Source organism: Diadema antillarum, unplaced genomic scaffold (genome assembly GCF_040938485.1).
Source record: "Diadema antillarum isolate AM-2024a unplaced genomic scaffold, OU_Dant_1.0 seq00000368_RagTag, whole genome shotgun sequence".
NCBI lineage: Eukaryota > Metazoa > Echinodermata > Echinoidea > Diadematoida > Diadematidae > Diadema > Diadema antillarum.
The window spans coordinates 372,794-514,632 of record NW_027271369.1 but is presented as its reverse complement, the minus strand read 5'-3'; the positions used below and the strand labels follow the sequence as shown (position 1 = coordinate 514,632).

The 141,839-nt window shown below is 39.0% G+C and overlaps 3 protein-coding genes across 4 annotated transcripts; all 3 read left to right on the top strand.

Moving 5' to 3' along the window:
* The first annotated feature begins 73,076 nt into the window (after window positions 1-73,076).
* On the top strand, window positions 73,077-82,703 carry LOC139731278 (flavin-containing monooxygenase 1-like). Its single transcript, XM_071642165.1, has 9 exons — window positions 73,077-73,180; window positions 73,285-73,439; window positions 75,683-75,903; window positions 77,024-77,264; window positions 78,032-78,087; window positions 78,502-78,756; window positions 79,156-79,294; window positions 80,600-80,844; window positions 81,833-82,703. Exons 2-9 carry the CDS (start codon window positions 73,322-73,324, stop codon window positions 82,163-82,165), a joined length of 1,608 nt encoding a protein of 535 aa, XP_071498266.1. The 5' UTR covers window positions 73,077-73,180; window positions 73,285-73,321; the 3' UTR covers window positions 82,166-82,703.
* Window positions 82,704-96,884: 14,181 nt separating this feature from the next.
* LOC139731277 (dimethylaniline monooxygenase [N-oxide-forming] 2-like) lies at window positions 96,885-109,882 on the top strand. 2 transcript variants are annotated; one of them, XM_071642163.1, is made up of 8 exons: window positions 96,885-96,939; window positions 103,491-103,634; window positions 104,117-104,575; window positions 105,608-105,663; window positions 107,087-107,319; window positions 107,901-108,061; window positions 108,594-108,838; window positions 109,350-109,882. In XM_071642163.1, the coding sequence occupies exons 2-8, from the start codon at window positions 103,520-103,522 to the stop codon at window positions 109,665-109,667; spliced, it is 1,587 nt and encodes a 528-aa protein (XP_071498264.1). In that variant the 5' UTR covers window positions 96,885-96,939; window positions 103,491-103,519; the 3' UTR covers window positions 109,668-109,882. The 2 variants fall into 2 exon arrangements, with proteins under 2 accessions (XP_071498264.1, XP_071498265.1); XM_071642164.1 differs by lacking the exon at window positions 96,885-96,939 and adding an exon at window positions 103,199-103,229.
* Window positions 109,883-116,739: 6,857 nt separating this feature from the next.
* Window positions 116,740-127,044, top strand: LOC139731344 (photoreceptor-specific nuclear receptor-like). The gene is made up of 7 exons (XM_071642236.1): window positions 116,740-116,761; window positions 117,779-118,348; window positions 122,994-123,374; window positions 123,740-123,985; window positions 125,489-125,656; window positions 126,070-126,226; window positions 126,960-127,044. The coding sequence occupies exons 1-7, from the start codon at window positions 116,740-116,742 to the stop codon at window positions 127,042-127,044; spliced, it is 1,629 nt and encodes a 542-aa protein (XP_071498337.1).
* The last annotated feature ends 14,795 nt before the right edge of the window (window positions 127,045-141,839 follow it).

Here is a 141,839-nt window from a genome sequence, read left to right as displayed (position 1 = left end):
ATTGTAAAGTACTTTAGAATGTTATAATCAACATTAACTGTGACTAAAAGTCGAGAATCATGGAAAATGAGATGAATAGACAAACTACAGAAAATCAGTTTTCATTGACAACTTGATAACTCGACTACACCCTAACCAAACCTCTGAATGTATGAATGTTTTCAAATTCGAGACGTTTTGTTCTGTACGCAGCCTGTTATCTTGGACTTAATATTTAATTTCTTTCGCCATCGGAAACTCCAGAACCTGGTGAATTTAAAGATATCCGAGATTTAAAAGAAAAATAGGTCCGTTACTTCATCCAGGTTTGTGAGAAGATAAGTCTGTAACGTAATATGGTAATGTATTTTGTGCTGTTCATGTTGTTAGCTAATTTTTGTATTGACAAATGAAGCAAACATATATGGCATCGTGACAAAGCGGACACTGGCTTTGTCGCCGACATAGATACTTAAACACTCAACACTCTGATACACCATCATGCACGTCCTGTCAATATTGAAGTTGAGATAGGGAACTGTGACCTTTTAGCTCTTAGACTTTTTATGTGAATTGGTACACTGGCAGATCTATCTACTTCATTTGACATGAATGATAATGATGACATATTTTTTTCAGATTAATTCCTTTCCGTCTTTTGGTCTGTTTTATCAACATTTATCTAGTACATGTGAGTTTTAGCCCCTGAAACTAGTCGTCCATAATGATACCAATTTAAATTTCGAAAACCGTTACGTTCAGGATCACTCACGGCCTCCGTCACTTAACCCTTACGTGCACTGACCGTGACTGGGGTGCTTGCTGGGGGAGGGGTGTTGGTGTGTAAAGTTTATTTCTCTGGTCGGGTTTATAATTATATCCTCTGTCTCATTTCACTGAAATCTACTTCTCCCTTCCATGAGTAAAAGTTGTAAGAAAACGATAGTTGCTGAAGGATTAATTGAGGTTTAGTTTGTTTTGTGTTGTTTTGTTTTGTTTTGTTTTGTTTTGTTTTGTTTTGTTTTGTTTTGTTCTTGTTCTTGTTTTTGTTGTTTTTGTTTTTTGAGTGGCCTGGCATCGGTGGGTCGTCAAGCATGCGTCAACCTCTGCAACCTAAATTATCACGTATAAATAGGTCCTACGTTTTTATTGTACACATGAACCTCGTTGTTTACCAATGTTTACTCGGAACTTTGCTACTTGGTTCATGTACTGTACATGTTTTCCATTAGTTAAGAAATACATGTAGACCACCCTACATTTGTTTCCCTGAACATTGTGAAAAGGTTGAAGAAAAAATATTAAATGAAAAGCTCTGAAATGGAAACAAAAAAAAAATCTGCTTACTTTGTTCTTCGTTATTTGGACTTCAGCGATAATCTACAAACCAACATATTTCACTCCATCCCACATAAAAAGAAAGATTATCATAGAATCGAAATCATGGGGGAGTCAGTTCTATCTGAAACTGTCCCGCGACCGTTTACGGTTGCGTCATGTTTACATACAGTAGAGGGCTCACACCTGTAAATGCCCCTGACCGCTTCATAAAATCGTACCAAAGATACCCAAATAAATGGAAAAAAATAATCAAAAATCAGAAGTGCAGTTTGGCAAAAAAAAAAAAAACTGTCGATAGCTGCAGATATTGAGAATGAATTCCTCTACAAAGTGCATTTTGGGTGGAAGATGAAAGATTTTCTCATAGAATTTGAAGGAACTATATTTCATTGGGTGCATGTACAGAAAAAAGGTGATTTTTTTTTTAGTGAAAAGAACTCGTAGTCTGGCTTTGCGGACCCTTGGACAGAGTTTGAGCTGAAGAACCCGCCTTGGAAATTTGATGGATGAAAGAGTATATCTCACTTATCCAGGTTAGTGAAGATGAAACACCTCATTTCTCCCAGCTATTTTACAGATTTTTTGGAATTTTGAATTTTAACACAGTTCTCTATGGGGAGTTATTCACCCGTGTGAGCCCTATAGAGTAACAAGACAATGGGAAGTATTCATCCCACACAAGTTCTGCTGATTTATGTTGATCTCTATTCTGTCAAATCCCTCCATCCCTCCCCCTCCTCCCCCTATAACTCTGCTTAACTACAATCTGTTTTCTTATTATGTTCTTGTGGTTCTAGATCTTAGTACATAGTAGTAATCAGTATCACACAACTTTGAATGATTGTGGTATTTCAATGTTTTTCTTTGTTTTGGCTACCACTGAAACAGCTCAAGCTACATAAAGTTAATCTGTTTGATAAATCAGAGTCTTCTACAGTATTTTGTAGGCAATAAGGTGATGATGATACCCCCTTGGCAATCCAGGATAACTGTCTGTATCTATATATTCATCCTATGAAGAACTAATCAACACTTCAAGATTTATTTTTGAAAAAACCCCAAAGGGCATCATTTTCAAAAGTGTCCGTTTGAGAAGCTTTACATCCTTGCATTGTGCAATTTCTCATAATGATGTAGGGGTAAATATCATCCAAAACACATTTATGATGTTAAAAAATCAATTAAGAAATATGACCTCTACTATATTGCACAGCTGAGCGACCAACTGATGGTGGCGCTCTTGATAGTGGGCTTGGCAGTAGACTTGCAGAGTATTTCTTTGAATGAACCTGTGTTTACCGGTGTGTTAATTTTGCACAAACGCTGCAGCGTTAACTCCGCTGATCTTACATAGAGATTTGTGGTTCACCCATATTAGCAACCCCATTTTGAAGAGGGCTGCCATTTGGTCGCTCAATGGTGTCATTCATAACTTTTGAACGTCAATCCAGTACATCTTTGACATGGCTCTTATACAACGGTACTTTGAGTATTGGCGGTAACCCGAATATCAGTATTTCCTTGTTGGTTTGTGCACAAATATCTTAAGAGTGATTTTTGGTTGATAATGTAGCTCCTAAATCCTTGCAACATGTACTTGTTGATTTGAAGTAAACAAGGGGGAAAATCAGTGAAGATTTATATACAGGTTGCCTTGGTGACATAAGGTGATATCCGTGTATACCTTACACATGGTTCGTCCCATAATGATATGGCAGGTTGTTTGTTTGTTTTTTTTTGGGGGGGGGGTTGAAGCTCTAAGATTGGAAAACATCCTTTCTTTTAGGTGGGATTTTGATGATTTATTTTACCATTCTGTTTGTCTGTCTCTATTGTATTATTCAAGCTAAAGTAAACATGGGCAGACTTTCGCCTTATAGCTCCGTGAGTCCGGCGATGGCTTTTTTTTTTTTCCATACAGGCGTCTATCAGTTGCTTTCCCGGTTATCGCAGATTTGAAAGTGAAGCTCAAACTAAGAAACAAAGAACGGTATCAAAACAATAGCAGGACATGGCTATTTGTGCAACCACACTTTATCTCATATGAATTGTTCAGCACAAACATCAATAAATCATCGAGTTCGAAAAGAAGCACTTATCATGTACTCCAAGCTTAATGATTTATTGATGAAACGGGATAAGAAATGTCACATAGCGATGCGTGGTGTTCTTCCACATTTCATAAATCACTCAACAGCATGACGCTACAACACAGTGCTTTAAACACGTCCCCAACTTATATTGTTATATGAAGATTTCCAACAGAAGGAGAAATAGGCCTAATTCCTTGTAGAGAAACTGCTTTGATATTCAAATTTATGAAATTCTCCCGTCGAGATGTTTTCATTGCAACTGATTGACAAATTGCCCTATGTCATGTACATCGACGTAAATGAGCACATAAGTGATCTGTGTTTTAGCCTTGATGTTAATCAGTTGCAACTGGTTTGATAGTTAAACATATACATTTAGTTCTGAAAGTTGTGATTGCTGTTTATTAATATCCACGTCCAAAAGAGAACAGAAACATCCTTTCTTTCTTGATAAATATTTAATAGTTCTTGATATAGGTATCTACCAGTTGATAATGGTTTATTTGAAGAAAAACACCAAAATGAAATTTGAAATAGTATAATGTGCATATACGATGATAGTACTATACGATACGTACACATGCCAACAAATCATATTTCCAGATACGGACAATACAATTGAATAATTAAACTGAATTTGAACTAAATGATACAAACATGAAGTGAAAGAAAATTAGATGTTTGGTCTGTTTTAGTTTCACATTCATCCAGTGTCTGTAATCACCATCATATCAATGCCACAGAGAATCACGATACGAACATTTAAAAGTTATCTCAGTATTTTCCCCTTCATAATTACCACATCTGGATGTCCTAGGTGACTGTTTTTGGTCATTGGTGACATTAAAAGGGTAAAGCAAGAACTTTGTGCGAGCAAGAACGTCACAATGCACGGAACCGAAGATGAGTGTCATTGCCATGGCTTCAAAGAGTACAATAATGACAACAGGTTTGCCACAAAATAAGGCAGTCCAATATACTTACCATTATGCATTTATAGAATGACCGATTCATATTCGGTCAATTTCATATCCTTTTCCATCCCTGAGCGCTGCAAATGTGGAGCTACTGGATGTTGCCCGATGTATGTCACAGAACGAGCTGTAGGCCTACTATCAAATAATTTACAGACTTTATGGAACCGTCGTCGCTCAAGTTTATATGGAGTGAGTCCATGCATTTTGGCGTAACTGGAAGTGACAAATCTTTTCGAATATCGGAGACTTAGTCAGGACATTGCAGTCTGGAGAAATCTGGTGATCTTGATACAAAACATAATAGGATACGTTTAGATCCCCCATCATCCCCATAAAACAAACACACACACACAAACACACACACACACACACACGCACACGCACCCTCACACACACATACCAACACACACTAAAAAAACAGGGTCAAATAAATTCCTCCTTTGACAATGAACTGAACGAACCTGAACGTTAAATAAAGCCACAATACACGGACTGTAGCGTCATCTTCTAAGAAGACGGTTCTTTCCCTTCTTTCAAGCCTCTCTTTTCTCACTTTTTCCTCATGATACAGATATATATATATACAGGGCCGGCGCAGCCGTGGGGGCCGTGGGGGCTTGGGCCCCCACACTTTTTGTGCACCATACAAAGGAATACATAAGGTGTCATCACTTTGTTAGCTCATGAAACCCGGAAGTATATATATATATATATATATATATATATATATATATATATATATATATGAATAAAATACAATTAGGGAAATTTATTAGCTAAGACTAGTAGTTCTAACTCTAATGTTTAGAGATTCATTTTTCGTTGCGTGTGAGCAGATTATCTCAACCGCATTCAACGGTAACCGTTGCAGTTTTTAGAGGCCTTTGGCTATGGAAAATCGTGTAAATATCAAAATGTTAGCTTTAAGCACTGGCGGATTTAAAGGCGGCCCAACTGGCCCATACCAACCCTCCTTTTGAAGCAACTTTTTAAAAATTCTTCTTTGTTTTGTAATTTTTATACGTGTGCCCCCCCCCCCCCCCCCTTGAGAAAAAAAAAAAATCTTCCATATACGTCCCTCTTCCACCGCTAGTTGTTACTAACGTGACACCTGACGTAGGTAGCGCTCCCGGAAAATAGTTTGAACTCCCGCCCACACCGCCCTCCCCCTTCTTAATTTCCAAAGCGAAAAAATATAGCTACAAACGGCAGTTTTTGGACTGTAAAATGTCAAAATTTTCAAGCTCGCTCGCTCCGCTCGCTCGCATTCAATCGCTATGCCATTCTCCTGATGTTGCTGCCAGTAATTGCCAGCAGTTGCGCCCGGTGCGTCCCTACCCCCCTTAATTTCCAAAGCGAAAAAAAAGTATAGCTGCAAACGGCAGTTTTTAAACTGTAAAATGTCAAAATTTTTCAAGCTCGCTCTCATTTAATCGTTATGCCATTGTAAAAGAGAATGTTACTGCCAGTAATTGCCAGCAGTTGGGCCTGGGCCGCCCCCCCCCCCTTAATTTCCAAAGCGAAAAAAATATATAGCTACAAACAGCAGTTTTGGGACTGTAAAATGTCAAAATTTTCAAGCTCGCTCGCTTTGCTCGCTCGCATTTAATCGTTATGCCATTCTCCTAACGTTGCTGCCAGTAATTGCCAGCAGTTGAGCCCGTTGCGCCTCCCCCTTAATTTCCAATACGAAAAACATAGCTACAAACGGCAGTTTTGGGACTGTAGAATGTCAAAATTTTGAAACTCGCTCGCTTCGCTCGCTCGCATTGAATCGTTATGCCATTCTCCTAATGTTGCTGCCAGTAATTGCCAGCAGTTGCGCCTCGTGCGCCCCCCCCCCCCCCTTAATTTCCAAAGCGAAAGATATAGCTACAAACGGCCGTTTTAGGACTGTAAAATGTCAAAATTTCAAGCTCGCTCTCTCCGCTCGCTCGCATTTTATTGTTATGCAATTCTCCTGATGTTGCTGACAGTAATTTGTCGTTTCACACCGTCATTCCATAATCCATGTAAGGAAAACTTACAATGTTGCTAAATGACTGCGTTGTTGAATGTATCACATTCCGTAATGTATTGTAGTCCCATTAAGTTTGCAGACTGACACTGCACGCACACACGCACAAGCATACACACCCTCAAATTTACTTTTCCACAAGGTGCCCCCCATGTCTCGACCAACGGTACGCCACTGTACATATATGTGTGTGTGTGTATGTGTATATTGTGTAACATATGTATTGTCTATCGTGATCCCCCTCCAATATTTGCCCCCCCCCCCCCCCCCAATCCAAAACTGCTTCCGGCGCGCCTGTACGTGTGTCAACGAAAAGTATCTGCCAATAAACTAGCAGTTCGCCCGGAAACACGCTTTTCTATTTTAAGGTCTTCGACCCCCACCCCTCCCCCTTCTTCCACACAACACTCCCATGGTTCCGCTAGACTAGGTTCACTAACCGAGTACTCCATATTAGAGCAAAATCTTCAGAGAAACTCGATCGTCCACCACACTAGTCTAGCTTCTGGACTCTTTTTACTCGTAAAGGTGATTCAGTGTACGCGACAAGACGTATGAGGGCGTGACACCCGAGGATTGCGATACGCCGAGAACTGCGATACCCGAGAAAAACTGGGCGCGCAGTCTCTCGATTACTCAGTACATGAGTATCGCAATCAGAAAGTTTGCGCCCTCTCTTTAGACTTTGGTTTATCGCACCAAGGAAAAGGGGACGGAGCCCAGACTACCCATGGTGAGACCAGGGGGTGGAAGAGAGACCAAGGACAGATCTGCAGGGTGTTGGGAGAAAGGTATTGAACTGTGTAATACCTATAACAGTCGATGACTAGTCTAATCCATATTCAGCAGTAAATTCAGCATTATATGTTCGTATTAGACCTACTATGAATAAAAAGGTACTGTATCTTTTCTTCAGAAGAATTGAATACTCTGAAACCAATTTGTGACCTATATGAATCTACATGTCATTAACATAGATCACATACGAAATCAGATAGATGCGAATTCCATTTATTGAGACTGGCTGAACAGACTACTACCATTCTCGGTGGGCGGGACCTGTCAGAGCGAATGATTTATCGCGTTCAGTCAAAATCCGATCGGAAAGTCGTAAAACTGAAACTTTCTTCCCGGACCCTTTTTCGTTGGGCGCGCAGTCTCTCGATTACTCAGTATCGCAATCAGAAAGTTTGCGCCCTCTCTTGGTTTATCGCACCAAGGAAAAGGGGACGGAGCCCAGACTACCACCACACCTGTTCAAGTGTCACTGCTATCATGTCTGTTAATCTTGGTCTTTCACTTCTTCCTGTGTAACTCAAGCGGAAATTTCGTCTATTGAAAAGTTCTCGCGAGATCAGTCACAAATAAAGTATCCAAATTTATACTCATCACTAGAGATACTTGATTCAAAATGTATGAGGAAACGGGCGCATTGATTTCAACATGTATATCGCCGTCAGCCAGGTGTGTGGAAATGCCTACTTTGGACGTAGCCCAAGTGCGAAAGGCGTACGACTCGTGGTCCAAGACGTATGATGAGGTAAGTTACGTCTTTAAGGAGTTTTTCATCTTCGTCAACTAGTTAGATTTTTTTATAGTAATGAAATTTAAATTTCATTTTCGATCTGTATTGTCCAACTGAAAATGCTTTTTTTTTTCAAGTCTTACACATAAACACATAAACCATTACACAGGAAATACAACACATCACAAGGCATTCATGATCGGCCACTGCATAAAATAACATTTGTAGAAAATGTAAAAAAAAAAAATCGAGCATTCAACCAATAATCTGACTCTTCATTAAACTAATAATCTCAATGTTTCACCTCTCTCATGAAGTACAATTTGACATTTCCACAGGTCATCACGATTACTAATCAAATAAAGCCAAATTATTGTTAAACAATTTTTGAAACAGATTATCACACGTACACTGTGCATAGAAAAAAGACGGAATACACGAGGCTGCCACCAAACCATAATTTCGGTACCTGTATAACTAAATCTTAAGAATAATACCCTTCCATAACAGATCCGATATGAAATGAAATAAAATGCATCCGTCAAAGAATCCTGGCCTATTATAATCATAGCCACGCGCTGCCACATGTCATCCACAAAATCCAAAATATCAAAGTATGTCATCCGGTACACATATTGACGATATACATCTCTGGTCACAACTGCATAATTATTACAAATTCACTTGAAATCAACATAGAATTAAATAAGAGTTGCCCTTAAACCCTGCCATGCTGTCGCATTTTGCTTAGTCCACGTCACGTACCTATAACACCACGAAATTTAAATGTTGATAAAACACAGTGTTCAATAGTATTTTACGGCTTTTGTTATCCTTTCTAATCAATGTCACGCCATTCAGATGAAAAACAACAAATTTTCAATGCCAGGTACGCTATACATTTTTTGACCTTCGTAAGCATGAGGTATATGATGTATACGCAAATGGATGCCAGTCCACCGTAACAACGCGATTTGCGCATTACGAAGAAACTAGGAATACTTGTTTATAATGTTACGACCAAAATCACTCTGAGAATGATCGCACAAAAGAAACAATCAACTGATGTTCAGGCGGTTTATTAACAGTGATATTGTGGGTACAGACTGGTAATCGGCGTCACATCAATACAACAATGATCAATAGAAACGGTTATAAATCGGTAGTGGAATCACTTACACGTATTAAATAATCCTTTGAAAGTGTCCAAATACGATGTTCGATGCACAGACGAATGATCCTTGACGCACTGATGAATGATTCCTCTGACGTAACTCCAGAGGCGCAGGTTACGATAGTCCACGGTATAGATCCGGGGTAAAATCCACAAAATATGTCCACGGCGAAACGTGCGGAGTCCAAATGTTGTGACGACCACGTCCAGTTGATGCGTTGAATGATGATTCACTTAATATTGTCCAGCTAGGAATCCAGCCTGTCACAGCTTTTCCGTAGCAATGTCCTTTGACATAAAAATGGTGTCTATCCCCAATGAAGGCAAATTAATTATCTGCAGGCAAAATGTCTCCCAGGCCTTATCTCCACACACATAACAGGTCAGCAGGTAACACAGGAGTGACTATAACAAGTCGCTTCAGAGCCAGAAGTGACGTAACTCTCAGAGCAGAGGTGTTGGGTACTCTGCCTACTGCAGAATTCCTCTGGCTTATATACTATCCATTCACCCCCTTCTAGCACATTCTATAACTCTCTCCAACCTACTAGCCAGTCCAAGTTCCAGGAAACCTGGATGACTCACTGCCTAACTATGTACAAAACATCATTACCAAAAATAACTACCAATCACATTGGGCTACAGGGACAGTGCCTCACTCAGCCAAACATGTAAGCACTTCCCAGAACTTTCTGGAATGGGTGAAACCAATCTAGATTGAGTGAGCTATGATGTGTTTCCTGCTACATGCATGTACTGTATAGCTACATTGTATACCACCTAGAAAATTCTCCACTGATCTGGTCAGCCTGTATGTACTATATCTATACCACATAGAATGTTCTCCATTAATCTGGTCCACCTGTGTACATACACATTAAAACAACCATGCATACAGTACACCATACATGTACATAACTACTAGTGTGTACATTTGTGACACCATCCCCCATGGGAAAAAGAAAGCCTTGCTGTAGCAAGGGTTTCTTTTACCTTCACAATTTCTCATTGTTATTTGCAACGAATGTGAGGTAAAGTCCAAGTCAAGCAACAATAATCACATACTATCACATGCCTTTTGGATAGCTGTATTAATTCCATGTTCTCTTTTTATGGATACTATTTACAATGATATTGCTTGGATTCTCGGAGCTTATATAATCATATCAAACTGTTTTGCACACATTAATGAATATGCTAAACACATACACTGGAAACAATATGCGGTGAAAACTTCTCACCTTTGATACTCTCTTCATGTTACACTCTTGACAGAGCGTCGGCAATTACATTGTTTTTGCCTGCCACATGTTTGATTTTGAGTGCATATGGCTGCGTCATCATGCTCCATCTGAACAACCTATTGTTCTTCATTTTGAACCGGTCTAAAAAGACCAAGGGGTTGTGGTCAGTATAGACCGTGATCTCCCCTTTGCTATTTGTCAAGTACACTTCGTATTGCTGGAGGGCAAGGATGAGACTGAGAGCCTCCTTCTCAATTGTGGAGTACTTCTTCTGGTATGTGTTCAATTTTTTGGAGAAGTAGCTAACTGGTCGTTCAGTGCCTTCTTCATCTTCTTGGAGCAAAACCGCTCCCACTCCTACATCGCTAGCATCTATTGCCACCTTGAATGGCTTTGCGAAGTCAGGAGCTGCCAAAACAGGCTCATTAGCAAGGACTGCCTTTAGTTTCTCGAAGGCTCTTTGACACTCATCAGTCCAGGTGTACTTTGCCTTGCCCTTCAGCAGGTTTGTTAGGGGGGTGACTACAGTGCTGAAATTCGGTACAAATTTCCTGTAGAAACCAGCCATGCCCAGAAATCTGAGCAACTCCTTCTTGGATTGGGGAATGGGAAAGCCTAGTATAGCCTCTACCTTGGCTTCTCTTGGCAATACTTGTCCCTGACCGACTACATGCCCGAGATACACCACTTTGGCCTTTGCAAATTCACTCTTTGCCAGATTAATCACCAATCCGGCCTCCTTGAGTCGATCAAAAAGTTGCCGCAAGTGTGTAATGTGCTCCTCCCACGTGTCACTATACACTAGGATGTCATCAATGTATACTACACAGTTGTCAAGTCCGGCAATGATTTGGTTTGTCAGCCGTTGGAAGGTGGCCGGAGCATTTTTCATGCCGAATGGCATTACTTTGCATTGGAACAAGCCATCTGGTGTAGCAAAGGCAGAAATCTCTCTGGCTTTGTCGGTCAAGGGCACTTGCCAGTATCCCTTTAGAAGGTCTATTTTACTGACATATGCAGAATTTCCGACCCTGTCAATGCAGTCTTCTAGTCTGGGAATGGGGAAAGAGTCTGTTTTCGTCACGGCATTCACCTTTCTGTAATCTATACAGAATCTTTGAGACCCATCCGGTTTGGGCACCATGACGATTGGAGAGCTCCAACTGCTTTTACTCGGTTCTATTATGTCATTGTCTAGCATGTATTGAACCTCTTCCCTTACTTTTTGCAGTTTGCTTGGGTTTAGTCTGTAAGGGTTTTGCTTGATAGGGTCAGCATCTTCTACATCGACATCATGTACAGCCAGAGGGGTGCAGCCTGGCTTGTCCTTACACAATTCTTCGTACTCGTGTAACAGACTAGTCACATCTTTCCTCTGATTTTCAGGTAGGTAGTTCAGTGCCTCATCTACTTTCCCTAACATCTCTGAGTTAGACAACCTGGCACTAGAGGGCTCACTTCCATGCTCATCTTGAGCTTCTCCCTCTTCATCTACTTCTTCTTCTACCACCTGGGTTACACCTACCGGCTGACTAGCCTTTCTCTCATAGTACTCTTTCAGCATGTTTACGTGACACACTCTCTGATCTTTGCGTCTGTCTGGCGTACTGATCACATAGTTCACATCATTGAGTTTCTTTTTGACACTGTATGGGCCACTGAACTTGGCTTTCAGTGGTTCACCTTGTATGGGCAGCAGTACAAGAACTTTGTCACCTGGGTTGAAAGTTCGGGCTTTGGCATTTTTGTCTGCCTTTCTCTTCATAGAGTCTTGTGACACTTTCAAGTGTTCCCTAGCTACCTCACAAGCCTTTGAAAGCCTTTCACGAAACTTTGACACGTAGTCAAGTAGGTGGACCTCATCATCCTCAGTCATGAATTTCTCTTTGATGAGCTTCAGTGGGCCCCTAACTTCATGACCGTACACCAACTCAAATGGGCTGAAACCCGTCGACTCATTTGGGGAGTCTCTCGTTGCAAACAGCAGGAAAGGGATGCCCTTATCCCAATCCTCGGGATACTCCTCACAAAATGCCCTAATCATTGTCTTTAGGGTCTGGTGGTAGCGCTCCAACGCACCTTGGGATTGGGGATGATAAGCTGACGACTTCAGCTGCTTCACACCCAAACGATACATCACCTCTTGAAATATGCCTGACATGAAATTTGACCCTTGGTCAGACTGCACTTCCTTGGGCAACCCATACCTAGTGAAAAACTGCACTAGAGCATCTACCACAGTCTTAGCAGTGATATTTCGCAATGGGATAGCCTCTGGAAACCGTGTGGACATATCCATGATTGTCAAGAGGTACTTATGACCCGACCTAGTCCTAGGCAAAGGTCCAACACAGTCGACTAGAACCCGACTGAATGGTTCTTCAAACGCAGGAATCGGAATCAATGGCGCCGGTTTCACTGAATGCTGTGGTTTACCAGCCACCTGACATGTGTGACAAGTCTTACAAAACTCAGCCACATCCACATTCAACCCCGGCCAATAAAAATGCCTCATGATCCGATCCTTTGTCTTTCTGACGCCTAAATGGCCGCCAACAGGTAACTCGTGAGCAATCCTCAAGATCTCACCGCGGTAACTGGGAGGGACAACAACTTGACGGACCACCGTCCAATCCTCATCAGCTGGCCTATGGGGAGGTCTCCACTTCCTCATCAAAATGCCATCTTTGACATAATAGCACTCAGGGACCTTTTCAGCCTCAGCCTCAGAACACGCCGTCTGAGACAAGCCTTTCAACTCAGAGTCTGCCTGCTGTGCTTCAACCAAGGAAGACTTGCTAAACAGTCCATCACTGTTAGCCTCGGAGCCTAATACAGCAACCCCATCATTCAAATCCTTGAAAAAGGTTTCTGCCAACCAAACACCGGAATTCTCCTCCACATCAACAGAATCCGCATCATCTTGAACAGCTCTACGAGCCTGAGACCTAGTCACAACACAATCTGGGAAAATCCCAGGAAACTCCTCCTGCAACTGCTCAGTTTCAGCAACCACCACTGGTTTATCCGAAACAACTGGAGACGCAACCACCTTGTCTCCAGCCAAGTCATTCCCCAACAGGAAATCAATCCCTGCCATGGGCAACTCAGGAACAACTCCAACAGTCACAGGACCAGAAACTAGGTCACACTTCAAATCCACTCTATACAGTGGCACTGACATATAACTGCCATCAACAGTCTGAATCAAGACTTTTGCATTCACTGCACTATCTGGTGGAAAAGTCATACCACCATCCACCATCAACGACTGAGAGGCCCCCGTATCCCGCAGGATGACTACTGGCTTACCTGCCTCACCAGAAGTACATGGGGTCACCTCACCATCAAACAAAAAGCTACGATAGCTCTCATCCACCTGCTTCAGCCTATCTTTGAATTTGGGAGATTGACTTTCAATGGCCTGTGTTTCACTGAACGGGACACTGTTTTCAGGTAGGACACTTTTTGACATGACAAATCCCAAGTCCTTCTTTGTTTTGTTTTGCAACTTCCAACACTGTGACTTTACATGCCCTGTCTTGTTACAGTGAAAACATTTGATGACATTTGCACTTGTACTGGACCCTTTGTCAGATTGAGGCTTTGGTGCCGATGAAGTTTCAGAACTCGTGCCTTTTTCAGAACCAGCATTCTTTGGATTGCTCGACTGATTTTTGTCTCTCTTATTTCCAGAGAAATTCCTGAAAGGTGGTCTGTTGTCATTTCTGTGGGTCAGCTCATACTCATCAGCCATCAAGGCTGCTTTATGCAAACTTGTCACTTTGTGATCATCCAAATGTGACCTCACACTGAAAGCAACACTCTTTTTGAATTCTTCCAGGAGAACAACCTCACGTAGGTTATCAAAATCCTGATCCACTTTCAGGGATCTGTACCACCTATCAAACATCATTTCTTTTTCACGAGCAAACTCAACATGTGTCTGGCCTGGTTTGCGGTACGAATTTCTGAACTTATGTCTGTATGCCTCTGGCACCAACTCATAAGCATTCAACACTGCCTTCTTGACTGTAGTATAGTCACGTGATTGCTCTTTTGAGAGAGATGAGTACACATCGGCTGCTTTGCCGACAAACACACTTTGAAGGAGCATGGGCCAAAATTCCTGTGGCCAGTTCAAACTGTCAGCCACCTTCTCAAATGACACAAAATATGCATCGACTCTGTTTTCTTCAAACTTTGGCACCAATCGAATGTTCTTGGCCAAATCAAATTCAGGGGGAGCCCTTTCACGATTTCCAACAGTCTGTGCATGAGTCAATTCCATCTCACGTAATTTCACTTGTTGCTCCACTTCAAATTTCTTAATTTCCAGTTCCTTTTCTCTCAATTCCATTTCTCTAGCCCTTTGCTGTCTTTCTATTTCTCTTTCCTTCATTTCCATTTCTAATCTCATCTTCTCTTTCTCCATTTCCAATCTAGCAAGCTCAAGCCGCATTTGATCAGAAATTTGAGCTTGATTTGGAGTGTCAATTTCTTCTTTGAGCTCCATGTGACCAGCTACTAAGTCAAGAATCTCTGCCTTTCTTACACCTTGTGGAACATCAACATTTAAATGCTGTGCAACAGCGGTCAAATCACATTTGCGTAACCTTTGCAAATCTCTGAGGGACAAATCTGTCCTCTGAACAAATGCCTGAACATTCATTGTACTGATTGACATTGTCACAATGTATTACACACAATATACAATTGAACAATCAACTCAACCGGTATTTTGTCTGTACTAATATTCTGGATTCCGGAACGTTCCAAATTCTAAGTTTTGGCTTAAATTCACTTCTCGAACACAAGCCCCCAATTTTGTTACGACCAAAATCACTCTGAGAATGATCGCACAAAAGAAACAATCAACTGATGTTCAGGCGGTTTATTAACAGTGATATTGTGGGTACAGACTGGTAATCGGCGTCACATCAATACAACAATGATCAATAGAAACGGTTATAAATCGGTAGTGGAATCACTTACACGTATTAAATAATCCTTTGAAAGTGTCAAAATACGATGTTCGATGCACAGACGAATGATCCTTGACGCACTGATGAATGATTCCTCTGACGTAACTCCAGAGGCGCAGGTTACGATAGTCCACGGTATAGATCCGGGGTAAAATCCACAAAATATGTCCACGGCGAAACGTGCGGAGTCCAAATGTTGTGACGACCACGTCCAGTTGATGCGTTGAATGATGATTCACTTAATATTGTCCAGCTAGGAATCCAGCCTGTCACAGCTTTTCCGTAGCAATGTCCTTTGACATAAAAATGGTGTCTATCCCCAATGAAGGCAAATTAATTATCTGCAGGCAAAATGTCTCCCAGGCCTTATCTCCACACACATAACAGGTCAGCAGGTAACACAGGAGTGACTATAACAAGTCGCTTCAGAGCCAGAAGTGACGTAACTCTCAGAGCAGAGGTGTTGGGTACTCTGCCTACTGCAGAATTCCTCTGGCTTATATACTATCCATTCACCCCCTTCTAGCACATTCTATAACTCTCTCCAACCTACTAGCCAGTCCAAGTTCCAGGAAACCTGGATGACTCACTGCCTAACTATGTACAAAACATCATTACCAAAAATAACTACCAATCACATTGGGCTACAGGGACAGTGCCTCACTCAGCCAAACATGTAAGCACTTCCCAGAACTTTCTGGAATGGGTGAAACCAATCTAGATTGAGTGAGCTATGATGTGTTTCCTGCTACATGCATGTACTGTATAGCTACATTGTATACCACCTAGAAAATTCTCCACTGATCTGGTCAGCCTGTATGTACTATATCTATACCACATAGAATGTTCTCCATTAATCTGGTCCACCTGTGTACATACACATTAAAACAACCATGCATACAGTACACCATACATGTACATAACTACTAGTGTGTACATTTGTGACAATAATGTTGTATTTTTTCCTAAACTATACTAAATCAATTCGAGTATTTCATTTAAAATTTTACGGTGAAATAAAGCTTGTAATTCAACGAAAGGTGAAATGCGCTCTTCGTCTCCAAACTTCGTCTTGCAACTAGAGTGGTGCCGAGCATGACTTCAAAGCGTAGTGAAATGCTAGACATCCAATTGCAACGCCTTGAACCCAAACATGTGTTTGGATGAATTACGAAGAGTTACCACCAGGGCCGGCGCACTGTTTTCAAAAGTGTGGGGGCCCACTTCCGGGTTTCATGAGCTAACAAGCAAAAAAAAAAAAAAAAAAAAAAGGTCCTCAGCTTATCTCTACCCGTCCACTTCCGGGTTTCTTCAGCTAACAAGCAAAACAAAAAAAAAAAAAAGGTCCTCAGCTCATTCTCTCCCCTCCCATTGTAGTGCCTCTTACGTACTTCCGGGTTGAAAAAGTGGGGGGGGGGGCCAAAGTGATGACACCTTATGTATTCCTTTGTATGGTGCACAAAAAGTGTGGGGGCCCGAGTCCCCAACGGCCCTAGCCTTTTCTCAAGGCCCTCTCGCTGTAATGGGCGAGCGAAGCGAGCCCAGCCGAGCGCGTTGTTGTTGTTGTTGTTGTTGTTGTTGTTGAGTTTATTGGCGTTTTTCAGTCAGACTTGACTATTTACGCCACTCTGTACGGTGCGTTTGCAGCTGTACTTGTACAGTGGCTAACTGACTGGGCTGAGGCTGGGGGTGGGTGTATGGGTTGGCTTGTCGAGTCCTGGTTCGTGTGTGTCACGTCGTCACTGCTGGTTGAAGTCGTTTGATGGCGCTCTTTATTCTGTGTCCTTGCTGCGCAACAGCTCTCGGCAAATATTTTATTTCTTTGTATTAGCATAAATAACTTTATTTTTGTGGTTAATTAAAACAAATTGCTGTCAACCTGAAACAGATTTTGGTTTTGAGGCATACACACCGGGCACTTTTATCATTATGTATGCTATTCCATAATCAACTAGTGTTAACATATCAATACAAACTATAATATCCAATATTTACCAGTGCATCTAACAAAACATATGATAACAGCCGAGCGCGCCAGCGCGAGGGCCTTTTGAGATCTGCTTCACACATTATTATTCATGACACGTGAACCCTTCTGGATACTCATTTTATCGGGTTCCGGTCAACCAATGGAATGGCGCGCTCCCCGAATCCTCAGTCTTGGACGTGTTGTCATGTCTGTTCGCATGCATCACTGACCACCCGCAGAGGTCTGCCACAGAACTCTACACACTCTGTGTGTATAGAGTTCTGTGTGGTCTGCGGCGTGCATCCGCTCCATTCAAATCGGGTTCGAGCAGACAGACACGCTGATTGGTCCGACTTTTGCTCCCGAAATCGGGGAGCAAAACTCGGTAATTCAAAGGGCTAACAAAAGGATGCGAAGCAGATCTCAAAAGGCCCTCGCGCAACCCCACTCAGCTGGGCTCTCTCACCATACAGCGAGAGGGCCTTGACAAAAGGCTACCACGGCCCCCACGGGTGCGCCGCCCCTGACCACTCCATCTCTGTAACACCTCTCTGGGATGATTTATATGCATGGTTGATAACCTCGTAGGGAACCGCTAGAGGTGGGATAGACATATGTGTGGCGCTCCGACGAAATGAGTCATAAGTCGCACGGGGAGTTTTCCCGTAATGAGCCGAAAATGAAGGGGAAGCACTGCTCTGGTCGAAATTTTTTTATTACGGATTTTGATTCCTTGATGTTTTATCTGTTTGTACAGAAAATTTCAGCGTGTAAGAATGAGTACAAGTGTCCCAAATCACAGTTTTTCTGAGACAATTTTTTTCGGTTACATTTTTTTCGAACTCTCGCCTTTGCGTTGCGTTTCGCACCTATTGTTCTTGCCCGATCGAGACTCCGCCTCCGTTGCTAGGGTGTATGCTAATGAGGCATTGCTCTTGACCCCATTGAAGACAAAACAAAGCATGATGCGCGCGGCGGCGTCGGCGGCCAAGCGGCGAGGGCTTTAGAATATTACGCAATAATAGTGAGCTGACCAAGGCTATCGATTGCATGACCAGCGAGTTTCGTTTGATACATGCCCTCCATTTCATGAAGTGGTGATTGATGTGACGCACAAATCGCGCTGAAAAAAATAATTCCATCGAACGATCACGCAAAATTTATGATACTTTATCTATGAGCTAATACAATGATCATATATCGAACTTGAAACCTCTTTATGCGAGTGTGTACTTTTACAACGGTTTTTAATTGGCCTCATTAATGAATTCATTCAAATAATCATAACTTTCTTTCCCTGGTATGTGACTTGCTGTTTAAAGTTCATCTCTGGAGATATAGTAGGGCCTAAGTTGTCAATTAAATGTATTATCGTTTTTATAAAGTCGACAATTCGTGTGATAATTCGCCAAATGTATGTAATGCGTACTATTATTTCCCTGGTTAATAAAACTTATTGCCCTATTTCTTATGATGGTTTGGGCCGTGACGGCATGGAGAGAAATCGGAAGACAAACATTATTAATGCCCAAATATGTCGTGTTCCCTTTTGAGGATATTCTGACTCTTGTCATCTGTGTATTTTTTAGAAGTAGGACCTAATTGAGAAAGGGACAGAAAGCTGTGTCGCTACTCAAAAGTGTGTTTTTTCATTTTGTTTTGTTTTTTTTTATCAGAATGTGTGTAATGATAGCTGTTTGTCGTGTATTGCGTGTAGCTGACATGTGAGAGGTCAAGTCTGCAAAGAATTTGGCTAACAGCTTTGCGAAGTAGCAGCGCTAATTGCCCATTGAATTGCGTATTCTGAGGAATTTCGAATGAAAGAACTCGGACGACACTGTTCACGCCTTGTATCCGAATAAACCCCGCATCAACGAAGAAGTAAACAATGAAAGGTAAACTTCCTGCTATCAAGGGGTGGATAATCACGCAACCAGTATTCTTTCGTCGCCATTGATAGCAGAATCAGTGACGGAATGGAGTAACAGTGTTGGAGGATCGGCATTATGTCTGCTAATTTGCAAAAGAATTTTTCAGTCCCCTTTTGTCTTCAGAACCACAGTCAGGGACGCTAACTTACTCTATCTCCTACAAGCTGTCGTTACTGGATATCTTAAAACGTGAATTTTATGAAAGGTTAAAAGTGATCGCGGAATCAGTTCTTCTGCGTGACACATGCAGGCTTTTATAATAGCATACCAAGCTTACACACTTATCGCAATCATCCGGATTTGAGAGTGATACACCGTCTACTACTTTTCTTCATCTTTCCCCCAACAAAGACCATGGTAATTCAAAGCAGACAAACAAACAAACTAACTAACTAACAAACCAGCAGTTGCATTATATCAGAACGTATACAAATTTTTGTGTTTCATGTATGTATCATCTCTTGATGTATAGTAGCGTATCCGGGCACTTACCCCCTGGGCAACTACCCTCCTGATAACTACCACCCGGATAATTACCCCCAGGTCTATTCCCCCTTAGGGCAACAACCCCCGGACAACTACCCTCCTAGGGCAATCACCCTCCAGGGCCATTACCCCCTAGGACAACTACCACCCGGTCATCTACCCTCCTAGGGCAACTACCCCCAAGGGCAATTACCCTTAGGTCATCTACCCCCCGGATAACTACCCCCTGGGTAACTACCCCCTGGATGACTACCCCCCGGATAGCTACCCCCCAGATAACTACCACCCGGATAACTACCCCCTGGATAACTACCCCCGGAGAACTACCCCCTGGGTAACTACCCCCGGATAACTACCCCCAGGATAACTACCACCCGGATAACTACCCCCCGGAGAACTACCCCCGGAGAACTACCACCCGGATTACTACCCCCCCCCCCCATAACCATACCCCGACCCCCACCCCCGCCCTCTCCTGATACCTACTGGACAACCCTCCCTCCCCGCCCCCCGAAAGAAGTACCACCCTTTGTAATTTTTCCATAAGTTCATAACACCATATCAGAAGATGCACCTTTCTCTTACACTGTCATCATTTACTCTTTTGGCTTGTCATTTTCTACCGTTATAACACATTAGAAGATAAACATAAGAAAAGGAGAGTTGATTTCACAGCAATTCATATTTCCTTAACATTAGCGAGGGACCCTTCGACATAAAGCCATAATTTCTGATAGGATCCGGGCACGGTTTTATGAAGTCCGTCCTGACAAGCTGTCAGTTCCACACAATTACCAATCGTTGTAGGTCGATCAAAGCAGGTCCATGGTAACAAGTCGGTGACTCGAGCTTATCAATCAAGCAGAACCCATGGTTTTATTGAAATTATTAGAGACTAACAAGATGTCATAACTGGCAACTTTTATCAAACGGTGCCCTAATCTGTCATAAGAGTAAGATTACAGCTTGTTTTACATACAAGTAAAATTATGCTAGTTTTCAAGTTAAATGTTCTCGACACTTCAAGGGGAAATCCAGTTCATATATAAGTTAGTCTGATTAGAAAGAGTAAAATATTACGAGTTTAACGGTATTTCTTTTTTTTTTTTACAAAACACCCCTAGTTGTTAACGAAGTCTTTTGTCCTGCACCCTCTTTTTTAATAGATCTATAGAGAGTTGTAGTTGACAGAATCCTTTTTACATTATATGGCTGCTCTGTTTTATCCCGGCCATTTCAAGAGTATTTTTTTTTTCACAAAAACTTGAATCCTTCTTGAAATAACATGCTCTTTAATATTTCGTAAGGGATTTCTAATTTTCTCACCCAAAAGATATTTAAAACCTGAAGTTAGGTCTCGACCAAAACCAGACGATATGTAGTGAAAAAATGTTTTTTTTTTCAATTCAAATAGCAAACGTTGTTCGAAAATAACAATAAGAAACGTAATTTTCTGGGGGAGAGTTATTGTAAGAGGGGTGACTGTTTGGAGCCTAATTTTAATAAGGGGTAATTGTCAAGGGAGGTAATGCTCTGCGGTGATCATACCAAGGAGGTGACAATCTCTTCCCACATTCTTGATATACTAGTTGTTAATGCCCAATGATGCAGTAGGGCAATTCTGAAATGAGCGTTAACGGTATAACAGTAAAATAGTTACAAAATTGATGAAACAATGCAAGGAGAGAAAATTAAGACAGAGACGAAGAACACAAATAAAGATACAGTGCACTCCCATTACAACGAACACGGTTATAACGAAATTTTGTTATAACGAAGCAAAACTTCTGGTCCCCAAATTATCGCCATTAAAGTCTATGGTACACAATTCGCTTATAACGAAGACCGTTATAACAAAATTTTCGTTATCACGAAGTATTTTCTGAGCACCACTGACAAAGAAAAATAAAGGAAATGTGCTCCGTTTTAACGAAATGCGGATCGCATTCGAAAATGCGTAGCGGAACAAGCATTTTTAAAGCGTCTCTGCATGAGCGAACGCATCATTGAATGTTCACTCCGTGTATCACGCACAGTTTCCGAGGGGAACTTGCATTATTGTAATACAATAATCTGAATTCAGATAAGGTTAGTTTCATTGTTCCGAAGTCCTTTAATACAAAACACAGATTCTGATACAACTAAATGTCCGTAATAGTTCGGAAATGAAATATTAAGCACATTTTGGCGTTATTCCATAACAAAGGTTCGTTAATCCGATAATAAAATATGGTCGTTATTCTCATTCTTATACGGTTCGTTAGTCCGAACATGATAGGAATTCAAAACGTTCGTTAATCGGAACATTACAAAAATATCGTTAATGCATGGTGAAAAAAGGAGAGTACACCAACAAAACTTAAGAACTGCAATCCTTATAATCGTCTTAAGATAAATAAATCTTCGAAATAACTAACCTTTCTCATTTTTTTTTTCATTAACAAAATTTCTTTGGAATAACGAACCTTATTTCATTTTCGGATGAAAAAGCCTTCGGAACAAAGGACTTTCTGAATAGTGAACCTTTCTCACTTTTTGATTTATAAACCTTCAAAATGACGAACCTCATTTCATTTTCAGATCAACGAACCTTCGGAAAATGAACAATATATTATTTTGATCTAAATCATGAACTTTCGGAATAATGATTCTTCAGAAATGCGAACCTTCAGATAAACAAACCATCGGAATCCCGGGAATGACAAAACTTCGGAATAAGGAGCCTTCGGAGTAGCGTACTTTTATAGTAACAAAAGAACTTTTGGAATAGCGAACTGTAACCAAATCCTACACCGTCATTTTCTCCACATGTGTGACAACACAAACAACTTTATGCTCTTTTTAAAATGTAATATTTAAACGAAATTAAAAAGGTATTCTCCCATCTCACATAGCTTTCCAGCGTATGATGAGGATTCAACAAACAAAATTTTTTATGCGTGGTTTCCTTCTTTTCCTTATACATTGCATATTATATTTGTTCGGTTATAATGAAATTTCTTTAAACGAAAAAACAAAAAACAAAAAACTGCCGGTCCTGAGCATTTCGTTTTAACGGGAGTGCATTGCACATGAACACACACGAGATAAATCCCTTGTAATGAGAGAAAGAGGAAAGGTGAGTAATGAATGACAGGAATAGACTACCTTCACGGTGGACAGAGAAAAGCGAGAGGGAAGAGGAAGATGATGGGTCAAAACCAGGGCACGTGAGGCATGAGATATAAGCTCCTCAAAATAAAGAAGTGTTACATGGAGTTGTTGTAAACCATTGTGGCTAAAAAAATATTGCAAAAAGTATAACTCATTCTGAAGTGTAACATTTCTTCAAAATGTCTTTAATTCAATGGTAAAGGCATTCAAACTTAAAGGGACTGTACAGTACTGGTTGAGGTGGGGATTCATGTTTTGAACATTCTTCGGTGAGATAGTGAGAAACATCTCATGAAATATGAAAGAGCATGTAATTTTTAAAAGGATTCAACGTTTATTTGATGAAAATTGGTGTTCAAATGGCTGATATCCAAAAAAAAGTGATAATAATAAAAGGCGACATGCCCCACCTTTATTAGGATCTCTTTGTTTCACCTTGTTTTTGGATATCTCAGCCATTTCAAAACCGATTTTCATCAAATAAACTTTTGATACCCCTTAGAATTGCATGATCTTTGACATCTCATAGAGTGCTTTCTGAATATCTCGCAAAACGTTAAAAGCAAAATTCTCACCTCGACCAGAACTGTACATACCCTTTAAAACTTCTTTTATACTATACTATCAAGAGAAATCCCAAATTTCGGAACAGTAAAAGAAAATACAGATTTAGCGAAAATAGATTTGGTGAAAGGCATTGACATTTACTGGATTACCGGGTAGGATATGAAGGGACAGCTTCGTGTTTTATGAACATAGAGTCAGAATAGCAGAGCAGATAAGCCGAAAAATTGTGCAAAATTTGACTAAAGCATGAAACTTTCACCAGTGTTAGTACATGTTACGAGATTCATTTTAAGATCGGGAGGTAAGTCTGAATTGACCTCTGATGACCTCCAAAGGTCAATGACCTCAAAATTTGATAAAAATTGATATTTTGCGTCATTGATTAATGTTAAATATGGTAATGATGTACTAAAACTCATTTTCGTTACAGTGAAACTGTCTTCATGTTCCATAGAACCCTGACAGGTTTCTACCTTTGACCTCTGATGACCTCCAGAGGTCAATGACCTCAAAATTTGATAGAAAATGACATTTTGCGTCATTGATTAATGTTGAATATGGTAATGATGTACTAAAAACTCATTTTTGTTACATTGGAATTGTCTTCATGTTCCATAGATCCTTGACAGGTTTCTACCTTTGACCTCTAATGACCTCCAGAGGTCAATTATTGACCTCAAATTATCAGAATTTTGATATTTGGTGCAATTGGTTGATGATAAACATAACGCTGTCCTAAAAATTAATTTGTGTTACAACTGAATCTTTTTCCTATTCCTCAGATCAAGGGAAATTATTTACGCGTCTCTGCCTTTCTGAGGACTGTGACAGGTCAATGACCTCAAAATATCAAAATATTGATATTTGATGTATATTCAATGGTTAACTGTTTACCTGGTGTGCAATCATGCATTATGCTATTAGCATATACTCCACTGTATAAGAAGTGTCTTCTCATTCCACAGAACATTGGTCATTACCCTGAGTATATCCAACTTTGACCTCTAAGGACAATGAGAGGTCAGACTTTTAGAATATCACTAAAAATTTGTGTAGGATTGCAAATATTGATGTTTGGCTTCATTGGTTTAATCCTAAATGTTTAATCATGTACAAATCACGCCTTGACGTTATAATCAAAGTATGTATGCACATTCCAATTTAAAGCATTGGTTCATAGTAACAGGTCTGAGGAATGTGAGCGGTCAATTATTTCAGAAATGAAGCTTACGTGTCTTCAGTGATGGCAGTGACCTCAAATATAATATTTGTTTGGGTAAGTTATGCAGACTATAGCTTGCATGAAATTATATGCAACATTATCCAATTTGCACTGGACAAAATTTGTACGCTTAAACATGGAAGGTGGGGAGAGGAGTACCATATTTTGGGTTGATGCTTAATAGTTTGTGAACAGGCATATGGCAAAGTCCCTTGAACTGGATGAAAGGGTGACAGATGCTAACCAGAAAACAACAGGCCCACCTCATCAGCGATGTACGTCACGAGTCAAACAACCCGACTCGTACAGCCCATGAGTTACGCAGCCCACGAGTCATACATCCCGTGACCTAAACACTAGATAAACAAGGTCAATGAGCTCGGCATCAAATATAATAGGCCCACAAGCTGTGCGGTCCGCGAGCTCGACACTCGAGGAAAACAAAGCCCACGAGATTAATATATGTATTACATCAGAAAGCTTAATCTATTCAGTGTAGGTCTTGTGGACCTCCCCCCCCCCCCCCCCCCCCCCCCCCCTCCATGTGTCGGATTCGTATGGGCCTGGTTTGCCTAAGTGTCAAGCTCATGGGCAATGCTACCTAGTTTCCAGCTGGCGGGCCTGTGTTGGTCAGTGTCAAGCTCGTGGGCTGTATGGTTCCGGTGAATGACTCATGGTCCAGGAGCATACAGTGACGTCATGGACCATTTGGAAGGCGACATACTGTGAGGCATAACATGCATTCCACATGAAGCAACCCTGTGTCTTGCAACTTGCTATTGTCATCCAATTAAGTTTGGGTCATTACGTCAGGCAATTTTGGGCATTTTTTCGATGACCTGTTTAGGAACCTCAATTCCAAATAGGAGTGGAACTACCATTTACTCTAATTGTCTTCTTTATGCTCGATACTCCTTAACACTTGGGCCTGGCCAAGAGTTGTGCCCCCATGCCCAAATATTGGTTGTTTCCAATATGCCGCCATCCGGTTTGCATCATATGTGTGAATCAGGGTACGCTGGCAGCGGGTAATATCACCTGCATGATCCGGTTAAGACTCTCTGCCAGCAAGTGGTGATTCAGTGTAACCTGCTGAAATTGGTCTAGATCTATACCCTCGATCTCTTTTAAGACAGGGCAGCATCTGCGTCTTCAGTGAAGCACGCGATCGGCACACAGATCTCCTCCACGACTAAACTGGATAGACATCCTGTAGTCAGACCAGCGTTCTTATAGGTCCACAGCCACTGTATGCGATCATCAGAGTCTTCCAATGGCAATATCTAAACAGTTTGGGTGAAGGCAAGCTTTTGTCTCTATGATGAGTGCATTGCACATAGAGTACAGGATGCACGAGCTGATAAGAAAGCTTCTTTTTGAATCGCGGGATAGGCTACACTCCTTTCTCAGGCAGAGGTTCTGAATTATCAGGTCGTGCTCAGTCTGCACACAGTGAGCTGAACACCATATCAAGTATACGTGTGTAATGATTGTGTGTAATGATATGGGAAAAATGCTTGGAAAAATCAAAATACATGTTTATGTATTTTACGTGGAATCAGTTCCTGTCTGTTGTCTTAATTGGAAGAAATGCATCAATCTTGCAATGTTGTTGTTTATTATTTTCCCTCTCCATCACGAGTATAATATATGGAACGTGTTGATCAAAGTTTTTGTGATGTCGGAAAATGCGAGGCTGTATTGCAGGTGGCCTATTGAAGGTGGCCTTCAATTTGTTTTTCAGAGTATATTGGCATGTTTAACAGACTGTAACTCACAAATATGCTCTTGAAATGTTTTGAAAAACTTCTGCTTGCTTTTACATGAGCGGATGATTATCAGTTGTTTTTTCTGCTTTTTCATTTTGTGTGAAACAAAGTATTGTTTCTCTTCAAAAGATAGCGTGCCAATTAATCTGCACTTACTGTTAGTGCTCTATCGGCCCTATAAGACATTCAAACCCACCTTCAGCCTAGACATCCGTAGACGTTGTGGTGTCGAGCGGGATCTGAACATCTCTCATGAAGCGAGACTTCTCTTTTCTTTTCCCCACTAACAATGTGAAACAAAGATATCCGTAGGCATTGTAGTATGTAGTCGTGGTAGAGCGAGACTTCTCTTTTCTTTTCTTTTCCCCACTAACAAACAAGTTTTCAATAGCAGGAAACATAATAGAGGTATTCACACATACTGTTTACATTTCCCATCACATGCATTTTAGCGTGCCAATTAATCTGCACTTACTGTTAGTGCTCTATCGGCCCTATAAGACACTCAAACCCACCTTCAGCCTAGACATCCGTAGACGTTGTGGTGTCGAGCGGGATCTGAACATCTCTCATGAAGCGAGACTTGTCTTGTCTTTTCTTTTCCCCACTAACAATGTGAAACAAAGATATCCGTAGGCATTGTAGTATGTAGTCGTGGTAGAGCGAGACTTCTCTTTTCTTTTCTTTTCCCCGCTAACAAACAAGTTTAGCAAGAAACATAATAGAGGTATTCGCACATACTGTTTACATTTCCCATCACATGCATTTTAGCGTGCCAATTAATCTGCACTTACTGTTAGTGCTCTATCGGCCCTATAAGACATTCAAACCCACCTTCAGCCTAGACATCCGTAGACGTTGTGGTGTCGAGCGGGATCTGAACATCTCTCATGAAGCGAGACTTCTCTTGTCTTTTCTTTTCCCCACTAACAATGTGAAACAAAGATATCCGTAGGCATTGTAGTATGTAGTCGTGGTAGAGCGAGACTTCTCTTTTCTTTTCTTTTCCCCACTAACAAACAAGTTTAGCAGGAAACATAATAGAGGTATTCGCACATACAGTTTACATTTCCCATCACATGCATTTTAGCGTGCCAATTAATCTGCACTTACTGTTAGTGCTCTATCGGCCCTATAAGACATTCAAACCCACCTTCAGCCTAGACATCCGTAGACGTTGTGGTGTCGAGCGGGATCTGAACATCTCTCATGAAGCGAGACTTCTCTTTTCTTTTCTTTTCCCCACTAACAATGTGAAACAAAGATATCCGTAGGCATTGTAGTATGTAGTCGTGGTAGAGCGAGACTTCTCTTTTCTTTTCTTTTCCCCACTAACAAACAAGTATAGCAGGAAACATAATAGAGGCATTCGCACATACTGTTTACATTTCCCATCACATGCATTTTAACATCGGAATTTTCATGTACACATTCTGCCTGGAAAAGAATTACCAAGAATTTTTCAACACAATACATGTTCAAAAGAAGCCATTTGGTTCATATATAATTTACTCGACAGAGTGACTTATAGGGGCCTACTTATCACTGTCCACGTACTCGAACAGTTTTCGCTAAATATACAAGCGGATGTTCACAAGACTGCAAAGAGTAGAATGATTTGCCCCTTAACATGTCAGACTACTACATCTCTTGAAATATCTTCAAACGTAAATTAAAGTCATTCCTCTTAAATGATTACTCTCGGTCGACGAATGAGGTCCTCGTCTGCATGTCATTGTCGATCTCGTCAGTGTGACTGCATGGGCCGTCCGTTGAGCGGTCTGCCGTCACGCTGTCAGTAGGCCTATTCTCTTCGTCACCATCACTCTCCACTTTGTATCAGTCTGACAGGGCGCTTCAACATCTCCGATGACACCAGTTGACTATTTGGAGTTTGTAATTGCACTCCAAATTGGCGTAAACCAAAGTTTTGTGCTATCGTGACTCCCAGTTTTTCCTAATGTCCTGCTGCTCGCCGGTTCAGTCATGACAGTCAAATCCTCATCACATTCACAGCGAAGGTCGATGGTGCATTCGGCGTCGATAAAGATTAGTTGGTTGACTTGGAGGGGGGGGGGGCATGATGTGCCAAGAAAGGGGAACTCCTGACTTTATCTCTGTGGTCTCCAACTATTCTCAAAGTTCCTCAAAATTCCAAAATACTCTGCAGCCTTTGTTTCACTACATAGTGTGAAGCCGCTCCCACTCTAACTGATTTCTCGGCTGAGACATGTTTTTTTTATAACTAATTTACTAACAAACTTCCTTTCCCTAAAGCATTTCATTGGCTCAATCTTACATTGGGGTGTGGCGTTCACTGGAAATTAATTTCTTACTGGTCAAATGTTCAATTTGCTCCTCCTATTCGTTTCTGTGAAAACTCAATTTTCTATGATTCATCTCAATTTCTGATTAACTCGCCCACTGTCTTTTAGTTTCTTCATTCACTTGTTCTCTGTAACCACTGGTAAAGACTTTATTGTTTCTTGGATATCAAAATGATAAACCAAATGAATATTAGTGTCCTTATGGCAACCAACGTCATCGTTGTTCTGGGTCATTATCCCTGAATTTGTCTTTGGAGTTCCTGTTTGACCCACTCCACTAAACAATAAATGCTAAAATAGAGGGATAAATTCTGGCAGGAGGGCCACCTTCCAGCTCAGAGGGTCATTTATGTTTGGGGATCAGAGGGCAAAAACAAGTCATCACGTCATTGCGCGTAATTTGGCGCGGGGCTTTGGGGATGGAGAGTGCTGACCACTAGCGGGGAAAGTAGCCAACATCAAACTCATAAATTCCTATGACCATAGACTTTTCTTGGAAGAGGTGGTTTTGACACACACACACAAAAGAAAGGAAATAGCTGGAAGGAACATAAACGGTTTCATAAGGGCTTTTTACACTTGTAAATTTTTGCTTAGTCCCGTACCAAAGGTGGGGCTAAAGGGGGGGGGGGGGGGCTTAGCCCCACCACTTGTACGGGACTATCCTTAGCCCACTGTTTACACTCGTTTTTGCCAAAGTGGGCTAGTCCCACCGATAATCCCGCACTATCTGGCCCTGCAAAATAGCAGGGTTAGCACCGCAATTGCGCTAAGACTACTACACGCACCACTGGCACTTGCGCCTGTAGCAGTGCTAGTGGTGCGTGTAGTAGTCTTGGCGTTCGCAGACTCTTTTTCGAACAATAAGGTCTTGTCGCAACTAAAATGGCCTGTAAAATTTTATTGATACCACAATTTCGACTCACATACTACCTGGGGGTGTTCCTGGAGGTCCCATCTACCACTCTGTGTGGTCAAACCTTTTCTGCGGGGTGGGTTGAACGAACTCCTTAATTAAGGCCCGTACAGGAATTAGCGCCTTGACTATAACATGCTAACACACAACGCATTCAAAATGTTTTTGTTTTTTTTAATAAAAATACACAGTGTACAATATAATGCTTTAGTATACGTTTTGAAACTTTGAATTTGCGAGTCCTTTATAAAGTTATAAGCAGGGTTATTACATTATCAAGCAAAAATTAAAGTATTTAGGGATTCGGATTTGCGCAGAAGACTAACAGTGCTATATATGGCGATCGTTCGCAACAGAGACAATCCTCTTCATTAGATATACAATGTAATTCTGTCTTCATGAATTGAAAGAGAAACGAAAAGAAGTCAACTTTTTAACTTCATTTAGCTTTCTCACCAACTGAACTTAATTTGATCTGCCATGCATGACATCGCTGTGTGTTCTATTAATTCTATTGAATTATTTGATCGGCGTGCTTGTTTTTTATGCAGAATATCACAAGTAAGTTTAATTCATTGAAGTTCATAATGTTTGTACATATGGCGTGTTCGTTGTTTTGTATTTTCATTTTCATAATATATCATTTGTCCATTATCTGATTCTGACCACGAAAATATGGCGACTGTTCAAATGCGGAGCATGTACTGGAAAAATGTAATGTCTCCTGCCAGTATAGACAAACTAAATTCTAGTCTATACCCGCTTTAAATGGAAATGAAAAAAAAAAACGAAGTTCGACTTTCAGTAGATTTCAACTGTTTTGTATAGTGCCTGATTCATGTAATGGACACAATTCTTCAGCACATAAGCAATCACACAACTTTCGGGAATAGATGTATGTCTTAATGATTGTATCTCATGGAAGAAAACTCGTCTCCTTGCCTGAATTTTAGCTTCTTCCTGTTCAAGCCTGAAAGAAATAGTTGAACATCAATCGCAATCACTATATAAGAGAGGCACATCCTTAAAAGTAAGCACAGGAGTACTGAGACACACTACGAAATAAAAACGGGCCTTTTATCACTATTGACAACGCATGACATTGAAATGTGTTTTTTTATCCTTGGGGGAGGGGGGGGTTAATACAATGGATTATTCTGAAGGTTCGTTAATCACACAAGGAAACATGGTTCGCTATTAGCTTAGGTTCGTTAACAAGAAAATTAAATGCGGTTCCTTTCCGGTGGTTCCTTTACCCGAAAGTAATCAAGCAATCATTTTTTCTAATAAGGTTTGTGAATATAAAACGAAGTGAAGAAGGCCTAAGTATTAATTCCGAATATTTGTCAGTATTATTATCTATACTCCAAACTCCAACTGCAAAAGTGATGTAAAAAAAAAATCAGCTTAAGCTACAAGTTAATGTTTTTTTATATGCTATGGTATTACAGAAGTGACTGAGAATAAGAAGTATATTTATGATACAATCATTGTAAACCCAACGTGAAGCTGTCAAGCCTACATCAACCTTTGCTTCTGATATACGTATAATATGTGCAGCATTGGCAAGCGTGATAAGCGATGATTACTGTGCACGCAACGCCTATAATGGAAATGTGCCTAATATGGCGGGAATTCAGAATGTTACGGCTGTATACAGCTGCAGCAGAACAGACGCGAAAGCAGTCTTTGATGCTCTGCAACATTACGACCATGTGCGTAATTTGAGGGTTTTTAGTACACGCAAAGAACACGATCTCAAAAGACGACTATCGTTAATTAACGTCATTGACTTTTTCTACCGATGCTGTCTTTTGAACCCCGCCTACAATAGGTTCTCAGGTTCTATTTAGGTATTGGTACTTGCTAAACGCATCCTCTTTAGTTTCCATTGACAACAACATGGGAGGAGAATGGAAGCGATCAACGCCCTCGCTAAAAGACGCTTCTCGTAAGACGCATTGCGTGCCCGCTTACAATAGCTTCTCAGGCTCTATTTAGGTATTGGTAGTTGCTAAACGCATCCTCTTTAGTTTCCATTGACAACAACATGGGAGGAGAATGGAAGCGATCAACGCCCTCGCTAAAAGACGCTTCTCGTAAGACGCATTGCGTGCCCGCTTACAATAGCTTCTCAGGCTCTATTTAGGTATTGGTAGTTGCTAAACGCATCCTCTTTAGTTTCCATTGACAACAACATGGGAGGAGAATGGAAGCGATCAACGCCCTCGCTAAAAGACGCTTCTCGTAAGACGCATTGCGTGCCTTTTTTTCTTTCTACTGTTTCCTATTGTTTGTGAGTTAAAAACTTGCGGCAAACCACAACGCAGCCGACACGCAACGCGTACCGACTCATTCATGCGGCGGCAGCGGCACGGACACAAACGCGCCGAAGTTTACATTCGGGCTGCCGTATTGGTCAGATTTGTTAATGATAGACCTGTCCTGCGATTGGTTAATTATCTTACATACCCAAGCTATCGCCTTATACGGTAGTACGTGCGATGGAGCGTAAACGCCGTCGCTAAGACCAGGCGTCCACTAGGGCGCGGACAAGACGCGGACAAGCCCCGGAATGCAAATTTGGTATTCCGCACTCCTTCGGGAACCTGTCCGCACGTTCCTGAACGTGTCCGCTCACTGTCCTAAACATGTCCGGGCGTTTCCGCACCTTCGGGAGAGAGAAAAATTTCCGCGTCCAAATTTTGATCGAGACCAAAATTTGGACGCGGAAATGAACTTCCTGACACCTTCGGCGACTTGTCCTGACGATGTCCTGAGGATGTCCCGCTTGTCCGGAACCCTTCCGCTCCTTCCGCACACGCTCCGGAAAGAATCCCGCGGTGTGGGGAAGCTTTCCGAATGAAAGCGGAAGACACCAGGAATGTTTTAGGACAGCGCGGAGCCGATGCGGATCTATATATGCAAGTGTCCGGAACCTATGCGGAAATTTTGTGATCGAGACACGAAAATGTCGACACTTTCCGCGACCGTCATGCCAATGAAACGCAAAATGAGCAAGAAGGGAGGCGAGGCCCCCATGCAAATATCTCCATCACAGGCACACCTTTCGTCTGGTGATGAAGAACAGGTATATCTAAAGAATTTCCGGTCCCAGAAGGCAAAGAAGAAGGTAGTAGAGACTGTGCCAAAAGCAACCAGAAAGAAGTGAAATCAGCCCCCTAATTTCCTAGTAAGTTTGTTTTGATTTGATCTTTTCAGAAATTATTTTTCATCTGAGTGACTTTCCTGGTTCCTATTACTTACTATAGTACATTTTCCTTTATGTGGTTTTCGTATTTTATTTGCAAACGAACTATGTTGTCCCATGTGACAGCCCAGCTGAAAATCACAAAAGTAGGTGGAAGTGCACTCAGAAAAAGAAAGCATAGAATTTTTGGCTAAATGTTAATGTATTATATAAACATGAACAAGTTGTTATTCATACGTAAATGCTTTCTAATGATACAACATATTAGAACAAAAGACAAATTCATCACACTAAAAAGCATGAATTCAATTGCAAAGATATACCTGTGGTCTCATTACAATGTAATATTTTTGAAGCCCAAAATAACAATGAAAGCTAAAGATGATGGAGGAAAATGAAGAATTTTCTGTCACTTCAAAATTCAAGTGAAATGAGAGAAAAAGCAATAAATCATGAACTCGAAAAAGTGTTAAATTTCTGTCTTTCTTTTGTTTTTGCTGAGTGTATATATTTAAGTGCACATTAAGCATCACAAATCATATCAGAAATATTCTTTACCTATCATTTCAGAAATATTCTTTACCTGAATGATTTTCGTAGTTGTTATTACCTAATAATTTTTCTTCTCTTTTTGTTTTAGTTGCAAATAAACTCGATTGTCCAATTTGACAGCCCAGCTGAACCCCCCCCCCAAAAAAAAGTAAATTAAAGTAGGTTAAAAATATTTCCCCATTTTTACACTTCACTGACAATAGGCTAGTAAGCTCTAAGCATGAAAAAAAAATTCTCGGACTTAAAAATGTTCAAAAGTGATCGAAATAAGAGAGGGTTAGAGATGCACAAGGGTAAAAATCAGAGAAAGAAACACAAATTTAATGATTAGGATCATTTTGGCATGCTCTATACAGAAGTATCAGACAAAACATGTATATACTTCACGATGGATAAAGCACAGGTCTAAAAAAAAGGGAATAAAGAATATATATATATAAGTAACAAAACTGCAACAAAGTTCATGCTGTATTCACCAACGGTTTATTTCTTGTGAAGAAATAAACCGTTGGTGAATACAGCATGAACTTTGTTGCAGTTTTGTTACTTATCTTTTTATCTTGCCCAAACGTGGACTACCTCATCAACATGATTACATATACATACATATATATATATATATATATATATATATATATGATATACATAAATATATATGGTTCAAAAAGTTTGCGAATATTATCCATGTGACTGTAGGCAGAGAAAAAATTGTTCTCCCAGATGAGACATATCAACAACAAAAAATGAGTCGTCAGCCGACATGCAGACAATCCTATTCTTCGACTATCGGTGGTCACATTCTATTATCAAATAATATTGACCAATCATATTAATATAATATCAGCCGCTACTGCGGAAGCACAACAAGGAGCATCAGTGACGGCTAGCAGTCAAATGAGGAAAAGTCAAAGTCAGCGCCAAATTTATACCTTTCCATTTTCCTGGTATTGTCCGCAGTTTGTCCGCATGCCTAACTTGTGTTGTCCGGAAGGCATCCTGATTGTCCGCGTTCATCCCTGGTGTAATCCTAGATGTTTCCGCGCTGCCCGGCTACGATTAGCATATTCTGAGGTATTTCGCGCTCTTCCGGAGTGATTCCTAGGAATGTCCGCAGTCAGTCCGCGGACAGTCCGCGGACAGTCCGCGGACAGTCCTAGGAATGTCCCAGGACAAGCCGATTCACAAAGTTATTCCGCGTCTGTCGCGGACAGGATGCCGAAATAACAAAATTTGCTTCCGCAACCCTTCCGGAGCCTGTCCGCGCCCAAGTGGACGTCCGCCCTAAGCGGGACTGTTGTATTGTTTCGTCCCGTGAAAGAAACAGGTTGTGAGCTTGAACATAGCCTGAACTTTGAGAACGATTTTCTCCGTTATTTAGAAAATGGACTGACGTCATGAACATAGTTGATATTCGTTTTAATGATCCATAGGGATGTCGAAATGAGTTGTATTACATATCAGTGTAAAGCTTAGAGTCTGTAGAATTCACATATAGGCATAACTACGATTTCATTTTTTGCGACTTTTGACTCATTCCAACGGAGCGCATCACATATTCGTACCTTAAAGTAAACCGAGTGCATGGGCGTGCGGGCATTACTCTAACTGAATGTGAGACGGTGGTAAACTCAACAACAACAAAAACAACAACAACAACAACAGCAACAACAACAACAACAACAACAACAACAACTTTAATGTGTTCTTCAATCTGTCCATCACATCTGCTCCAGAGATCTATACCCCAATAATTCATAAAAACAAGCGGTTTCTGATATCATACATTAAGGTGTACATGAGCTGATTACATTTAGAAGAGCAGATAAGCCGAAAAATTGTGCAAAATTTTACCAAAACATCAAACTTTTACTTTGTTTTTGATTATGATGACCACTACCTTGTATTTCACCTTCCGGTGTATACGCAGGTGTGCCCATACGCTATCAATATTGTATATGTTTGCTTGCAAATGTGTAGTCCAAATCTATAGCAAAGGTAAACACGAATTTACTCATACTAATTTAATTTGACCACTATGCCTAAAATATCATTGTATTTGTATGTCAGGCTTGTTCGGATTTTTATTAGGAACTATACCTGGGCCACTGTTATGATGTCGTCTCATATGCACAAGGCATGTAATTAACCATATGACTCATCCTCAAGTTCCGCTGCGCTTTCCTGTATACTGTGGCAGATATAAATTGTAAATAATGTAATGCACTTGCCACAACACCAAACTCAAAAGAATATTAACGGTGTGGTATAGCAACTGTTTGTTGACCAAAAATGAACTGAAAACCTCTTTCAAGAGGTTGACAATGATAACATTACAATAATATCACACATTACCTGTCACATCGGTAGGGGATTATTAATCCTTCCTTCTACTCAAAGGCGATACATAAGTAGTGTTGTAGAAGAAACTAAACTAAGTAAGGGACGTTCTTAATAGACGCTTTCTTGTTTCATCACAGACGTTAGTATTTTTCCATTTCTCGTGCAGTTGTCCTATACAAACCTAAAAAATATCACTAGAAAATCTCACCTTACTTCTTAAGGAAATAAGCTTCTTTAAAGGGGAAATTCAGCCCAAATATAAGTTAGTCGCTGATAAGAAAGAATAAAATCTTACGGGCTCAACAAAAATAAGGAAGTTATGACATTTTGAAGTTTCGCTATTTTTTCAGGAAACAGTTTTTGAACGGTTACTATGAATCTGCAAATGGCAAAATAAGCATGTCATCCCCTCACAGCTTGCCATAACGTTTGTAAATAAACATTTTGAAATTTCCAGTTTTTCATTCAAACATAATTATGCCCGAGGCTTTAAATCCGGGTACTCAACTGATCACTATTCTGAGGGTAATCAACCAGGAATAGCATAATGTTTCAGATTTCAAAAACAGAAATATCGGGTTTTCATTATTGTTTTGTACACAATCAATGGAAAATTGTGAGGTATTGGCATGGTTATCTCACTCATTTGCTTATTCTTATCCACTGTACGAGAACTTGTTTGAAAAAATTAGCAAAACTTCAAAAAGGCAGTTGTGCAATTAAGCACAATAATTAAGGGTGCAAGTATGCGTCTCAGATGTGCTGCTATTGTTTCAAATTAGGTGCAAATTTGAACCTTTATTTCTTCAAATTTCACAGGCTCAAAAGCCAACATAGTGATGTGCATTAAAAACAGAGTCCGCGTTATATAACATTGCGCTGAATTTCTCCTCCACTTGGTGTTCAATGTCCTGAATCAGTGCATGGTACCGACTGCGTCGCTTGCTATGATGTATGACCTGGGACCGGTGTTGGGATAGTCATTAGTTTGTAATCAGATGATGGCATCCCAAAGATGTCCGTCCGGTCTTGCCAGTACCACGGCCGTGGTCAGGAACTTGTAGGCTCCGTGAATATGACTGAGCCTAAAGATACTGAACAGGAAGAAATTCTAGTGTTCAGAGCGTTTGAAATCCATCCGGTCTTCCTATCTCGCCGTAAGAAAAAAAATAGAGTTAAAATGATATCAAAATCAACTTGCCATGCACTGGAAGAACAATGTACGCACTGAAATGAACGTCTCTGATCAAAATTATAAAATCAGCATTGTTTTTAAATTGCGCAAATTACCTAGAACAATGTGTGCATATAACGAGGGCCATCTACTGTGAAATAATGAAAGATCTACTCCGAATTGCAGTAGTTGAAAAAATGTCCCGTATAACGTCTCTGACGTAAACATCTTTGCTTATCAGTTCTTAATGGGTTTGATTTTTATAAGATATTGGCATTATATTTGGATTGACGAACCTGTGCGCTACAAACGTAGGGAGGATATGTGGCGGGCTAGACACGACAGAATTCGACACAATCGTACAACTATAAAGCCATGGAATGGATGTCAGGTTTTAACCAATCAGAACTCAAGAAACCGTACAACTATGTAACTGTGCAACTTTGCAACTGTGCATCTGTACAGCCCAAGAATACCTGTATGGTTGTCACTCGCACGGGCCTCAGTGCCATTAATCGAACAACCATACGTCCCTGCATCCATTACGGAACGCCTGTCGGGTTTTGGCCAATCAAGACGTGAAAAGCTCGACAGAAATACATAAATACATGAGTGTGGGAACGGCTTTGGGGTTTTAGCCAATCAGGACGCGAAAAACTTGACAGACATGCATGCATGCATGATGGGTGTGGGAAGGGCTGTAGGATTTTAGCGCACCAGAATGCAATAAACTCGACAGACATGCACACATGTATGGTTTCACTCTCCCTCAGCACCTCACTGAGTATACATCCACACCTGCCTTAGGAGGGCAGGTCATGAACCCCAGATGTGGAAAGGAAAGGAGACCATTGCACCAACGGCATAATAAATCTGTCAGGGGATTTCAGTGTTGTATTTAGGGAAAACGGCGTCCGGGGCAAGCGCGAAAATTGCGCCCCTAATTTCTGAAAAAGTGTTCAACCCCAACCCCATCCCGGTAGGGACTTTTAAAAAATCCACATGATATGCTTTTTCAAGCACTTAAAAGGGTCTTTTGAGGGAGATTTAAATGTAATCAATTTTGATAAATTTTGGCGAGCGAGCGCAGCGAGTGAGCCGAAAATTTGTGTATTTCAGCTTACAAAACATGGAATTCTTGTCATTTTTTTTTTTGCTTTTTAAAATAATCTTCCAATTCTAATCAATATATACTGACGGCCTTATTAATAACGGTTTATACCAACAAACTGAGGACTTGAAAAAAATACTCTAAACTAGTACGCGCGAGTGAGCCGAAATTTGTATATTTCCGCGTCATCATCACGTTTTGTTCTTATCTTCTTCTCTTTTTTTTTGGATACATTTTGGCGAGCGAGCGCAGCGAACGAGCCGAAAACTTTTGTATTTCAGCTTTCAAAATATGGAATTCTTGTCACTTTTTGCTTATTAAATCTTACAATTCTAATCAAGATATAGTAACGGCCTTATAGATAACGATTTATACCAACAAACTGAGGAATTGAAAAAATACTCTGAATTAGTACGCGCGAGTGAACCGAAATTTGTATATTTCCGCGTCATCATCACGTTTTGTTCTTATTCCTTTTTTAAGATAAATTTTGGCGAGCGATCGCAGCGAGCGAGCCGAAAATTTTTGTATTTCAGCTTTCAAAACATGGAATTCTTGTCATTTTTTGCTTATGAAATCTTACAATATTCTATTAGCGACGGCCTTATAGGTAACGATTCATACCAACAAGCTGAGGATTTGATAAAATACTCTTAATTAGTACGCGCGAGTGAGCCGAAATTTGTATATTTCCGCGTCATCATTACGTTTTGTTCTTATCTTTTTTGATTTGTTTTTTTTTTGCGCTTCCCCCTCCCCCCCCCCCCCCCCCCGTATGTTCGAAACCTTTGGCGAACTCTTTTGATCCAATCGGCGGTCGCTTCAGAACGAAAGAAATTGCAGCCGCTGCTCCGTGTAACATTTTGCTGCCTTCTAACGATGGCATGTGTGAACACAATATACATTGTCATTTTTTTCGCTTCATCATCACGTTTTGTTCTTATCTTCTTTTTATATATATATATATGAATTTTGACGAGCGAGCGCAGCGAGCGAGCCGAAAATTGTTGTATTTCAGCTTACAAATCATGGAATTCTTGTGTGAACACAATAAACATTTTCATTTTGTCCATGTCATCATCATGTCTTGCTTTTGTTTGATTTGGTTTTGTGCCCCTCCCCCATTCTACCCCCCCCCCCCCCCCCCATTCTCGTCCGGGCGAGGTTTTTTTTTCCTTCTTTTTTCTTCTTTTTTTCTTCTTCGTTTTTTTTTTTTTCGTTTTTTTTCGTTTTTGGCGCCCCCAAGGAGTGGCGCCCGGGGCACGTGCCCCCCCCTTACCCCCCTAGATACGCCACTGGGAGATTTTAGGGGTTAGCAGTGCCCAAGGCTAATTACGTGCAGAGGGAAAGGCAATGCTCCAGTACAGGAAGTGGATGACATTTTATAGAACAGATTCCTCGAAAGAGAGAGGGAGAGAATGGGAGGGAGTAAAGCCATACAACCATTAGTTTTGCCAAATATAGGAATGTTTGTCTTGTTCATTCATGCTGCAGGGATGAATGGCTGTCTAGTTTAAATCAATCCACCTTGATTGGCTAAAACCATACAGCCGTCGCTCAACATGAATAGGTTTATGGCTGTCTAGTTAATCGCATCCTGAATGGTTAAAACCTAACAGCCGTCCCTCACTGATGCATGTGTGTATGTCTGTCGAGTTTATTGCATTCTGGTGTGCTAAAACCCTACAGCCGTTCCCACACCCATGCATGTATGTCTGTAGAGTTTTTCACATCCTGATTGGCTAAAACCCTATACAGCCGTTCCTACACTCATGTATTTATGTATGACTGTCGAGTTTTTCACGTCCTGATTGGCTGAAACCCGACAGGCGTTCCGCAATGGATGCAGGGACGTATGGTTGTTCGGTTAATGGCACTTCGGCCCGTACGAGCGACAACCATACAGGCATTCTACACTAGGGCTGTACAGTTGCACAGTTGCATAGTTGTACGGTTTCTTGCGTTCTGATTGGTTAAAACCTGACATCCATTCCATGGCTGTATATAGTTGTATGGTTGTGCTGAATTTCGTCACTCCAGGCCCGCCATAGGTTTCTTGTGTTCTGATTGGGTAAAACCTGACATCCATTTCATGGCTGTATAGTTGCATGGTTGTATCAAGATTTCTATTGATGTACAAAAGAATTCCACAGGTGCACTTGTGCCTTTGATAATCGATGTTCGACGCCGCCGTCTTGCTGAGCAATCTGAAGATTCATTTTGAACGTTATCATAATATTGGCAATATTTTGCCTATTTATTCATTAAATGAAATGAAATTTCACTTAGTGGTAAAGCATGTAAAACAAAAGTCAATTCAGTCCAGAAATTTGCACAAAAGTGTAAATCAGAGCTGTATCATGTGAAAATGTTTAAAACTGTACCATCCTGGAAAGCTGGTTTTATCACTTTTTCGGCTTAATTTCAATTAAAAGTAATATGGAATAATCTTCAAGTATAATATTTTCTTGATAGATATATCAGATTAGTGCCCACATATGCCCAGTCGAGTAATTTTCAGCTTTATTTCAGCAGTTTTTGCTCAATTTCTGTTCGCGCACCCTCGTGTCTGTACCACCTACCTTTTATTAAGAAGGGGTAGCGAAAAGTATTAATTACCATCACAAAGACATATCTTCCTTTGAAAGTGGCTGGTGATTACGCAATGAGACACTAGTAGCACATACTTAAAATATTTGTTAGTGGCGGCATCATACATGAGATCGAAGGGAATAAAACTGTTGTTACTCCATGTATAAAACGTCCTTGGTTGTACTTATTTCGACTCCCCTAGCCCGCGATAGAAAGAACGCATACGTTAATTTGCTGCAAAATGTATGAGCAAAAGGAGGTATTAGTGTCAGCTGCTATTTCACCGTCAGCCAAGGGTTTGGTAATGCCTGTTTTGGACATTGCCCAAGTGGGAAAGGTGTACGACTTGTGGTCCGAGACGTATGACCAGGTACGATATATATAATGTGTATATATATGAGCATATGAATATAAGAACGACCCAAGTCCAATTTTGGGCCAAATTCAGTTTGACATGGGAAATTGTAGCTAATGCATGGACTCATCTTGTGTATAAATGATAAATCCTAATTACCCCTGGAAGTGCCTGAAATAAATGAGTTAAATCTGATATGAATGTAAGAATGAAGGACTTGGGTCATTCTTACATTCATATTATAGCGCCCTCTCTCGTCCTTCTCTCATCTCTATAGCAGAATATCATGTATATGAATCAAAGAACCACCCAAGTCCATATGAATCAAAGAACGACCCAAGTCCATCACACAAAATGGCCTCTCCACAATTAATGTTAATGTTAATTGTCATAATAATATATGTTCTAATTTGTATATACAATGTTGCCTTCCCATCACAGTTAAATAGAATATTATTGGACAAACAAGAAAGATATGAAGTTTTTTTTTAGTTTACTCGAAATGGTCTTCCATGGACTTGGGTCGTTCTTATATTCATATACTCATATATATTAAGAGAGAGACAGAGAAATACATATATCGAAGACCAGCTTAGCATTTCATGGCTGAATATTGACTATCCAGCCATCTTCTCATATGGACATGAACATATATATATAGTTGTATTTTAGGAAAATTTGATCTTTATAGCCTCAGATTCTGTTATTAATATTAATTTCTGTATCACATAATTTAATATGATTATATACATGATATGTATATATATATATATATATATATATAGAGAGAGAGAGAGAGAGAGAGAGAGAGAAAGGGAAAAACAGAGGTGGAGGTGATTGGAGTTGAAATTGTCAACACAACAATAACTTATTCGGAAATTGTATATCTATATAACCCGCCATGTCTTAAGAGATCTTTCAACAGAAACTATCATCTTGTCATCAGTGAACTGCACTTCTTGAATTGAAGAAAGATAATATAAAAGCCAGTATTCATGAGGGAACCTATACATCTGCACAATTTGATAGACAATCACGGATTTAATCTTCTATTAAGTGTTGCCTGAGTAAGACGCAGTCTAATTTCATTGACCAAAATTCTTGTTTCCCTTTAAATTGAGAAATTCATCAACAAAGACGTAAGGAACTCAATCCATGACATGTAATCTTTCTTCAATACTAGATACGCAGTGTGAACCTCGGAGATAACAATTTGATGTTCACAAAATTATGAATATGGTGCAACATTCCCTCTGATAGACCTAGGTTAAATATAGTGTACTTTGAATTTGCATCGGCAGAAGATGTACTGTCGGTTACACAAAATTATCATAAACCTGTATACTTTGTAAAACTTAAATAAGTTATTTATCAAAACCAGTTTCGTGAAAAGTAGTCATTTGTGCTACATGTTTACCGATAATCCCACGCGATGAGAATCTATTTATCCGACTATTTTGACTTTTGCAAGCGTATAAAGTCGTCTCAATTATGACTAGTCTTCAAAGGAGACAGAAAATGAACGGCTGAACTCCCTGTTTTTATCTAAGAGTTTTACATATCTAACACTTATTTGAATCTTTTAACATTACCCCGAAGTTCGTCTTATTCAGTACCGTCTGCAAGGAACGCTTATCCTCAAATCATGCCTTCCATGCGTCCCTTTTTTATTTGTGCCTTCTTGCTTCTCTCAAATATGTTTCACCACCCTTCTCACTTTGTTATATACCCCCTCCACCCCCCCCCCCCCCCTCCCCAAAAAAAAAATGTATATGTACGAGATACAGTGCACTCCCATTATAATGAAGTCCTCAGGATCGGCGGTTTTCTCTATAACCGGTATGCACCGTAGGGATATCTATTTACCAAAGAGAGAAATGCTTTGAGCTCATAGTCTATATTCAGAGACAGTGAGATCATTTTGCTTTTATTCGGCGACGCATGTCTTTCTTTATCTGGAAAACAAGGACAGCAACAAGGCTGGGTACAACGGCCCCCGGGTTGGAGCTGAAAAGCTTTTGGAACTACTACCAGACGAGGGGTCCAAGATACTTGACTGCCCATGTGGAACTGGACAAGCTGCAAGAGAGGTAAAGACAGTTAGTGATTATACACTTCTATTTCTTTGCATGCTGAGTGTGCGATGACAAACAAAAGGAAAAAGAATAGACATAAATTTTTAGGTAAGAGCCACCACATTTGCGCCGAAAATTACTTTTGTAAGGGTGAACACCTAGGCTATAGCATGGGGGCACTCTTTCTTTTTGTCCAGACTCCTTCAGACTCGTTTTCTTATTTACGAAAGGAAGGCACTGTTATATCAACCCACTATACACCTCCCCCTACCCAGAGTTAACAAGTGTGACCCACCACGACAAAATGTCTATTTTTTAGATTCCCACATAATCAAAAAGCTGAGATTCTAAGCTTTAAAATGATATGTAACACACTTTGTAAGAACAAAGCAAACCCTTTGAAAATACAATGAGAAAGTGGGGATGTCAGACAGGGTAGGCAGAATAGTGGAGAAAACGGGCTCCAAAGAACTGTGACAATTCAGAAGCGCAGAACCGTGTCCTGTTGTCTGGGGGACAAAAGATTGGATCGAATCTCCGTAGCAACCACTATAGGAAGGACTAATCGGATTAGAATTAAGCTTGGTACAGCTTTTAAAAAGACATACCCCTCAAATTTTCTAAAATCTCAAGACCTAATATTGTATACTTTTTGAGTTATACTAAGTTGTTTCAAAGCTTCACTGCAAAAAGTCCGGTGTTAAATAGTGAACACCGAGCTGGTGTTAAATTTTCGGTGCTCATTTATGGTGTTAAATTAACACCTCCGGGTGTCATTTCCAAAAATAAAACTGTTTTTTGAAGAGTTTCTTAGTAACTGCACTTCTTGTTGATTTTTAATTTAAACAAGACGATCAAGAATTTTACATTAAAATACTAGATTTTTGAAAAAATGTGAAAATAAATTTACACCACAGTAACACCAGCTGGTGTGGTCTCTTATTGAAGCTGGACGGGTGTTAAACCATTGATATTAACACCAACAAATATCAAATCAACACCATGTGGTGTCATTTTTTAATTAACACCAGTACAGTGTCAAAATAACACCAGGAACAGTGTCAAATTAACACCACGAAGTGTCAGGTGAACACTTTTCAACACCATCACCGTGCATTTTCTACACCTATGGGTGTGGTCCTCTATTGAAGTTTGATCGGTGTTAGATTTAACACCCATGGTGTTAAATCTAACACCGATGTTTTTACAGTGTGTAATCAAATCAAACATTTTTCAAATGGATGGCCGGTAGCAGGCAGAATGCTTCATGCACCAGTGCAGGGACTGGACTGTATGGGGAATTAAGTGCCAGACTCTTCGCAGACACCCTGCTCGAAACCCACAAAAAGTGTATGGCGGACTTAGAATTCTCTTGACCAAACGATTTAATGTCATTCAGTTGAAGGACCTGTTCATTTTTAAAGTTTGTCTTACCCAGGAGAGTAATCTTTTCTGTACCTGAATACTGTCAAAATTTGATGGCTTAGAAGGAGTCTGAAATCGAGATATTATCAGGGTTTTTTTCTGGACTACATTATGCCTTGCAGATCACGTCTGAGTACTCCCCCGTTCTCCCTTTATTTATGAAACTGCATCATGAAAAAAATCCCTATTACTTCAATCACTTTTTAAATGGACTAGAAAAGTCCATGTTTGATAAATGTATGTATAATTTTGAAACTTACAGGTTATTCCTTTAAATCAGAAATGTGGCCGTGGTAACGACGTAGCGGAAAAAAAAACACAATTATTGTTGAAATCAAAATTAAACAGTAAATGAAAAGCCGCGATCAAGAACATGATAGCGCATCGATTTGGTTATAATGTCTTATTCTGACAGGGCGATGAAACATGCATGCAGCCTCACACGCAATGAGCTTTAATTAATATCATGCTTTTCGAGGAAATGACCAAACAGACCCTGCCAAAAAGCAACCATGTATTTGACAATAATTTCATCACCCTGAATAAATCTGATGCCTTGACTTTTTGTAAGTTTCGGTGCAGATCGCATAAACTGCCTGTAAACAATGGCATTGTGATATGCAGTGCACACTCTGCTTGTCATCTCACTTATATAGGCGATAAGTTTCACTATATTTTTGTTTGCCCTTATTTTCAAAGGGAGAGACGTCTGTATCTGTCCCAAAAGTTAACCAAGTTCAGGTTTCCAAGTGCCTTGCACATGACAGAGCTTTTTGATACCAGAGATAACTGAAAAAACCTAGCAAGATTTAATCTTCTTAGCATGTCCCAATTTTCTGAAAGAAAAAAAAAACTCTGAAAAAGAGAATCGCTCAAGCACCAGAGATGGTTCAACAACAGTTGGACCTACACGTACACGTGACAGTAGATTAGTGAGGCACCTTTCTTTGTTGAATTTGTACTATTCTGACTTACAAGTATATTGTCTGTGTATTATTGCGGGTTTTTTTTTCATTGTACTTATTTTTGTGTTCTCATATACACTTTCTACAGTAATCTTCAACATATCTTGTGTCATTATGTGTAATCTACAAGCATTTCATTCAATGGTTTGTCATACCGTTATTTATATTCTGTTTGTACTCTCTTACCCCGAGAAAGAGTCAATAAAATTCACAAATTCACAAATTCAAATTCACAAATACCAATAGAGTTAGCTCAGGCGCAAAAAACATAAATTTCATGTAGTCTGCGATGAATGTGCACGCAACTGGTTCTTTTTTTATTATGGTTTACAGGTGAAAAAAATGGGCATCAATAAGACCATCACGGGCGTGGATATATCTGAGAAATCTTTGGAGCTTGCCGAACGCACTGGTCTGTTCGACAGTTTGCATAAATGCGACATCATGAAGGACAAGTTACCTTTCAATGACGGTAAGAAAGAAATTTAGTAGAGATTCATTTTCTTACATTTTGTATTAAACACTTTCTAAATACAAATGTATTCCAAAATAGATATGCACCACATCGTTGAATGTCAATTCTAAAAATGAAAAAAAAAATCCTCATGTGTAAGGGGATTACGTGTTCCTCTATGCATAATAATATTCGCATGTAACACTTACATAATGCCCGACTGTTTATCGCAGATTCCACGACCCTTTATTACAGTTTATTACTCTCATTCTCTCTGAATATTTGCGTCTCTCACGTTTTTGATAGCTAAAACAAAAACAAAAACAAACTAGCAAACAAACTAAATTTGTTAGATCACAACTGCTGATCTGTAAATTAACAAACATGTCGGAAAAAAGGAACCAGTGGGCTTCGAACATTTATATCAATGATTTTTCCTCTGTTACAGAGCTACTTTCTTTTATAGCCTACACTTCGCTGATGATACCAGTGTTTTTCTTGCCCATAACGATATCGATGTTCTAGTTCAACAAGTAAATACGGAATTGAAAAAAGTGACCAACTGGGTCAGAGCCAACAAGTTATCTTTGAATGTTCAAAAAAACAAAATATATGCTTTTCAGCAATACTGTTGATTCTTTGAACTCAGAAATAGTTCTGAATGATTGTAATTTAGAAAGTGTGTCATATTCTAAATTTCTTGGTATTTTTGTAGATAATAAACTTTCTTGGAAAATACATATAGATGATATCTGCAAAATTATTTCTCGCAATATAGGTGTTATGAATAGACTGAAATTTTATATTCCTGAAAAGACCCTACTAGTGTTATACTCCTCGTTGATACTCCCTTACCTTAATTATGGAATTTTAGCTTGGGGCAATACTCATCAGACATTACTGAATAGAGTGTTATTATTGCAAAAGAAAGCCCTCCGTATCATTTCTAATTCTCCTACACGTTCACATACAAATGCATTGTTTGACTGTTATTGGCTACTGAAAATCAACGAATTATTCTTATTTAACTTAGGTCAATTTATGTATATGTATGATAACAATTTACTCCCACCCATCTTTGATTTTATGTTTCAAAAAAATCAATCATTCTATAATTACCCCACCAGACGTTCTAACGAGTTTCATTTACCATTTCTTCGAACGATTTTAGCAAAGAATACACTTATTTACACTGGACCAAATTATTGGAATTCCCTGAATCATGATTTAAAATCTCCTCCATCTATATACTCATTTAAAAGGAGATTAAAGTCTTTTCTTTTACAATCTTATAATGACGACTCGCAGAATCAGATTAGTTTATAGGCTTACTTTGTTACTCATCCGCAATATCGGCATTGCCGTTCTCTTTATTACTGTAACTATTGCTCAAGCCTTGATTATAAGATTTTCTTTAACCTATACTTCGCAGTTGCAGGGTTTGTTCTATATTCTTTTTTCTTCTTCTCTTTCTTCCTCAAACCTCCGAGGATCGTCATCTGTGTTGCATATTCCTGTCTATTTTGTTACCTCTTTATCACGCTATAGTCTTGTTTCCTCTTGTGTCGTCAAGTCAGTTTTTATGCCTCCGCCACGAAGTGGTGCCGGAGGCATTATGTTTTCGGGTTGTCCGTCCGTCCGTCCGTCCGTCCGTCCTTCCGTCCGTCCGTCCTTCCGTCCGTCCGTCCTTCCGTCCGTCCGTCCTTCCGTCCGTCCGTAATAAATTTTGTGGACAGGGTAACTATCAAAACCTTTTAAGGTATCCTAATGAAACTTGGCATGTATGTGTATTAGGGGGTGAAGTTGTGTCTATCAACTTTTGGGTGCACATGGTCAAGGTCAAAGGTCAAAAGGTCAAGGTCAAATACGTAAAATTTCACTATTTCCTCCATATCTATGCAATGCCTGAAGATATTTTCTTGAAACTTAGTGTATACATGTATTACCCAATTAAGATTCTCTGGTGAAAGTTTTGGGTCATGAGGTCAAAGGTCAAAAGGTCAAGTTAAAATATTAAAACTTCGCTTTTTTCTCCGTACCTTGGAAATTGTTCAAGGTATCTTCATGGAACATAGTATATATACACGTACTGACTGGCAGTTATTATCTAGAGAATCTAGGGTTCATAGGGTCAAAGGTCAAGTGCAACACTTCAAATTTTTACTATTTCCCTCATACATGTATTTATGTAATGCCAGCAATTTTTTTTTTTTTTTTTTTTTTTTTTTACACTTGGTGTATGCATGTATAACCTAGATTATCTGGAAATTTTCTTTTTCTCTTTTTTTTTTTGGGGGGGGGCAGGGTTTGCCTCAAAGGTCAGAAGGTCAAAGATCAAGGGAAAGTGCTGAACTAATTTTTTTCTCCATATCTCAGAAGTTTCTCAAGTTATCTTGAAACTTACTACATATTTATGCATGTTCTGCCTGACAGTGATTATCCTATGAATTTTAGGGTCAAAGGCCAAAAGAAAATGGTAACAGTGTACTTTTCAATACAGAAATTACACTTTTTCTCCATACCTTGAAAATTACAGTATTCATACACTTATGAATAGGTCAAAGTCAAGTTAAAGTCCTTATATCCCCAAATACATGCTCTCCTATTCATCTAATTAAACCTAGGTAAAGGAAGGTGAACATTCAACACATTTGTGACAAACATGTAATTTCAATATTTTGCCAATATTGTGAAAATGTAATTATACATTGTCCACATGTACTATAGACCTATTAGGAGAATCATGCATTATGGCGGAGGCATAGCAGTCGCCTTAGCGACATTTCTAGTTTTTTTCTTGTTTTTCCTCCTACAAGTAGTCTTGTTGCTGTCCCAGTCCTGTCACATATTCATTACTCTGTTTGTTGTTGTTTTATGTATAACTGTTTGTTCGTCTGTCTCTCAGTGGGCTGCCAAACGTTTTTTGTGACGAACTTTTTGTGCGGATTTTTTTTTTTTTTTTTGCTGTTTTCAATTCAATATTTACATCGGACTTCTAATAAAAGAGGGGCCCACACTCTACAAGCTCTGTCTTTTTAGTTGGTCCCTCCGTTTTTTTTCACACAGTGCATATATTGAAAACTATTTCACTTTCGTTATCTTAGCAACTATTTTTTTTTTTGCTATTATTGTTGTTTTCTCTGTACAATTGTATGCGTTGATTTTGTCGCTTAAGAAAGTGAGATTTATGTTTGTGTTATATATTGTGGAAAAAAACGAATAAATATGAACTTGAACTTGAACCTGTCATCTACTGCTTTCCGGGCAGCGACACTACCACCAGGCTGTCCCTGGTTGCCGACAGGGACACGATGAACATGGAACAAATACCCAAGCTCCGAAATTCCGACATTGTTATGTTAGGAAGTCCAAGGTGGACAAGGCACATGACATGAAAGAAAGATATTATTCAGAGGGGTAATAAGGTTCAGGTGCGAGTTTCTTCACTTTGTCTCCCTCTACAATTTAAATTTGTAAAGATCGCAACTGCTGATATGTAAATTAACAAACATGTCGGAAAAAAGGAACCAGTGGGACTCGAATTTATTAATTTACAGATCAGCAGTTCGATCTTAACAAATCTAATTTGTAGAGGGAGACAAAGTGAAGAAACTCGCACCTGAGCCTTCACCACGTGTTCACCCCTATGAATAATATATTTCTTTCATTTCATATGCCTTGTCAGCCTTGGACTACTTAACATAACAATGTCGGAATTTCGGAGCTTGGGTATTTGTTCCATGTTCATCGCGTCACTGCCGGCAACCAGGGACAGCCTGGTGGTAGTGTCGCTGCCCGGAAAGCAGTAGATGAGAGGTTCGAGTCCCACTGGTTTCTTTTTACCGACATGTTTGTTAATTTACAGATCAGCAGTTGCGATCTTAACAAGTTTAATTTGTAGAGGGAGACAAAGTAAAAAAACTCGCACCTGAACCTTTACCCCTCTGAATAATATTTTTCTTTCATGCAAAGAAACTACCTAACAAACAAACAAATTAGCGCAACAAAATGCACAACTGAACGTTAAATTTCAATTGTAAAATGCAAAAGTTCTTCAGTATGGGAGAGGGATACATACCCGCAACCTCTCTCGCTAGTTGATCTCCGCTGACTTATGGTACACAATCATAGTGAAGACGCAATCGCTGGCACAAGATGAGACAGATAACCATGGTTTCGGTATCTGTATCAAACTTGGACATTTTTTGTATTGTTTATTGTTTGTTTGTTTGTTTGTTTGTTTGTTTGTTTTTTACTTTTTTGATTGAAAAGTTTCCAAATTTTCCACCAGACCGTGCGCACCATGCAGAAAAGTCAACTTCAATTCTATAAAGGCTAAAGCTCCCTCTTCTTGGAGTCCAATACCCACTCCCCCAGCCTGCTAAGTTTACTTCAAAAAGACTTTAATCCTACGTTTACACTATTGTTCCCGGCCGCCACAACAGCCACGTTTGCCCGAAACGAATAGTGCACCGTGGGTTGATAGGTTATTCTCCTGTTTGTTTGTTTTTTATTTTCCTTCGTATTCTGATCTTGTTCGTTCCTGTCCTCGCCACGGTTAACATGTAAGGCCTAGCAAAAAGTCAGACGCTTCTGGTTCGGCTGTACTTTTAATACACAATATTTCCTTTGAGTCCCACTACTGGCCGACTTCAAATTTTGTTACGGCCTGCATCATGCTGTCATGCTTTGTTCTGTTCACCCCGTTTTAATATGAACTAAAATATATTTCATAATCAGCGGGACTGTCTTGGCATTTTTTTTTTTGACAGTTAACAATTATCTGACACGGCATCGACGACAATCACGCTGCCTGTCACATGTCTTTGTTTCTTCATTTTCCGTCTGAGAAGATGGCTAGATAGCCCATATTATTCAGCTATGCTAAGCTGGTCTTCCTTGGGGTCCAGTTGGATGTGAGGCGGGACCGCTTCACCGGGTTAACCCTAGCTATAGCCGAAGCTATTTTGACTCCTTCCAGGTCCAAGGGGGGGGGGGGGCACAATTTATTAATGATGTATGACCGTCATATTTGGCACATGCGTAAAGCAACTCAAACTCTACATAACCCGACATTAGAAATTTCTCAAGATCATCTACTGAGGGCGCTAATTACCAACATATAAAGAAATACATAGGAAATACTCTAAAATCACGCATTTTCCTTTTATTTCTTTATTCCCAGTATATATGGTTTTATTTCATATCTATCATGTTCCTATTTACCACAAAGGAAAAGCAAGTCAATCTTCACTATTTGTTATAGTCGAAATTTTTTAAGGTCACCATAAGGGGCGCTATTCATTACAATATAAAGAAATATATGAAACCTAAGATGTATCGCTTAGAATGGATACATATATTGACATCATATTTCATATTTCCAAAATATTGAAATTTTGAGTTTGCAGATTAATAATATGATAAATAATATGATAAATAATTCATGCGGCCGTCGGTGAGAGCAGACGCATAACTTTCATTCCCCGGCCACCGCCTTGCACCGTCTGGAGACAGCACATTTACTCTTTAGTTTTCTTCGTTTTCTTCGCTTATTTTGCACCAACCTCGTTCACCACATTTAAGTTACTGGTACGAACCTGGACTACTGGTCTCAGTCCAATTTCTTCAGCAAATTCTGTTTCTACTAATTAAGCGCAATTATGCCCATGTCAACCAGAACAACGGTGCCACGCCCATCTGCAAGCAAGCAGCCGAGCCGCGATCCTGCTACTGCAGCAGCAGGGGAAGCTTCCTCAGGCCAGACGGCGGTTGTGGAAACTGCCCCGTTAACCCTGGAAGACTTGCAACGCAATCTCACGCAGCTTTCCACGAGAATTTGTGGAAAACTAGACCAACTTTCTGATGACGTCAATGCCATGAACAAGAAATTTGATGAGCTGGAGTCAAGCGTCAAGTTTAACTCTGCCAAAATAACCGAAATGGAAACGGAGGAGCTACCCAAAATGAAAGCAATGCTCGGCGAGAAAATTGAAAAGCTGGAGGAGAAGCTGATTCTTCTGGAAATCCACAACCGGAAATCCAATCTCCTGTTCTATGGAGTCGAATCTCAGCAAGGTGAGGATATCTACTCCACTCTTAGGTCTACCTTCATCAATCTTGGAATAGAGAAACGCGTAGCCGACGGCATTCTCATCGCCAACGCTCACCGCCTGCCGAGGCGCAACGCTACCGTCGAAGGTCCTGTGCCTATTATCGCGAGATTTTGCTACATGCGTGAACGCGACCTTGTACTAGGTGCCTACGAGAACCAACAGCGACAACCACAGCGCGGTATCACTGACGGTGCTCCAACTCAACCGCGTCCGCGAATCTCGGTGCGAACCGATCTGCCGCCCACCCTCAAGGCCAGACGAGGAACCCTCTCGAGTGTCGCGTACAAAATGCGAAAGGACAGGGGTCTTTCAACCAAAATCGCCGTCCAAGGTGCCAGAGTAATCCTGCAGTGGAGGGAAAAAGGCTCGTCGAAATGGAATCTCTACACTGACTGACCAGAACGCCAGATCATGATTCTCGTGTAAGATTGTTCTTATGCCCTTATTTCACTCATTTTGCTCTGATATCTCCTCTTTACCCATTAATTCTGTCAGTTGGTTCCTTTTCAAGTAATTTAACGTGTCTGAATGGAAAGAAATGAAAATGCCTTCTGTACATTATCACGTAGAGAAATGGTTTAAAAATTTTAAGAGCGTAATAGGCCTATTAATATGTCATTATTGACATTGGTATAATTTACACTGGTTCATTTTTGCTTAAAATCAGCATAACCATAAATTGTGTGGATTTGTTTATAGAATTGAATGTTATTTTCTTAAATATAGATTTATTTCATAAAACTGCAAAATTATAGTATTCATGTCACTTCTTTCTCGAGCGCAGTGCGCAAAAAAAAAAAAAAAAAATTGTTTGCGTATCAAGATATTACTTCTTGTCTTTTGTTTGTTTGTTTGTACCAAAACTCATGTGTTATGCATTGAGACCTAAAGAACGAAAATATTTTCCCCTTTTATTACTAAGCTGAACCAGCCGATTACAACATCCGAATAAAAAATATATATATATATTATACATAAACTAAAATATTTGGCATGGAATATTGATGGAGGATCTCTATTTCCGTTTTTTTTTAATGTCCTTGTTTCATTCCCCTGATAACAAGCAATGAAGTTTCGTATCTACCGCAACTTTGTTTGCTGAATTTTTGTTGTTATAGCTGATTTATATGATAACATAACAAAGAGTGATACAGATAATAATGCTGCTCAATTGAGAACAGTATGTAGAATTTGTCTACTATTTGATAGTATAATTTTCACATTGAATTTATTCAGCATATCTTGACGCATGCTTGATATGACAACTTTTTCCGGACTTTTTTTTTTCTCTTCTCTCTCCTTCAATACCTTTACTCCCAGTCATACTGCTGTTCTTGCTTGAAATGATAGCGCATATAATTTTTTCCTCATCTTGTTTTATGTGTGTTTTCAACTTAATGTACTCACACATAATGATTTCGATGTTAGAGTCTGCTGTAACTTGCGACCCTCCAGACTGACGCGTTCTTTTCTAGGCAGATCCTGACATACCGCGAACATCTGATAACGAACGAATGTTCGGAATGTATTTGTTATGCAAAGTTATGTAGATAGCATTCCCCAGATTAAGACTTTCTCCTTCAAGACCTTTATTCCCCGTCATATAGCTGACTTTGCCTGAAGTTACAGTGCATATCTTCTTTTTTTTTCCATTCTTTCTCTTGTGTGAGTGTATGTTTTCTACTTACCGTCCTCATACATCAAACGTGATTTTGATACTCATTAGAGTCTGCTGTAGCATGCAACCTTATACAATAGACCATCGCGTTCTTTTCTAGGCAGACCCTGGTTACGTATACCGGACTTCCGATGGGAAACGAATGTTCGGAATGTATTTATCATGTAAAGTTATGTAAATGATTTTTCCTTGAGTAAGACCCGCCTTGTATTTTTGTAGTCTGTTCATGATTCACAGTATTCTCTTACCACCATTTTTGTTTTGACGCTCACTGTAGTTTAATCATTATACGGTTACCCCACATACTGACTCTCACTTGCGTATATTATAGGCATTATGCTTTACTCGAGTCACTTCTTTTATGTGACACTCAATACCCCAATGAGATAAAATCTGCAATCATTATGTCATGTTATACGAATCAATTTTTTTCTTGTTTTTTTTTCATCCATCATGTTTGGCTCTTCTTATTTTCTCGTATAGAGTAAGCTTCGTATTCTTATACCAGTAACCGAAACATGACGTTTTATTATTCCATTGATTTAACCATTCTACCATTGTTATACATAGTTTTGTCCTACGAAATATAGAGCTTTAAATTAGGCGGTAGCCTTATACATTGTGCCATAAATTGTAAGCTTCATCAAAGAATTTAGTGACATTTCTGTTGATTTATTTCACTGAATAGTTTATTCCAGCATTTATGGCATCTTTCGTCCGCAATTGCAAAAATATGCAATTTTTCTGTATTAAGATGTTATCTGCCCTGCTTTGGCAAGGGGAAGCGAGTCACAAAAGTGACATTTCTCGTAAAGAGCTAGGTGTGTCTGTTATTTACACTGATGTCGGTGGACTAACATGATGTCTTGTCTAACGTGTCCCTTAGTGGGATGATTGTTTCTGCACGAAATTTGGCCTGGAAGAGGAACTCATTATATGAAGTATGAAAACATCGATGACTCAAATTCGGATGGTATGTCACTTGCTTCCTTTTGCCAGGGCGGGGCAGTTATCTCCCCGTGCCTTAGATATACATGTTTTGCATGGCATCGCAACGAATGCTAAATTATTATGTGAATCTGCTATAGCTTGTGACTTTCCCCACATTCCATCACATTCTGTACTTGGCGGATCTTCGTATGCGTACTCCTGATTTCCAACTGTGTAGGAATGCTGGAAATGTATTTGTGTTGTAAGCTATAATAGCCAGTAAAGGCTCGGTTGTATATTTTTGCAGTCTTTCCACTTATTTACAATATAAACGTGTATACTTATATATATATATATATATATATATATATATATATATATATATTTCTTTTTTTTCGGGGGGGGGTTGCTCTACTACAATTTAGTGAGGCTGGTACTTTACTATATCCACAAACATTTCCGACTTTACCACACTCATGACAGATTTCAGCCATTGTGAAACTTATCGTGTTTACTCAGGGCGCTCTGTACCTCATTCGTTAATTTTACTATTTCATACCCATATATTTGATTGTTAAACTGATTTCAAGTAGGCTACATTTATGATAATGAGCATTCGTTTATTTGAAATATTTGTATTTATACTTATCCTTTACAACCAAGTTGTCTCATGATTAACCATGCAAAGGTTCTGGCCATCTTATCTGATATTCTGCTTTAAAGTACAACACAATGTTCACCCTTTCAACAACAAATGTAAAACTTTTAAAATTATATCCGGATATAGAGCCCGCGGCGTGAAGCTGTTTAGCAACGCACGTGCGAGGCGTGGAACAGGCATGTGTTGTGGTTTATTCAAGTTTCCCGCAGTTAACTATGTTGTTATCATTTGTAAAGGGCACCGTCCTTCCTTGTCCTTCTTTGCACTGCATTTTATCTTACCATTTTGTTAATCAAACAAAAAAGTATCGATATTCACATAACACTTACTCAGCCGATTCAAACAATATGAGATCATATTGTATTAGCAGTACTCATGTATTTGCCTTTAAGTATATTCCTACATAAAATCTGTTACCTATTGAAATTTAGATAATTCAAATTCCCTTTGCATTTTCTTTTGATTTGGATTTTCATTTTACTTTTTTTTCCCTTCCTGTCTGCCAAATTCTAAACGGTGTATGGTGGTGGCTGGCAGGAAGATGTGCACCGATGCTTTCTGTCATAGCGTATTATTATGTACTTTCTGAGGCGGATATTTTGTATTATTGCAGCGGTAGGGCAATGCTCTCTGCTGATAAGATCATGTGCATTCCTTCTTCTTTTGTCTATATTCTCCGCCGATCATCTTGTGTATGCATGTTTTTTTTATTTTATTTTGGAAGCCCACCGAGACACTCGTTGTATCTTCGTTCACCTGTTGTGTGTGTTCCTTGTTCTTCTCTCTCATCGTTATTGACCCTTCTAGCCCAATTCATTCTGCATTCTTTTACTCCCAGTTCCCTTCCTTCGCAACGATCCTCTATCTACTCAAGTCTTTACGCAACCCATGCACACTGTTATGTGCATCGATTATTTCCCGCGCCTTGTCACATTCCTTCTGCCGTGTCTGCTGGCTATTCTCCCATTGCATAATAACCTGGCATTCCTTCGTTACAGCGCTACTGTTTATGCAGGTTCATATCTTAGACAATTTCATCTTTCGTTATGGCTGATCTCTCGAATGCACCCTTTCATTCCGTGCCAAATGACGATTTTTTTGAACTGTATAGGCTCACAACATCCGAATCTGACTCAGTTGATGAGGCACCAGTAACACAAGCAACTCCTTATGACAACTTCGTTGCCGATAATCTTAATTCAGCAGTAAATGAACTGCCTTATGATCTTAGTAATGATTTAAATCTGAACACGTCATGTAATTATATAACAGTTAATCAATTCAAAGATATGTATTTTAATTTCTCTAAAGACACGTTTTCTCTGTTGCATTTTAACATAAGAAGTCTGAATAAACATTTTGATGAGTTAAAATTTTTATTAGAATCCGATGCGAGCCAATCACTCTCTATCATTGGACTTAGCGAAACCTGGTTGACTTCCACTACGGAAGATTCCTTTGCAATCGACGGATACAATATGTATGTTAGTAATAGATCGGACAGAAGTGGAGGCGGTGTTGCATTTTATGTATCAAGTATTTACAAATGTATTGTTCACAACGACATTTGTAGAATGGACAACACTGTTGAATCTCTTTTTGTAGAAATTTCTATCCCAGGATGTAGGAATGTGTTATTGGGTATAATATACAGACCTCCTAATTCGAATACTTTAGATTTTGTGACATATATTACAGACCTGGTAAAAAACCCAGTTTTTAGAAATAAGGATTGCTTTTTACTTGGTGATTATAATATTGATTTGCTGAAATCTGGAAATGATTGTATCTCAAGCGAGTTTCTTGAGACATTTTTGTCTTCATCCTTTTTGCCACTCATTACTAAACCGACTCGCGTCACGGATCACTCTGCTACTTTAATTGACAATCTGTTTTGCAATATCTTACCTCTTCCCGATTCTTTTATAATTCTCTCAGATGTGACCGACCATTTCCCAATCATGACTCATTTTACTTTGAAAACTTTGGCTAATGATGCTAAACCTTCGGCTCCTTTATGCAAACGTAGAGTCTCATGTGAAAAGTTAGCCAGTTTTGATGCCGCTCTTGATAATGCTGATTGGTCACGAGTTTATGAAAATGATGAAGTTAATCTGTCTTTTGATAATTTTATGGAAATATTTAATTCTCTTTTGGATGATATTATTCCAAAGCAAAAAAGTAAAAAGGATTATAAAAAGACGCCTAGGTTACCGTGGATTTCAAAATCAATTCTTCGTTCAATTAATAGAAAAAATCGATTGTATTATAAATATAAAATGGAAAAAACTGAACGATCAAAGAATAAATATACATTATACAAAAACACATTAACTAGGATTTTACGTTTGGAAAAGAAAAGGTATTATTCTCAGCAGTTGTTGAAATTTAAGTTTGATATTAAAAATACTTGGAAAGTTTTAAAGCAGGCAATGAATATTCCGAACAAAAAAGCAGAAATAGATGAAATAAAGTGGGATGATGAAATAATTGATGACCCTGTTGATATTGCAAATGTTTTTAATTCTTATTTTTCAAAAATAGGTGAAACGCTTGCTCATGGTATTCCGGCTACAGAACAGAATTTTACTGAATTCTTAGGCCAGTGTAACCCCAACTCTATTTTTTTAACTCCAACAAACAGATATGAGATTATCGATATTGTATCCTCTTTAAAAAACAAACGTAGCTCCGGTTATGATGATATAGATAATTGTATCCTGAAGGGTGTTATATCATCAGTCGCAGATCCCTTGGCTCACATTTTTAATCTGTCAATTTCTAATGGTATGTTTCCTGATAAACTGAAATTGGCTAAAGTAATTCCAATATTTAAAAAAGGTAATAATCTGGATGTCAGTAATTATCGTCCAATCTCTTTATTATCTTCATTATCGAAAGTTTTAGAAAAAATAATATACACCAGAATTATCAAATTTTTAAATGTGCACAAAATATTCACAAATTCTCAGTTTGGTTTCCGAGAAAAACATAGTACCATCCATGCAGTTCTTCATTTTATTGATAAAGTCGTTAATGCAACTGACAATCATTCCCATTTAATTAGTATATTCTTGGACTTCTCCAAGGCCTTCGATACAATTAATCACAACATTTTACTCCACAAGTTATCGCACTACGGAATACGTGGGAAGGCCTTGGAGTGGTTCAAGACTTATTTAGCTGACAGAAAACAGTTTGTTTCAATTAAAGATAATAATTCAGTTATAAGAGATGTAAAGTGTGGTGTTCCACAGGGAAGTCTTTTAGGGCCGCTGCTATTCATAATATATATCAATGATTTTTCCTCTGTTTCAGAGGTACTTTCCTTTATACACTATGCTGATGACACCAGTGTTTTTCTTGCCCATAACGATATCGATGTTCTTGTTCAACAAGCTAATACAGAATTGAAAAAAGTGACCAACTGGGTCAGAGCTAACAAGTTGTCATTGAATGTTCAAAAAACAAAATATATGCTTTCAGCAATACTGTTGATTCTTTGAATTCAGAAATAGTTCTGGATGATTGTAATTTAGAAAGTGTGTCATATTTCAAATTTCTTGGTATTTTTGTAGATAATAAACTTTCTTGGAAAATACATATTGATCATATTTGCAAAATCATCTCTCGAAATATAGGTGTTATGAACAGACTAAAATTTTATATTCCTGAAAAGACATTACTTGTGTTATACTCCTCTTTGATACTCCCTTACCTTCATTATGGAATTTTAGCTTGGGGCAATACACATCAGACGCTGCTGAATAGAGTGTTATTATTGCAAAAGAAAGCCCTCCGTATCATTTCCAATTCTCCCACTCGTTCACATACAAATGTATTGTTTAACTGTAATAAGCTACTAAAAATTAACGAATTATTTTTATACAACTTAGGCCAATTTATGTATATGTATGATAACAGTTTATTGCCACCTATCTTTGGTTCTATGTTCCAAAAAAATCAATCATTCCATAATTACCCCACCCGACGCTCTAACGAGTTTCATTTACCACTTCTTCGAACGATTTTAGCAAAGAATACACTTATTTACACTGGACCTAATTATTGGAATTCCCTGAACCACGATATAAAATCTGCTCCCTCTATCTACTCCTTTAAAAGGAGATTGAAGTTTTTTCTTTTGCAATCCTATAATGACGACCCCCTGAATCGGATTAGTTCATAGGCTTATTTTGTTTCCCGTCCGCAAAATCTTTATTGCCGTTTTTTTCATTATTGTTACCTTTGCCTTAGCTTTGATTATGATAAGATCTTCTTTAACTTATACCTTTTAGTTGAAGGGTTTGTTGTATATTCTTCTTTTCTTCTTCTTCTCTTTCTTCCTCTAACCTCCGATGATCGTTGTCTCTGTTGCTTACTCCTGTCTATTTTGTTACCTCTTCGTCGCGCTGTAGTCTTGTTTCCTGTCGTGTCGTCGAGTCAGTTTTCTTCCCTATAAGTAGTCTTGTTGCTGTCCCAGTCTTGTCTCATGCTCATTATTTCGTTTGTTATTGTTTTGTGTGTAACTGTTTGTCCGTCTGTCTCTTAGTGGGCTGCTAAACTTTTTATGCCAAACTTTTCGTGCTGCTTTGTTGCTATATTTAGTCAAATTTTGCATCGAGTTTTTAATACAAGAGGGGCCCACACTCTACAAGCATTGTCTTTTTAGTGGGTCCCTCCGTTTTTTCACACAGTGCATATTGACAATTCTTTCATTTTCGTTACTTCTGCAACAATTGCAATGTATTGATACTATTAGTTTTTCTCATTATTGTTGGTTTCTTTGTACGAATTTACATACATTGTATCTGTCACTCAAGAAAGTGAGATTTTTATGTCTGTATGATAAATGATATTACAGGCAAAGCTTGTGTGAAGATAATACAGAATAAAAGTTTAGTCCTTGGAAAATTGTTATATTTCTTATTATTTCTATTATATCCATTATTTGATCCCTATGTCAGATAAACAATAAAGGAAATAAGAACAATATTACAGGGTAATTCACAACCATAATTACTCTACCATTTGGTCCTTCAGAAAATTACAGCCAAGAAAACTCCCATTTCACCCATTATTGTTAAGGAAATTGGAACAAAATCATGCAAAATCTGACGAGCATGGTTGTCAGTTTACGGTTGCCATGGCAACCAGTAATATCGGACATAGCTAGATTATACATCATAATGTTTGAAATAAGATTTTAGGAAAAGTCACCAAATTTGTTTGAAATCAGGTGATGGGTGTAGGAGTGGCAAACGAAAATATGGTGGGGGAGGGGCACGATGTGCCTCACCCCCCCCCCCCTTGGGCTTTATAGGGTTAAACATCCTGCTCTCACATAGTCCCGCAAAAGTAAACCAACAAGAAAGCAATACACAACAAACAAAACGTATAAAATGTTCATGTATCAGTTTCAATATAGTCGATATTGTGTTTATTTTCCTCGAAGGTGTCAACCAACCCTCCGTATTATGCTCGTCTGTAGGCCTATACAGTGCCTAATGTTTGTTTGTTTGTTTGTTTGTTTGTTTCATTTTCCATCGAAGAAGATGGCTGGATAACCTATATTCATTGCAATAGCTGGTCTTCCATATTTGGTCCAGGTGGATGTAAGCCTTTAACACCCTGCTCTTTGCGATGAATGAATGAAGCGGGATCATTTACGTGCATGAGATGTGACTCTCTCACACACAGGACCCCCATTTTATGTAATATCCGAGGGACAGAGTGTTTTGCCTCTTGTTATGGAGGGGATGGTATGATTGCACACAACATTGCTCAGTCCAATCTCGAGTTCGCGCTGCCGACTGAGCCAACTCACCGTCCTATAACTTTTTGTCCACGGTGGCCTGAAACGTGACTGAAGTGGCCCCAGGGAATATGGTATAAATGCAGCATTATAATTATATAGATTGAAAACACTCATTTTTGCATTACCGGTATTTTTCATTTTATTGTGGAATAATGCTGGATATTCGAATTATCTGTGTATTTGTTTTAACTGTAAAATTCTAATGATATTGGACTCAATTAGTTCGTTCAATCGACTGCCTACTACATCTATTGTGAAAGAGAAATTCAGAAATATAATCAATCAATCAAAATGTAACTTCCATATACGTGTTCATTCTCCATGAAGTGATGTAGCACGAAAAAAAAAATGACAGCTTTTTCCATAAACAAGATTGATATCAATTCTCTACCCAGATACCTTCGATGCCATCCTCTGTGTAGGTGGATTTATACCTTCTCATGTAAATCAAGACGTCTTCCCAGAATTTCATCGCGTCGTGAAACCCGGTAAGGAGATATCGGCTGCTACACTAATATATACTTTCTATTCATGCCAAGGCCTACAATTCGTTGGAAATATGATATAAAGTATATACCAACGTAACACAAAGAATAATTATAAATATATAAGATAATATAGAAAATGATGAAACATATTGACACCTTCACTCTTCTGCATCTAGGTGGCGTCATCGTCATAGTGATGCGGGAGCAGTATCTTTACACCGCGCCAGAGTACCGTGGAGGTCAACTTGATTGCGCCATAGTCCAGGGTGTAGAGGATGGCAACTTCGCCTACCTCTACCGACTCCAATTTCCGCGATACATTCAGGACCATGAGGGCGTCGTTTTCGCTTTACGAGTTAAATGAGCTGGGGGAGAGGGATCCTTTAATAGGGAACCAAGCAGTTTGCCAATACAAGCTAGATTTCTTTTGATATACACCCCTCAAAATATCTTCTGATACTTTTGATACTTCATATTACTCTTGTCTTATATCGGCATTAACTTCATTAAATATGACATCGTAAGAAAGCCTATCTCTAAAGTGCCATCTCACTTGTTATGACTGGTTGTTCCTGGAATGTGCAAAACAGCTGTGTATGGGGACAGATAAAAATTGAAAAATCGCTATTGATAATGTACTGTTTTGATGAAAGAAAGGCCACTGGAATAAGAAATGCTGAAATATAGGCACTTTTCTGATCAAGCAATGGAGTGAAAAAGTTCTTCTTCAGCAAACAGCATAATAGTAATACCATGAAGAATTTCGTTGTGTCGTTCGTGTAAAGGAAGTGTTCAATAAGAATTTCTTTCGAGGTTAACGGTAGGGAAAAGACAGGAAAAATACGCACAGACTGGAGATCTTTAAACAAGAAACTTACACAAATCAAAAGCATAATTACAAACGAAATTATGGCAGACTTGACGTTAATTATTGAACGAAATATGGGGGAGTACATAAGGGAATGACATTATATTATGGGAAGATTTTAAAAAGAAATGAAGGTCAGAAGGAAGACAGTTTTAAAGCGCTGATAAGTCAAACAGGATGACAGAAGAATCTGAACACGAAAATCAAGAAGGCAACATCGACATGCAATTATTCAAAGTCATCCATTTATGTATCTCACACAGAACTAAAGGAGTCTGGAGATGTTTCTTGAATATGTTGAAGGAAGTCACGGTAGTTTGCATGTTGGAACGAATGAAGAGTTTGTTTGCAAAAACCGATAAGTCCATTTTTGAAGATTGTGAAGTACGGTCTTTGACATAAAGTAAAAAAAAACAACAACTTTTAAATGATATATTGGTCACTACATATCAAGGTATATTTTTGAAGTTATGGTCAAAAGAAGCAAACATTTTCTTATTATTCTCTTTATTTTTCTTGACCTTTAATCGCAAATATCTCCATTTGACAAAAATATGGACTTATCGGTTTTTGCAAACAAACTCTTCGAATGTATCAAAAAGAGTGGAATTTATTGTTCACCACCATGTGTAGACTTGAAAAAGGTCTTTCTGGGTAGAGGAGAGGAGTGGGAAGGTTTAAGATGGGAGAAGAGAAAGATAAAGGGAAAAAGAAGTAGAGCGCGGAGGGAACCAAACGATGAAGGATGCATTTTTTCGTAGATATGGAATCCTTAAAAGAACGGAATCATTCCCCAACACCGGCACCCATGAGTCATTCTGCCCAGACGGAGATCGACATTGAATAAAGGTCAATGACTCATACAGCCCATTAGTCATATACTCCAAGAGTTTGACACTAGACAGATAGGCCCCACGAGTTCGACAAGAAGCAAAAGCTTCTTTTTTTTCTTCTATCAAGCAATTTTCCTGGCTTTGCCAGTTCATTAATCAGTTACTTTTAATGAGGAAACTGCAACCTACTGTACAAGCCTTTCATTTTAGCAGTTCCCTCAATTTCAATCAACTTTGATTTCGAATTTGACATTAGCACAGGTCATAAAATTCAATGTAAAAAAAATTCAGCAAAACAAAAAGAAAGAAAGTAAACACTTTTTCGAGTTCATCTTTCTCATTTGTTTGGCTAATAATGGTGTTTTATATACCATGTTAAAGGTAATTCAGTTGGCTATAAACCCAATAGGTCAATAAAAAGGGAAATTTTACGCATGAGTGAACACATTCGTTTTTTCTCTTCCAAGGCACAAAAGTAAAAATTGCAAAAATGGACAAGTTGTTATTCAAGCGTGTATGCTCTTCCATAATACAATGAGAGCAAGACAAATTCAACACAATAAAAATGCAAATCAATTTGCAAAACTCAACCTATGATCTCTATAATGTCTCGGTAACCCTCCAAAGATAAAGAAATACAAAAAACAAACAAACAATGGAAGACATTGAAGAATCTTCTGTCAAATTCATGTCAAAAGACATAAAAGAAAAGGTAATGGTAACAAAGAAGGTTATACTATGAAGCGTTATTCCAAATTAAGATAATTTGAAATGATATCTGGTTTCTATATTTGTTTCATGCATCATTAAATTCCTTAATTAAAAGGTGAAATGAAGAAATTCTGTCGATTTTACCACCTTTGCAGCTTACTCCCCAAGTCATTTAATTGACAAAAAATTCTTATGTTCCACCTTCAGTATCCCCACTTTGTTTTTGTTTTAGAATATTTCCCTTTTGTATAAACCTACCAGGTTGATAGCCAATTAAAAATCTTTAATATGGTATATGACACAATGTGTCATTAAGTGTATTTAGATATTTTATTGCAGTATATTATGTTGGAAATGAAATAAACAGAAGGAAATGGTAATGAATCTTCAAACAATACAATTTGTTCAAGAGCACTCCACAAACCCGGCAAGCCAAACCTTAAAATTATCCTGAGGCTGGACAGAGAGTACTCCGAGCAATGAACGTCCTTCTGTCATTCATTTTTTTTTTTCCGTTGAGCATCATATCGGTATTAGATGCAGAATATAGGCCGGGTAATCATTGTTAATTACGTGTGTGTTGGGGCAAAGAGAGTAGATGATTTTGAAGCGCCTGGGGTTCGTGAGAATATTTCAAGATGCGGCTACCATATCATCCAAAAACGCAAACAATTCCCAACCAGCACAAGATACCAAAATTTGGTGTGTCCAGCCAAGGCACGTATTCGTTTGCTGCAGAAAACCTACGCTATCTTGTTTTTCCAGATTTCGATTATTTTACTGACGATGCAAAAAACTCAGCAATGATTGTTCATAGCGTTATCTGGGCCCCGTTATCTTGTCTTAGTATTATATTAACGAGCAGAGAGAGCAGATGGCAGAGAATCGAGTCGGCTAATCTAAGTTAAGAGTATGCTTCAAAGAGATCTGTTGTCAATTTGGTCTCTGTCTGCCCACATCTGCGCACCTGAATTTCTCTCGCCATGAGATTTCTCATCATACTTGCGGTCGTTGCTGCGACAGTGGCTGGTAAGTGGATGAAAGGAAATAGGTTCACTTCATATTCGAGGGATCAACCGCCATTAATATATATATATATATATATATATATATATATATATATATATATATATATATATATATGTATATATATATATATATATATATATATATATATATATATGTATATATATATATATATTCATATTTATATCTATATATCTTCGAGGAGTCTATTCCTAACCAGCACCATTATTAGACTCGTTGTCTCCTATTTTCTACCAACTAATGATTGAATATCATAACGCACAAGTTTCTGTGCTCTTCTTATTGCTGCCTGTTTTTCATGAGTATTGTTATGTTCCAATGTTCATGATGTTATTGGGGGTGTTTTTATATTCTATTGTTTCTTCTTTGATGACAAAGCACCAAATGAATGACATGGGATGTACTAAGTAATACAAACGGGTGCCCACAATGATCCTTCGATCTTTAAAGCTTGCGGAGAAGAAAGCCAGAGAATTTAACCGACTATTCTTATACAGGAAAGACGCTGGACATAGATGGAAATATTAAGTAGGGCTATTTACGTGTATTTAAATGTAAGAAGTTTCTAGATCGCATAACTCGCTATAATTGATACCATTAGCATAAATTTGAGTGATTTCCTTGAGTTGACTGCCCAACATGATACTGATGTATCCACTACCACTTTTTTTTACAAAATATTGTGTTGCATGGAAACTATGCACTGCTACATGCACTCGCATTTGATTTAGGGGAAAAAGGAATCGGCGTGATCAACAACAACAACAAAAATACCCCCCCCCCCCAAAAAAAAAAAAAAAAAAAAAAAAAGACAGTCTCTGGTCAAACAATCTTGAAAGTAACCCTTAAATGGCGCCATCTACGGAGAAGCCAAGTACAGGTAAGTTGTTGACGTCGCTAAAACCATGCAGTACAATCTAGGCCAAATGTTGACACTAGTTGGTAGAGTACGGGTATCATATGATACCAATCATTTCAGTTCACGTTAACTGTAGCTTCCACACTAACTACAATGCAAAAAAAAAAAACATGAATAGCCATGTATAATTTACTTACGTCAATATCGAAATCGAATGTGTCGTTCTATTGGATAAAGGAGGTTGAGTTATCTTCTCATCAACAATAATAGTGACAGAGGGCCTACACTCAATGCATGGACTACACATTTAGGCTAGGCTACTGAACATACAGTTCGTTAATCCGAAATGAAATAATGTCCCGTCTCATGCCCCGGAACGAAGGGTAGCCACAGGGTAGCACCCAGGTAAGATTTTTACCAGGATAAGATTTAGTCTGTTATGTTTAGACGCAACACGGTGGACACCCTTCGGGTAGCCTCAGGGTATATAGCCTCGAAGTAAATCTCATCCTGCGATCGGCCAGGGCAGACGCTAGGCAGCCACAGCAGAACACCCGGGTAAGGTGTCTGCTTATTAAAAAACTATAATGCTCGAAATAAGATTGGTGAATAGCCATAATTGCAAATTGAATATGATCTACCATAAAAATCATGAGCGCGAGGTCATGCTCATTAAAATCTGGTTCTCAAATAATTTGCCAACAATCAACAATACACCACTGTTCGTTCTATTGAGTCTCGACGTCTTTTGGCTAACCTCAAGATTTACCCTGGGAGCTTTGTTATTTTCATCTTTAAATAAATCATATTCTAAATTCTTCCTCACTTTTATTTTTTGTGATGATACAAAAATCATGTCCTTTCCATAATGACATAGGAGTCCTCGCTAATCGCTTAGATTATGAATCATCTAAGATACTGCGAAGAGTTTTAGGTTTAAATCCATTAGTTATCTCTGAATGCAAAAAACTATATATTTTGTTCATTTCTGAAAAAAAAGGCTAATTCACATGTTATCATATTAAATTCCTCTTTGCGAAAAGTATTCCAATGAATATTGAGGTGTTACAATAGATTTTCAACTAACATGGAATGAACATTATATCCTACGAACGTGCGCACACACTCACACACAAAACTATCACGAAAAATTGTATACTTTTATTACCCACACAGACGCAAGCATTCACTTCACACAAAAACATGCACACTCAGTTTACACCGCCTTGCATTGTCACATTTGCACACATACACATACACACACACACACGCGCGCGCGCACACACACACATATATGAAGTTAAACCACACCAAAACCTATCCGCACTCACACTGAACGAATTATCATTTCACAATCTGTCGCCATTCCCTTTAGGGATTTTCTTTGGGAAGATTTCAGAGATATTGCAGTATTATTAGAATCATTATATGAACTAGCATTAAAATTTTCAGTAATCTAAATCTTTTTACTTTATTCGTTCAACGCAGTTCTGATGCCATCCAGTTTTGTGCAAGGATTTGTTATTTTTAATCTGCAATTTTTTTTCCCCGTATGCAGTTCAAAACGATCGGTTTCTAACTCAACTCATGACTCCATCTCACCTCACCCCCTCCACTCATTCCTCGCTGCAAAAAGGCGACCTTGTAAAGGCCTTGTAGGGTTTTAATTTTGTCGACAATATTCGATGTGTTGTTGTCACTTTACAGAATTTTTTGCGTTTCTCTGCTCCTACATGGATACATTTTCATGTACTTTTTAAATATGGTTTTGAGGGGAATGCATACTATGTAGGCTCTGCTTTCTAGCTTCCCTTCGACATCTTCGTTGTTATTAAGTAAGGGTCATGTAGCTAGCCTTCTCAAGTTATTGTGTTTATATCATATTTTGATATGTGTGCAACATTTATATCGTTTTCACACTGATATTCTTTGTTGAAAATGAAAATAAATGATATGAAATGAAATACAGGTACGATATTATAGCTGTAGTTCGTTTTTCTGAAGATTCCTTTGATCCCCAAATGAAACATAGTTTGTTAATCCGAAACTGATGAAAGGAAAGGGAAAAAAATGTTTTTTAATCCGAAACGGAATATGGTTTCTTTTCCTATATGATATTTATGTGATAAGGGACGATATATATCCATGAAAGAGACTTATAGTCCTATTTTGATGCGGATCTTTTATTTTTTGCATTATTTGCTCCAATTTGTTACTACAAACGGAGAAAACAAATACAGAATTAATCCGATCCAAACCAAATACAGAATATGATTACAACCAGTGGAGCGATCTCTTGTAACAAGTAGAGGGGATCGAAGGAAACATCGGAGACGAAATGATTGCCCCCTCGCGCTGATAAACCAATATATTACGAAGACATTTTCGGGGGGGGGGGATGGAGGGATAATCATGGTGTTGTTGTTGTTGGTTTTTTTGGGGGGGGGGATAAGCATCCACACTCTTTCGCATGCAAATAATGGTGCAAGTTTTGATAAAGTGATGAAAGTTTGACTCTTGTGAAAGCTGGAATGAGGGAAGCGAATCTGCTGAAGATCATATACCAGCATTAATTTCAAAGTTTAGCTTGAGACCTGTAACGTGATATCGTAGTAGGCCTAGTGTCTTATATATAATTATGCACTGTCATTGTGACATATAGCTTCCATAATGTTTTGGATAAGATGCGGGGCACTGCCTACAAAGAAATGTTGAAGAGAAAAGTTCTTGACAAAGTATTATCTTTCGTTCTTATAACCATCAACCATCACTCCGTTACATGAATGAACTTCTAATCATATCTTACATAATTATATATGGTATTTGAATATTTCAAGTTTAAGACGTCAAGGAACTTGGTTCGTTTGTTCAATGGTAAAATGTTTTGATATGACATACTGGTGTATATTCTAAAAGTCATAATTGCACAAGCAGTGTACTTATGTCTTTTGAAATGAATTTTGTACAAAATAATTTGGATTCAGGCCTGGGTACCTACTTTTTCAAGGCAAAAGTTGCAACAGGTATTTTTCAAGATAGAGAGATCTAGAGGTCTTTGATTGTATTTAAATTAGTGATTACATGCTTTTGGAAAAATTGATAATCGTGTGGTATCAGGTTACAGTTCGCTATTCCGAAGGCTCCAGAAATTCCGAAAATGAAATAAGGCTCGTTATTGAGAAGGTTATCTAATATGGAAACAAAAGAAAATGGTTCGTTATTCAGAAGGTTCGTTAATCTGAAAGAGAGAAAAAAGAGGTTCGTATTTCCGAAGGTTTGTTAATAATTAGGCACCTTCTTTCCATTTTCGGGATTAACGATCGAACCTTCGGAATATCGAACCTTTTCGTCATTTTCGGATAAGCGAACCTTCGGAATAAAGAACCTAATTTCATTTTCGGAATTATGGGTCTTCGAAATAACAAACCTTCGGAATACCTCACAGCACCAGGTATCAGAGGGATAACATTACAGTGTTTTGGGAGCTATACCTTCATAATCGTAAGCAATACGTGTGCGTTAACAGATGTTACTCTTCTCTATGTGTCTACAGTCTATTATTGTCTGTGTGCCTCAGGGATCTGTTTTCGGTCTCTTGCTTTTTATATTGTATTTTATTTTGCACTTGAATGCCTGAATATAAGAACGACCGAAGTCTAAATGTAGCTATCGTCTTTGGAGACCCTTACGTAGTCATGCTAAGTTAACTGACAAACTAAACCGTTGGGAAATTATTCAGTGATTTCTATTTTTCTATAACTTCTCTGTACCAATGGACCTGCATCGTTCATTTATTCAGGCATTCAATTTCTTTTTCAATGACTTGTATGATATTCAGAATCAAAGTGATTGATGCACACAACATGTAAACGTATAATGAGCTGCTGGCACAGAATAAGATATAGATTAAAGAGGTAACTTCTAATGTTCTTTAAATTATGTCATTATACTCCTACCTCATCTCATGTAGGTCTATTACAGTACTATTATCTGGGGAAACTGTGCCAGTTATTTACTATCAACCGTATTTATGTTTTTTTAAACAATGTCATAACAGTGCAATCAGATAGCACTGAATCTCCATCCATAACCCACACACAGCCCGTAATCAATTAGATTACTCACAATGTATGATAATACAAAACATATTATCACTGTCTAGATTTTCATGTACTTGTATCTCCATGGAATTTTGCCCAAATGTCTTGGCAATCATTTCATTGTCGCTTATCCTAGAAATACACAGAATACTACACAATGAATGCACAAACTTGCATATTCCAAATAACAGCTTTAATCAGTCAAGAAGAAATGAAACTTATGCTGCTCTTCTTTCATCGCATACCTTACCAAAATGACATAATTATGTACAATGCAGGACAGAATCTGTTCAGAAAAAGACACAAAATTCATCTCACAAGTCAATGATTATTATTATTATTTATTTTGTTGGGCCTATTTCAACTATTTAGCAATTTTCTATGTGTAAACTGCTTTTGTAAGCTTGTTTGCAGCTAAATTTGTCATGATGACCTCTCACATCAACGACCTTTTCCTGGCATGACAGTGTCTTAAGTTATATCAGGGCGGTGTTACACAGCCATGGTTATCATCAAAGATACATTCATAATACTTGATATCGTTTAGGTTGTGCTTGGTTATTGTAAGCTTGGTATTCTATTGAGTATCTACCGCTATAGACAATATTGTCTATAGCGGTAGATACTCAATACGTGGGTTGGAATGGTAATATTACCATTCCAACCCACGTATACCTGCATTTCGTGGATTATTGTATGCTAATCCGTACGTGCGAGTGTGGTGGGAGAGAGATGCCGGGTACCAGTACAACTCATTTTGTCATGACACGCGGGTAGAAATTCGGAACGGGGAAACTCGGTATTCGAGTATGATAAGAGTTAAGGGTATAGTGGTATAGTGGACGCATTTTCTTTCTTTCCTGTTCGATTCTTACTGAAGACTTTACGTAAGGTCACCTAACATAATAAACGACATTGTTTCGAAGAAAGAAGGTTTGGTGCAAAATGCCGGAACAGTGAGCCCTTCTAACCTAGCAAACGGCACAAGAATCACAGTTTGAGTGTTGAGGTAAGTCACAATTGAGTATTCGCAGAACAGTTTATGCCTGCATTATCAACTATTCCAGACTGCAAGATTTCGTATATTCAAATATCTACTTCACTAAACATTATGTAAAATTTTGGTTCTCATACAGTATACCAGACGGTGATGGGCCTCACGAGGGCAGAATCTTTCTGTTTCAAAATACGCCTGCTGATGGCCAGCATTCCTATTGTTTTATTTCCTGAAAATTTTTGACAAAATGCATCTTTCATTTTGTTACTATATTGATAGCTAAAAATATGCCAAAGTATAGGCCTAGTTTCAATAACTGATGAAGCATATGTTGCTTAATTTAAGAAAAGATTGAAGAAGAAAATGTAAGAGGTCACGTAATGAATTATTCTCAGATTCCTCGTTTTGCATGTTTGTAGCGCCTGACTTTTTGAGAGCTCTTTTTGGTGGTTGTTATTGGTTGTTGTTTTGTTTTTCTTCAGTTTATTACATACTTCCGGATATCCATCAAAACTATACTCGCATCATTCACTATAGTTCAAATCGAGGCATTGCTTCACTGCCGTAAGATACATGATTGATATACACCAAATGTAGGAAAAGCATTGTAGGATTTCCACCTGTCATATAGAGCCTACTTTGTTACATTCCAAGCATGGTTTCCAAAGTGCAACTGTTTTTCGTAGATTTTTGTTTGATGCATTCCTTTCTATTTTTTATTATTTTCGTAACTTTATGTGTTAAACGCACATGATAATAATCATTTATTATTCTCACTGGTTAATGGGTGTATCATTTAAGTTGTGTTATTAAATCGAACTGTAAACTTGATATGGACTAGTTAGGAATTATGAATTACAAGTGCCACGCACACCACACTGCGAAAGTGAATGTGGATCTATTTTCCGAGCAAGAAAGCTCTGAAATTAGCTGTCAGTATTTCGAGACAAAAGGAATTTGATTTCGTTTCCCAAAATGGACTACCAAAGGTTATCCCTATCTGGGGAGAGCAATTTGCAGTTGATTGCAGTTAAGAAAGATAGATGTATATAATGTGACGGGGCTCAAGCACAAGTCAATAAATGATTTATAACCACATGCAAGCTGAAAAAGACTTATATATCATATTACGACATAGAGAACATTATGGTTATTTCCAAAAGCTATCGTTCAATTGAGAGTTTTTGTTGTTCTTATGCAAGTTATGATCGGTCTTCGGGAATGTGCTCTTCAATGTCTCATGTTAATCATATTACGCAAATGATTGACAGATAATCTCACTTTTTGTTCGCGTATCCAAATAATCTGATGAAAATAACAGAAATATCATTATAAGATGTATGGCATATCTTATTTAGATGTTTTTTTGGCAACACAAGTGATTATCAGAGTATCATGAACAAATACAAGTCAACGTGCGTTTGCACCGCATAGTTCTGTGGCACAACAGAAGTCTGTATCTGTAGAGCACCTTAGAATGAAATCCGAGGACATCAGGATCTATAAAGCAAATTAGCCTATCTATTATAGCCGTCCCATAGTGTTTATTGGAAAAGGAAGCAAACGCTCTGAAACTTGCTGGTGGGATGCATTACCCCCCCCCCCCCCCATGCGTCTGTCAGAAGCTTCGTACAGTCAGTATACATTTTGTACGTGGTTTATCATTTATCATAGCGGCTGTGAGTGGTAACAGGCTCATCAGGTAAGTTGTCGTCACATCTCACATCAAGCAAACTCGTGAACAATGAATACACGCAGTTTGGCAGTGAGAGGTTTAATATCCTCTGTTATCATAATTCTCGTTCAATCAGTTGTCGAAAATAAGTTGATTACAAATCAGGCATCTCTGACACTACTGGATAAAACTTAGTTTCGACATGGTCATCAAATTTCGCAAATTCCATACAATATCTAATAAACACAGCGTTTAAAGCAGATATTTATACACCGACTTAGTGACTACCTGGTTCACTGAAAGTTTGATATCCTGGATTCCTGCAAATCAAACATGTGCGGCATTTGCTACGGTTAGACAATAATGGTGTGCACGGAAATAATATAATTTGTGAAGGGAACTGGACCATCAGTGCCCAGAGGTCTTGGCAAAATCGAAACCATATTTCACGTGGGTCTTTGTCAGCCACGGTGAGTTGTTGACCTTGTCACATGTCTCAGATATTGTGTAACTTGTAGTTTGTTGGAAGGAAAATTAAAAAGCACAATGTGACTTTCTGTCTGTATCTATATAGTTCAGGTTGAGCAAAGTTCGCGGGAAATACAGAAGAAATGGCAGAGGTGAAGCGTGTAGCTGTGATCGGGGCCGGCGTGAGCGGGCTGGTCTCGGTGAAAGCATGCCTTGAAGAGGGTATGGAACCTGTGTGCTACGAACGAAACGATGAATTAGGTAAGCTCGCCAATTTATACACGGTATGTCATATATATGCAGTGCATGATCTGAAGCCAAGCCATTATATCTTCATTGTTGATAATATTTAGGAAGAAAGAATGTCATTGTCATCTCCTTAGCTGCAATGCAGGCATTCTGCAATAGAAAATGACTTCCCAGGCGGAATGGGAGACGTACAATACTGATATAAAGCTCATGTGTGAGCTAGTGATTGTCGAAATGTAGGCCCTGTAGAAAGGTGACTTCCTGGCATAGTTCCTGTCTCTAGTGCAGTCAACAAAGACAATAATGTGCCATATATGACATTGCAAGGTTAGGAAAGAGAAGCTCTGTCTGAGAATATTATATGCAAATGTAAATTTGGATTTAACAAGCAATATTATGTCTCTCTAGCTTCCTATTTTCCTTCCACTTAATCTCCATTTTGTAACTGAATGCTGCATATTTGCAACTTAGGCCAAGCAGTTCTAAAAAAAAGCAACCAGACGTCCTCAGATCTTTTTAAAGTGTTTGAAAATGTATGCTTTTTAATGCAGGTCTACATGAGGGGACGAATTGGAACGTGGTATGGTGTAAAAAAAAATAATGTGTCAAATATTCATAGGCCCGAGGCAGGTTGAAAATTTTGTGAATAAAAACCTTCTTGTTGGATCCACAGATGGCGTATTTGAGACTCATTCTTCTTATGATAATGCATATATATATATATATATATATATATATATTTATTTATTTATTTATTTATTTATTTATTTCGTGCATGAGGTCATGATATTATGTCGCTGCTGTTTCTTTGCATGTTTGTCATTATTGTTGATATTTGTGCGCATGCGCACAAATCTCTCCCTGAATATTTCCCCGTATTCCGTGATAAAATTATCACTAAAAGACAAAAATCGTTACTTTGCTTGTTTTTACTAAAAATGTTATAATATCAACAATTTGGTGCTATATTCCATTCTGTCTTTTGGAAAGTCCCACCAGTCTAGAGATATTTCCCTTATTTCGTAAGCAAGCAGAGGTTACTGATAATATTCTGTATACTGTGGTATTTTTTTAACTTTGTTGGGCCTTTATGGGGGAAATCCCTTAGGATTCCAAATACAACGCTTGCACACAAATCTACACGTGTGTCTATACTTGTTCGTAACTCGAGTTGTTAGGGATGTAGCTTGGTTCCGGCTCTGCACTTTCAATTTCTGTTGCTCATTAACCCCGTGATGAGTGAATCTCATTCATTCCGTTCACTCGAGCACGTGCCAAGTGTTACAATACAAAATGTAATGAAAGAGTGTATTGACAGATTACTTCCGGTCTATCCTCTCCCATGCCAGCCCCCCCCCCCCCCCCCGGTCTCTTTCTGTTTCTTTATGTTGTTACCCTTCCAGGACAATGATTCGGATTGTATCAATTAGTAAAATAATACATTATCATTCCACTACAAACACGGATCTGCCCCAGAGTACAATGTTAATTTGTTGATACCTTAATCCTCCTAGACTTATGTTTAAGAAATCATGGGGAATCGGTAGTTTGCACATGCTGGACCTTACCTGAGGAATCAGTCGATCGCCTCAAGCTATCCATTACATTTCGAATGTTGACTGTTTTAATAACTGCCCTCAATATTCATTTGATAAATCCTGCTTCAAGTAGATCTACATGTACATTATGAAATTTCTTATTTTTCATTATTGTTGTTCCATTCTTTGACTTTTTTATGTCCATATGCTTGTAGTAATAATAGTAGTGATAATAACAATAAAAATAATAACAATGATGATAATAATGATGATAATGATAATAATAATGATAGGGTCTTAATATTTACCCAAGGTAGCCTCTCCAGTGTTGCCATTGCTCTACCAGAGGGCCCTGCCATTATTATTACCCTAGCATTGCCAGGTACCCATTTATACCCCTGGGTCGAGAGGGACATAATAGTGGGTAAAAAACATCTTGTCCAAGGACGTAAGCACTGGGAGGGATTCGAACTCAGGTCCTCCGATCGGGAGTCGGGAGTCTTATCCACCAGTTATCCACTATGCCACAGCGCCCCCACTGATGATTTTCATATTTCATAATTCATTATAACATATTTCCCACTGCGCTCTGAACACATTAGCCATGTGAAATTATTACTATTATTATTATTGTTATTATTATTATTATTATTATCATTATTATTATTATTATTATTATTATTATTATTATTATTATTATTATTATTATTATTCTAGGAGGAATATGGGTCTTTCGAGAGAAGAATCCAAAGGACCAGAAAGATGCAGGTATCTATGATGGTCTGGTGACAAACTCCAGCAAGGAGATGATGTGTTTCAGCGATTTTCCCTTCCCACGTGACTGGGCTCCTTACATCCAGGGTCGCCAGCTGAATGAGTACTACCATGCCTACGCCAAACACTTTGATCTCAACAGACACATCCATCTCAATACGGAGGTGCGGTAATGCAATTATCATTGATAATGATAATGATAATAATATGGTCTCCTTTATCCAGGGTAGCCTCTACAGTGCTGTCACTGCTCTACCACATGGTCCCTACCATGATTATTACCCTATAGCGTTGCCAGGTATTCATTTATACACCTGGGTCGAGAGGGACATTGTGGGCAAAAAACATCTTGTCCAATAGGACGTAAGCAGTGAGATGGATTCGAACTGTATACCACGATGCCCCTACGATATAGTATTGATAAGAAGAAAGTAAAACACGGTTTATGTTCAAATGTCTACTTCTGACACAGGCATGTCGTTTCATTATTCTCATGTTCATATGCATTCATTAATTTATTCATCCATTCATTTTATAGTTGTTGTATCACCTTTAAACATTATACATTCTTTATTTTCTAAACTTATGAAATAACTGTCATTGTGTTAGTATAGTCATTTCCAAATCTATACGCTGAATCAAAATTATTCACAGTTGCATAAAATCGGAACAGCTGTCGCTTCAGTCGGAAGTAATTAACTTTAGCATTGTAAATTTTGTACACTGTACTCACCAAAGTCAGTTTCGGGTTTAGCTTTTTGTCTGCTCGTTTTACGTTGGGGAGTACAAGTACTTATAGAAGAATGGCAAGTTCAGCGGAACACTATTTTTGTGCCTCGTATCCAATTGAAATGACATGTTTGTTGTAATGTTCCAGTTGGTCACACTCATCATTTCCAGTCAAGGCTTACTCTTTTTCTTTTGTATGACAATCTATCCGGAATAGTTGCTTTTGTAGCGACAAAAAAAGTCAAAACTGTGAGGCTCCTATGGCGTCTATATTCTCCTAGTCTTGTCTTTCTTTCATGCCCTCTCTTTCCCTCTTGAAAAGTAAAATTAACTTGACAAAAAAATCCGCCATTTTCTTTAATCTTCAGGTAGCTCTGTTGTTGTTGTACATGCACAGACACTTAATCTATGTGCCTCTTCAACAGTCGATTATTCATTTTGTTCATTATTGTGCCAAAATTGCATCGTGTAGACGCCAAATTTTAACATGAAATCCTGCTTTTGTAACTTGCTGGTAGTGTTTGACATAAGCGATGAATTCCTTCCACTGTCAAGGTCGTGAGGGTTGAGAAGACTGACGATCACGACCAGACGGGTCGATGGACGGTGCGCGTCCGCCACGCCGACGACACGGAGAGCGAATCGGTCTTCGACGCAATCATGGTGTGCACCAGCATATTCAACAAGCCCTTCCTGCCCACATACCCTGGAATGGATGTATTCAAGGGTCAAATCCTACACAGTCAAACCTTCCGGCATGCTGAAAAGTTTAGGGATATGACTGTGTTGGCAGTAGGTCAGTGCAAATGTGTATTTCTTGACTATATAAGCAATCAAGGGATAAACACTCTTTTAACAGCGCTAGATATCTTGTAGGATTTATTTGACGCATGCCAGCTAGAAAATGAGAGAAATCAATTGAATTGCTATAAACACTGATAACATCTACTAGTACTGAAATTAGGCATTCACAGTGGGTAACTGGTTGTTTTTCTTCTGTCTTTTTATTTCTGCATTATGTTTGATCTGTCCGTACTTCCATTCGGGCTGTCCGTTTGTCCGCCCGCTCCGCGATTCAAGAAAATTATTCCGCTAAATTTTCATGATCCATCATGACCTGTACATGTGTTTAAATGGTGCTTGCTTTATGCCCAATTCAAGGTTCAACTCATCATTGAAATTGAGCTGAAAATGTCGTTTTTTAGCCATAACTGCATCAATTATGAATCTTCGTTGGTAATTCTACAGGGAGAAAAGCACAAATTTACAATGGCTTTGGTGATTGATAACATTACAAAGAAAGAACTGACCCAGAATAAGAATAGAGGTCATTACTTGCTGAAGAGAAATTTCGTTAGACAACCACAACTTCAGGCTGATTTGTCTAGTGGTAATATGATATTGTGAAAATGATACAAGTTGAATGTTATTTAGAAGAAATGACAGGCTAATGTTGAAAGTTAAGGTTAAAATCCGCTAAATTTGGGATTGTTAATGTTGTTATAGCCATAAACTTTAGCAATAGGAAGCTTACAGGTTTTTTATTTCCTACCATTCACACAGGGGGATCTCACTCAGCGGGCGACATGGCAGTCAACAGCAGCCGTTACGCCAAGCAGGTGAGGGAAACTTTCGACTTATCAAACCTTACGAAATAGTATCAAACCAGCAGACTGGCGGGTACCAGCATCGACTATTCAACCGAGTAACTTTGGATTGATTTGAATTATGTCACAACCGGACAGAGAGCGTCTGAAAGGTCATAAGATTTCCGTGCCGCGTATACGACCTGTTTTAAATGAGGCGGTGTCGAATGTATGGTAGATCATCAAGAACTTGATGAAAAAACTCAAATGCATAACTATAATCAGTGTTTCTCTGTTTATATAGCTTTGTCATGTATAAATTATCTCTCTTGTTATTCACACAATACTTGGTTGTAGCACTTTAGATGGCAAAGATAAGTGTTTCGCATTGCCTTTCTACACTTTCTCTTTAAAGATACTTGTTTCTCCTGACTTTTTGTTCTGAAGGTTTACCTGAGTACCCGAACGGGCACCTGGCTGGTAAACCGGATGCAGAAGGACGGAATGCCCCGTGACATGACCATCCACCGCCGCTACATCAACGCCATGCCCGTCAGCTGGAAACTGAAAAGGTTCGAGCAAGACAGCATCGGGCGAATGGACCCCACACTCATCGGCATTGCCAGCTCGAAGCGCTACGGCACGACCACGGTCATGATCAATGATGATCTCGGTGCCATGGTCATGAACGGAAAGGTCAAGGTACGCCGTTGCAAGAGTCGCATAGTCACTATACTTTTACTGTATGTTGGGCAAAGTAATAAGTACACAAATGAAACGATTATGGAGCTGCATATGACTGTATTCATTCCAGTAACACAAGAACACGGATCAAGGTTCATGTAGTCGCAACTTTCCCCTTGAATGGATTGTGCGATAATTTTTTGCACGTGGGTTTCCCACCGATTGAAAATCTCTGTAAATGAAAAACAATTATGTCTACCCAATCATTCACATTTGCTGGATAGAAACAAAGTTTGGGAACGATGAATCCAGTATCAGTATGAAAAAGATCAACGTTCTCCGCTAAATGTGGACCGGTATCATTTGTCAGCAAACATCAACATGTTTATCTAACGCTTCTTTACTCCATTTATCCAGACCAAGCCTGGCATTTCGCGTTTCACGGAAAATGGCGTCGTCTTCGAGGATGGATCCGAAATCGAAAATCTTGACGCCGTCGTGTTCGCCACGGGTTTCAAGATTGATACTCCCTTCGTCGACAAGTCCATTCTGCCAGGTAGGCAAGGTTAAACTTTGTTAGATTTGGGGAAAACTTCGCGGTAACCGTCAAAATGAATAATTTTATACTAATGTACAAGCTATCAAATATCAATATTCAATTTTCTAAATGCTGACTGTGCATTCAACACTCATTTGGAAAAATGTTAGAGTCACTAGGGTTTGTAATATTGGTGACGTAATTCAAGTAACACTATATGATCTGTGACATAACCTTGGGGAAGAGTGAATGAAAAAGCTGCATGTCTTTCAGGGAAGTTTACACAAGTCAAGAAATATAAATATATTTTTTTCTCAATAGAGATAGATGTATAAAGAAGAACACAAAAGAGTTAACAATTAACTGTATGAGGAGACACGAAGACTTCCGAACCCCGCTATTAGTCTTTAGGTTTTCAGCATTTTATATTGCGTCCCTCCCGCAGCAATGACAGAAACTGAAAGTAAATTGTACTAAATATTTCCATAATAATCACGCTGTATCGAAACAGAAGCATTTAGATTCAGAGGACACTTTGCCACCATGCCTATGTATGAAAGTGATAATTTTGTGTATGCCTAACACACTGATAGCTCTAGGAAATTAGTATATTCCTTTTTCGCCAGGTCCAATTTTCCGTATACAGTGAATTTTGCCTTAAAAGATAGGTTTGAAATAATGCCATGCAGGGAATTCTTATGATACACATAAGAATTTAAAACCGGGAAATTTGGTCTTCTCCCCCCCCCCCCCCCCCCCCCACCCCCACTCATCACCCTTTATTGGATTTATATCGGGGCGGAACCCTTATTTTCTTTTTTTATGCTTTATATTTCATTTCCTTTTTGATAAGAACCAATAGTGTGTCTGTAGGAGTGCACCTCCTCCTACTACCGAGCCTGAAGGGTGAGGAATGTCTCCAGACACAATATTCCACAACTAAAACATGATAAATATTAGGATGTCATCTGTTGTTATGTTTGGTTTCTTCCTCAAAATTCTCTGTAATGGAATTGAATCTTTCTTATATGCGGGTTCTCAATTAATAGAATAGAGATACTTTGTAGAAACCTTCTCCCGTAATGCATTGTTTAACCTTTGTTCACACGAGGATGCTATGTCATGGTAAACTTCAGAAAATGTTCTCCTCTTGAGCGAGAATTATGAAATATTTGAATATCAAGTGACAATGCTTACCCAATCGTGTACTTAAATTTCCAACCAACTTAATGTAATATTGACCACAGTCGCCATCGAGCCGGCACATTATGTGCATTTCTCTCACACCTCTGTACTCTCTGGTCTTCGCTTGATCCTTTGTAGACGAGATGGGAGACATGGAATTGTTCCACTTTGTGTGGCCAGCACGGGAGCAGCACCATACGATGGCAGCCATCGGTTTCTTAATGATCATCGGGCCCCACGCTCCGGCCCTTGAGTTGCAGGCGCGATGGGCAGCCCAAGTCTTCAAGAAGAAGGTTGGATTACCGCCCACGGAGATAATGATGAAGGAAATCAACGGGAGAAAAAAGGCCACGTTCAAGCGGTTCGGAAGGCACAAAATACAGGTACGAAAATATCATGCTTGATGATAACATGGCATTGTAGCTCTATGAAAACAGGACCGCTGAGAACCGTAGGTTTGTCGAACATTTCTAAGCGAAATCCGACTACAGCGCTATCAAGGTAATCATCACGAGATCTGCCCAGCGACCTCCTACGGACGTACACTGTGGGAGCACACAGGTAGCTTTCGCCATTTTGCTGAGAATGACAGATTTAAATTTCCATACTGTCCTTCGCTGAAAAGGCGTTTGCTTGAATACAAATTTGTGCAGTCAACAAACGCATTTTCAGTAAGCTACCTGCGAAGTGCTGTTGTTAATTAAGCAGTAATTACCTATTTGGTATATGCGATCATCGGTGTGACGAGCGAACCTGCTCTGCGATATGAATATACTGCACAGCTTCTATCACTATACACTGAGTCTGCACATCAAACACGACGAGCTTGGAATTTGGTAAACATCGCATTTTGATGGTACTTTAAACTTTTGACATTCTCTTATTCGCATCAGACTGGCATTTTCGTTTCATTAAAAAGTGATAAAAAAAACAGCGTTCATGGTTCAAGGTATCATCAGAGGTGCTTTTCGTTTCGAATTCTCTATCGGAAAAGAAATATTCGTTTCCCTAATTAAAGAGAAAAATCAATGCTGAATCATTACAAAATGGAATAGGTGTGTCGAAATGATTTACTTCGGTGATGTTAAATCCAAGGGAATATATATCATGACAGTCAATGGCAGCGGCATCATATAGCCTCATGTAGTTTGAATGTGTAAATGTATGATTGGAATAACTGATTATGGTAGTGTAATTCAATGAAAACATAAATATGAATTAATGTTAGATATCAAAACTGTATTTTGTCAGATTTCGGCGTGAACATTTCATAAAGGTTGCGGTGTTATAACCACACATCAGTTGTCTCGGTTGACACGAAGTACAGTAAATACTAATTATGCTTTTTGATCTTTCTATTCGCCAATGTAGTCTCTACCCGTACCCTACAACGACAAACTAGCAGAGTTCATCGGAGTGAAACCTGACCTCAAGAAGCTGCTCTTCACGGACCCATGGCTTGCCTTCCAAGTCTTCTTTGGTCCTGCCTATCCGGCGTCCTTCCGCCTGTTCGGTCCGCACACTTGGTCCGGTGCCCGCGACCAGATCGCGCGCGGTTACGACAACGTCATCTTCCCGACCCGTACTCGCATCGTGGAGAAAGCCCAGAGTTCAACGAGCATGTTCCGTCTGACAGTGAATGGGTTCCTCAAAACTGCCTTCATGGCTCTCATCACGATGTTTATCCTTTCAGTTCTAACGTAATGGTTTGGATGTAGTCCATAGTAGTCCGTAAACAAGAGAATGATGTTCTCAGCATCAATGCATCTAGAGGTGAGAAATGTTCCTCTGCATGAATTCAGCGTCATCAATTACCATGTATTTATTGTACTAATTTGTTTCTACATCTACTATGCCAGATGGGAGCTACAGGGCGGGATGCAAGGATACTGTGATATGATGGGAAAAGACTACTGACTTTTCAAGTTAGATACCGAGTGTGATTTTGCCAAGAGCCTAGAAGTCCATTAAGGCTAGCTCATTCGACCCCAGATGTAAAAATTGGTGCCTTGTTAGAAACGTCGATCGTAACTCGAAGTTAGCTAGCTTATTAGGAGAGCGTTCACAAAGTCCCCAAGTGAAAGTTAACAGTAGGGACCCTTTTTGCTGCATTATCATTGAAGCTAGCTAACTTCAAGTTACAAAGCAGCTCCGTGTAAACCTAAATATAATGACTATGGTTTGTGTGGAGAACAAAAAAAAATCAGATTCTGATGTTATTCAGAGTGTTGTGACACATTATTTCGGAATGCGTTTTGATTGTATAATTTTCCATCTTGTCCCCCTCCCCCCCCCCCCCTGAAAAAAAAAGTAATCTCAAGCAACGTAATGGACTCACAAGCTTCCTAACGATCTAAAGATCTACACACAATCTTCACTAAAGTCTTTGCATTTGCTGACACGAAATAAAAAAGAAAGCTTTTGATCTCTTGTCTCCGAAATACAAGAAGTTACTCCAGTTCTCATTCAATAGCTAATTTAGAAATTACTTGGTGATTGCCTCTTCTTTCTTATTCAGCCTTCGTTATACTATAATGTTTCTGGCCATATATTCTACAATAACCAAAATATCTAGTTGAGGTTCAAGTTGGCTTTTTTTCCCCCACATCTCAACATAGTCAATGCATAATGTACATTAATGTAAAGACATGTTAACATAAGTAAACAATAAAAGAAGATGTACATTACACTTTATATGGGGATTACAGAAATAAGCATTGTGATGATAAATACATTGGATGATGGAGATACTAAAAAGCGAAGCTTGTAGATTGTGGGTCTCGCCGGTTTTTAATATAATACGATGTACATGTAGAAAAGGAAGGAAAGATATCGTCGCCACCAAGTGCAGTTAATATTGCGCAATCAAGTAACAAATTCAAACCTAAGTATATTCATAAATTTATATTGTTTTAGGGGGAATAAACAATATAAAGGATATAATATCTGCGGGAAACGGTGAAGATTTATGGGTAATTATGGCGGTGCCATACTTTGCCACCTGTACATGAAATGTAATTTGGAGCTGCTGGACATGTCCAATATTCGAGAGGAAGCAGTTTCAATTTCTCTTTGATATTCTTAGATGTACTTCTCTTAAAAAGTATTATGTGGCGTGCTAAATGTTTTGTAAATATCTTCCGTCTGACTGCTTCATCCTACTAACTAAAGATGAGTAACTAGCGTGTAAATAGTGATTTTCTTGGATAATCTTGCAGAATGCAATAGAGGACAATACAATTTAGGGTATCGGTGACAATATCAAGAATGCATCACAGCGTCAGCGTTTCAACTGTTAGATTCAAGCAAAACTTTACTCAATAACTTTGCTCAGTTGACTTTGTTTTATGTCTATGTGAGAAAAGAAATGCAGAAAGAAAATCAGTCAATCAATAAATCAATCCAATGGGGGTGAGATTGCATTTCAAATTCAAACATGTTTTATGCTCCTGAAGGCATGTGCATGAGCGCTGCCCACGTGAATTAAAATCCTCTGTCCGATTTTTGACTCACACCGTTGATGTTGGTTGCAAATCTGACGATGCCCCAAATAGGGGGAAGGGAAGTCCAGCACACTGTCGTACGCCATCTTGGGATACATTATTGTACTGAATATAGTATTTACTAGACATTTTCGTGTATTATTATCTATATTTTAATAGGCAAATGAACAGTTAGATAATCATTTAGCAATGATGTTGTGTAGTAACAGGAAATATGTATGGCTATATGATCTTATGCGTGCAATCGTAATTTGAGAAAAGTGTGCAATAGCATTGACAAGGGCAATGATAAATCTGAATAAAGTTGATATGTTCCACGGTGAGTGGTATTCTGTAAAACTAAACCGTCATCAATGATTGTGAGCGCGATGAAACAATGAACGTGTGAGATATTAGTCAATTACTACGATGATTTTCGAGAGGTCCGGATATAGTGTGACATTCTGTCCTGAGATTTTGAATGTTTGCATTTCCGTCGACATTAAGGCCTTGACAATGCATTTTTAAAACAAAAACTTACATGCGTTTTAGTAAACAGAACATCGAAGAACGTGAGAAATGTGTTTGCGACCGCAAAAGACGTGAAAGGTACCTCTAAAACACACACACACACACACACACACACACACGTGGGACCCCTACAGAGATATTAAAGAACAAAGACATTGCTTTCTTTTTTTTTTATTCATGTACATTCGAGTACAAGTACATTGTATTTTCTGTGTTTATATTCCCACAATATTTTCACTTGCAATACTTTAAGAGGCGAGAGAGATCGAGGAGGGAATAGCCGAGAATACGAAATGAAATGGTGACTCAACATTTTAAAGGGCCCCTGTAATCCAACTGCATGTTGATTTGTGTTGATTTATGATACCCTCAACATCCCTTTTGCGGTGAAACGAATATCTAGAAACATTCCATATATTTTTTACGATTTTTCCGTCTATTTTTCTTCAGATTACTTGGGAACGCCCACAAAAAAAAAAAAAAATCCTTCCAAACCAATATTCCTCAGATGACCTCATCTGTCAGTCATTGCTAAAGTACAGAAATGTTTAACAAAAGACATTGGATTGCACCTTCCCCTCGAATCAGAATAACTTGCATGTTCCCTCGCCATGTCTTTTGTTAGTAACATCAATATCACAGAAACATTCAAGTTATGCTGAGTCGAGGGGAACATGCATTTGGATTTCAGAGGCCCTTTAAATGTTCTCGCTTCTCCAACCTTTTGAAAAAAAAATATTAAATTTAACACTCAAAATAATAAATTTACGATTACATTACTTTTAGCTTAAAAAATGAAATTGTGAATTCAACATTTTGAGGTTTAAATTTAACATTTACAAAATTTTCGAGGATTGACAACATTTGAAATGTTACAGTAAGCATTTCATTTTTTTTTTTTGGGGGGGGGGAGTTATGCCATCTACAATTGATAAAATTGAATACTTCTTCCCTTGTAATTGCTGTTATTTCGTTATCTAGTTCTTCAGCACAAAGTATCATCGCATAAGTATAGCATATATGTATGTTATATATATATATATATACATATATATATATATATATATATATATATATATATATATATATATTCATTACTTGCTAAGTTACGCGAAGAAACGAAGTGAAGATCGGTTCACACTGCAAATTTTATGTATCCGTTTTCAGGTGCTCTACGAAAATATCTGATGACGAATTCCACAGTCTGCCAGAGGCCTGTCATAATATTGGTCACAACTAATTTAGGCGACACAAATTCAAGTCTGCAGTCCGCAGTCTGCAGATATTTAAGTGCTTCAACTGTGTTCACACATACAAACACACTCAAATTAACAACAATAAATTAATTAAATCTGCCCAAACACACGTTAGCAATGTACTTATGCGCTGCAAACGGGTCCGCACACACAAGATGAAATGTCGGAGGGGAAATCAAAGTAGACACAAAGGTCACAGTAATAATGTCAGAGATTGGAAAATGGCACAGGTGGGAATATCAATAATAAGATGTCTCAAAAGAAATTGAACATTGATATGGTATCTACACGTCAAAACCAAATAATGCAGATTTTAAATGTACGGACCTTCATGGATTTTAACACTGTGCAGTAGTATAGAGTGCAGAGTTCTATCGAAGTACGCAATTATTTGCCGGCATTTGACAATTATTGGTAGTCTCATATTTTCGTCATTAATTCATTCTTTGTTTTGGTACTGTAACACGTTTTATTTAATCGATGAATATCAAAATGCGTATGATTTTCTTTAACAGTGTATTTATGTAGACATCCAATTTTTGCTACGATAACCTTTCATTCACACACCGCAAAGAACATTTCATTAAAGTTAAAGAATCGCATATGCCTTTTATTCAAATTCACTCTTGTAAGGACAGTCGTGGAATAACAATTAAAGAAAACGACATGATCGTAGTCATTTTCCCATAAGTTCATTAAACACTTGATTGGGCCATTTCACCAGCAAGAAACATGAAACACACCATATCAAAACTTATATAAGGGTGAAAGCTGGCAAAATTTCTGTTCCATCCATTGCCCTGTTACCTGTGATTGAACTGTGAACAGCGAATCTCATTTGGTTCATACATAAACACTCACACACACACACACACATACCCTCACAAATCGCAAATAAATGCGAAAAAAGAAAGGTCCCTGACCTTCTGAGGGTTTCCCGTCGATGTTGAGAGGGGGGGGGGGGGAGGGGGGGGGGGAGGAAGGGAAAAGTACTATTGACCCTTGACCTCCCCCCCCCCCCCCCACACACACACACGCATACACATACACATACACCATAGAAACGTGCTGCAACATGTGGATTGACCCCACATGAGAGGCGTAGTCGAAAAGTTGCATTCATTAATTTCTTGTTATTTTGGAAGATGTCTATCCTGGACAAGAGGGAAGTTACAACTATTGCGTAGTGAGAAGCAATGGTCTTTACACTGTAAAGTCATTCGTAAGTCATTCTCTCTACCAGCAAACCAATTTTATCATTCCAAATCCCAGCCTATCTGCCCCTGTGCACTCTCAAGCACTCGCACGCACATTCACCACCATCACACTGGCGTAGCCAGGGGGGGGGGGGGGGGGCGATGGGGGCGCATTTCTCACGTTCTTCGATGTTCTGTTTACTAAAACGCATGTAAGATTTGGACCGGGGATTTGGGAGGCGGGAAAAAAAAATGCGTGTATACTGTATGCATGCACATGAAGCGGGTCTCCTTTGCAACCTTTCATCAAATAAGATGTATATCTTTTTAATATTTCACTCAAAGTGTGCACCAGATCGTTGAATTTCAATTCAAAATATGCAAAATCTCTCGTGCTTGGGAGGGGGTATCCCCCTCCCAAACCCTCCCCCTCTGTGCCTACCGTATTTCCCTAGCTAAGTACACTTTTTAGATTTTTTTAAAAATCTAAATAATTCTGAGTGCACAAGACTTATCACTTATATTCCGAAAACTGAAGGTTCCCTCATGTACCTTAAGGGGAATTTCCCCTTTTAATAGACCCTTTCCTCCCTCAGCCCCCCCCCCCCCATCAGTTTTTTTTTTTTTTTGGGGGGGGGGTGATTTCTCAAATGTTGATTCCATCAAATATGCATGCGCGATATCTCAATTTCAACCTTAAAAAGATAAAAGCTCCATCGGAAGGGAAGGGTGGAGATAGCACCCGCCCACGCCTTCTCCCTGCTCCCCCCCCCCCCCCCGCCATGCAAAGAAGTAGACTGTGGCTATACCCAGATCGCTTTATTTCAATTCTAAAAACGCAAAAGCTCCGCGAGCCGGAGGGGGAATCCCCCTTCCCCTAAGCTCTACCTCACTAGACTTTATACATACGCACAGATGGTCCACATTCGGAATAAGAGCTAAATTCCGTGATTTTAACACTTCGATGAAAAAGTATTGCACCAAAAATTTGCACCAGATCGCTGAATTTCAGGTCTGAAAACGCGAAATCACCTTCGTGTGGGAGGGGATATGCCCCTATCTACACCCTCGTGTGCATGCTTTTTCTGTTTGATTGCTTAACAGACAGCGTTCATGATATTCAGTGTAAGAATTAATACAAGAAGACTAGTGTATTTAAATTATACCATTTTATAGGCAAATTGTGCAATAATAATCTACACTAAAATATACTGCAACCTTAAACAAGTGGGACTGTTTCAACTCGTTAAAACACGCAAAAACATGCATCAAATTACACCATTTGCAACATCAAAATGCAAAAAGTTCTTGCTGTGGGAGGGGGGACACCCCCTCCCACACCCTCCCCTCCCCCCTCGCTCGCTCCGCTCGCTCGGGTTCAGTCGCGTTCATGATATTCAGTGAAAAGAATCAATACAAGAAGTGTATCTAAATTATACCATTTTATCGGCAAATTATTCAATAATAATCTACACTAAAATATACTGCTACCTTAAACAAGTGGGAATGTTTCACGTCGATAAAACGCGCAAAAACATGCATCAAATTGCACCATTTGCAAAATCAAAATGCAAACAGTTCTTACCGTGGGAGGGGGGGGGGGACACCCCCCTCCCACACCCTCCCCTCCCCCCTCGCTCGCTCCGCTCGCTCGGGTTCAGTCGCGTTCATGATATTCAGTGAACAGAATTAATACAAGAAGTGTATTTAAATTATACCATTTTATAGGCAATTTGTTCAATGATAATCTACACTAAAATATACTGCTATCTTAAACAAGTGGGACTGTTTCACGTCGATAAAACGCGCAAAAACATGCATCAAATTGCACCATTTGCAACATCAAAATGCAAAAAGTTCTTACTGTGGGAGGGGGGACACCCCCCTCCCACACCCTCCCCTACCCCCTCGCTCGCTTCGCTCGCTCGGGTTCAGTCGCAATCATAATATTCAGTGAAAAGAATTCATACAAGAAGTGTATCTAAATTATACCATTTTATCGGCAAATTGTTCAATAATAATCTACATCAAAATAAACTGCTACCATATAGACAAGTGGGACTGTTTCACGTCGATAAAACGCGCAAAAACATGCATCAAATTGCACCATTTGCAACATCAAAATGCAAAAAGTTCTCACCGTGGGAGGGGGGACACCCCCCTCCCACACCCTCCCCTACCCCCTCGCTCGCTCCGCTCGCTCGGGTTCAGTCGCGTTCATGCGATTCAGTGAAAAGAATTAATACAAGAAGTGTATCTAAAATTATACCATTTTATATAGGCAAATTGTTCAATAATAATCTACATCGATAAAACGCGCAAAAACATGCATCAAATTGCACCATTTACAACATCCAAATGCAAAAAGTTCTTACCGTGGGAGGGGGGACACCCCCCTCCCACACCCTCCCCTACCCCCTCGCTCGCTCCGCTCGCTCGGGTTCAGTCGCGTTCATGCGATTCAGTGAAAAGAATTAATACAAGAAGTGTATCTAAATTATACCATTTTATCGGCAAATTGTTCAATAATAATCTACATCAAAATAAACTGCTACCATATAGACAAGTGGGACTGTTTCACGTCGATAAAACGCGCAAAAACATGCATCAAATTGCACCATTTGCAACATCAAAATGCAAAAAGTTCTCACCGTGGGAGGGGGGACACCCCCCTCCCACACCCTCCCCTACCCCCTCGCTCGCTCCGCTCGCTCGGGTTCAGTCGCGTTCATGCGATTCAGTGAAAAGAATTAATACAAGAAGTGTATCTAAAATTATACCATTTTATATAGGCAAATTGTTCAATAATAATCTACATCAAAATAAACTGCTACCATATAGACAAGTGGGACTGTTTCACGTCGATAAAACGCGCAAAAACATGCATCAAATTGCACCATTTACAACATCCAAATGCAAAAAGTTCTTACCGTGGGAGGGGGGACACCCCCCTCCCACACCCTCCCCTACCCCCTCGCTCGCTCCGCTCGCTCGGGTTCAGTCGCGTTCATGCGATTCAGTGAAAAGAATTAATACAAGAAGTGTATCTAAATTATACCATTTTATAGGCAAATTGTTCAATAATAATCTACATCGATAAAACGCGCAAAAACATGCATCAAATTGCACCATTTACAACATCCAAATGCAAAAAGTTCTTACCGTGGGAGGGGGGGACACCCCCCTCCCACACCCTCCCCCCCTCGCTCGCTCCGCTCTCTCGGGCTCGGTCGCTTCGCTCCCTCGCACACTAACCGCCCCCCCCCCCCTAAGATGAAATCCTGGCTACGCCGTTGTCACACATCAGAGTTTTATTTTCCCCTGCTATCTTCGCAGCAAAATTTGTATTGTTTACCAATTTACCTACCAACCTTTTCCTCGGGCCAGCCATCTTTTCAAGCAATGCTTACAATGGCGGCCCTCTGCATTATCACTTCTTAAATATAATATTGTTATTGTAATCCCAGCTGCATAGACATGCATACTGTAATATCATTAATTTCCTTTTATATCGTTGTTTATACAAGTCAAACGACTCTGTTTCAAATATACTTTGTATGTTTCCCATGTTCACGATTATTAAATCCATGTATATATTGATTTGCAGAAAATAAAGTATCTACCAAACCAAACACTGTCGATGATCTCGTCTAGGTACGCCCAAGTTGGGTCTTAATTGTACCGTGGTATCTCCCAACCAACCATCAAAAGGAAAAATTAATGTTGCACCGATCAGCAGAATTTAATCTGTGAACAAACTGATAGGCCTGTCATTTTGTTCATAATCAATTTACTTTTATTACAGTATAGTATAGACTGGCACAGAGATTGGATTTAAAGGTTTATTAAGATCACATACCATCATTAATAAATCTTAGAATTATCAACAACTGCGTGTTATTCAATGGGGTAATGGTCCGAAGGTTCGTTAATCCGAATAAAAAGATAAGGAACTTCGAAATAGACAAACCTTCCTTGATTTCGGATTAAAGGACCTTCGGAATAACGAACTAACCAACAAATGTCATATTACGTTTTGTTTTGTTTTACGACTTGAATACGTATAATCATTTTGTACGTGTTGGTTAATTGTGACATGCCAATGTTAGATATAGCCTTTAATCGAACTCTGGAAGAAAACACCAGGTCATTAATGATGTAAAGAAAATATGAAGGGATATCATGCATGATATACACGCAAGTACAGATTTGATACTCCACCGTTTGCGACATGGAAAGATATAAATACTTCGCGATGAACAGCTGCCGGCAAATGGTTTAGGATCGTCATAATGTATGTATAGGTTACTTCCTTTCTTTCTCACCGTCATTTATTTGATTCAAAGTGCCACTGTGCCACTGTGCCACTGCGACAATGTAGAACAGAGTTATAAAAAAGATAAAAATTGGTCTTCCATGACTTCTTGACCTTCTAGAAAATCAAAATGGTACATAAAAGTAATTGTCATTAAAACGAAGAAAATATGCAGCTTAGCATGACGGTGGAAAAGAAGAGACTCGGAACAGACTAAGACATGGGAGATAATTAGTCAAAAGTTAGTGACCAAATCAATGGCTCTGATAATAGTTCTAGTAAAGGAAGAAGGAACGAGTTGGACATTTTAAAGGATTGATTACATCTACTAAAGATATCACTGTAACTGCAACCCTTTTTGTTTGGGGTTGTGATAACATTATCACCAACACCAATTTGCATTGTAAGGTTTGCGACAAAATAGGCCTATTACACGACATGTAAAGAGTGTACATGCAATAGCAGATGTATCCACTTTTATTACTAGGTGTAGTTTTAATTCAATTTCAACCAAGTTCAATTTTACGTTATTTCCATCAAATAAGATGATGCATGATAAAAAGCATACGGCTGTCGAAGCATAATTGTGTTAAACGATTTTAGAGAAGAATTTGATATATTAGAGATAAAGGCTGCTAAAAAAATTAAGACATTTGTCAAGATGATTGGAATAATATCTTCAAAAATATTTCTTGTTATGAGTGCAGTATCATTGGAAAGATGAAAGTTTATTCCATTTGAAAATGACCTTATTGTGACAAAAAAGAAAAGAAAATGGTGTTTATCTGTGTTTTTTTATTAAATCCCTGCATTCATTGTGTGTAAGAGTAAGATATTAAGGAAGTCAAACGTGCATATTATATATTTAATGACTCTTACGTTTTATCATTATTTTTATACCTTTATATTTAAACAGGGTATAGTCCCTTCAGTTTCTCAACTGCTTTTCTGAGGAGCCCTGAGTACTGATACAGGATAAAACATTGGAATACAATAGACTTCATAAAAATCACATACAAACACACATACACACACAAAGAAAATACACGCTTGAAAAGACTGACATATTGAAATCAGTATAGACGATGTCAAGTATCTAAATATTTTAGACCCGATTTTCAAGTAACCGCTAAAGTCTGCTTGTTTAATTTCATTCTACATTTTGTGACTGGCATGCACATGGCCGTGAAATGCACTTACAGTTGTGATTGTAATGTAAATTCTTGTATAGTCTTTCCTTTTCTTGAGCGCAAAACGACATATGTACACTTCGTTATGAGCTATATGAGCACTGTTAAGAATAATGATAATACATGTAATAATGATACTACTACTAATAATAATGATAACAATAATGATAATATATATATATATATATGTTATACTAAATTATGTACATAAGTGTGTGTATAAATTGATATGAAAAAATTGTACACATAGAGATATGGCTATAAAAACTTACATTTACATATGAATGAGGGCATTAGATATGTTTGTAAATCTATCTCAACAACAGTTCAAGGGAATGCGCGCTTCTCGATGAAAGTGAAGTTCTGTAAAATTTTCCATCATGTTTTGTTAATGATTGTACGGAAGCTTAAAAGTGCCAACCAGATGACGAGATAAGAAGACGAGAAGACAGGTTAAATACCGAGAAGCCGAGTTATTGCAACTCGGCAAGTCGACTTGTTTAGGTCAAGAAGACAAGAAGCCGATTTCTTGTAGCTCGGCAAGTCGACTTGTTTGGGACAAGAAGACATGATAACGAGTTGTTGAAACTCGGCAAGTCGACTTGCTTGGGACAAGAAGTCAAGATGACAAGTTGTTGAAACTCGGCAAGTCGACTCGTTTAGGACAAGAAGTCAAGATGACAAGTTGTTGAAACTCGGCAAGTCGACTTGTTTGGGACAAGAAGACAAGAAGCCGATTTCTTGTAGCTCGGCAAGTCGACTTGTTTGGGACAAGAAGACATGATAACGAGTTGTTGAAACTCGGCAAGTCGACTTGCTTGGGACAAGAAGTCAAGATGACAAGTTGTTGAAACTCGGCAAGTCGACTCGTTTAGGACAAGAAGTCAAGATGACAAGTTGTTGAAACTCGGCAAGTCGACTTGTTTGGGACAAGAAGACAAGAAGCCGATTTCTTGTAGCTCGGCAAGTCGACTTGTTTGGGACAAGAAGACATGATGACGAGTTGTTGAAACTCGGAATGTCGACTTGTTTGGGACAAGAAGTCAACAACTTGTCATCTTGACTTCTTGTCCTAAGTAAGTCGACATTCCGAGTTTCAATAACTCGTTATCATGTCTTCTTGTCCCAAACAAGTCGACTCGCCGAGCTACAAGAAATCGGCTTCTTGTCTTCTTGACCAAAACAAGTCGACTTGCCGAGTTGCAATAACTTGTCATCTTGTCTTCTTGTCCCAAGCAAGTCGACTTGCCGAGCTACAAGAAATCGGCTTCTTGTCTTCTTGACCTAAACAAGTCGACTTGCCGAGTTGCAATAACTTGTCATCTTGTCTTCTTGTCCCAAGCAAGTCGATATTCCGAGTTTCAACAACTCGATATCATGTCTTCTTGTCCCAAACAAGTCGACTTGCCGAGCTACAAGAAATCGGCTTCTTGTCTTCTTGACCTAAACAAGTCGACTTGCCGAGTTGCAATAACTTGTCATCTTGTCTTCTTGTCCCAAGCAAGTCGATATTCCGAGTTTCAACAACTCGATATCATGTCTTCTTGTCCCAAACAAGTCGACTTGCCGAGCTACAAGAAATCGGCTTCTTGTCTTCTTGACCAAAACAAGTCGACTTGCCGAGTTGCAATAACTTGTCATCTTGTCTTCTTGTCCTAAGTAAGTCGACATTCCGAGTTTCAACAACTCGATATCATGTCTTCTTGTCCCAAACAAGTCGACTCGCCGAGCTACAAGAAATCGGCTTCTTGTCTTCTTGACCAAAACAAGTCGACTTGCCGAGTTGCAATAACTTGTCATCTTGTCTTCTTGTCCCAAGCAAGTCGACTTGCCGAGTTTTATCAACTTGTCATCTTGTCTTCTTGTCCCAAGCAAGTCGATATTCCGAGTTTCAACAACTCGATATCATGTCTTCTTGTCCCAAACAAGTCGACTCGCCGAGCTACAAGAAATCGGCTTCTTGTCTTCTTGACCAAAACAAGTCGACTTGCCGAGTTGCAATAACTTGTCATCTTGTCTTCTTGTCCCAAGCAAGTCGACTTGCCGAGCTACAAGAAATCGGCTTCTTGTCTTCTTGACCTAAACAAGTCGACTTGCCGAGTTGCAATAACTTGTCATCTTGTCTTCTTGTCCCAAGCAAGTCGATATTCCGAGTTTCAACAACTCGATATCATGTCTTCTTGTCCCAAACAAGTCGACTTGCCGAGCTACAAGAAATCGGCTTCTTGTCTTCTTGACCTAAACAAGTCGACTTGCCGAGTTGCAATAACTTGTCATCTTGTCTTCTTGTCCCAAGCAAGTCGATATTCCGAGTTTCAACAACTCGATATCATGTCTTCTTGTCCCAAACAAGTCGACTTGCCGAGCTACAAGAAATCGGCTTCTTGTCTTCTTGACCAAAACAAGTCGACTTGCCGAGTTGCAATAACTTGTCATCTTGTCTTCTTGTCCTAAGTAAGTCGACATTCCGAGTTTCAACAACTCGATATCATGTCTTCTTGTCCCAAACAAGTCGACTCGCCGAGCTACAAGAAATCGGCTTCTTGTCTTCTTGACCAAAACAAGTCGACTTGCCGAGTTGCAATAACTTGTCATCTTGTCTTCTTGTCCCAAGCAAGTCGACTTGCCGAGCTACAAGAAATCGGCTTCTTGTCTTCTTGACCTAAACAAGTCGACTTGCCGAGTTGCAATAACTCGGCTTCTCGGTATTTAACCTGTCTTCTCGTCTTCTTATCTCGTCATCTGGTTGGCACTTTTAAGCTTCCGTATGATTGTCTTCTATCGTGACAGCACGCATTCTTGCATAGTTCCTACAGACGATATTATAGCACATACGATTTACTTACAGTTTTCACCGCAATATCCACAAGCATACTGGCCGAGTGTGAGTACCCAACACTATATAGAATCTGAAACTACTTCGTTTTCAACAGCGTGCAATGCATAACTGCCATCTAGGGTTGTTGTTTCTGGGGGGGGGGTATCCAAAAGTAACAGTGAGAAATACAGTTACAGTATAAGTAGAGTATTGCTATGGAATGGATTATTCAGACAATATATATACAATAAAGACATTGACAGGTTGGAAGAAATGTGAAGACGAAAGTTGTAGAAAGGAAAAAATAAATTTAAAATGTAACCACATTATGTCTAACATGTTTTGCTACAACTTAGTTTTAAGTTTGAACTTTTTTCTAGTGATAATTTTGCTTTGTTATAATCTATCTCTACTCCAACAACATGACGAGATTGGATTTTAAACGAAATAAGAAAATCATAGACGATTTTTTTTTCTTTGATGGACAGGTGTCCTTTGTTTTGTAAGTTTATTCGATAAATATAACTCAAAAGATAATTGATTCTTCAACACGGAGCTATTTTGATGAATGATATAATATTTACAGTGTTGATCCGTTTCTTCACGTGGACTGCATTGTGACTATGAGAACCATCATATTGCTTTCTTGTCCTTAGCATTTTTTAAAAATCCATTTCCCATAGTAACGTTTATCTAAAAGTGGTGTAAGTTTTTGTTTTCTTTTGCAGGCAGCAACTTTGAGCTTAGAAGCGATGGCTTTTTTGTAACCATATAAAGTAATGACTGGTTCTGTTTCTGCACTTTTGGTCATAGTATAGCTTCACATGGAGAATTAACTTTTTGCTAAGCTGTTAATTTGCACTGCACGAAGACAAATAGCTCCCTTAACACTCTCAAATTATGGCAGATGGACATTTTGTTTGAAATACCATCGCCAACAGCCATTTTGTTTAAAACTGACAAATGTCTTGATAATTACTAAAATGTACACCAGGTCCCATTTTGCCTGTGTGGTTACCAATATATTGTGCATTAAAAAAAAAAAAACCCGCATGTTTTATTGTGTAGTCGTTTTTAGTCCATTGATGTCACGTATCGCTGACTGATTGTGACAAAGATGACCATGAAAGCAAATAGGAAAAGTAATGAAACTGCTATGGGACCAAATAAAATGTGATGGAATTTCCTGTTTTTAAGAAATGCGATTGCTGTGACAGCACCTTCTTAACATTCGCTTAAAAAATAGAACGGTATGTGGACAACTTAACATGATAGCAATGCATCGATGTGAGCACTGGCATGCCAGCATTTTGAACAAATCCTTTCAGAATTCCTCGCAAATATGATGGTAGGTGTATGTGCAACCTCGCAGGGCTTACGACACTGGTATATGGCCATCACTGCTTGCTACAGTGACTTATTGCTGATAGAATTTCTTCAGGGCAACATCATACGGTACAGCGATATCTGAGAATAATGTGCTCCAGTACACGGCAAGCAAGCAAATGAGTTTGCCTCTGCGGTAACGGCCAAGTTTAGATTTCCGTTTTCGACCACAAGCAAGCAGGATTTGGCCTCGCCCCGTTGTACTACTACTTCTTGTATTAGTTTCGTCAATTTCACTTGCCAGTGTTACCCAGGGCAGACTGCACAACAGCATCTCAGTTGTCAAGTCAAGGGAAAAAGTGAGGTAGGTAGAAGAATTGCAATATCAGTATAGTCTGATCCCAAAGCGTGGTGAGTTGATATCTCCCATAGACCTACTTCCGATCGAGATCTTATTTCATGCATGTAATGAGGGTTGATCAGTATCGCACACATACAATTATGGCATATTTTTAATGCACGGGAAAGCGTATTATGAAAACTGATTTGGAAAGATAAAATGCAGTCGTCCATAAATGTCGAAAATGTTCAGAAATTACTTGTATGCTAATAATGAACTTCTTATCACCGCTATGTCTTGCTGTCCGTACACATGAATTGTAAAGCACAGTATAGGAGAGCAACACAGGTCATTAAAAGTTTTAACAGGCTGTTCCTCTTCACGCAAGCAAGTGCTTTGGGTCGGAGGACTTTAAAAAGTGGAACAAATTGACCCAAAGTTCATCACTATGCTGAATTCATAGAGATGAGTTTATTATATCTATGTTCAGGTCTGAGAAGGAAGTAAAGCAAATTACCATAGAAATGAGCAGTCATTACCGTGACTACGGTTTAATCATGAATGGAGAACAATGATTCGCTGTGTAGACCTTAAACTGGAGCAGCCCAAAGAGATAAGAGATACCAGTTAAGTAGTGGTGGTATAGTAAACAGCAAAATGTATTTGTCATCATGTGAACCGATCGGTAAGGGAACAATCAGAATGATAGGTCTGCCTTTCATGTCAGTCCCTTGTTTTTTCGCTGCATATTACCGATGGTCAGAGGGCACAATATACCAGCTGCTGTAGTCCAGTGGATAAGAGCTAGCACAGAATATCACATCTCTGGTTCGAATCCCTTGGCAGCTACAGGTGTGCCCTGATAGGCAAGTGACTTTATCATCATTGCTTAGTCATTGTACATGGACTTACAGTCCCCTGGCTGTTTGTTCACAAGCATTCATTACCTCATTAGCGGCCTCGTGATCATAATACAAAATGGCAGCTCATACACTCTTACGCCTAGGTCATAACGACTATCTAGAATAAGTGGGTATGCTGACAATTATCAATGCTATATAGAATGATAGGAAGACTCCTATACCGTTAATGGAAAATATGGGGAATTTCTATTTGTGTGTTGTTTTTTTCATTCTCTACCTCATAACCCGAAAGAAAGTTTGGAATATATTGGTCTGAGGCCGAATATCATCTCCAGACTACCGAAAATGTGGTAGAAATTAAAAAGGACCAAATCGTAAGCAATGGGCGTCATTATAGGCGACTGTAAGTTAACTCATTCAGCGGATGAAAGTGCAGCTAAAAACAAATTTTGGCTACTCTTTATTGTGCCAGCCTCGACTTCTTTCGCATCTTAATCTGGCTGCCACTTGTATGACCAACTTGTGATAGCATTTATGCCCGCTTGTCTGACATTACTCTCACTATTAGATATAGGCCTAATCAACGTGCACTGGAGATCATATGCAATTAACTTCCAAAGTGATTATAGCCATTTTGTCTTTACTTAGGTTCCATGGGGCGCAATTCCTTTAAACTTTCTTGCTTGCTATTGCATCCACAAGAGTTTGGTAGTCAGTTAAGTGCAAGATTAGGCAACTTCGCGAATTTCGAGAGAGGTGTGAGAGCTACACAACAATCGATATCCCAATATGTGTTAATTTGATCATTTCCAAGTAAAGATGAATATAAGCCCGCATGAGTTATGACAGATGGTGATATATTCCACGACAATTTGAGAACTGCTGCCTTTCTTCCGTTGCGTAGTATTTTACTGGTACCAGCAAGAAGACAGGCACATGATATAGCTAGTGCCCCTATTTTGCACAAATTTTCTTGCTCAAACCTATTATAGGCACAAGGACATAACATCAGTAGAGTAGTTATTCCGTCGTCAGATCTCAAAGAGGCAATCCCTCGCTTGGTTCTTTGAGAGCTCTTAGTCTCCTAAACCCCAGCAGTTTTTTTGTGAAATAATGATAATTACCTAAACCCCAGCAGTTTTTTTTGTGTGAAATAATGATAATTCGAAAAGAGTTTATCACCACGTGACTAAAATTTAGGCTCTTCTGACACTGTCTAAAATCATCTTGTACAGGAAGAGATAACTTACCGTCCGAGGTTTCAATTTAGGAAGCGTAGCGGGTGGACTTCCAAAGAAATCAAGTGAACTGAACCAGTTCACTGAAGGATAATTCTTGTAATTTATGAATATCAAAATCTTCGGACAATAAAGGGTAAACGACTTTGCTTCGTCAATAAAAAAGAGCTGTGGGGAATGCTTGCACTGATTTGTATGTATCTTATGCCATATCCCTGCCAAGAGACAAATTTTGGCAGATTACCGTTTCACAATAGAATACATCAAGGTATTTTCTCACTTTTTTTTTCTTTATCTCCGCAACTTTTTTTTTCAAGAATACGATGTACAAACGAAGATACAATAACACACCTTGATCAAATGACATTTTCTATTGAAAATTAAGTGTTTAAACAAGTTCAATGAATCATTCAGGAACAAAATACAGTTAATTATTGCATTTTCACTTTCATGACATGTTCGGCATTGCAGGGGTCGTCAAACTAAACATGATGTGTAATATAATGTTGAACGAGAGGGCAGTCCTTTCCTGACAGAACTATACCAAAATAGTATTCTCAAGGATTATACTCGCAACTAGAAAAAAAAAGGAGGGGTAGGAGGGAGGGGGGTGAAAGGTGCAAGTGCAGGGGGTATTACTCATGACCAGACTTTATTTCACTTTGATTTAAAAAAAAAGATATAGAGTAAATATAGATAACACAACTATACAAATTTGTTATAATTGTCAATATTACACTATATTCGACATATATTTCTTTAAGAATACACTTATTCATATTCTTTCAAGGACAATATTTTTCTATCATCAATGGATTTAATTTTCTTTTAAAATGTTTACAAAAATGTGAATTGTTTCGGATGATTAAGGTGAGCATTCCATAAATAAGATCCATGATGCCTTAAGAATTAATGCGCCAAAAGGATTTATGGGTTATTCAAATGGATACAATTTTACTGCACGACCTTAAAAAACAATGGTAGCTTGTTCAGGAAATATGTGAAAAAAAAATTGGCTTTACAATAATGAAACACACTCTTTATCATAATTGCTCTAACCTGATTAAGAGCTCTAGGCTCTTTTTGCAAAATTTCAAAATGCATAAGAAAAACAAAATTGATCAAATATAATCCATGGTATTGCATAGAACATCTCGGTGTTAAAAAATACATTAAAATACTTTTAATTATACTGTTTCCTTGACAAATGTCTGTCTGGTTTCCCCTTGAGTTTTTCCCTCAGGATTTTTTTTTCTGATTGTAAATCTAAACATACATAATATATCGCAACGGATTGACAAATTGCCCTAAATACATTGACGTAAATAAACACTGATTATTTAGTGTTTTATTGATAGCCATGATAGAAGTCATGGGCATACATACTAGGGCAACTGAACTCGAACTAACGTCCTCCTGACAGGGGATATATCCACTGGACTTTTTACTGCTGAAATCACATCCGTACATCGGAATTAAAGATTCAAAAACATGTGTCAAATGAATATCGTGCCATAACAGACACGATAAGTTTATACGAGCTATAATAACATGAAGTGATACAGAACTAACTCTAACTAACTTTTCACCTTTGCAAATTTGAGGCATTGTTATCAAATAGTATACACTCATGTAAAATCATCTCATCCCATTAAATTTGAATGTCTAAGAGATGACTAAAGACAGTTTAATTGCTTACAGCGAAATATACAGGCACAGACATCACATTAACAAAAATAGCAGAGCAATGAATAAATGAAAACAAGTGCATTATACCCTTTCTAGAATGAAACCTACACTTTTGGTTCCTAGTAGTTACATCAGATGTGCTGAGGTAATGCTTATTTCAAAATTAACAAATGCACAAAAATTTATGATCTCATCATGTCGACTTGCATAAGGATTCATGATCTTTAAATCAGAATCATCGTTTGCCGCATAACTACCACGCAAAACAACATGTACTAACGGCACATTCTATCACGACTTGTCTACGTGACATCTTGTGATGTCACGTGTTTTTTTTTTTTCCTTTTCTGCTCTATTAGTATATGTTTATTATGTCAAACGGTCATGTGCATGTACGACAGTGGAACTGTTGACTTTCATTTTTTGTTCAGCCACATTTTACTCGTCATTAACGGTATACACTTCGCGTCCGGTAATGCGATGAAAATATTTATCAAGAATTAATAACGGTGTTTCTGTTCATAAATCCGGGATAGCAGCTCTGCAGATTACGTAAGGAGTGTAGGGGCTACTGTAAGGAGTGTAGGGGCTACTGTAGGGAGTTGGCGGTGTGTTTCATGAGCGTACTATGATTCCACTAAGATTCTGTTCATTATGTTTCTGCATTGCAAACTCTTTCTTGCAAGCTTGTCTTACATCTTGCACATTAAACCGTATCACATTAATTGAATATGCAAATGTCACGCCTTTGAGTTCTAGCGTCATGGACTCCTTGACTGACTGAAGCCTGCATATTTTATGTATTTCTGTAGATTTCTTTATATATATTTTTAATGCGTACACATCATATAGAACAGAACATGAGTTTACGAGCCCACAGTATACTAGGCAGAAAGGCCACTACTGTAATTATGACGCAACAGTTACCACTGATATAACAGATATGCCAAAATAAGATTGATATTTTCGAATCATAGGCTATTTCCCTCCGAGATTTCAAATAATGTTAGCTAATATAAGAGGAATAAGTGATGATCTTATCGTAAACACTCTGTCCCATATTCATCATAAGGTGAGGGAGATCGTTTAATCTCTCTTTCTCAGGTGCCGTGGAACGTTTTTTTCGCCGGAAAAGAGGGGGGGGGGGGGTGTGCTCGAGTTTGGCAGGGCAAAGGATCATCAATGATCATGCTAACTCCCTCCCCCTTTATGGAAATGAGACATATTTATTATCAAGGCGCAAAACTCTAACGTCACGTGTTTTCTGGTGTCGATTTTTTTTTTCGTCCCGAATTTCCCCCGTTTTCATTCAAGAGCCAAAATGTGTGCGGGGTGGTTGGGGGGGGGGGGGGGAGGGAGAGGCTGCGGTCCTGATATGTCTGCGTAGGAAAAAAAGGTACCACAAAAAATCTAATATACATATACGTGATACGTGGATTACGTGACTAGGGATGAACACACGAGAACAAACTATTTACGTGTGACCGGGCAAGCTCCGGAAATTGGAGGAGACGAAGGTACCCGCTTGTGCAGCAGAAACGAGCAGAGACCAGCATGATTGGAAGAAACAAAACAACTTTGTGTCCATTCCCCGGAGAGAGAGATACACACGCATCGCATTCAATCAGGCCAGGATGATAGACTTATGTTGAGTCATCACGTCTTTTGACCCACCGGCAAGAAATTGTCATTTTCATTGGCTAAACATCAACTATATTCCATCACAGCCAAAGGCTCCGTTAAGCGCCTGCGGTCGCTCTGGCGAATGTGCACTCTCTTCATATTTTGTCTTTTTCGTAAGAAAGCAGACCGAGCAGCAATCATCTAAAATGAACTTTGAATTCGACTGCTCACACTCATTAAGTGTTAAAGGGTGATGTTCCGATGAACACACACAAAACTGGGAGCTTGCATGGGGTTCGCCTGTGAATCAATAACTGGCGAGGTTGACTTATTCGGTGAAGAGGGCAGTTGCAGCTAAAAGAAAAAAAAAATGGAGGTTGTGCATTTCGAGTTGGGTCTTCCACAGATCGGAAATTTATCAAGACAGTTAGAGGATTCAAGCAGTCAAGATGGAAATCGTATAGGTTTTTGAGTCAGAATCATACCCTTCAAAATTTTCTGGATTTTCTGCAATTCGCTTCTATCCATTCCTCCTTCTGCATGACATTAAACATACTTTCAAGGAAGGTGCAATGCTGCGAAGTGTCACAGTGGTTGGGTGCCTTTAACGTATTTCGGAAATTATGCAGTAATCAAGTAAGGAAATGATGGATTGATTTTCGGAACAAACATCAACGTCCTGATTTTAATCTTTGTTAATCACGATTGTTTCCTTCAGTTCAGTTCCCGGGTATTTCCCAAAGAGCGTGATGACATGATTTACAGGTAGTAACACTTTTGGCAGGACGAGGTGATATCATAAGCTTTCACTTTCGTTCTCAGGAGGTATATCCTACTGCTATAAGCTCAGGGGTTTTCACTTCCAAAATTGCCCACGTTCTATGTAATCCTTCATCAAGCAGTAAACCAGGCTTTTATTCGCATTCATTTTCTTTTTTTTGATTTGTAGTCGTTAAATTTCGTTTTGCTGTTGTGGACATTGATTAGCTTTTCGCCTCGGTACAGTCAGAAGCTACTGGCACATCTCTCGCTCAGTGGTGCACGCACGCAAGCATCAAACAGCTAGGCACGGGGTCAGCCAAGCATTATACCTAGGCTCACTGAGAATACCTATTGTTAGGAACCATTCCCCAGAATAACTTATTCTCATTTTGTTGTACAGGTTGCATAGACTGAAGAGGAATTGACAAGATGGCCGTCAAGCGTGTTGCTGTGATCGGTGCGGGTGTGAGTGGACTCGTCGCGATTAAATCGTGCGTGGAGGATGGACTCGAACCAGTGTGCTTCGAAAGAGAGGACCAAGTTGGTAAGAGGCGCATGTCCAATCATCGACGTCTGAAGTTTCAGTCTGGCCAAATGGACACAAAATAGACATAGGCCTATTTCAGTAATCGATGTGGTTGTGAATATGCATTTTTTTTTCATTAGCATTCCATGTATATAGGCTACTTTGTTTATTTGATTCGCGGTATGTACCTATAGAGGAAACACGAACAGTTCCAGTGATAAGAACCCAACTGGAGCAATACCTGTAGGGACATTGACTTACTGTTAATGTTCTCGGGAAGAAAATGTGGAAAAATACGCGGCACATAGAAATTGTTCTTTAGTGTATAAGGTATAAGGATGACATTCCACGGTTAAAGTGCTAGTGTAGTTAAGTGTTAATACTTGTAGACCAGGTAGCGCGTTATAGTTAGATTTTTTTTTTTCTGAATGAGAAGTCAGTATATCATACCTTATTTTGTTTGGGCTTTTTCTTTGTGTGTTTCTTTTGGCATGGCACAGGTGGTGTCTGGGTGTTCAGAGACGAGGTGAGAACTGAACACGAAGAAAGCGCCCTCTATCACGCTCTAGTAACCAACTCCAGCAAAGAAATGATGTGCTACAGTGACTTCCCCTTCCCGAAAGATTGTCCTCCGTACATCCCAGGAAAGCAGCTCGGCCAGTACTACAAGGACTATGCGGAGAAGTTTGGTCTCTTGCAATATATCCGTTTCGGAACTTCCGTGCTAAATGTCGAGGAGGCAGCTGACTACGACACAACGGGACGGTGGTCTGTCACCACCCGCGGCCCGGGCGGAGAGAGCACAGAAGTCTTCGACGCCGTTATGGTTTGTACGGGCATGTTCAGTCAGGCCAAAATCCCGAAGTACCCTGGCCAAGATGAGTTCGAGGGGGACATCCTCCACAGCAATGACTACAGGAAGTCAGAGGGATTTGAGGGGAAAACGGTGCTCGTTGTTGGTTAGTTGATTTCTTCCTCATTTTTTAAAAATCCATTATTTATTACGTCTTACTGACTTCTCCACACATAATTGTTGTCTGTATTTCCTTACAAGCAACAAGCATGACAAGGAAGAAACTGACAGTTAGCCGAAAGTTCTTGAAAAGAAAAGACCCCCCAAAAAAGACCAAAAAAACAAGGCCATAGATAGTCAGTGGCTTTCAGGACATATTGATTGCTCCACCATGACACTTGATCGTTCGGAGATGTATAATACCTGCATCTATTTTTTTTTTTATAATACGAGCACACATTCCGCAGCATAACATTGATTGTTAAGAGTTTCCCATCCCCACCCCACCCCTCCCTAGAAAGGAGTTGATTAAAGGGGATGGCTAGTAACTGATCAGTGGGAATCAGTGGGAATGCTGAAGGATGATTGTTCCAATCCTTGTGGGATTCATTTAAGGGTACACTATATATCTATTCTTGTGTGAAAAATATTTGCTTCAGAATGGGCTCATATTCAAGTAATGTGCAGTTTAATGTTTCCAGGTAAGCGTCCCTGGTCAGTGACGGGGCATTAATCTGCACATTACTTGAATATGAGACCGTTCTGAAGCAAATACTTTTCACACAACAGTAGATATATAATGTACTCTTAAATAAATCCCACAAGGATTGGAACAATCATCCCTCAGCATTCCCACTGATTCCCACTGATCGGTTACTAGCCATCCCCTTTAAGTAGAATTAGGTTCAGGAAGAAGGTGAAGTTAGAGAGTAGTATGTGTCTAATTCCATGTTTAATATACTATGATGGAGAGTTATTTTTGTCATTACTATATTGTAATTTTTTTATCTGAATTCGAGGAAAACATCACAGATCTCATACTGTCATTACATTTGCTTAGATTAAGATAGCTCTCTATAAAACAAGTTCTTTACATTTATGATGAAAATGAATTTTGATGAAGAAGTACTAAATGAAAATGCCTCGCTCATTTCATTTTCATTTACTTTGTGTGTGTGTGTGTGTGTCTGCTAAATAGGTGGTTCTCATTCAGCTGGTGATGTAGCTGTGGATACAAGTCGAAAATCGAAGAAAGTAAGATATCTGCACACTTCATCATGTGCCTGTAATGTTACGAAAGTCTAGTTGGTGGGAGGACAAAGGTTTGCACATCAATCCGGTCTTAATAAGGAAAAGTTTGTTAGAGCGATTTCCATTCAGCTCCGAGCAAACGTTGCTAAGCTGGAAGGTTCCAGCAGAAACATGAATCTTCACAAGTGTCTTTTTTTTTTAATGTCCTGAAATGTTTTCTACGATGAAACTGCATCTTAAGCACGCGATGTAACATTTTACGTGATTTTATTATGGAGACTCCTTCCTACTTTCTACGAGTTTCGCTAGTTGTTTTAAAAAGACAGAAATAAAAATTGACCTGAATTTGGCTCTTTCGTGCGATAAAATTCGTTTTGGATTTTGCTACAGATAGATTTTCAATAGGCAAACGTCACGTGACGGAGCCTAGGCTTCAGCATTGTACAAAAGGGAATTTTCTTTATTGAGTTCGTTGCCATTTGATAAAAAGCTCAAAATTTATATGTTTTTTCTCGTTTTTAATACAGTTTTATCACAGATTATATGAAAATTGATATCAGGATATAAAACGTTAGTCCATAAAGGAGAGTACATGTCATTGAAACTGACGGTAATGAAAACTTTTTGCTGGTAACAAGAAAAAGTTCGATTCATGAACCTTTATCACTCACAAATTTAATTTCATCATTTGAAAATTTTGATGTTAATGTTTTGTCTCTGTGCTTAACGGTGATATCAGCATGATCAGTGTGAACAGCTAATCTGAATGCGATTTTCTGTTCCAAGCTTTATCGCACATGCATTGTTTGTATTCTATCTAATATGTAGGTATGATTTAAGTTGTGTTGTTGGTTTCCATTCTGGTTGTTTGTAATCTCATATACTTCATCAGCGGTTGATAAAAGAAAGGGAAATTATTTAGAAGAATGTCTCATTTCATTGCCCAGACAAAGATCACCATATATAGTGTTGACATTTGTCTCCATCCCTGCAGAATTGAGACAATTGAATCATTACTCATTTACAACCGAAACCATACCACTTTTCGTTATCGTTTTATAGATGTAAGGTTACTGAGTTTTGCAAGCGCATTTATTCCTTTGCAAGTATTGTTATCAATATTGGAATGATAACAAAATGATGATGCTAGTAATCATCGTCAAAAGTGATAGTGATAGGGTCTACAGAAAAGTAGTAATAGTAGTAGTATAAGTAGAAGTAGTAATGGGAGTAGTAAAATACATTAACTACAATGTGGCGGTATGGTAGTAGTACTAGTAGCAGCAGCAGCAGAAGCAGTAGTAGCAGTAGCAGTAGCAGTAGCAGCAGCAGCAGCAGCACCAGCAACAGCAGCGGCAGTAGTAGTAGTAGTAGTAGTTTTATTGTTCATAGTATCGTTATTACTGATTTCAATTACATCATACAGACCTATATAAGCATGAGGAACGGAACATGGGTGATAACGCGTACAGGTCCGCTGGGATGGCCTCGAGATCTTTTCCTCAATCGCCGCTTCAACTTTCTCCTCCCGGAGTGGTACCGGCGCAGCATAGTCGAAAAGGATCTGGCAACACGGCTCAACTCGGACAACCTCGGACTGAAGTCGACCCGGAAGCTATTCTGCTCAGAGGTTATGGTTAACGACGACATTGCTAACAGGTAAAACTGGCTCTTTGTTCCGTGTGTATGTGTATTGGTGTTATCCTTGTTTTAGAGAGCATCCTCACTACATTTAAAGTAATGTTCAGACTTTGATGTATGCTAATGGAGATTGAAGGGACTGACTCCATTGTCGGTAATGAGTGAGTTCATTAGTATTTCGATCTACAGACTTCGTGTTAACATGGGATTAATGTCACTGAACTAGATCCTTCATGAAACAACAAAAATAAGCACTAAAAAACCCAGTAGTTTTCAAGTGCAAGAAACGTCTGATTATGCTCCTCACTCCAAGCTTTGCTCGCCGTTCTATTTGCGTTAGAGGCCAGATAACGTTTAGAAGAGCAATGTATTTGCTATTATGTTCAGCTGAAGAAATAAAAGTAAAATGAGAAACCAGTATCATTGCCTCTTCTTTGGTTTCGTTGTTTAGCCTATCTTGCTTGAAACCTAATACAAACCTGCATCAAAAATTGTTCGATGACACCCATGGTTATTACGTCATTTAACTACTGTTACGTTGCACATGAAACGCCATGATCTTATTTTCGACTATCCCCGTTTGTTCTTACACTATTTAGAATCTTTTGCGGCGCAGTGTCAGCTAAACCCGGCATCAAACACTTCACTAAAAGGGGGGTGGTCTTCACAGACGGGACGAAAATCGACGACCTGGACGTTGTCATCTACGCTACCGGCTACAACATCAAAGTGCCTTTCGTCGGAACACACCTCATTGCAGGTACGTTGTTCGTTTACTTTGCTATCAAGTAAACTTTCGACAACACTTTCAACTTTTGTGGGTCTTGCTTTGTTGTTGTTTTCTCTTCTTTTTTTCTTACCGTCTACAGAGATTTAACTGCGATTTGCTATCTTCCGTTACTATGTTATCCACGGATTCATGTTAACTTCTTTGCATATGGCTTCAAATGGTAGGGCCTACATGTTTTAAAGTTAGACTAGAAGTTGTCGTAGTTATACTGCATCTATTGATGACATATGCTAGGCTGTTAGTACCATGTATCCATAAAAATTGACTTTTTTATTTTTACTGCATCGTTTCCTACTATGCTGTTACATGTACTATACAGTATACCTTTTCGAGTACTACAAATTAGTAAGGTCTTTTCACTAGCTTGAACACAAACAATGATACTTAATATTGCTCTTTAACCATCACAATAGTCATAGTAGATACTAGTACGTTACTGCCGGATAATGTACGTGCCTTGTTAACCCTTCACATCTCTCTCCTGTCCGTTCCCGCCATATAGATAAGGTGGAGGAGTTGGACCTATACATGTACGTGTTCCCGTCAAAGATCAAACACCCGACCTTTGCCTGCATAGGTTTCGTCATGACGATCGGCGCCCACGCGCCAGTCTTCGAGCTGCAGGCTCGCTGGGCTACTCAGGTCTTTAAAGGCAAGGTTCCCCTGCCGAGCCAGCAGGCCATGGCCACAGACATCGCTATGAAGAGGAAATTTCTCTACGAACGATACGGCAAGCACATCATCTTTGTAAGTTATGAGAGCGCTATCCTGACAATGTAACACACAAATTACACAAAATCAATACAGCATTGTAATAACGTAAAATGCTGTGAATTGAAATACAAAAGATGTCATGACTTTTAAGACAAATACCGAATCAAAGTTGATTCGAAATGGAGGTGACTGCTGAAAAGCAATGCTCGCAGCTTGCAGTCTCCTCATAAACAACAACTAATAACTAATTATTGAACTAACAAGACGACGCAAATTGCCTTAGAAAAGACAAGAAGACAAAAATAAATGCACACACAAATAAACACAAGGCAGTTCTCTTGTAACGTAAAAAAAACCCCACAAAAATAATAAACCGTGGAAGGAACAACAGGAAAAGACTGAAGAAGACAGGGAAAGGGGGCAAATTATACTCGTGAGCATTATTATTATCCCGCATGTTTGCTTTGCTGTAGCTACGTGTATGTATGCATGACGTATCTTGGTTTCCCCCTGTTTTTACCCTGTATCTTCCAATTTTTTCCAGATCCCACCGATACCTTACCAGGATTGCATTGCCAGTAAGATCGGCGCCAAGCCCAACTTCAAACAACTCTTCCTCAAGGATCCCCTGCTGGCGCTGAAATGCTTCTTCGGGCCGGCCGTGCCGCCCAGCTACCGATTGGTGGGTCCTCACACCTGGAGCGGCGCCCGTGACGCCATCATGAACGTGTGGCAGAACACAGTATCTGGAACCAAGTTCCGCGAGACTCCGGTGGGAAACGGTCCCGAGGGGTACCCCCTGGCTCTGAAGCTGATGCTCTTTGTCGCTCTAGTCGCTGGTCTGTGCTTATCTGTGGTATAAGGCAAATGGGCTGATGCGTCTTAGCCTACAGTAGGCCAGCGTCCGTGTAAAATGAAATAGTAAGATCGAGTAATAGCAATATTGACAATGGAATTGAGTGCAATAAGATTCTATCCTGTATTTTGAAGACACAAATAATGGAATAAGAACGACAATAGAATAGAGACATACTTTCATGAATTACTCTCAGTGATCACCGTTGAAAAGTGATGGTCACAATTGCTAAAATTTAAGTTTCTTTATGTCCTCCATGCAATCGAAGGGTATCCTTCGTTGCATTGCAGTGTCAGAAATCATGACATCACCATCCAATACAGTGAAGTCCCGTTAATCTTCATTATTTCCACGTGAAACTTGGAAAAACACATGTTACTATGAATGTAATTCAAAGAATGATTGTTATACAGGAAATGATTATACGCAAAGGCAGGTTATAAGGTTTAGGCTGACGCCACTTTTTGCCATGACGTTTGTCTGTACTCGTGTTAAGGTTTGGGGAGAGATGTCAGATCGGGTAGTTTCTATACCAGTCCTTATGATCTATCCTCAGCCCCGACTGACTTTATGTCCAATACTTACTTTCCCATGTACAAAATGGCACTGGCAGGTAGTTACAGAACGCACACGTTGTGAATACACTGTCACCTAGCTGCGAGCAGTCGCAACATCGTTCATTCTCAGAGCACGTTAGTGAAATCCAAACGGAATTTCATATTTTATTCACATCGCGCATACTCTCTGTTTACTTGATGTTTTAACCCTCTTCTGATTTGGAGTTTGGGCGATAATTCGAGTTCTCTCCCCCCCCCCCCCCATACTCTCAGCAGCAGATGGGGATACATCTTCCCATTGAGTGAACATAGTGTAAAATGAGAAATAAGGCAAACGAAAACAACGACCCACTATGGGAGCTAACGTAACTTCCTGTAAGTTGCATGTCGGTCTACAATTAAATCATTGTCACGATTTTCCGTATCACTGTCTGTTGACGCAACAAATTCTTCATGTGAGAAACATGACATTAGCAAAACACGGAGGAAATAAAACAACAGACTGTAGATACATATGATGTATAATTCTGTGTTATTGACAGTGTTTCAACCAAACCTCCGTAAACAAGTTGAAGTGGGAAGCCACAATACTTATGAAATAATTCATACATTTGCATTTTAGTAAAGGTTTTGAAAAAGAAGGATATGTGTGCAATAATTCGTATATCTGTTTCTTAGTCTGAGAAATGTCTACGCCAATCAGACATTTTCTTCAAATTGTTCTCCAACTCCATATACACGAAGAATGTTAGAATATCTTCCTTAATTACGACTTTTTCAGTGAAAAAAAACCCCAATAAAACAGGCGGATATTTATTATATATGAATCATATCATTATGCCCGTACGTGTGTTGTAGATAGACTGAAAAACTAAGTTTGCTTTTATCTTAGATGTATCATAATGTGTATCAAATCCTAATTGTACATATAAACCGTAAAGAGTAAATCAATTACTAATTATCTTTTTCTCTTGAAAACGAATTGTATTGGTGATCACTTAGTATTAAGATTCTATGTCAGTCTTATAAAAGATATGGGATCATACCATCAGGGTAAGTGTTAAGATGGCACCAACACCAATACTAGCATCGAACTTGCCACACAACCGTGTGCTGTGCAGGGATGCCATGTTGAAAGAATGTTACCTGTCTTGATGTATTTTTCACGGATTTACGCTAATAATCCGCTCATGTGTACTACTTGCTCGTGATGGTAACTACTTCTGCAATAATATCATAATCACTACTTTCAATATCAATTTCATGTCCTTTATTTTTTTTTTCGACCATTTCATTGTGAGATAAATCGTGAGCTTTGAGCGGTGTTGGAGATGTGTGTGTTCTGTGCATGTTTGTGCATATGGGGTGCATGTTTGTGCATGGGATCACAGGCTCTACAAGTGGCATTTAGTTTGAGGACATTTTTATAATTATGTTCCAACGTGCTGTTTGTGTGCTTCTGTGTGTTGTTTCTTTGTTTAATTTTATATGTTTTCTTGTGTACGTGTGTGTATGTGTGTGTGTGTGTGTGTGTGTGTTAGAGGATATACATTTTCAAGACCGAGAACAAGGAAGGTTTATCTAAATAATGCTCGTGTAAGCGTGAGTAGAATTCTCCATACATTATTGGAAGAGCATTCAGAGTTATTACCATGCGTCAGAAATAAGTTCAAGGGTTATTTCTTCATACTGATTTATCTATATTGATACAACTACACTCTTCATCATTTACATATGTCCAGAAACATGAGTTACACACAAACACGTGTACATATCACGGATAGAGATTCACATGTCTACTCATGCAAAACATTCTTACTTGTGTGTGTGTGTTTTAAAGAAAGAAGATAGAGAGAAAAAATGGGGCCCTATACAACAAATAATTTGCCCCGGACAATACTGACATAAATCAAACATAATAAATCTTAAAAGTATCAAACAAGAATATTAGATATACCATATGATGTCTCCACTAGGGAGCTCATAAAGTCTCCACAAGGGAGCTCATATTGGAAGTCTCCGCAGGGAAGCTCATACAAAATAACTCCACAAAGGAGCTTATGCATTCTTATGCTTATGCATACTTACCATCTTCAGTAGTGATATAAGCATAAATGACATTGCACCTAATTCACTTAATTTCCTATTCAGCTCATTTACCACGTCACGGTACTTTTTTTCTTTACTTTCTTCCCCACTCGCTTCCATCGATTTCGTTGAATTAGCACGATACAAGTTTAAATGGCAAAGTGCCCATTTCTGTTTTTTTTTAGTTGTTGTTGTTGTTGGGTTTTTTTATGAGGAGGGGAATTTTTCCTGAGTATGAGGCTGCCATCACTATCAAGCACCTGCTTAAGAGGGCACACTCCTGCATTTTTTTTTGTTCTCTTTCAAACTGGAAGTAAGTGCATCTTTTAGTTTTGTTCAAATACATGAACCGTTGATCCATGCATGTCTCATGGAAAAATGCGGAAATAAGATAGAACTAGAACTGAAAACAAACTACAGTACTATCAAAATGCTTATAGTGTGCACTGCAAGAATGAGATATGTGAACAACCCTTCTATTATATATACTAAAATTGTTAAATTCAAATTTTGTTCATTGACAGCTGAATATCACACTATTCTATTCAGTAAAAAAAAATGGACGTCGGCATTGTTTTAGAAAGAATTATGACTTTAATATATCACAATTAATTCTTTCTTGACAAACAAACTTAAAATCTACATAGAGCATGGCTACGCTCACATGTTCATGTAGACATTGGCGATGACGAATTGTTCTGAGCAGATAGGCGTAGTAATACATATATTGGTTCATACTCTGCCCGACAGATGGGGATAATTATAAAACAATTATGATAACATCTGCTTTATACAGCATTCAGTTTTTTAAATTGCAAGGATTGTTGGGAAAAAGTTGTTAAGATAATCAAATAAATAATTGTTCCACCGAACAGACATGTCTGATATGAATAAAAGACACACACACACACACGCACACACACACATACATACACTCATGTATATATATATATATATGTATATATATATATATATATATATATATATATATATATATCCGTTTGGTATATATCCGTCGGGAATATGTAGTTTGTTGAGGATTGAAAAGTGCTCAATGCTGCAAAGCAGAGCATATTAGGCGTACCTGTGTTTTGGTGCCTTGTCTGCTATACCGGCGGTTTCACGCTGTCGCGATCCTCAGGCAGACTGACAAAGTGGTGTGTTTCTGTGCTCATGTGGCGCGGTGGATCGGTTTGACGCATGGATGATTTTTCTTTTCCGGTGTCTGCATTTGGATATAAGCTCGGACCTTATATATATATATATATCCAGCAATGGGCTTAAAATCCTGAACCTGGGCGGTGCAATGTGAATTATGTTGTGACAACAAATTTTACACCGGGGACGTAGCTGTATATATAATGTACACATTTATATGTGCATATGCTTCTATCATGTCTATATTCTTGTGGTACGACGGAACGGACTCTTTGTCAAATAATTATCTGAGATAGCAACCAGAAATGTGTCAAAAGACGAACTAGGTGAGACCTAAATAAAACTTGTTAAAACTATCTTGGAGGACTCTACAACATACTCCTAATTTGTATCGCTTCAAATCACGTATCACTCTCTGATTGTCTGATATATGCTATCAAATCCAGTCAAATTCATTTATAGCGGCTACCCAAGAGAGACGTGTATACGAGCGGCCATTATACAGTAGACAGGCGGTCGCTATCATTAGACAGGTTTAACCTTCTTTTCTCCCCGGAGGATTTTTTCTGTGGTCGCATACAGCAGGTGACCGCTATTGACAGGTGACCGCCAATGCAGGTTTGTATACGAAATACTTAATACTAGTATAACATTATGTCCTCTGCAGCAGCTCATGGAACATGGTCAATTCAATTCTGTGATAAGCAATAATGCCCCCCCCCTTGCTTCCATTTTCAGCTATATACCATCAGATTTATAATCCTCAAACAGCACCCTCCCTAAGATCCATGGCCTCACCCTGAACTGTCTCCTTTCTCCTTTTACTCCTTCTCTGCCTCAGGGGAAAAGGTAGTATAATAGCTTCCTCTTCTTCTTCCTGTCGTAACATTAAGTCCTTGATTGAGCAGAAATGGCAAAACCACGATGATTCGTTTCATCATTGACAGCTTTTGGAAAAACTGATGCTTATCAATCCTACGGCTATTTTTATTTCATGATTGTCAAGCGCACTACGAATATCAGCAACCAGTCACTAATGTCTTCATAAGGCAACGAACAGTTACAGAACAATCGCCTACCTTTCTACCAACAGGTTTTTCTTAATCATGTGAATCCCAAAATGTTTAAAAAGCAACAGGTCGGCAAATGGTCTGCAGCTGGATTGCAAATGCTCGGCATCCTGGCGATAACTGAGCAGCAATTATTTACTTGATGATCAAAATTTCGGGGAAAATTTTTCGGTTTTTATCACTGATTATTTGTCGATGGTAGCAAAATACTTTTGGTTGCTGGAGGTCTGCGACCAGTTTTCGCGGATGTGTGACTGTACTAGGACCTTTTGCCTGTCAACAACGGAACGGACGGCATGATTCCCTAGCAGGCACAACATTGATCATAAGTTGGTCTCTGTTCGTTTGACATCTTTGTGTGTTGGGACATTCGAACCTAATTTGAATACGGGTGGCCCATTACCAGCTATACAGCTTAGTGCGGTTAGCTGTACGTATGATTACGTATTTATCTTTCATTGCAGGAACGATTCGATCAATTAGTTCTGCATGAGGTTACAGCCAAGATATTTCACTTAAACTTCAGCTCAAGTGACAACATCGGCTTGGAAATTAAAATCAAATTTTCCCTTTATTCGATTCATGCAGGATCGTTGATACAATTTTAAAAGAAGGTAAACCAGATTGCCTCAACAAACTTTCGTGAGATGGTCTTGCCTTTGAAACTTTAGTTTTCACTTGTCATTGTCCCTGGCCACTAACAAGTTTGTAATAAATTACATGACGCTGTGAATTCAGTGATGACGTCAGTAACCCACAACCCTGTACATAAGCTCACCAGTTTTGTTTAACCCATTTGATCTCCATTGGAGATATATTCTCTAGAGATCGCTTGACGATATAGGCATATAAATAATAAAAGAGATAGCGAGAGTAACGACCACCTGACCACCACAAAAGGAAGGGAAGTTATCTACACCAGAAAAGTTCCTAAAGCAGTTTGTCTCCCCATGCTAAATTTCTTTCTTCTTATTCCCATCTCGACTTTCTGTCTTTCTGTCTCAGAGTCTCTTGTCTAGTTAGTTTATTTAGCAAGTTTGTCTCTCGGTGTGTCTTCCCGTCTGCTCGAAGTCTGATTCTCCCTTCATCTCTCGCCCCTTCGCCTCCCTCCCTCCCTCCCTCCCTCCCTATCTCTGTTTCTTCTCCTTTCTTTTTTTCCTTCATTTCTTACATGTTCGTAGGAGTCTGCTCTGTAGGCCCTCTCTAATCATGTTGTTCCTCTCGTGGACCAAATCTGCATGTACAACCAGTCAAAGTGCAGTCAGTCAGCACATCAACCGTTGGAACTTCACAGGTGCAACTTTTCGCACGACCAGCATTGTCACGATTGTGTCGAGTAAAATATTGTCCGGCCAATTAGATTGTGTTCTCCAGTCAAATTATGAGGGATGGGAATTTATCACAATACAACATAGAGACAATTGTAGATCAAACAATCGTACAGACAAACATATATATATATTATTCATTCATCTGGACTTCTACTTTCAAAGCATTATATACACCATCCCCTCTCCTTTTCTTCTGACAACGATGTGGCTTTTTGTGACAGAATAACTCCATGTTAATGGAGAAAGTGTAATTTGCCACGGCTTTCCATGTTCACATAATTATGGTCCCAATGTCTGATTTATAATGCAACATGAGTTGTCATCGATTTTCATATGCAGTTATACCAATTGATTTGCTCTTATATTCCAAAGCCTTAACTAGCTGCTCGGTGACGAGATTACAACTTATCAACAATATTAATCGCTAACCTCTATACGCCTAGCATAAATCTGATACCAACCATATGCTGCCGTCCCCACCCCCTTCTTGCATTTGCATTTTGCGTGAACGAAGACAGATGTCAGTTAGAGAGAGGGCATTTCATTCATTGCCATTGCCGATTGTATCAAGTATCCTGAACACATCATCCGTTGAATGTCGGACAAGTGTTTCATCAACGGTCCATTGTGGGACATCGAACGGACAGGTGTGAGTTAGGACTGCCTGAGTCGTTTTAATTGAAAGGAGGGAGAAGTGTGGTGTTGAGGAATTTTGGTCTCGTCTGCAACATTGCATTTAACAACGTCACAACTCTCATCATCCTGCCACTCTGTGATATTTGAGGACTGGACGATCAGCACCAAGATTTTGTTCTTTTTTGTGTCCAAATATTAACTTGAGCTACTCATCGGAATTCGATTTATTCGGTCCAATATGGAATCTGAGAGATCTTCAGGTAGGAGGGCTATGTAGATGATCAATTTAGAGCAATGTAACTTTGCTTTATTTTCTTTTATACATCTCATGACATAATATGCCAAGACAATCGTGTTTGGTTCCTCCAACTCTAATAAAAGCTATAGTTCTTATTTGGCGTTTCTCATCAGCGGAATGATATGGATTATCTTATGGAAAGGCAAAAAGAATTTTGGAAAGCTACTTTAAACAAAACTTTCATGCTTACGCTATAGTTAGTCTGAAACAAAATGACAGTCAAATAAGAATGTTACTTGCATATTTTATCAAAGAGAGGAAAAATTGATCCACAATGCTCATAGATTTACACTTTCAGAATGTATGCATGACCGTGATGAACAGCGTAACTCTGCTCATGCGATATCATTGTATATCAATCAGGCAGTGATGCGAAGACACTTGTATTGCTGCAAATGCACTTGGTTCATTTCTTATGACCAAAGAGAAGATTTGATTTTAAATATAGGTGTACCATCACCAAGTCACATTAATCAGTCTTCGTCTCATGGTGAACGATGCTTTTGAAACCTCCTGGTGAGTCTTGACATTGTTTCTGCTAGCATACTGTTACAGTCAGTGAAAGCTGTGTAACATCTTGTATTTCTTCAACCCAGTCCATCTCAGGCAACATAATACATGCTCGTTAATGAAGAGAATGCCCGCTATTCACTGCTATTTGAGAGTATTCTTTCTCCATGGTTACATAAGTTACTCTTTTCAATTAGTTGTGGGCTCTCCGTCAGGTTTTATCATTCTCTCTTTGACTCCATTCTCTTTTTGCAACAAAGCACATTCACTTTCATCGTCAACGTCTCTTCAAGCCACTTTTAGCTGGACCTGTGAGCGTAGGTTGAGTTTAAAGCTGCAGCGAGTACGGAGAAAGGGAACAAAGAAAGAAAAGTCATGTTTAAAACTTTAGTTTCGTTCCCTGTTCATACAGTATATTTTCCACAATGGCTTATTCCGTAAAGAAATAACGTATTCCTCTTTCTTTAAGACCACACATCTGAGGCTGTAAAACTGGTCAGATCAAGCGAGACAGAAGCTAATCCATCCCGCTCATCTGAAGAGCCGGAAACATCAACCGTGTATCTGACTTCTCCATTCAAAGAGAACGCAGAATCAAAATGTGAGCATGAGACGAGAGATGGAGCAGATGGCAGCGAAAGTTCACCAAGAACACCGACAAGCAGTGTTCCAAAGTTCCTTGAACAACCATCAACACCATCGACTGCTACTACAGTAGCAACGACCAGTCAATTTGACACTTTGTCCCTTATGAGGCTCGACAGCATAGCCACCGTCGTGGCGCCTGGACTACCCATCGGCAGGACGCAAGACAGAGGTGCGAGCATTCAATGTCAGGTGTGCGGCGATCGAAGCTCCGGGCGACACTACGGCGTGTACAGCTGCGATGGGTGTAGGGGCTTCTTCAAACGGAGCGTCCGTCGAAATCTGGCCTACATCTGTCGTGACGAAGGCCGTTGCGTGGTGGATGTTGCTCGAAGAAACCAGTGCCAGGCATGTCGCTACCGGAAATGCTTGGAGGTCAGCATGAATCGAGATGGTAAATATACAGACCAGAGCACATGGCCAATATCTGAAGGTTTCTTTTCTTCCGTCAACATCATTCGTTGCCGAGCTATACTGTCTAAAAGATAGCACGTCGTTTGTAAATTATGGATTCTCGTTATGTCATATTTTCCATTTCCATTTTTCCCCGACTACAAAGTGATTGGCATCTCTTTAATCGACTGATTCACATTTAAAGCAATACTGTTTAAAGCTAGCATCCTATTTCCTTAAAAATTACCGGTTGAGATATAAAGTTCTGACATTTTCAGAGATTACATTTAGTCCATGATAATGTTCTTACACATGAGGGAAGTTTCGTGAGGGAGGATCTACAAGATTTAGATACACGACAAAAAAAAAAACCCACTACAATTCAATTTCAATTTTCATTTCAATTTACATCTACAACATATTTTCAAGAATAGAATGTGCCAACGAAAACATGACAATAACAAAGAGAGATTGGTAAAATAAGATTATCTGAGGAATATCAAGTTTTACAAGCAAATTCAGTAATCTTTTTGATACAGAATACAGTAAATTGTTCCATTTTTCTCTTTTATTACTTGTTCCACTTTGCAAGGGCCGTCACAATAAACACATGATAATGATGCTTGGTGAGATGACAGTCCTTTTCTTGTGACAAAATTACTAGAAAAAAAAACGGTTAAAAAAATCAAGGATTTAACTCACAGATATAACGGGTGCAAGTGCGGGGGAGGAATCACCAATGGCCTGATTTGATCTTACTTAATAAGATATGATTATAGTTTAATGGACCATAAGCTAACATAACCATACATTTATTTCTGTATTTCGTCATCACATGGACTAAATTGCTATTGTTTGTTTGTCTGTTTGTGTGTTTGTGTGTGTGTGTGTGTGTGTGTGTGTGTGTGTGTGTGTTCGGAACTGTGCAGTGTTTCTGTTTGTACATATAGGGCGTGTATCGGTGTATTGATGTGGGTGAGATGGATACCGTATATATCATTATATACCTATAAACAAAGACAAACACACAAACATTTTGTTAGTTTGTATTTTTCCTCTGTGTCTTGCATTGCAAAAGGTCTGCTGGAGAATTGTGTTAATTTTGCATGACGAAGTAAAACACGAAAACAGGAGACACCTCGGGTTTCTAAATGTAGCAAAGCTATGGCTCCGAAGCCTGTAAGACAACTGGTGATGTAATGTGATTAAACTAGGACTTTTTAATTTGGGATAAAGTCAAACAGCAAGACTGGTTTACACTGGAACAACGACCGTGGAATGTACGTCATATTTGATATGTGATAAGACGCTGTTTAATAATGTCATTGAGGCTTTAAGGAACAAAAGTAGCTTGACTGTTCGAAACGCATTTTATTCACCGTCGCTCTTTCTGTCACCATGTGTCGATTTAAAAAATATATACTAACAAAGTGTGCTAATGCGCGTTAGGGAAAATTGCCCCTTAAAGTGTGCGTGAGTAATTAACCACTTCATCATCAAATACTTTAATCGTGTACAAGACAAACACTTCTTGTGTTTATCTGAACCTAGTGTCGCGTGGCTCACACGATAATAGACTTGAAACCCCTTTGGCTTTGTAATCGATCTACGTAAACAGATCGAAGGTGGCCGATAAAGGCTTGCAACATGTGCGAAATTTCCACGGCCTAGGTAGATTGTTAGGAAAACTTAGTAAGAATGGGTGTAAAGTTATGCCTTCTTTCAGGGCTGTGCCAAATGGATGAATGAGAGATATGACATAATCAGATATTAACGCAAAATCATTGTATTGGTGTTATAAGAATCAATCCTGCATAGCACTTATCCATTGGATATACATTGTATATTCCTACAGGGAAGTGGATAATTTGCGTAAACAGCAATGTTTATTTGTACTTGCAGTTGCCAGATTCAATTTTACACTCTCTATATACTCGGAAGTGCATTTATTAGAGCCCTACCCTTCCTAGAATCAATTGCAGAGACTTGATCAATGAATATTACAGATTAACCTAAAAGTATCCTTTAATCTCTAACTGGAAATCAAACAACGAATTTTTGTCCTCGAAAGATCGGCGAATAAACAACCGTAATACGCAGAGTGGATTACTGGTGTGTCGATGATCGCATGACATGGTGTTCCTGTCTTTACTCAGCTGAGATGTATCGGCATTCTGTTTCAAGAAGAATAGATCTCGTCGACAATGGGGAAAACAAACTTTGGAAAACCTAACTCACACTTTCTTGTTTCCCTTCTTACTCTTTATTTTAACGGAGTTGACTTCGTTGAATTTTTTGGCGTTAAGAGTTGGCAATCTCAGAGCTTTGTCATCCCCAACGATAAAGGTACAAAAACAATGATTGCTTGTTATAATCGACAGTATAGGAAGCCATGTCCACATGAGATCTAAAACTTTATATTATCCCCTGATATCTGAATATTGTTCTCTTATCTACATGTACCTACATGGTGTGTTCTGGGAGTGTTATGTGTTATCGAGACTTCATGAAGCAAACTCAACGTACGTCATTGCAGGCGTAGATTGGGATGTTTTTGCTTTGGCAAAGAATGACCACTTCATGTACCCTACACTATAGATCTGAAAAACAAAAACAAAACTGACATAGATTCGTGTGGAGAAAAACAAATAACAGACAGAATTCGCTTCTCCCTAATATTGACTGAACTGATGCGCGTATTTGTTGATAGTGTGTGCTCTGGGTACACTACAGAACATAGCCATACTATGAATGATTACGTGTTGTGTATACGTCCTATAAGTGAGCTCGTTCTGGTGGTGGTGGTGGTGGGGGGGGGGGGATAGGAGATGAGCCAGATGTCCAGACACTCTGCCAGCGATCAAAGATCTCGATCAATTTGCTCACTACGTCACAATGACAGCTGAATCCCTCTTTGTGACGCACCATCCTGTTCCATACCGTGGATCCCAACTTACTACTGATGGAAACGTCATGTAAATATACTATGATCTTTTCTCTCATATTTCACGCATGAATTTCGTGCATAAAAAGTTTTTGTCTTCTTCTCTCATCGAGTTTATCACACATTTCTCCAGAATTTAGAAAGACAGAATCAAAAAGAACACATCAATGCTTTAATGAATATGATTAAAGGCACACCAAATCAGCGTTTTAACATAAAATATTGACTGTTCAATAAGCCAAAGTCTCTTCACTGTGTGCATACTATCATTACTTTAAGTTAGGAAGGCATATCCACCAAATACTCGTACTTTATGCGTCATTCATACACTCCTTTTTAAGAAGTCTGTAATCCCGCAATATACTCGTTCACATCAGGACGCCACAAGTTCATAGCATTCGCGATTATGACCTACTATAACCTTGATCTTACACAGATTGTTGAACGTGTGAAATCAGCGATCGCTCTCACTTCAAGAAGATTGATTTTTATGCCCTTTCCGAGTATTGATTAATTCTTGCGCACGTACGCTGCGTTCTTTTGCTTCAGCAAACGGCAAAAATCCAATATCAACACCGTGTTCCATTTATTGTAGTTCATAATATGTCACTGTAAAATATTAAATAAGTTCAGGTCACCACAACAAAATGTGGTATTGATTTGTGTGGTGAGACGGATATCTATGGGAAGAAAAATCAAATGGAAATTTTTATCATGATCTTAAAGTTTATGGGGAGAAATGACACAGATTCAAAGCCACGGATTGGTGTAGTTATAGTAATGTATTTACACCGACATGAAAAGGTTCCTTGCAGACGTCGTAAGTAACAAAAACTAAACAGTGACTGGAATACAGATAAGTGTGGTATAATCATCAATAGACATATGTATTTGCAGGTTAAATGTGAAAAGAAACGTACATGTATACTGTAATTCGTGCCATGTAAACAAAACCAGGTTGTCAATAACGTTTCATTCATCAGCGTTTCATAATAGTAAAGAAATTGTATGACGACAAAACTCTCCTTAAACGTTGATTTACATAAATGTCCTATTTACGGGCTTGATTGTAATGTGTCCTATACACAAAGGGGTGATGCTATCGTACATTCGATGCATACAGTGTGAGTTATCTTTTGACAAAGCATGAATATGTATAGATGGAATATCATAATAAAAAATGTGTGCAGTCCGCCCTCTAGCTGTCTCTACCTTACAACCTCATTCTCTGATACAAGGTGCATGTTGGGAAAAAATCGCATCCAGATAAAATGAGATCCGCCGATTCGATTCAAGATTTTGCTATATATATCAATGTCATTGTCATAATTTCGTTCTGTTTGATACATAACAATATACGTTAAGGTCTGATCCTCGTATCTTGTACAAACTAAAGTCAACAGATAATTGAAAAAAAATAGAATAATCCAAATCAAATTCATTTCAAAAAGGGGTGTTATTACGACGCTCTAGTGCACTTTAAGTGGTATCAATGCATGAGTCTAAAAGGCTTGTCTTAAATACACACACACAAACACACGCACATAATATGTGTGTACATATATACATATGCATACATAATTATGAATACATGACTCATTTATTGACTTTAAGCGTGAATATGTTTTTATGCAATATAGCAAACCCAAAGCGCGACAAATTCTTCCTGAGTTCCTTCTGTTTTTTCGTCTTATTTTCACAGCCGTACAACATGAACGCGCTCCTCGAAGTTTTGCGCTTCCTTTTGGCGTCTCTGTCCCTCCTACGTCCACACCAAAGAATGGCATCACAGATACCAAACCTAACCTGACACCAAGTTGGACGCCCCAATTAGTCCAACCACATCGACCCTTCCCAACAGGCTTTGGCTACGAACGCCGCTCAAGTTTCGCGCCTGTCGTTCCCGACTTCGCCACTAGACTTCCACCCAAACTTCCTGATCACGGCGCAGCGGGCGCGGGTCGTCAGATGCCAGTAGTCAATCACAAGCTTCAACCCTCGCTACCACATAGTTTTGGCGTGGACGGACTGTTGCCTCCCTCAAGTGATGCCTATAAGGAAAATTCACCAAAGACGCCAGTCAGTAAGTCTGTTGAGCTGCAAGGAAGGTGCAATAAGATGGCATTCTGCGTGGTGGCTTGGAATGCTTAACAAAATGTTTGGGTTTTGACATTTTATCCTGTCAAAGTAGTTACATTTTCGTGACCGTTCACTGCTACAGACAATGGAGAACAGAGGTTTGATGTCACTGTTTATGATCATGATAAGAAAGTTAACAACAAAGAAACACACATAAAGATGTGAGGACACACGCTTTGTGCTATCTTGACGGTCTCATACGGCCATTGTAAAACTTGTTAACATGTGGGCTGTTATCTGTGCTACAATGTTATCTCGACCCACTTTTTAATTGTTTTTATCTTTCTTGCCTTTTATATAATGCTTCAGTAAAGCAGACCGCATTCGATCAGCCGACGTACATTCCATCCGTCCTGCCTTTGCCTATCCCTCCAATGTCACGTGACCACCTTTACGAGAGCGCTGCACGTCTACTCTTCATGACGGTGAAATGGGCGCGGGGAATCCCTGCATTCCTCACGCTTCCGTTCAGCGACCAAGCTATTCTTTTGGAGGAATCGTGGGCCGAGCTCTTCGTTCTCGGAGGTTGCCAATGGTCTGTGGCGCAAGGCTGTGGTAAGGGGATCGACAAAGAATTATTTGCAGCCATTGGATTTGCTCAGTCTCTAGAAAGCAATTAGCCATAGCCATGAGGAAACTGAATGATCTCTATCCGATGTTCTCTATTGCAACCATTCCTCTTGTCTGCCTGCATTGAATTTGCACATGCCGTGTCCATTTCCTCAAAGTTCAAATCAGTATCATTTCCAGTATGTCTTTGGAAATAAGATACAATTTTTTGTACGAGCAATCAACAGAATGGTACATGTAATTTCATTTTAATCTGACCCATTCAGGATATTATCCTTTTTTTTTTCAGTTTTACTTTTTACATGCAACAATCATGGTCGCAGCAACACATGCAGATAGAAGGAGGTGGCGATATCTTTACGTCCCGTACTCCCCGTGACATGTAAATAAAATTTTACCAAATATCCTTCTATGACATGAAATCAAAGAGAAAAGAGTCGTACAGTGCAAGTGTAATAATGACTTTTAGGGGGAAAGGAGTGCTGTAGTTGGTGAAATATGTACCAAATCAGGATTTCTGTGAATATTTTTGTTTTTGTCTATAACGAAATAATGAATAGTTTTAAAGGCATTATATACCATTTGCATATGAAACAAAAACCAGCTTTAGTGCTTAAAATAGTTCTAAAATGTGATTTAGGAATAGAAACAACCAATGTAAAAATGTTTATTAGTTTAATCAATGATAAGTATTGTTAAATATCCAAAATGTGAACAATAGTTATGATAAAATTGCTTCCAGAATAAACCGTCTACAGTTATGGTTTATCGAGAGAATAGTAATATCCCCTTATATTCAGGCTTTTATAGCAAAATTTTTACATGGTTGGATTTTTGTTTGGACACAACTGACCTACGCATATGCATCAAATGTGATAATCGATCGTTTCTCAAATCACTGCTCTCAATGGTAAACAATACTTTTAAGGTGATGATAGTGTTACCTCTGCTAATCTGCCGTTAATATGCGACCAATGATATTATTTTATGATAGCAAGTAAAAACGTAAATTCCTTAATTTTACACTTGTCTGACATTGATGAAAGGTTCAAAATGCTGATCTTATCTTAATCGTAAAGTCAATTTAATCATGCCTTAGAATATAATTTGGATATTTGGTTTGTGTAATCAACAAACTCCACATCTCAAGTAGATAGTCTTACAAATATATTTTGTGACTATCGATAGATGACGGTAGCACAAACTTACACCCATTCTTAACCTACTCGCTAAATGATTAAAGGCCTTCATCTTTAATAAAAAGTAAACAATATCGTATGTTTGGGAAAAATAGTAACGAAAACTTTCGCCTCCTATCTGCGTCACATTTGGTAAAGACATATAAATGCAATAGCGTCATTTCAGGATCTATACATTACGTTATGAAGTACGTTATGAATTGTCATGATAAACTTGTGCAGTGTTCCCTTTTATGTTCCTATCATGTTCACATGTTTGGTGCATGCCATTTCCTACAAACTTGAACAGGTCAACTTTTCAGCGTAGAAACACTCAACTTTCTAAAGAGCGACCACTCAGACAGCGCCATTCAGCATGACGTCAAAGTTTTGCAAGACATCGTTTACCGCGCCCGAGAGATGCAAGTCGACCCTATGGAGTTTGCTTGTTTGAAAGCACTCGCCCTCTTCCGACCAGGTATGGGATGAAAGCTGCCTGTTTGATACAGCTCAAATGATTTTGACTGTATCAGAGTGAGAGATCCATTATCAATATAAAGCAACACCCTGTTCTGTTAGGGGTGATTACGCAACGGTACACGTAACATTTTTTCTTCAAGTTGCATTATGATCACAAGCCACTATAAAAACATCATCTTCATAAATGTAATGATGCTGCGATGTTATCTAATTATTTGAAACATTAGGGTCTACAAAGGCAGCCTCGAAGTGTTAAGGATTTAACTAATGACATCACAGACAATCATTCTGACACGATAAAGTTACTAGCATATGCTGCGCTTTGGCTCTCTGGTGAGCACAACACCAAAACTCGAATAGCTTTGGATGATTTGATTTGATGATGAAGTGCATCTACTTATAACTTCACAGAGTCCCAAGGACTTCGGGAGGGTGCTGCTGTCGAGAGGATACAGGATGACACCCAGATGACCCTGGCAGAGTACAGCCAGACACGCCATCCTGGCCACAGGACGAGATTTGGACGACTTCTCCTCCTCCTACCATCCGTTCGCAGCATCCAGTCAAAGTATGATTCATGAGCAGCATTACCACTAGATGCCAATAAAACCGTCAATGTTCATCTCCAGTACCAGTTTGAATGTTATAACAATGTCTGTCAATATCATTACAATTCATATTTGTCGATGGCGTTGCTTCATCGCAAGAGAGAGGACGCAGTCATTATTACTACCTCGGCTTTGCTATAGTTCTCCATTCAGGCACCTGTGATGGCGAGGCACGTTGTGCGTAAAACCCCTTGTCCATTAAGTTAGTACCCTATGCAATGGGCATGGTTCAAAATTGTGACCTCCTGTTTCTAGAGTCCATAGTCTTAACTACTAAATGAGAGAGTCCAATACATCGCCAATACCGCCTCTACCTTACTATCACCCATCACTTAGTATCGCCAAAGGCCCCTCCGAGTTCTTGCGTCACGGCGTCATCCCTATAAACCTCTTTCCGCTACATCAACATTGATCAAGCACGCAACCGCTATATTACATAAACTCAGCCGTTATCCTGCCACAACCGCTGCCATCTCACACTTAAATCACTGTTACCATTTAATCCACAATTAACTTCCGTCATTTTCGTTACAATGGACATTAAATCTAATGGATTTAGGAGCAAATACAATGTGTTTTTAATTATACAAAATGCATACCTCTCTTTGACCATTCAGCCTATTTGTAACTTGATTATTTGTAATATGCGTGTACCTATTTATTAAAAAAAAATTGTCTTTTTTTTTCATCCAGAACTGTGGAGATACTCTACTTCCGGAACACCATTGGCAGCATACCAATACAGCGGCTTCTCTGTGACATGTTCAAGTCGTGTTAGCCTTTTCGTTTCAGTGTTTGCGTGACATGGTATTTGACACATAATCCGGCCACGACCGCCACCGCGTAGGGCCAAAGCACACCATTGGTTAACCCCAGTAAGTGCCACACGTCCCCCTGCGATTGGTGCCCAACAACAGTTTGTATGTGAACTGGAAGTTGTGTCCTACATTATACTTGCAGCCAGAGTAGACAAGCTGGTAGGATACAATCGATCGCTTACCTCCTCCGCATGCAATAAGGAAAAGTACCAGCAACTTGCCTCTGCTACATCTGTTGTGTTCTGAACTGCCAGTAACCTGGCATGAAATTACAACCTTTGTCAAATATAGCAAAAACAGTGAGAAGCAATGTGCTACAAGTCTCTGCCAAACTTCGTATAATATGGTTTGTGCAATAACTTCGGAGATCAATTGTATTTTAACGTGACCTGTGAATGTCACGTATTATAGCGACGTGCTGTAGGATGACTGATCATCGCGTGTTGTTAACGATCGTAAACCATTTTTTTTTTTTGCGCTTTCTAAGATTCAATTAAATATCTAACGTCCCCGCGGAAGTATTTTCCCCAAGAAGCTATATTTTCCTGAGGGTAAGACATAAATCCCAATGGCTGACAAGGGCTTCATGACAAGGTTATAGACAAGACAATATATCGTATTTCATACATGATCTACATAACTACACATCATTTTCATCATAGCCCCGTCGGCAGCTAGTCAAGCTCTTGAATCGTATCACTTGACGTGACGTCACTGCCTGCAGTATAACAATTTCGATCCTCGTGGTCACGTAAGTGTATTATGACCAATCACCGACAAGTATGTAGACCATGCATATAATCTCATACCAGTAGTACATGAAATACGTGCCTCGAGTCATTCATCTTCAATTTAGTCGTCCTTTCTCGCGTTGCTGGGGACTTCATATTATGCCCTCCCAACTTAATATTATGAAGATGTCAGCCAATAATTATGTCTGAAAAATATCATAGCGAATTATTCCACAAATATCATAAAATTTTCGTTTGTTTCTCAATACTTGAGACAGGCGGTGTTCATTTTGGGATGGCCTTCTCTTAACCCGCTCGAGGGACTTTGAATGTGGTATTGATTTAGTGAAATAAGCTGCTATTTCGTAGATTAAGCAGTTTCATGTCAATATGAATATCCTTGAACGTACGTGGCCCAATACAATGCTTTGCAATTGACTTCATTTTTCGTTTAGTAGTTTAAATTGACTTAATTTGACTTAGATTTACAACATAAAATCTGACGAATAAAATGGTGGCAGTGAAATCGAAATTGGACTTGCAGTAAGAAAGTTTGGAATATCAACGTTTTAAATCTTTCTATAGAATAATGACATCTGTCGAAGCCAGAGATATGTAATTTAGCTGAGGTAATACTGTTTTCAATTCTCAGATCTTCCATATGTCTTGCGCATGCACAGAGGTGATTACGCAGAAATTGCGTTGCATGTGGTTTGTTTGATAGTATAGCAGCTACAGCCTATCCTTAAAAAAATCAGCATTAACTGATTATCGAATCTCAACGCAGGATTCTCTGTTAGATTTCATGCAGAAATCAAGGAGATTTTAACATTTTAGTGAAGAGTTAGAGTAAGTCAGTGAAAGACTTTTGAGGCCATGATCTCATCACTTTGTCCATATTGCATAGATAGTGTGGCTGTTACTGTTTTTATGATAAAACCTTGGCCGTATTTGCTTAATTAATTTTGTAATTTTTTAAAAAAACAAATCTACCACAAAAAAGAGAGCAAAACGGCAAATGTTTCACAAAGCCAATTTGAACATGTGGAATCGCTCTTGAAATTTCAGGACTACATATAATATACTCGTGATGCTGCACTGACAACACATCTCGTGACATAAAGTAAACTCGTTTATAAGTTTCAATTGTACTTGGTGGTATAATGTATACGCTAACTTTTGCCCCTCTTTCGACCGAGTTTATCAATCCTACACTCTCTTCTTAATTTCATTGCTGATGTTGCCATACATTTGGGTTGTTTATGAGTCTCTGTCACTCACCGTGTTTGTACGTATGTATATGTTGGTATGTCAGACTGTGTATTCTTCTTAAATTTTACAATGTGGTGATAATGATAACATGAAGAGCTGAGGGTTGTATTCAATTAGAAGAAGAAATAACGGTGATGAATAAACCATATTTTGATTTACCGTACATATGTTTAATCATGAGTATTTTTCATAGTTGAGCTGAGTTGAGTTCATTTGATTTCACCAATGTTCATTCATTTCAGCCAATGACTGTTTTTTTTCTGTGAGTCTGTGTAGTTAAAAATCATAAAATTATATAGTCGACAGTTAAGTTATGAAAGTATTTTTAATGTAGTGTTATCAAAACATAGAAGATTTTCTCGGTTTTCATTTCGAGGTACAAGGGTGTAAACGCCAGCGATTTGAGATAATGTCGGGTAAAATGACCCTTGAAAAGTCGCTTGCTTCCTAGTGTCACCAAGAATAACGCAAACAGAAAAGCGGGACAATCTACTTGACCAACAAGACTTAAAGATATTGTTTATTGGGAGCAGTGATTAATTTTTTTTTCAAGCAATCACATTTGATAGATATGTGTAGGTCAGTTGTATCACAAAACATCCTACTTTATAAAAATTCCGCAGTAAAACCTAAAATATAAGGAGATGTCACCATTGTCACATTTTGTATATTTAACAATAATTAGCTTTGATTATACTAATACACATTTTTACATTGGTTGTTTCTATCCCTTACTCACAATTTAGAACTATTTTTCAGCACTAAAGCTTTGTTTTTGTTTCTTCTATAAATGGTTAATAACGTCTTTAAGGTGTATATATATATATATATATATATATATATATATTGTAATTGCTCCGCGTATTGGCAGTACTAGAAATAGCAATAACAATGTCACAATAGAGGAATGCATTAAATGCCAATTGCCTTGATTTTAATTCAAAATCCGAATTTTCGGGGGCCTCCCCCTTCATCAGGTTGTCAGGGATGACAGTGCGAATCACCGTTTCGCACTATCATCCCTGACGAAGGGGGAGGCCCCCGAAAATTCGGATTTTGAATTAAAATAAATTGCCATTTAATGCAATCCTCTATTGTGACAACACCCAACACCCAACACCTAACACCCAACACCCAACACCCAACACCCAGCATCCTGCACCCAACACCCCACACGTACCCTTCCGTATCCCATTACAAATTGTACCTCCTTTAATTGGTAGAACCAAGGGTTAATGTCTCTCCTTGGTAGAAGCGAGTCGGGAACCAGCTGTCCGCACCGAAGACGACAGAACCAATCTCGATGCCGTGCCAGAATATGGATGCTTATTGTGAACGAATTAGAGAATACAGTACATGTACCCCATTCAAAAAACTTAACTTGCATGATGTGGACATCCGAATCAGATGTTCCATTAAAGAAAAAATACTCAGAATGCCAATAAAATTATCAATTTGTTGTGTAGGAGGCAGCTATCACAGCACGGATAATTATATATGGATGGCTCAATAAAAATTAAGATCCTGCCTGGAATTTTGCGTTGTGACATGCAACTGCTGTTCTTTTTACTCTCGGATTCAACGTTGGTCAAATCAGGCCGTCTGCAGATCGCGATTTAATAATTCATTGCATCTAAAAGATAAATTGCTTGTTGTTCTAAAAATTAAGAAATCACGGGGGAGGGGTGTCGGTAGTTCGCACGTGCTGGACCTTACCTTGGAATTAATTGCCTCAAGCTCTCCGTTATTATTTCGAATGCTGACTGTTTTAGCTCTCCGTTATAATTTCGAATGCAGACTGTTTTAGAACTGCCATCAAGACTCATACAGTGTATGTTTATAACTGCTTAAAGTAGATCTGTATCTACATTATGTAATTTTCTATTTCTCATTATTGTTGTTCAATACACTTACTTCCATGTAGGCACTACATGTACTCGAATGATTTTTTAATAAATTTTATAGAGTAATTCTAGCATTCTTTCTCACTGCGCTTTGAGCGCATCAGTCATGTAGAGATTGTGCTGACACACACTCACACTGTCACACACTCACACACTCACACACACACACGTCTATGTCTGTACACGCAAGGAGCTGGGTACCTCCTTGGTACACGACACTGAATAGACTTTCCACCGCCTGCGCATAAATATTTATGAGATAATACCTCGCTTGCCTACGAAAAGTAGGCGCGTTCCGCGCACCCCCGCCCCTCCCCCAGTGCTCATTTAAACAAATTGAGATCCTATATCACCCTAGGGATGTTATCTGGCAAGTTTGGTATTGACAAACAAACAAACAAACAAACAAACAAACAAACAAACAAACAAGTCTTGGAGTTTTCAAAAAGAAGCTAATAATATGAAAAATGCCACCTCCTAATTTCCCCCCTCCTTGGGAGCCCCTCATCCACCGTAGCTAACTTGAAACTACATTCATAAATGTATTACTAATATAGCATTGGATAGCTCTGTCACTTCTGGTTCTATGAGAATTAAAGATCTTTTAACAATCCCTTATATTGGGGCCTTTGCACCCTCCCCCCTCCCATGGTGCCCCTTCGAATATTTAAAAATAATATTCTACTACATTATAAAAATGATACCTGCCACGTTCAGAGAAAATCCATCATAGGGTTTTCACGAAAGAGTTGAAAATGTGAAAGGTTTACCCTAATCCCAGCCCCAATCCGCCCCACGCAGGGCATCCCGTGATGCACCATATAAACAAACTTGAAACCACAGTCTTTGATGTCCTCATCGTATAGCGTTCACTGTTACCTCTATCTTTTGATTCTAAAGAAGATTTTGTTTAAAATCCATAATTTTGGGACATTCAGGCTCCATCTCCCCTTTTTTTCGGGGGGGGGGGGTGGGTGGTGCTTATTATCAAAAATTGAGATCCTTTCACCTAGGAATGATACCTGCCAAGTTTAGAGAAAATCTGTATAGGGGTTTTCAAGAAAATGAAAATGGTAAAGGTTCCTCTATATCATCTATACGTATAACACACTATACTGTGAAGTATATTGATTCGCACAAATGCCTGAACCGTTTGTACATTTCCCGGCTCCACTACTTGCACATTTCCCTTTGATGAACTTATGGATTGACGCACTTCCCGGCCAGATGCATGGCCGGCGGAACCGCCCCCTCCCCCCCCCCCCCACTTTTTTGCACCATACATATGGTACATAGGAATACATCCAGGGTGTCACCACTTTGCCCCCTCCCCCCCACACACACACACTTTTTTTACCCCGGAAGGGGCACTAAAGATAGAATGAAACCTTGAAGTGTGAGCGCGGTAGGCCTGAGGCCTTTGTTTTTGAGCTGACGGCCTTTTTTGTTTGTTCGTTTGTTTGTTTGTTTTTGGTTTTTGGTTTTTTTTTTTTTTTTTTTTTTGCTTGTTAGCCGATGAAACCCGGAAGTGGGCCCTTCACTTTTGAAAACGTTGCGCCGGCGCGGCGGTGAGATGTTATTGCGTTTCCCTGCTCTTCATCAGCGTCTGTTCAGCCGGAGTACGTTTTACCGTGGACCTTACAACGATATTTTGCCAACAAGTCATGCAAATAACATATGGATTATAGAGCATATTTTGCCCAACATGTGTACATCCTCTGCTCAGACGGAATATTTGTCTTAGAAACGAACCATTTAAGTGCGAACAAATAGTCAATGGCTAATGTAGTGAATTTAAAGACTGTAAATAAATGTGTTTCAGCATCAATGATAGTAATCTGTGTCGTTACTACAATTTGAACAGATCAGGAATCAGACGCTGTCCTCGCACACAGCGTATTCCTTTTAGACGTTCTTTTGTGACAGATTGATAATGACAAAATTATCAAATAAATTTAATGTGTACGTTATGCTGTTGTATTTACATAATTATAACATCTTCCGGCAAATGGATTCATCTTGATACGCAATAACCAATACTCTTGTATTTGCTAACTCGGAAATTTGTTCATGATGCTTATCCTCGCTCCCTGTAGATTTACATGGTTTTATTTATTTATTTATTTATTTATTTATTTATTTATTTATTCATTTATTCATTTGTTCATTCATTCATTTATTCATTTACTTATTTATTTATTTATTTATTTATTTATTTATTTATTTGTTCATTCATTCATTTATTCATTTACTTATTTATTTATTTATTTATTTATTTATTTATTTATTTATTTATATATTCATCTGTCTATCTATCTATCTATCTATCTATCTATTTATCCGTCTATTTATCTATTTGTTCATTCATTTATCATTTTCTTTTTCTTTTTGATGAAGAAACCAGTCGGAGAAAGTTAGGGTCGATCGAACATCTCTTGATTCTCGCACTGAGATAATTCGCATGCCCCCATGGATGTGTTTTGTTATGCCAGGGTATTTTAATTTTCGTTTCTTTGGGAATTTATCGCTGGAAAAGGTGAGTGTTTGATTATTATAATGAATGGATGATGCAGTGATTTCAGGGCATTCTACATTAAAAGAATGTGGATAGCTATGTTTCAGGAATTGATTGATTTGTCAAGTGGTGGGTCTTGCAGGCCCGTAGCCAGGATTTTTCAAGGGGGGGTGCGGTCACTAAAAAAACGGACCTTCGGTACCAATACTAATGATGACACACACACACACACACACACACACACACAATTATATATATATATATATATATATATATATATATATATATATATATTCTTTGGACGACCGAACTACAAAAGTTGTATAAGAATTTGCGCGCAAAGCGCGCCGCAAATTGTGAATTTTGACTGTTTTAATGACGTTTTAAAGTCTCGAGGAAATTTGTATTTTTGTCTGTTGCATGCAATCGCGTTACGGTATTTCATCTAGGAAATAGTAAAAACTCATTTTGCCAGGAAGTTGCAAAGTTTAATTGTGTTCGAGACTCTGCGCGCGTAGCGCGCCGCAAAATTGAGAATAGTGATTTTCCTGGTGTTGTTTTAACTTTTATTTTTTCTATTGTATACCCGCGTTAGCAGGCCTGAAGCCAGGATTTTTAAAGGAAGGGGGGATTGCGTTAATTAACAAAACGGTCCTTTGATACTGTCCCGGGAGGGGTAGCGACAATTAAAAGGTGGACACCATGCTCATTCATGGACTTTCAAAATGGCCCCTAAACGAGTAATGATCATATGATTTTTTCGGGCCTTAAAAACAAGTATTCCTTAAATGTTTCCTGCACCCTAAAGAAGTACTTCATCATGATTGAACAATATACCATTTTCCCAAATTTCGGCCTTTTTGATACCCTTTGATTATATACGCTCGTACATCACACTTTCCATCTAATCCGTGAGAAAAAACGACCCCTATTACGCGTTTTCTTTAGCGAGTATGGTCACGGTGTCCACCTTTCAGTTGGAGTTTTCCATCCCATTGGATGCTGTTTGGAAGATGAAACATTCACTTTACTATACAGTATATCAGCCGTTGGTATGCGAGTTTGTCAAAAACGAAAATAAATAAGAAAATTTTTAAAACAAAATGAATTGTAAATGTGAACCATTTATATTTTGCCTCCTTGTGGTAGGATATTTCCAGCATTTCCGAACTTTCAAATAATCATTTTAGATTTAATGATATTAAAGGTAGTAGATCCGATTCGCAAACATCTCCAATATCAGTCAAATGTCATAATTATTAACCATCAAGCTAAGAAGGTTTTCTTTGTGAAATTTGGAGGTCAGTGAAATTCAAAAATTAAACATCCGTTAGCCATTGGAAGAAGTTGAGTGCAAATTCAGACCTCGGGCTTAGTGCTCAGATGTTTTCCTATTTGATTTGATCTGTCTTACTGTGCACACTAAGATACATACTGGAATGGTTATTTCTTATTTATCAAATTATAGTAGCATATTTGGTTACTAGCTGTCTCTAGGCATTTTCGAATTTGGGCTGCAAAGAGATCCACTACCTTTAAGTTAGAAGAGAGATAAGTAAATAATGATAAAATAAACAAACAAAAAAGAATGAGTTTCTGTTGTAATACTATCTGACAAACTTTTTACAAGCTCAGCACTTTCCATTCTTTACCCATTACATTTAAATGAAATACAACTAAAATGAGTTTGCGTGCCTGCATAATACTCTTTGGAAATTATAAGTGAAAATGTTCTTAGGTTTTGGCTCACTTTAAAATGAGAACCAATAGAACTGTCACAACATGAGAAAATGTATAAGTAATAATCAACACTACATTTCCGAATTTGGCCTGCAAAGAAATCCGCTACCTGTAAGTTAGAAAAGAGATTAGTAAATAATGATAAAATAAACAACATATATATATATATATATATATATATATATATATATATATATATATATATATAAGTGTGTGGTCCGCGTGTTGGTTCCGATACAGAAGAGAATGTCAAGTCACACTTTTTCCAAGTTTTGGCAGATAAATGAACATAAACCCAGCCAACGATGTATTCAGTGAGAGTTTTCAATGCAGTCTTTCATTCATTAGCAAAAACTTGGAAGAATACAATTGGACATTGTTCTTTTCAAGAGCATTGTACTTAGCAATGCATGAAACCAGTGATGCAAATGAGGTATCGTTGGAAAAAGAGTTGTTCTTTATGATTAATATACTTATAAATCTCTATCATTTATGACTTATGGATACTTACTCTCTAAAAATGGATTACCTTTATTTTGATACGCACTGTATGTTGTTCTTCAATTTTTACTAGGTACCATTTTTCAAAGTTTTAACCCCTGGGCCCAAGGTGACCTTGAGTAAAAAGTGGTATAACTAACCCGCCCTTCCACTACACTCAACAGCATGCAACACCAGAAATCGCTCCCTTCGCGCACATGAAATGCGCCTTTGTTCATTTTCGCACAGGCGTGACGGTCGGGTGAATTCTTTTGTTGGAACCGTAAGCAAATGCCAGCTGAAGCGGGGTTCCCACTATCACGATTGGCGCCACGATTGAAATCGTGGTCTTAATCGTGCAGCAAGCGTGATGGTCTTATGAGATTGTATCAGATCTTAAGGTCAATCGTGGCAATCGCGTTAATCGTAGGAAAATTTTGGACGGTTCAAAAATTTTCTACGATTAACACGATTAGTTTTTGATCGTGATCATCGCATCAGATCGTCTAGGATCGTATCCAAATGCAGCAAATCTCTTCTAATCGTGCTTCTTAATCGTGTTGATCGGGATCGACTTTTTCACTTCACTTCCGCTTATTGTTATTATCATTTTTTGCCCATTTGCCCTTATTTTACTCATAAATTGATTTATTTTGTATTCTGATAAGTGGTAGCCTGCATCTTTAGATTATTATTTCCAAACGGTAAATTGTATGACGGTGTGGGGTTTAATTGTCGTAATTTTTAAGGTACATTACCAAAATCATTTTTTTTTTATGATTTCATAAAATGAAAGTTGTATTACAGATTTTTAGATGTTTTCATACATTATGTTATTGATGTTTTCATTAATGAGTTGCTATTACCATTATACAGACACACAAAACAGGATATGGGATAACTTTTGTAACGAAAACAAAAAATGAGCAAAAACAAAATGGCAATTGTATGTCTGCACGTATTGACTAACGTCAGTACAAAGATGAGAATAATTTAATGAATCGTGCTTGAATGGGTACATATCAAAGGCAAATGGTTAATTTTTTAAAGTATATTACAGAGTATTTTTTTTTTGGGGGGGTGCAGTATCTTGCTGTTTGTGTATTGTACATAGTAATTAAGAGTTGTTGGCATCAGCCATCGTTTGACCCCTTTACATCTATTTTGACACTTTTCAATGTCTTTTTTTTTGTCTGTTTGGTAGAGCATAATTTTAGAGGAAAATGGTTATTTTCAACTCTCATTATTACTGCAAATGTAAAAGCGACCATTGTCGTGGATGTGAGATCACTCGTATGATTATGACAATGAAGATCACTCTTATTATTTTTCACAGTTAGTTATTCAATAAGTGTAGCAATATACCCCTGCGAAATAATTTTGCGTAAAACCTCCTTTTTTGTCAAAAAGTGACATCATTTTCATTAGGGAGTCACTTTTCTGTTATGTGTGTGTATCAGTTATGTTAAACATTGTTAAGTAAAACACTAAATCAAGCCGAATAAACCAAACTTTTGATAACCCATGAGATAACGAAATTTTGAAATAAAAAGGCATATGATACATACACTTTGCGAATATGAAATCGAACATATAAGCAATACTATCCATTCGGCCAACTTTCTTATATCGAGCGTATATAACACATAATACTATGTTACATAACATTCAAAATGATCCCATCCTCTTTCTTAGCTTCCATTTCATCATATAATTATTTTCTTCATGTATTGGAGAGAAAGGTCATTTTGTCTTGCTGGTTTTTTTTTTCTGGGGAAGAGGAGCAATCATCTGATCTTATGTATTTGGGTTCGTTATTTCATTTTTTTTGTGAGGGGGGAGGGTGAGCATGTCGATTCAATCTACTAATTTCTTTACGTTTAATATTAGACGAGGGAATATCAGAGGTTATGGCTATCCTGGGTGCTGCTTTCTCTCTGATAACATAATCGTCATTAGCAATACTGCAAAGGTTACGTTGTCATCATCGTCTACGTTGTCATCATCGTCAACCTGTCAAGCCTTGCCATCATCAATGGTTGTGGATAAAATTAATAGGCCTAATCACTCTGCATAATTTAAGGGAAACAATGAAATCCATCGTCAGCCGGACTATAATATTCCCATTCGGGTCCAATCGCGCCTTAAATGGGGGTCGCTTCTGATCCCGATCGTAAAAGATATCGTATCTTATCTCAGCAGCCCGTATTGGTTCGCGGTATTCGTATTGGAACGTATCAGTACGTTGCTGCACGTACCAGATCGGGGATCCTGATCGTAATGGTCATATAAGATCGGTACCAATCGTGAACTCAATCAGGACAATCCTGTCGGATCGTATTTGAACGGCAGACCAGATCGTGACAGATCGTATCGCTTGAAATAGACCAATCGTGACCATATCGCATCCAAGCGTACCAACACGTATTGACTCGCATAACCTCGTATCCAAACGTGAAATTTCAGACGAGTTCAAGAAATTTTCCACGATCAGTTACGAATGTCCAATCGTGGCGTTCGCAATGGATCGCACGATAGTGGGAACCCCGCTTGAAGGCGAGTAGGCAAGTGTGTTTAAAAGCATTAGATTATGCACGGAGATCGTACAGTTACTTGATAGATGATCTTTTCTCGAATGTTGGTACTAGCAAAAGGGCTAGAAAAAGCAGCTATTATAATTCGTTAGGCATGCATAATGGCCCAATGAGTGTTACAAGAGAACTGGAGTAAGACAGGCCTTTCATTTTGTTTTGTCTCTCCTGGTCGTTCGTAAGAAATGCTAATTCATGGCCACCTTTTCACAATTTGATTGAAACATGCATTCATAATGGAAAATAGTTGACATAATAATCTACCCCAGGCATTATCATGCCAACATGTACTTATATATACATGTACTATATCTTTGTGAGACGTAGATATAAAATGTCTCAGGTTTTCGATTATAGTAATTTCGAGGACATTTCTTTAATCTTTATCAAATATGTAAACTTGAGGCTATTAGATTTTCATCCACTTACCTCTTTTCCTGTGAAAAAATGCAAGTGTCAACCTCAATGTCATCCACGAATCGCACGTACTTGGGCGGCCAGTGGAAAAAAAAAACACCGGTCACACGCGCCAAGGGCCATGGCATGCAGTGCCAATATAATAATAGCTCGCACAAATTGATACATAACATTTGTGTTTGTGTGCATGGGGACGATCCGATGGTTCATACAACAAAAGGGTTTCGTACAATTATTTTTAATATTGTTAAACGTACTCTTCCACATTTACGTAGCATATAATGTGTCTTTATATTTATTTGGATTGTTATCTTGAGAATTGCTAAAAAAGTGGACCTTTCAGAATTTTTTTTTTTTTTTTGGGGGGGGGGGGGTGCGTACGCACCCGACGCACCCCCCCCCCCCCCTGGCTACGGGCCTGTCTTGCATTATTTTCGTTTTAAACGGGAAGAAAATGAAAGAAAGTAATTGATTTCAGGAAAGTTTATGATTATGTACCATTTTTAATTCACGACATCCCCGCACACATAGATCGATAAGAATGCCTCGACCTCTTTATTCAGGACAGCCCAACACACCCTTCGTGCGGTTATTAGTAGGCCTATACAATTTGAACAGATTGGTATATGTATCTTCATTATTCAGTCTGTCCTCGCACACAGCGTGCTTGTTTTAGATGTCTATTTCGTTTGTTTGTTTGTTTGTTTGTTTGTTTGTTTTTGTCCCGGATGTCATTCATATTTAGGCCTACATAGTAATGATCTCCGATCCCCCCCCCCAAAAAAAAGAAGATAATAATAATAATAATAATAATAATAATAATCAATGTGTATCTGGGGGTCAGATATCAGTCAATAGTGCATTTTTTTTTAATTTTTTGTGATGGGGGTATTCACTTATATCCACTTATCTTTATATTTCAGGAAATAATGTTAATGAATACAGTAGGCCTAAATGAGCAGGGAAATTGTACCCAAGAATAACATTTTATAGTCATTGACGAGTTCATTGTTTCTTTATTTCGGATAACATAACGTTGTAAGAGGTATATATATATAATGTATTATACATCAATAATTTATGTTTCAGTTTATGTTGCAGTTTTTGTAATGTCTTTGAATTACCTTAATTACCTATAGGTACTTTGCAGGGGCCGCGGAACGTTTTTCAGTGTGGGGGGCTGCGGGACCGGGGGGAAGGGGGTTGGCAAGGTCAAGACCCCCCCCCCCCCCCCCCCCCCCCCCCCCCCCCGCTTAGACGGGAAGAATTTAAAGGGAGGAATCTTTGGGAATTGAAATTCATGAGTGTTGTGATTTTTTTTTCGATTTTTTTTTTTCGATTTTTTTTTTTTTTTTGACGAACCAAAAGTGTGTGTGTGTGTGTGTGGGGGGGGGGGGCTGCAGCCCCCCCAGCCCCCCCCCCCCCCCCCCGCTTCCGCGGCCCCTGCTTTGGGTGCATTTTTATGCATTTTACGTAGTCTCTATGCGTTGGGGTATCCAATGTACGAAGAATTTCCATGGTGGACAATAACATATAAAATCAATCATGTTGTTGGAATCTTATTATGTATACAACCTGCAAACACGGTGGTCAGTGCGAAGCATACACTCCAACGCCCGCACTTCACAGTAGGAACAGGGAGGTGAGAGGTCTCACCTCCCTGGTAGGAATCAAATCATTAGAAATGTTTAGGCCTCTTCTGATCAGGTTTTCAGGAAATGTGCTCCTTGAGCTGCTTGGTGTAGCTAGGCACCTTTATCTTGCGTCGTCGCGTCCCTCACTTGCGTCGTCGCGCCTGCCTTTGTGGTGACACGTTTAATGTAAAACCTCGAATAATAACTCGCTGCATAGCAAAGAGCGTACAGTTGTACGCTCTTTGATACTATGTAGTAGTCCGCCGTGCGACGCGAACACTTGTGTGGACAGCGGCGGCGACGGTGCACCTGAAGCAACAAGTCTAAAAGATATGAATTCGGATGATCTTGCAGCCCTCGAAGGGAGCGTCTCAAAATTAGAGGAAGGCAAGTAATGCACCAATAATGTAATTTGACTACCTGGACAGTCTAGATAGTTTATAAAGTACCTGGCACATCTTTGATTTTGTTTAGCCCCAGGTGCTAGTTTTTGTGTAAGTAAAAGCTTTACATCAATCTTGCGGCAGTTGCGCTATTGACCGATTCTGTGACGCGCTATGTGTATTTTTGGCATGGGTAGCGCCATACTGGGTGTATCATCCGACCCCCCCCCCCTCCGCACTCCCCCACCCCTCTCCCTACATTAGCACGCGCGCAGAATGAAAAACTGCTTTAGCCAATGGGCGTCTCGTACTGAGTGCGCAAATGCTTGCTAGTGCGCGAACCTTTGTTACAAGTGCGTGATAAACATGTTGCCTGGGGGTGGGGGAGAGCAGGGGGGGTCGGCTGATACACACCGATACACCCACTATGGCTGCGCCCTGTGCCGTAAAATGTCTGCTGCCCTCAACGAACCTGAATCGGTCAATACCTATAATAGAACTATGTTAGAACCTAGCCGCTAACCTGGCCTGGCAAAGCAAAGAGTTGACCGAAAGATCGGTCTGTATCTGGTCGTCGGGGATATGTTCCGCGGAGATTGTGTCTGGCTTCATGGATCCCTTTAGGAGCGTGATAACGTCAAAAAAATAAAAGACTTCTCCGGACACAAGGGCGGATCCAGGAATTCCGTAAAGAGGGGGCATGTTTACAAAATTAGGGGGGGGGGCGCATGCGCCCCTCCCCCCATTTTTTTCTTTTTATTTCTTTTGTTTCTACAAAAAAATAAAGGGGGGGGCGTGCGCCGGTTGGGGTCCTCCCTGGATCTGCCACTCGGACAGACGGATGTTTCTGTCTAAGCAAAAAGGTAATTTACAGACACGGATGTGATACAGAACCTGTCCATCCCTAACCCCGGCGCGGGGTGTTACATTGTATGATGGTAAATTTACGTGTTAGGGTCGCTGGTGTGGTTAGTCCGACCAGGGAGGTGGTCCCACCTCCCTGGTCTGTCCCATGTATGGTATAGTGAATGGAGGAAGTCTAATGGTAAAATACATTGTAGGTCTGTGTTGGTCCTCCAGTTCAATCT

Excerpts from the sequence above, each read along its gene's own strand:
- LOC139731278 (XM_071642165.1), top strand. The coding sequence starts at position 73,322 with ATGGCAGAGGTGAAGCGTGTAGCTGTGATCGGGGCCGGCGTGAGCGGG. Across the intron at positions 78,088-78,501 it reads GCAGCCGTTACGCCAAGCAG|GTTTACCTGAGTACCCGAAC; the intron begins GTGAGGGAAACT and ends TTTGTTCTGAAG. Across the intron at positions 80,845-81,832 it reads TCGGAAGGCACAAAATACAG|TCTCTACCCGTACCCTACAA; the intron begins GTACGAAAATAT and ends TCGCCAATGTAG.
- LOC139731277 (XM_071642163.1), top strand. The coding sequence starts at position 103,520 with ATGGCCGTCAAGCGTGTTGCTGTGATCGGTGCGGGTGTGAGTGGACTC. Across the intron at positions 103,635-104,116 it reads CGAAAGAGAGGACCAAGTTG|GTGGTGTCTGGGTGTTCAGA; the intron begins GTAAGAGGCGCA and ends GGCATGGCACAG. Across the intron at positions 108,839-109,349 it reads ACGGCAAGCACATCATCTTT|ATCCCACCGATACCTTACCA; the intron begins GTAAGTTATGAG and ends AATTTTTTCCAG.
- LOC139731344 (XM_071642236.1), top strand. The coding sequence starts at position 116,740 with ATGGAATCTGAGAGATCTTCAG. Across the intron at positions 123,375-123,739 it reads TTCACCAAAGACGCCAGTCA|TAAAGCAGACCGCATTCGAT; the intron begins GTAAGTCTGTTG and ends ATAATGCTTCAG. Across the intron at positions 125,657-126,069 it reads ACTCGCCCTCTTCCGACCAG|AGTCCCAAGGACTTCGGGAG; the intron begins GTATGGGATGAA and ends ATAACTTCACAG.